This window comes from Lactuca saligna, chromosome 6, assembly GCF_052625555.1.
Source record: "Lactuca saligna cultivar CGN05327 chromosome 6, ASM5262555v1, whole genome shotgun sequence".
NCBI lineage: Eukaryota > Viridiplantae > Streptophyta > Magnoliopsida > Asterales > Asteraceae > Lactuca > Lactuca saligna.
In genome coordinates, this window is record NC_136422.1 from 179,124,589 (window position 1) to 179,250,315 (window position 125,727).

General features: G+C 34.0%; 5 protein-coding genes across 5 annotated transcripts; all 5 read right to left on the bottom strand.

The window, feature by feature from the left end:
- Positions 1-3,948: 3,948 nt before the first annotated feature.
- On the bottom strand, positions 3,949-7,093 carry LOC144999805 (protein PHOX1-like). The gene is made up of 3 exons (XM_078958965.1): positions 4,645-7,093; positions 4,378-4,567; positions 3,949-4,292 (listed from the first exon to the last, which is right to left on the bottom strand). The coding sequence occupies exons 1-2, from the start codon at positions 6,692-6,694 to the stop codon at positions 4,413-4,415; spliced, it is 2,205 nt and encodes a 734-aa protein (XP_078815091.1). The 5' UTR covers positions 6,695-7,093; the 3' UTR covers positions 3,949-4,292; positions 4,378-4,412.
- A 61,228-nt stretch (positions 7,094-68,321) lies between these two features.
- On the bottom strand, positions 68,322-70,813 carry RID3 (Transducin/WD40 repeat-like superfamily protein). The gene is made up of 8 exons (XM_078959704.1): positions 70,448-70,813; positions 70,084-70,197; positions 69,820-69,953; positions 69,568-69,715; positions 69,289-69,503; positions 69,067-69,194; positions 68,720-68,973; positions 68,322-68,619 (listed from the first exon to the last, which is right to left on the bottom strand). Exons 1-8 carry the CDS (start codon positions 70,655-70,657, stop codon positions 68,449-68,451), a joined length of 1,374 nt encoding a protein of 457 aa, XP_078815830.1. The 5' UTR covers positions 70,658-70,813; the 3' UTR covers positions 68,322-68,448.
- A 3,524-nt stretch (positions 70,814-74,337) lies between these two features.
- Positions 74,338-76,900, bottom strand: LOC145000469 (calcium-binding EF hand family protein). Its single transcript, XM_078959702.1, has 7 exons — positions 76,502-76,900; positions 76,221-76,288; positions 75,638-75,861; positions 75,489-75,572; positions 75,194-75,407; positions 74,813-75,109; positions 74,338-74,730 (listed from the first exon to the last, which is right to left on the bottom strand). Exons 1-7 carry the CDS (start codon positions 76,824-76,826, stop codon positions 74,566-74,568), a joined length of 1,377 nt encoding a protein of 458 aa, XP_078815828.1. The 5' UTR covers positions 76,827-76,900; the 3' UTR covers positions 74,338-74,565.
- Positions 76,901-93,206: 16,306 nt separating this feature from the next.
- Positions 93,207-94,319, bottom strand: LOC145000936 (uncharacterized). The gene has a single exon (XM_078960238.1). The coding sequence runs from the start codon at positions 94,188-94,190 to the stop codon at positions 93,546-93,548; it is 645 nt and encodes a 214-aa protein (XP_078816364.1). The 5' UTR covers positions 94,191-94,319; the 3' UTR covers positions 93,207-93,545.
- Positions 94,320-115,064: 20,745 nt separating this feature from the next.
- Positions 115,065-119,353, bottom strand: LOC145000921 (uncharacterized). The gene is made up of 9 exons (XM_078960223.1): positions 119,077-119,353; positions 118,710-118,900; positions 117,155-117,336; positions 116,766-117,050; positions 116,627-116,685; positions 116,438-116,474; positions 116,279-116,350; positions 115,742-116,066; positions 115,065-115,626 (listed from the first exon to the last, which is right to left on the bottom strand). The coding sequence occupies exons 1-9, from the start codon at positions 119,189-119,191 to the stop codon at positions 115,261-115,263; spliced, it is 1,632 nt and encodes a 543-aa protein (XP_078816349.1). The 5' UTR covers positions 119,192-119,353; the 3' UTR covers positions 115,065-115,260.
- Positions 119,354-125,727: the final 6,374 nt, after the last annotated feature.

The following is a 125,727-nucleotide window of genomic DNA, read 5'->3' on the forward strand; positions in this document are numbered from 1 at the left end:
GGATTAAACGCGCAACAAAAACAAATTTTATGGACCTTCCGAGTTTTAAAAAAAAATAGGGATCAAACATGCAAATTACCCCAAACCACATGGATCATTCGTGTAATTTACTCTTATTTTTTAAAACCATATTACTTATGGTTTACAATTTCTATAAAAAGCAATCTTGTTAGACATAGTGGCGGACCTTAGTGGAGCTTGAGGGGTCCCAAGCCACTGTTCCAATTCCAGCACGTAGTGTAATATATATATATATATATATATATATATATATATATATATATATATATATATATATATATATATATATATATATATATATATATATATATATATATATATATATATATATATAGGGAAGGTTTATTTGAAAAACAAAATAACCCTAAAAAATCCTAAAATCATAAAAATACATAAAAAAAATACTTAGAGATTACAAAGCTTTTTTTAAAAATTTTTTATAAAAAATCGCAGGTTTTTTAATAAATTCGTTGAAAAAAATCAATTTTTTTTAAAAAAAAATTTTAAAAAATAAAATAAAATAAAATTTTTCAAAAAATATCAGCGAATTTATTTAAAAACCTGCTTTTTTTCGTAAAAAATTAAAAAAAAAGTTTTGTGTTTCTCTAAGTATTTTTTTATGCATTTTTATGATTTTTAGAGTTTTTTGTTTTCCATTGACCCTATATATATATATATATATATATATATATATATATATATATATATATATATATATATATATATATATATATATATATATATATATATATATATATATATATATATATATATATATATATATGACAAAATTGCAAAATTGGTCCATGTGGTTCCACAAAAACTGTGGATAGGGTCCAAAAGGTTTTCAACTTGCATGGATGGTCCAAAACCAAGAATTGCCTGTGATTTTAGTCCTAAAAGAGTTAAACTGTCCATTTCTCCCTTTTAGCTTCTTTTTTTTATTTCCTTATTTTTACTTTAATACTTTTTTAATTAAAAAGAAAAAGAACGCCCCTAACCCGTCGTTCTTCTCCTTTGTTCTTCCCATTTGACTTTCTCTCTCTCTCTCTCTCTCTCTCTCTCTCTCATACACAACTTGCAAATCAAGAACAATTTCAGAACAAAAAATGTGTATGGATGTGTGCTTTGTTATAAACCAAGATTCTCGGTGAACACCGGAACTCCGATAAGCATCGGAACTCCAACATCATCCTTGCCATCATCCCCTCTCCCTTTCACCTGCAAAATCCTACTTCTACCTGCATCATCTTATTTAATCACTCTCGTGTCCCCCTGTCTCCCTTTATCTATTCTCTATCAACATCTTACTAATTCAACACTCATATACACTAACAAACATAGATACACACACATAGAAACACTCAACAATGAAGTTGCAGGTTTGAATCTTAAATTTACAAGCCCTATATTTGCAATATCCCTAGCAATCAAGCCCATAATTTTATAAGACCTATGTTGAATCGATTCATATGAGTTCAGTTCGACCTCTAACCTGTGATTGAAGGGAAAGGCTTCCATGTCTCTCATATCATCTTCTTGACCAAGACACCCATAATGGATTAATCATATGAAAAGATTTTGAATCTGATAACTCTCATAGCATACGTCTCATGCTCAAATCGAAAAAGTTCTGTGATTCCGAACATAGAATCTGGTAACTTTCATCTCCTCCCAAACATTTTGCTTCAAATGACTCTCTTATCAGCAAGCTCTGTGATTCCAATTCCAAGACCTAATTGACTCTGTTTCGATTTCCCCCAAATCCATATAGAAAGGTCAGAGGTGGCCTTGAGAAGTAACGAATAAAGAGTGGTAGTGATGGGCGGCGATGTTGGAAGCATCCGGAGGTAGGGCTGAGATTGTAGTAGGTTCATGGGCATCTGATTCCAATAATGGTGGAATTAGTATATCATTGAGTTGTCTCAACTCAACGAGTATATTTTTCCGACCATGTTTTCTCCATCTTTGTTCAAATTAGGTTGATGGAAGCTACGATGTAATTAGGCTGATGGAAATCATCATGGTGAGCAGCGTTTAGTGTTTTTGAAAAGAGGATGAAATGCATAATCATAATCATATCATCCATGAGAGACAGAGGCCTATTCATTTATTTTTTTTACTTTTAGTTGATAAAAGATTAAAATAAATATATAAAAAATACAAAAAAAGAAATTAGAAGGGCAAAATCGTCCTTTTAAATTCTCTTTGGACCAAAACCACAAAAATTTCTTAATATTAGGACTAAAACCACAGAAAGTATTTGATTTTGGACCTCCCATGCAAGTTGGAAACTTTTTGGATCTTATCCACAATTTTTCGTAAACTACGATGACCAATTTTGCAGTTTACTCTTTTATTGTTTATCTATTAAATTATTTTTTTAAAATAAACTTTTTTAATTTAATCTAATGCCCTTTCCATTCCTAGACCTTATAAAATGCTAGACAAAATAACTCTTTAGGTTTTTTTTTTTACAAACTTTTTTTTAGTTTCCATGTCTTATACTTGATTTGAATTATTTTATCAAAAAATAAAATTCTATTTATATTTATAATCAAACTCAATTATTATTCTAGGATTGAAAATAAAAAAAATAATGTGTTTGATGGAGCTTTGAGATAAACTTTGGTCTATCGAAATATAATATGCCTTTTTTATTACAATAAAATATAGAAATAAATAAATAAATAATGTTTTTTAACATATAACTGAAAAAAGAATTATTGTCGTAAGATTATTAAATTTCTGATTTTTTATTTAACATTATTGTAAATACTAAACTTTTGCTTCCAATAAATCGAAGTTTTAATTTTAATAGAAAAAAAAAATGAATCCAAATCTAGCCTACAAAATCAATGGTGGCAAAAATAAAAGGATAATGACTAAACTTTCGATTTTGTTCACATTTAATCACTAATTTTTTTTCGTTATCTCTTTGCCACTGAACTATTGAAACTGTTCACATTTTACCCTTATGACCGATTGTTACTGATCATAAGGGTAAAATGTGAACACTTTCAATAGTTCAGTGGCAAAGAGATAACAAAAAAAAACTAGTGACTAAATATAAACAAAATCGAAAGTTCATTTCCCTCTAAAAATGTTCAATGACTAATGTGAACAAACTTCCTATTATATTATGTTTTAGCAAATTATTTATTTTTGTTAAAATCTAGCATCATTTATTGATGAAAAAAGCTATGAAAAAAAAAACCCTTGAAAATATATTTTAAAAAATGAAAAACTAAAACCGAAATAAAAAACCAATGGTTTGGTATTTTACCCTTATGTCCTATTTTTAGCACATGCAGCTAAATAATATTCTCAATGCAATATAAAAAGCACAAAAAAAAAATGTTACTCTAACGTCAAACCTTCAAAATATAGGTCATTTCGCACTCCAAATCCAAATAATGTCTCCGACATGCAGAATATCAAAACTAAAAAAAAGTTACCAACGACAAAGTATATTACAAAATAAGAGCATTATATGCTATCATTTTAATTAAGAAGAAAACAAAACCGTGAACCTGGATGGGGTCGATAGAAAATTTGTTAGAACTTATAGTACGAATGAAAAAGGAAACCAACTTTAATTTTAAAGCATCCGAAATCCAAAATATATCTGGTAAATGAGATAATAGGGGCAAATCCTGTAATTTTATATTAAGCTTGGATGTGATGAATTTTATAAACATAAAAATCAACTTTTGGATTCAGTAGTATCTTTTTTCATAATTCTGTAAACTAATTTCAGTTTTTTGTAAGTCTTTAGTGTCGCAATATATAAATTCCAAAATGTTAAGTTAAAAGTAAAACAAAGACTTCCAACTAACCCTAACCATTTGCCTACTAATCCTAACCGAAACTTTGATCAGGACTATTGTGAAATAAGAAACAAAGAAGAAACGATATAAAGAAATGTTGACAAAAACAATCATATCATATATCCTTAACAAACAAAACAAATTACAAAAGCAATGCACAAATTGCAACCCTATTTGCTCCCATGAGCAAAGAGAAAGCTATAACAAATTAACAATGAATGTTTTACACTAGACAATACTCAAATCTGTGTGAACAAAACTATCCAATAATTAATACAAAAAATAAAACCAAAGGAATACTTTAATCAATCCCACAGTAAAGAGTATACCACCAAAGTCCAAACCAATGAATAAATGGGCTTCTGGCCACTTATCGGAACCCTTTTTGTCCTTGAAATAAACAATTAAAAAAAGAAAACGACAATGAATCTACAAAGAAACCTGTAAATTACATCAATTGTATAATTTCAATCATCAATCCATCTCAAAAAAAAAAAAAAAAGAGATAAAAGATTAGCCAACTTACATGACTAAATCACACCAAGGGTAAAAATGGAAATGTCAATGATGTTCCATTTCCAAGAGAGAATGCAATTTTGAGACTCGACGCCTAAACAGCGGTTCAAGGCGAAAAGAGGGAACACCAGTCTGCCATCTTTTAACCTCATACATCTCATTCCATGCTTGAACGATTTCATCAATTTTAAAACCAAGACCTGAAAAATATAGTAAAAAATCAGAAAAGCACAAGGGGACTTTTTTTTTTTTTTTTTTTGTCTAAAATCTAAATTACCTGCAGAAGCTGTTCCATTTGAGCAGTGATTCTTTATAATGACTGCAAGATCCGTTGGTGATGCACCCGCAAGCTCAAATTTTTCAACAGAAGCAGCTAAAGATTCTTCCCATGCTGACAGATCCATTTTGAATTCAACAACAGATCTTTCATAAAGCAAAGTCCCCCATAAAATATACATCTGAGATCTCAAATGAGCAGCTTGTTCAGCAGCTTCATCAGTAGAAACTTCTTTCAAGAACCCCTCCAATCCCAATCTTACCAAATCCTCCCTATACTTATCATACAGACTCAACCCATTCAACCTTTCTTCCTCCGATTCTTCCCAAATCTGCATTCCATGTTCCATGCTGTCTTCGGCTTTGTTGTAAAGCTCCAAGATTTTTGCATCTAAACTTGTTTTTGTTCCAACTGCATAACTCCATGAAAGCTTTGCTTGTTCAAACTGTTGTTGACCAAGTGCAAGAAACCCTTCGAAAAAATCAGGTTTGATCTTTAGAGCCTCTTCATATCGTCTTCCTGCTTTTACATATTCCTTTTCTGCCCATTCGTATCCTGTTTTCACCTGCTCATGTTTTCCATTTCCTTCTTCTGCAAAAACAACCCATTTTCTTGCTTTGTTCATGTGAACATTCCCCCAATTGAACAACCCTAAAGCAGCCATTTCTTGGAATTTTCCTCCTGCGATATCAAAAAGCTTTTGGGCGTCTTCAGTGGTGACAGTTTCTTCAATTGCTTCTGCATATACATCCATTCCTAGCTCATGAAGATCCAAATACGAATCAGATTCGAATCCCACATGATCTTTGAACATTCTTGCAAATCGGACAATCCAGTCCTCTACACATGTTGTTACTTTCTCTACTTCCTTGATTTGTGAGATCTGTGACATTTGTCCCATGTTTCCGTTCTCTGAAACACTAGATTTTAAGCTATTGGTGTTGTGGAATCCATCATTTGTGAACCCTTCGTAAGATGGCTCTTTATCTGGACTAACTTCTACTAAGTATAGTCTCAAAGAGCCTTGAGGATCACTTGAAGCTTCAGCTAACCTCAATTCGGATGTTGTTGTGATAGTAATCAAATCGCCTTCTTGATCTTTGTATTTTATAAGAACGCCTTCTAAACCAGGAAAACGATCCCAAACTATCTCCCTTACAAAACCAATGCTGCAATCAGAAGGTAACTGTGCTGACCTTATGTCATCTCCAAGCACCAACTTCACTGTCCTTGTGGCAACTATTTCTTCTTTTATACCATTTGTACCCTCAACCTTCTTCTCTTCAACATGATTGGCCCTTTTGTCCCTAACTCTCTTCGCCTTGTTCTTTCTGTCCTTAGCATCTTCACCTTTGATTTCCTTGGATTCTTCACTCCTGCTTTCTGTAACTTCTTCAATCTTGCTGTTATTGCCATTTTCAACATCTTTTCTGTCAACCCTATTATTGTTTTTCCTTCTTTTCGGCTTCTCTTTCAGCACTTTGACAACCTTCACTGCAGAAGGATCATTAGATTCATGTGATAGAACAGCTTCAATGTCTTCAAGTTTCAGCCCCTTTCCTTCAATTGACTTTTTAACTGAATCTTCAATCTCATGAGCTGTGACATTGTTAGGCTCCATACCCAACACAATTCTAACATCTCTCAGTGCCCACTCAAACTTATTCAAAGTTTCATAGCACTTAGCTCTCTTCAACAAAGCCTTGCTGTACTTGGGAGCAACTTCAAGAGCTAAATTGCATTCGTGTATTGCTCTTGGATACTCCCCGATACCCATCTGCATATAACAACCAGCCATATTCGTTCGTAAAGAAGCAACATCTATATGGTTTCCAGGTAATAACTTTAGGGCCTTTTCATATTTCAACATCGCCCCCTCGTTATCACGCTTTTGGAACAGTTTATTCCCTTCTTCCTTCAACTCCTGAGACATTTGAATGAAGACAGCTGTATCTTCATCGATTTGTTTCGAACTTCTTTCTGCTTTGTTCTGTTTCACAACTTTCTCAACTCCAGCCTGTAACTTCTTCTTACCCGTAGGTTTCCCCATTTATACTCCAAATAATTAGCACTAAACCCTCGAAACTATATAACCAGTTTACCCCTTTTTAATTACAAAATCCCCAAACCCAAGCTTGATGAATCTTATATCGAATTTATTAAACTAACTACAAATTCAATAGCACAAGATTGCTATCGAAATTCTCAAACGAATACAAAATTCAAACGGAAATCCGTATAAAACCAAAAGGAAACAATAACAGGAAGGATGAAGAAATATGTATGTATAATGATTCGAACCTGAATTTGATTCGCTCTGTATAAACAAGGAAGAAACAGCAGAGCGAATCCCTAATCGATTGCGGCTTTCGAGGAAAGAATGTTTTTGGGAAGAAACGCGCGATGTTGGTCTGACCTGACTCCTGAGGGCTGACGCTGGGATAGTAAAACGACACCGTGTAGCTCCGGGTTGAACGGGTTATAAGACCCAATCTCACAACAAGAGCGTGCATTACCCACTTGTCTTATTTGCTTTTTTTTTTTTTAAAGCATAATAGTTTTTCTTTTTAATTTGTCTTGGCTAAAAGAAATATAATGGCTTTTTTTTTTTCTAGGATGAAGTTTCTATCAAAAAGAAATATAATCTGTTCATTAAAGTTGTGGGTTATGTCAATATTGTAAATCTTTTATTATAAAAAATTGTCTTACCTAAATGTTTACGACAATAAAATTTGATTATATATACCGGTTGAGAAATGGTCAAACACATGTTTAAAACATACTTAATTAAAGATACCTACCTACTCTAACTAGAACATGTGTTTTTAAAATTATGTTTGGTATTGTAAAATCAACTAGGTTACATGGCATGTGTCACCAGTGACGGATTTAGGGGTTCCAGGGTGGCACGACAAATCTTAAATTTGGAAAAAAATTTGAAATTTTTAAAAAAATTTATTTTTTCTACTACCGTGCAACCCCTAATCTTCTCGTGCAACCCCAACTATGAAATCATGTGTCCACCCTTGTGTGTCGCTACGTGTTTGCCACCCCAAGATAGTTTTTGTTGTCATCGGTAATTTTGATTGGTGCATATATACAGATGAAAAGCTTATCCAGAATAACTAATAACCAATAAGGAAGGCACAATTAAACTATATTTTCATTTAACACCTTTCTTTTTATTGGTAAGCAACAAATATTTTCATTTAATACATTTCTTTTTATTGGTAGGCAACAATGATATCACATCCTATTCATAGGCAAATATTGAACGGTAAAACTTATGTGGCAGCAAATTTTCATTAGCAAAAACATCACGACACTGTTCTTGTCCCTAATGGAAGCAGGTAAGACATTGTTAATGTTTCTTTAAGTTCCTCTTACATGAGGTTAAGTGTTCTAACATTTGATATTCAAGAAACGGAGACTTTTGCAAAATGGATTTTGGATATAAGCAATGTTTTAAAAACCGAGTTATTAATTGAACCGGTCCTGGTTTAACTGTCGGTTCAACCGGTTTTCTGATTTTTTATGTATTTTTTATTTTTCTACATATATAATATTATACTAGGTATGCACCCGCACAAAGCGGCGGTGACAATTATTACTATTTTGATGATTGGTTTTTTTAGAAAATGTTATTTGATTATTTCAATAACTATAAATTTCTGAGTAATATGTTAGAAAATTTTCATATCCGACTTTTGGGTAAATATCATGCCCACGCTAGAAATGAAAAATAAAAAAATAAAGTTAATTGATTTTCTTTCCTTAAATATTTTTTTACTATAATTATTTTTGTTCATAAAAAGATGTGCGGTTTGTGCATAACAGATTTGTACATTGAGTCATCTAGTATGTACCTCTTAAAATTCAAGAAAAGTTAAATATACTTTATAATATAATTAAGATAAAACCAAGAATCTAACATTCACAAGTTCAATATTAAAAATACATATGATAAAAAAATTTGTAAATCGATCGAAACACTTTAAAAAAATGCATTGCGATAAATTTTACATCAATGCAAATACATCCAAAAATAACATAAAACGTAATACTTAAACAAAAAATGTAGTTTTAGATGAAAAGTAGCGCATCAAGGTCAAATCAAATTATGGATTTTGAGACATTGGAGTGCTATTTGCATCAATCTCACGATCGCTTAGTAAATGAAATTCATTGTCAACTTGATCATTATAAAAAACAGAACAGTTTCTTTTTCTACAATATAAAAGAACAATGTTAACATCACATAATAGATTAATAATAAACTAAAATTACAACACTACGTTAATATTTATGGGAAAAAAATGTCACCTCATGTTTGAGAAGTTGATTCATGCTCTTGCTCGTCAAGTGTATTTTCTAAATCGTTGTAATCAACTTTTCCTTCCGGCTCTTTTTTTAACCACCCAAAAGTTCATCTAACCAATATATTCGTAGTCAATAGGATCGTAAGACCTTTTATTAACCTTGAGTCTACAAAATCATTCACAAAAAAATTGTGAAAATAAAATGACATTGCTATTAAATAAATATTTTATTATAATATAATGTATTTATTTTTTAAACGCAAGTTGTAGTGCACAAATACAATATCATTTAGTCTTTGATGTTCCAACTGATTCCTCTTATTTGACTTATTATTCTAATAGCAGATTTTTGTAATATCGAAGTATCTCCGCCAAATAACTTTCACCACTCATCTACACATGAAATGGTTAGAAAAAAATATATTTCACAATAATATAGTTTATAATAGTATACAAAAGTTAAATGTTATCTGGACGAGTACTAGTATAAGAAGCAACGACACTAGATATACCAAAAAGTACTTTCACTGTCACGAAACTTCCGTAGAGACAATGTAAGATCTAAAATGCTTGTACTGGAAAAATTCTTCTCAACATTACTGAGAACACATTGGAACACCTCTCTCTTATAACAAACATTCTCATGATTATACTAAAAAACTGGATTCAACCAATACGTTGCACAATGAATACTTTTTCTTAACATCGTATCCTAACGACGATCGATTATTTCAGTATAAGGCTTGTATAATTCTTTCTTCTTAAATAATTCATTTACTCCTCATTTTTCCTGATATATTCCCTCATAAACATAACCCAATGGAGGCTTTTCATCTGAATCATATAACCGCAAAAGCCTTAACAAAGGAGTCATCACTTTTACCGTAATCAAACATTTTTTTCCAAGATTTTTCGCTCAAGACAAGTTCTTTACATTCAACCGCATTTTTTCACTTTCAAAATCTTCTTAAAGTCGTTAAATATAACCATTGCTTGTATGTAACGCCCCGATTCTGATATGTTATTTAATATTATTATTTATTCAAGTTTCAAGATGGACTCAACGAGTCAGTAGCCCGACTCGTCGAGTAGAGATGGGATTTCGAGCACGTTTGCATTGGCGACTCGGCGAGTCCATTAGTCTAAATGAAACCCTAAATCTCCGGGCTTTGCACCCTATTTAAGCCATGTTATGAGCCCCAACCTCGTCCCCATTCACCCTCAGAGCATCATTTAGAAAACCCTAACCTTTCCTTGAGCATTTTGAGCATTCATTGTGTGAATCTTGAAGTTTTGGAAGAGAAAAAGTAGCTAGATCCAAGGGAGTAGAAGAAGGTCCAAGATCTTGCATCTATTGCAGAGTTATTAAGGTAAAAATCGGATCCCCTCTGTTGTTATGATTATTTCTCCTTTGTTAAATCATATTTAGACCATTTTATCCATTCCTTAGCTTATTTTTTGTGGAGAAATCACATTGGGATGATTGGACTCCGGGTCTAGCCATGTTTCAGTCCCAAAGTTGTGGATCTAACACCTTTATGGAGCCTTTTTTTCTTGAAAGCCCTAGATCTATTTCTTCAAGTGTCTTTTTAGCCTTTAAATCCATTTTCATGCATTTGTACACGTAATGTTGGAAACTTTACGTGGTAGCCAAGCTTTATGAACCCATATCTATAAGTTGTATGCATTAGATTTGAGCAGAATCATCGAAGTAGTGTTGCATGCAACCGACTCGGCGAGTTGTTCTTCCGACTCGGCGAGTCGGGTCGCGAGTCCCCGAGTCCTTCCCTTTTATGTGTTATGTCGAGTGGAATTAGTGAGTTATGGGAGGACTCAGTGATTCGGAGATCGGACTCATTCATGTAGGGACTCGGCGAGTCAATGCCCTGACTCGGCGAGTCCAAGGTAACCTTCATACCTCAAGAACATACTCGACGAGTTGTTCATACAGCTCGACGAGTCACAGCCAGAGTGTTCATGTGTTGAAGGAGGACTCAACGAGTTGTTCATACAACTCGTCGAGTCGGATGCAAATTGACTGAGTGTTAGTATCGAAGAGGAACTCATCGAGTCTATGCCAAACTCGACGAGTAGTAGCGAGCAGAAGCAAGAAAGTGAGAGTAAGGACTCGACGAGTTGGTGACCTAACTCGACAAGTCAGGTCAATTAAATGTTGATTTTGACCCATAGGTTGACTTTGACCAGGGGTAAAATAGTCATTTTATCCTCAGTATAGTTATCAATGATTGATTGAGTGTACTTATGGAAATTTGTAGACAGGGAGATACCGGAGCAACAACAGACAGTTTCCCGACTAGTTCATTCAACATCCAGATTACGAGGTGAGTTTTCTTCCAATAGGAACGGGTCTAAGGCCACAATGTCGGTCCGTTTAGCTAGCAGTAATCTCCGGACTTTGGTCCGATGCAGTAGTTAGTATGTTTGATGCCTTCGTGGCTCAGACAGGATTTACCTGTTATGTGTTTCGGGCTACGGCCTGATGCAATATGCAGTATATGTGTATGTTAGATGATATGTGTTATGCTAGTTGATATGTGTTTATGCTATGCTATGATCAGTTAGTTCTGGACTTCGGTCCGATGCTGTCAATCCCAGAATTCGGTCCGATGCAGCTAATTCCGAACACGGGTCTGATGCAAGGGACAAGGTCCCAGTCAATTTCGGACTTCAATCTGATGCAGTTTCCGGACTTCATTCTGATGCAGTGGGCAAGGCCTAGTATGTGATTTATATGTATTGTATGGTATGTGGTAGTTTAGGGGAGCTCACTAAGCTTCATGCTTACAGTTTCAGTTTTGGTTTCAGGTACTTCTGCAAGTAAAGTGAAGAGCTCGGGTTGATGGCATCGCATATACCACAACTTCAGTCTTTGCCCTGGGAGTTTGTTTTGATTCATAGTCTGATTTGATACAGTTGATTCACGACATTTTATTATGATTTGAGATATTTGACGTATGGTTTTATGATATGACGTTTAGTATATGATTTTTATTATTATTAAAACAAAATTTTTGGGTCGTATTTTTGGATGTTACATTGTAAATCGAATTTATGGTCATACAAACTTTTCAATGCAATACATATAGTACCAAAATGGGTAGCACCTGGATGGATGATTTATGTCCAAGCATCTCTTTTTCTTAACCTATTCAAGGGCCACTTATGATTGTAAATAAAAACAGTAACCCTAGACGCAAGAGTGACCAAATGTTTTACATTATCCAATTCCGAAACATCCTTTATTACAAGATTAAGACAATGTGATACATATGGAGATCAAGTAATAAAAGTATATCTTTCACATAGGTTATTACCATCAAGTTTGTAATTGGCAGCATTATCAATAACAATTAGAACCACATTCGTGTGTCCTACCATTTCAACAATCTCAGCAAACAAATTACACAAATCTGAAGCATTATTCTCTATATCATATGCATCAACAGATTTAAGAAATGATATTCCTTTTGGACAATAAACCAAAAATTTAATCAAATGGCTTTACCTAGTATCCCTTCACCCATCACTCATAATTGGCAACCACTTTTAATCCATTGACTTCTATATGAACCAGTTAACAATGAAATAGACTTCTTTGTACCTGACAATAAATTTTCCCTCAAAGAATGATAATTAGGTGTTTTGTACCCATAACCAATACCCGTTATTTTATCTACCATATGTTGAAAATAAGGAGAGTTACAAGTGTTCATAGGTACAAATCGACAAACCAAACAAATTTTGAAGTTCCATATATAAAAAAATAAACTTAAACAGTGGGTTAAGGTTTTGTTCATAGCCAAAAGAAATTAAAATAATATGTTAAAGTAAACAACATATGACTTTTGTATTATTTTTTTTTTCAATCGACTTAATTAAAATCATGTATGGATCATAGGTTGTGATCAATTAAAATTGAACTAAATAAAAAAGATCAATTCTTACCTATAGTATGTTGTGGTTGTTGAAGACGAAGGTTGTAACGTATTAAAAAGAGCGACATGATTATAAAAGACTATGTATTGATTACTTCAACCATAGAGATAACGAGACATAAGAAATTGACCTGTTGTGTGTAACATTCAATCTAAATTGTAATTGGTTATATTTGTTGCAAGTTGTGAAGCCCATACTCCATATTTTAGCCCAAAAATTAATCACATCCTCTATTCACCAGCTTAAACGGTATTTAACTGGTTCACTACAACTAGTTCAATCGGAAAATAACATAAAACGGTCGATTCTCTCTGGCATAGAATCTAGCATAAAATCGCTTCTAATTAAACTGGTCACTACATCGGTTCCCGGTTCGAACCTGTTTTTAAAACCTTGTATATAGGAGAAGGAAAGGTTGGTGGTTCAAATGATGGTGAAACAATTATTGATACTCCTGATGATCAAAGGCGGAAGACGAATAATAAAACTGGGGGGCCAAAACCAAAACTTTGTTAAATGTTTTTCGAATGATCATAAATTGTAAGTTTATTAGCCATAATTATAATATACATTACATCTAGTAACATATAAAACAACAAAACCAGTAATTTACTTGTAAAATGCCTAACCACTAAAATAAAATCATGTAAGTATGACAAAATACATCAAACAATAAGTTCATAGTAAAAATGAGGTTATAGTTGTACCTTGTATGCATCTCCTTCCGTTCATGTTTATATGTATATACATATACATTTTTTTGAACAAGTATATAGATATACATATGCATACATATACACACAACTATACATGTGTATGATCTGTACATGTATGGTTGTATAAAAATACTAAACTTACATAAGAAGAATTGTAGCTCAAATTATGGATAAGCCTATAAAATATTATGATATTTTGTTATTCTCTTACTAGGTTTCTTATCGGTTCCAAAACCTTCACTGAGCATTTTTAACAAACACTTAGCATGTAAAATTTCAAGACCATATTTGTATTTAGACCCTTAATATAAACCATAGACATAAAAGACGACTAGATCAATTCCCAATGAAAAAAGTAATGAAGAGCTAAAAAATAAAATTTTGAAACTTGATATGTTCATAAAAACTCATTTTCACAAAATAAACCTCATTGAGGACTTTTCACAAACACTTCATGTGCAACTCCATATGTTCAATTCCAGCAACAATAAATTGTGGTACAAAAGACTGAATGTACACTTTTCTCAAGCAATAAACATATCAAATCAATAATTTTTTTTTAAAAAAAAACAACTAATGCATAACCATAAATGTAAGAACCTAGCATTTGCAAGGGAAAGTTAGAGAAAGGGAAAGAGATATAGAGAGTATAATATGGAGTCGGTGGTGGTTGAAGGGAAGAAGTGATCCTCTTTTAGTCTTGTCTCCATTCCATTATTTGGATCTTTACAACTTGATTATTCAATAAAAATGATTCCCCAACAAATATTACTCTCCAACTGTTTTTTCGTTGGGTAGTTACCTTGATCACAACCATTCCGAGATCCTTCCTCTACAACATCTATGGTAAACAACATAGATTTGGTGAAAAACCGGGGGGGGGGGGGGGGGGGGGGGGAAGGGGGTCATGGCCTCCCCTAGCCCCTTAAAGGATACGCCACTACTAATGATCTTCTAACTGTTGATTCTCATATTGGTTCATTAGTTCTAGTTGAATTTGTTTATCCTTCTATTGTTGAAAATGTCAAGAATCCGATTTATTTTCAAGAAGAGCAATCTTTGCACCGAAGAATGAAGTTGTTCAAGAGATTAACGAGCGTTTGTTATCATTATTTTCAGGAGCTCAACAAGATTATTTAGGTTCTTATAGTCTTTCTCATGCAAATTTTGTTCACGATGACTTTGATGGAACTTTATACTCCCCTGATATTGTAAATGGTCTTAAACCGTCAATCATGCCAATTCATAAGTTGGTATTAAAAGTCAATGTTCCAGTTACATTACTAAGTAATATTGATCAGAAATGTGGATTATGCAATGGTATGTGGCTAGGTGCTATTACATTGGGTAAGCATCTTATAGAAACTAAGATAATATCTAAAAGTAATATCGGAAACCGTATGTTTATTCTAATAATGTCTTTGATGCATTCGGATAAAAGGATTCATTTTACATTTCAAAGAAAACAATTTTCATTGGTTGTATGTTTTGCAATAACCATAAATAAAATTCAATGACGGTCGCTATCGAATGTGGGGTTGTTTGTGAGCCAATCAATATTCACTCATGGACAGTTGTATGTTGCATTGTCGAGAGTTAAAAGTAAAGATAGATTAAAAATATTAATTTTAGATAAAGATTGTAAACTTATAAATTCGACATCTAATGTTGTATTCAATGAAGTCTTTAGAAATTTGTGATTCATAAAAATAAGTGTCAATATTTCAATCGTTGTTTTTGTTATTATACATTAACTTACCTACTTATTCATCATTTTGTTTGTATATATTTAGCAAGTTTTAATTCATTAATGTTTAATGTTTACAACATTATTCTCATCATCATTTTATAAATACGTACATTTTTTATTTTATTAGTTTATATATTGAAATAGTTAATTTATTCGTTATAGCATTTGTATTTATGTAAAATTATTAATAAAAAAATATGTAATGCTTACCACTTTATCTTAATTAAAAAAATGTTATTCAGTATATGAGTCTCACACCTAGTAAGTCTATTAAATTTAAACATTTGATAGAATTAAGGTCCCAAAGTATTTTATTTGAATTTGGTTATAATTTATTCTATTGAATTAATTTGTGTTGTCACTGGTCAATTGTTAGTACTTGATCCTTTATAGGAATGGCAACAGGGCGGGGCATGGTTTCCCAAACCCGCCTCGATATCTTTGGGTATCTTATCGGGGCGCCCCATTCGGTTTCGGATTTTCCATCGGGTTTTGGGTATCTTATCAGATTTACAACAATTCATAACGAAATCTTTATTCCGTTTTAGGTTACCCATATATCTTATAAAAAATACATGCCCTAACATTTCTTTTAAATTAAAAATATGATGCATCACTTTAATAAAATAAATTGGACGTTATATTAAAAATTATTTGATTTAAGTTTAGTGTAGTACGTCAAAACATAAAAAAAAAATGATCATTCATACCAGATTGTTAATAACTAAAAAATTGTCCATAATAAGTATTTTATTTTTTAACGCGTGCAATTAACATCAAAAGGTTTCAAACATTATATATATATATATATATATATATATATATATATATATATATATATATATATATATATATATATATATATATATCGAGGCGGGGCAGGGCGGGTCGGGTTGAGGATAACCCACTCCCTTCCCTTAACCCGATAAAAAACCTGACCCGAAATAACCGGGTTTCGGGTTTCCCCGTCGGGTTCGGACTTTTTTGCCACCCCTAATCCTTTACACTTTTAAATCAATTGTATATGTGATTTTTATTGAATTTGTGAAAGAATATATATATTATTTTTGTGATTGTTTAGACTTTAAATTCAACTTTTTCATGTCATACTGTGTTGGTAATTTTGCATCACTAATATTATTTAAGTGTAATAGGTTAATTTGTTGATCAATGTTACCTTGATAAATATTGAACAAGTTAGGAAGGTATTTGTTTAAATTTGTCTTGGTTGAAAGTACACTGCTATTTAGGGGTGAAGCCCCTGAACGAACGGGGTTCGGGGGCAGCATCCCTAGGAGTAGGGTCCAAGGGGCAGAGTCCCTGGCTGGGGTCGAACTGCCTGGTCAGCGCGAAATTTTTTTATATATTTTATGTTACTATATTAAAAATGCATTAGAAATCTGGATTTTCGGTAAATTCACCCGGTTTTGTGATCCGTATTCTAGACCCGAATTTAAGTTGGTTTATGACCGTTTTTGGATAGTTTTAGGACATAAAACTATCATGTAGAAGTTTTAAGACATGAAGTTTTTCTTGTTATATGATCATTTCGAAATCAGTTTTGGTACTCTTCTTTTTCATAATATTTTTAACATTCTCTCTTCTGTTTCTCTCATTCTCTAAGTCTTATCCGATTAAAGATTCGAAGTACCACCCAGATACTTTAATCTGAAAGTGTTATTCACGATTCTCAGAATTTCTATATGTTTTTACCCCTCTTTTCTAACATATTGTGTGATGTGCAATGAATGAACATTTTTTTTTTTTTTTGCTACATGACAAATCTAAGAAGGTAGGAGCAATGCTAAATGAAATTCGCACAAAAAATGCTTAAAATAGATAATCATGAGTTTCATTGCATACGTTGAGTTTTCTTAAGAATGAAAAATGAAAGAAGAAGATCATTGAACCTTAGTAGGTAATTGTTCCAATAGAATCATTATTTGTGTTCCAATAGAATCATTATTGGTTGTTTACGCGGTCATGGGTTTTTCCTATTCACCTTTTTGTTGTTTGTTTTATATATAGGTGAAGCAAGTGAGAACTTCTCTATTAATCTAGATATTGAACCTTTGATAAAATCACCAAGATATGTTTTGTTTATAAATATTGAATTTTTGACAAGTTAGTAGTTATATTCTTATATTAATCATTCATAATTAATTTGAAAAAAAAAAAAAAAAAAAATCGTGAGGGGAAAGGTTTAAAAATATTAAAAGAATATATTACTAAATGATATTTATACTAGTTTTCCAAATAAATAATAATGATACATGTCTTATAGAGAGGAATGAGAGTGACAAATTTTATAACTGTAAGTACTAATTCCAAGTTAAAATCCGATGTTTCATGCATTATGTACAAGTTAATGAAACATAAATGATCTAGATATCTTAATTTATGCTCTGGAAAAGAAAATAAACATCTTTTTAGGAACATGGCTTTTCGATGTCAAAAGCTATTTTATGCATAATCCTCCCACTTCCTACTATTTTTAAAAGGTCAATGGGAAACATGGTGTCCAAAGCGACTACACCACACGCTCCTAGGAAAGTCTGGCTGTCGTACAGATCAGGGTTCACACGTGTCTGCTGGTCATTGGTAAGGAGGTGGTGCATGATTACCATGAATATCCAGCATGGCGGCCGATACGCTGTAAAGAGTTTCATGTCAGGTCAACTTCACACTTTGTTTTTGTTTAAAACAACAAAACATTTACGGTTATTTATCCCAAAAAAAATGGAAGCCGATTGTTCCATATATATATATATATATATATATATATATATATATATATATATATATATATATATATATATATATATATATATATATATGGTTAGGTTCATTTGAGACCACCAATATTTTGTGAGACCGTGAGACGTATTTTTTAATTTTTTTTAATTTTTTTTAATTTTAAAATTTTTTTTTTATTTTTTTTAGTTAATTCATGTTCCGAAAATAATATTTAAAAAAAGAATTTTTTGATTTTTCCATTTATTTTGCATTTTAAAATTATTTTTAGAATATGTACAGTGTAATATTCTATTTAGAATATTTCACGTATTTTTCAAAAAAAATAGAATTTTTTTTTATTTTTTTTAGTTAATTCAAGTTCCGAAAATAATATTTAAAAAAAGAATTTTTAGATTTTTTCATTTATTTTGCATTTTAAAATTATTTTTTAGAATAGGTCAGTGTAATATTCTATTTAGAATATTTCACGTATTTTTCAAAAAAAAAAACGGAATTTTTTTTATATTTTTTTAGTTAATTCAAGTTCCGAAAATAATAATTAAAAAAAGAATTTTTGGATTTTTCCATTTATTTTGCATTTTAAAATTATTTTTAGATTTGGTCTCACGGTCTCACAAAATTAGAATGATCTCAAATTAACCTGAACCTATATATATATATATATATATATATATATATATATATATATATATATATATATATATATATATACACTAGCCGTCTACCCATTCAAAGCGGCGGACGGCGAATAATTTGATCTCTTTAGAGTAAAAACATTTTGCGTTCACTTCGATAAATGAATATTAAATGACATCTATTTTTCAAGAGCATTATCATACCATATTAAGAGGGTGTTTGGCGATTTTTTAAAACAACTTATTAGGTTCCACATCACTATATGTTAAAAAAATGTTTGGATTAAAATAACTTATTCCGGTGGGAAACCTTTAATACGTGATTTTTTTCATAAGTTACCATACACTTACTTATTAACTTATAAGCTAATAAACTAATAAACAATAAGCTTTTTTGCCAAACACCCCCTAAATGGTTGTTACTTCCATTTATACATACCCAAACCACTTGTACTGTTTATTGTCATCTTTTTTCGTTTTCCTTAATTCCTTTATTAATTTAATGTCCTATTAAGTAAAATGCTAAAAATATATAAATAATAGTTTATAAAAATAAACCTTTAGAATATCAGGTGTTGTGATTCAAAAGTCGATAAATAGGCCTTTGAGAATGCCAAAATACTCAAGTGTCAACTTGTTCATTGTGATTTTAAACCAAGTTTGGTCACAAATTAAAGCATTTTCAACGATGGTATGTAATTCAAGGATTCATATTGATTTAGGTTCTCGAACCCTTAAAATATTGAACAAAATCTATATAGAACCTTATAATAAGGAAAATAATCGCCGTAATCAGGAAGTTCATGTGATGAAACTTGATATTATAAGGACCAATGATGAAAAGGGTTTCATTTTTAAACTAAACAAGATGAAAAATATACAAACTACCTTAATCATGTCAAATCTTGTGTTTAACCGTTCTTTATTGCAAAAGTAAGATGCCAAAATATACAAACTAATGATAATACAATGTTCTAACTGGCCCTCTTGGTTGAGTTCTTTGAACCTGCAAAGCCAACACATTAAAGAAACATAGTAAAAGCCTTTTTAGGAACAAACCTGATATAATAAAGCCTTCACCCAATATATTTATAAGATAAAAATACAAAAAATTAAAAATGATGAAATCAATTACAAGTAAGGATTAAAATAAAAACATGTTAAGAAAGAGCCATCTGCAGGAGGGATATTTGAAGCAACATGTATTTTCTGATGGTTTCAAATTTTGAATTATCCGAAATTCAGCGAAGGAGATAGAATTTGTTGAGAAATATAAGGATTCAAAACACATGTTAAAATTTAATATTATTTTATTGATGACTACTTGTACTATTAGCTTAATGATTTGAACGTTTTAAAAAAAATAATATTATTATATTCAATCTATTTTTAGAAATAGTGATATTTCTTTTATAAGATAGTAAAGATATATATATATATATATATATATATATATATATATATATATATATATATATATATATATATATATATATATAAAGGTTCAAATGAGAACAAAAAAAAGTTAAGAACCGTAACAAACTCTAATTTTAGATGTTTATAAAGGGTTTAGGTTTTAGGGTTTAGGGTTTAGGGTAACCCTAAACCCTATATAAACATCTAAAGTTAGAAGTTCTTACGGTTCTTAACCTTTTTTGGTTCTCATTTGAACCACACACTCTCTCTCTCTCTCTCTCTCTATATATATATATATATATATATATATATATATATATATATATATATATATATATATATATATATATATATATATATATATATATATATATATATATATATATAGGAGAGGGTTCAATTGAGAAAAAAAAAAGTTGAGAATGGGGAATCATTCTCAGTCACTCATTTATTTTTGCCGCAAAAGCCTCCGTCGTAACAGTGGAAATGGGAAATGAATAGACATGTGTTTTCCACCAAAACATATTTCCTTAAACTATGCTAATCATTACCTTAATATATAGAAAAACATAGTTTTTTTTTCATTTTTTAGATGTAACACCCGAAGTCTGGAAGGCCAAGAAAGGAAAGAAAACCCTAATTTTAAAGGGCGACTCGGCGAGTCCAAGGAGGAACTCGGCGAGTCCGAGCGGGATCCGGGTCGAGGAGTAAGTGACCAACTCGGCGAGTCTGGTCTGTGCTAGGAAAACCCTAAATTCAGGACTTGGAGCCTATTTAAACGTCTCATTCTCTCCCCTAGGGTTCCTTTACTGCCTCTTTCACCCAAAACATCGAACCCTAAGTCTCATTGTTGCTCATTCAAGCTTCCAATCCATTTTTGGGTGATTTGAAGGAAGAAGAAGAAGGGGAATCATTGAAGCTTCAAGGATTGGCCTTAGATCTAAAGATTTGGGGAAAATTTCTGAGTTATTGAAGGTATTAAGTCATTCTCTCCTTTAGATGTAGTATGGTTGTGAGTTGTGGGGGTTTTCTAGCCATGATTAGCTACCCCTTTTTTAGTTAGAAGCTAGATCTGAAGTTGCTACTTCGGATCTAAGCATATTATGGTCTTGAGAAGCATAAAGTATCAGCCCTTGAGTTGGTTATGGAGCCTCTTTGCTTAAACCCTAGTTTATGGTGCATTTTGCCTAGATCTCCTTCTCTACATGTAAAGTTTGCAAATTTACGTGAGGAATAGGCTTGGGAAGGGTAGATCTACAGTTTGGAGTCCATGCATGACTCAAAAGTCCTCTGCATGTAAGGAGATCTGAATGGACTCGACGAGTAGCATGAAGAGCAGGAGCAACTCGACGAGTGGGATGAACAACTCGTCGAGTCAGATGAAGATTGCCTTGTACTCGGCGAGTCAGGTCGCGAAACCCCAAACCCTTCGAGTTGAGACTCGAATCAGTGAGTCGAGTGGAGACTCGGTGAGTTGGACAGGTCAGGACTCAGAAATCGGTAGACTCAGCGAGTCATGGACTGACTCGACGAGTCGAGACGCGAAAGGAAGGACTCTGAATATATGAACTTGGCGAGTCAGTAGGTTGACTCGGCGAGTAGGGTTGACCTGGGAGGTTAACCTTGACTAGGACTTTGACTTTGACCAGAGTTGACTTGGTTGTCTCTCGGGGGTCAGTTAGACTCAGTGTTGCTTTGATATTGGTAGTTCGGGGAGCAAGGGGAGTAGGAGTTCAGAGAGTTGCAGGGCAGCAGCTAGTGAGATCATCAGCAAGTTCAGCCAGTGCAGGTGAGTTTCCCTTTGTGTGAATGGGTCTAAGGCCACAATGTCGGCCAATGTAGTTATGAGTAGAAGGCTCGGGGGTTAGCCTTAGGTACAATATGCTAGCATGATATTCAAGACGAGGTCCATTAATAGCGGGCGGGTTCCCAAGGATTTGTTTATATGATAGTTTATACTTGTTGTCTGTGTGATACGTGTATGTTCCTGGTAGGGAGGTGAGTGTGGGCGAGGTCCCGTATCTCACCAATAGCAGAGTGTGGATGGGGTTCCACATCTCATTAGTAGCAGAAAAAGGGTGAGGCCCAAGTTAGGGAAGGAGTGAGAGTGGGTTGGGCCGTATCTCACTACCAGTAGGAGTATGGACGGGGTTTCATGACTCATCAGTAGTAGGACAAGGGCGAGGCCTTAGGACATTATCAGTGGTATGAGTTTAGCTTATGTGTTGTGATATGCTTATGTGTTATTATTTGTTGGCGGGCGAGGCCCTGTGACAGGCGAGGCCTAAGTGAAACAGATATGTATCCGAGCGGGGCTCGAAGCCAGGTGGGGCCTGGAGCGGCGGGGCCGTTGTAGCGGGCGAGGCCCGAGGCAGACGGCGAGGCCCAAGATAGCGGGCGTGGCCCAGTATGTGTAGTATGTGATTATGCATGGTATGTGGTAGGGTGGAGAACTCACTAAGCTTCGTGCTTACGGTTTTCAGTTTTGGATTCAGATACTTCCGGTAGCGGATGGAAGAGCCCGGTGTGATCGCATGGCACACACCATTGATTAGACAGTCTAGGAATGCTTTACTCTGATAACGAACATGTGTTTTGGAAATTAATACCCTGTTTATGTTTTGGATTAATGATTTTGCTTTAAGTAAAGTTTTATTAAAAGAAATTTTTGGTCTTGAATTTTGGGTCGTTACATTAGAAGCTATTTTTATCAAAAAATGATTTTAAATATAATAAAATTCAGTATTTTTTATTCTCTACAAATAGATATCCATATTGATATAGTTTTAAGATAAAATAATTTTTTTTTTTTATATTTTCAGCTATCGTTATTCATAAGTGAATAAAAATGCATCAGGTTTTATTACAGTACATTCGTTATTCACTTATGAACAAAAAGTATGATTTTTTTTCTTTTTACAATTTAAGTATCATTCATATATCAATATAACATATAATAAACATAGTATATTCATATTTTAATATTGGACAATGCATTCACTTATGAATATTAACATAGTATATTCACTTGTAAATATTAGATGGTATATTCACTTATGTATTAAATGATATTTCATATGTGAATATTACATAGTATTACATGGTATATCACATGTGAATATTACATAGTATTAAATGATATATCACATATGAATATTACGTAGTATATTTACTTGTGAATATTAGATGATATATTCACCTATAAATATTGCACAATATATTCACATATGAATATTACAAGGTATATTCACTTGTGAATATATTCACTTATGAATATTTGAAGGTATTTTGAAAAATATATATAATTTTTATATGTTATTCACATATGAATAACGTACAGACTTGCATATTTGTTTTGTGTTTTTAGTAATCATATATACTGATTCAGGTGAGAAAACATATTCATATGTGAATATAACGTGTTAATTTAGTTTATGCATTTTATCAAACAGTTGGAGTGCATACAAGTTAACTATTTTAAAAATGTTAAAAACATCAAGTTATCAATTCCAAATCATCATATACTTCCGATTTCGACTTCAGATGCGACATCCTATATCTGATGGATTTCTCATTTTGATTTTGACTTCCGAAAATCCGATTGGAAACCTGTGAGTACTGATTCTGAGTCATTTAATGTCGACTGTGACTGCGAGTCCAGAACTCCGATTCCAATTTCATGAACAGCGAAGAAATTCCAGTTTAGTTGAAGAAATCTGGATGATTATTGAAGGTTGGAGGGAAAATTGATGATGAATGAAATGTTATCGAATTCTCTATAGTTACGTATTTGAGATTGAAGGTTATTAACATATTTACAAGTTTGCTACCGTATCGTTTTATGCTTAGATTAAATGAGTAGATAAGAATGATTCTCTCATTTTCAACCTTTTTTATTTTTCTCAATCGAACTCATATATATATATATATATATATATATATATATATATATATATATATATATATATATATATATATATATATATATATATATATTCACATAATTTTATAGCCAATTAATAATTATATCTTTAATTTAAATAAATATAAATAATGTATTTTAATATTTTCTGAAAATTGGATCACGCTAATTTCCTTCTTTATCCCATTCCCACCCATGATTCTTTTCTTTCGAGTAAACTAAAATTCATGTTGACGGTTTATATATATTTTGTATTTTGTTCATTTTTTACATTACCAAGTTTCTTTATTTTAACATTTATATCCCTCAATTTGTTACTTTATTCTTTTTCTACTTTGGTCATTCTAATGATATATGGAATTGATATATATATATATATATATATATATATATATATATATATATATATATATATATATATATATATATATATATATATATATATATATATATATATATATATAGAGAGAGAGAGAGAGAGAGAGAGAGAGAGAGAGAGAAATAATAATCAAAGATCATATGCTGGAGTTTTAAGCTGTAGTCCATAAACTCATGACCAAGTGAAATGCCTCTTCAAAATTATGTTTATTCATCATTAGAAGCTTACAATGTTAAATAATTTCTAATCATTTCAATTTCAAGTATACCTTCTAATCAATACCTAAAAACATCTCGTACCCATATATGTAAATTAGATAATGAGATTTATTTAATCTTATGTACTAAAATGGATGGTGTTTGGTTTTCTAGAAAGAGTAATCATTAGTTTGGATGCAAGTTAGAAAGACTAATCTTTATTTTACTAGTTAAAAATGTTGGCGAAGGCATTAAGACAAAGAGATTACAGGAGAGAACAACAAAGGTTAGGAAACAAAAAAGTTTATTTATCAAAATCACAATTTACATACAACATATATGTAGCCTGGTAAGTACAATTCTAAAGTTCATAGGAATACGACGCAATTATTATAGTCTAATTGAATTTGACAACTATTTATGTGATTTACTAGTTATTATCATCTTTTTCTTCAAATGTCGACTAGTTATATCTTTATATTTGAGATCTTGTTAAACTAAACCGTGGGAAGAGTTTGATTAAATTTCCTAATGTATATGATTGTGTGATTTGAACTTAAAAGTTAAAAGAGGCAGGAAGAATAAGGTTTATCGGTAGGGTAATCCAACCGACTACAACACCTAACATAACTCACTTACAAATGAAAACTTAAATGACAAAAAATAATACAAGACTTGCATGATCACCTACTATCCTAAACAAGTTTATAATCTTTATATTACCCTATGTTATGCCGAAGATTAAGCGTCGAATGAGGAAGAAGGACTAGGAGCATACATATGGAAACAAATCACGGGGTTTCTCAGTAACAATTATTCCACGTAAATGATTCATTTATGTTTTTGGTCAATTAAAGATGTAAATTATGGATTTTGAGATGGTCACGACGTGATGAAGGATACATCACATCGTTTCCATCGATGCATAGAACGCACATCCATTCTATAGGTCACGACGTGACGAGCAGTAGGTCAGGACGTGATGGTCACATAGGTGTTAATCTTAATTTCGGGATTTGCACACCCTTAGCCTCCATCACCTCCCTTCACCCTCAAGAAAACCCTAATCCTCCATTGTTGTTGTGAGTTTATTTTTAGTGTTTTTTAACCTTGAAGAAGAAGTGAATGCATTTTGGTGCATCACCTCAGCTAGCAAGCGTCTCCCTTATCATCTTGAGCTACCTTAAGACTCTTGTAAGTCTCAAGTTCCTGTCTTTTTAGCTCAAACATGTTAGATATAGAGTTTTATCCACTTTTCTCAATGTTTAAGGAAGTTTGAGTGTTGGGGTCTCATAAAGTTGGTGATTTTATGACTTCTTGAGACTCCTTTGTGACCCCTTGTCCTAGATCTAGAAAGTTAGTAAGTTTTGGGTTCCATTCAAGAGATTTGACTTTATTTTTTCCTTCATTTTGACCTAGTTTGTGTTCAAGACATGCACTGGACATGCATGTCTAAAAAGCAATGATTTTTATGTTTCTTTGACATGGAGAAAGCCTTCTAGAAAGTTTGGTTGCATGGCTTGAAGGATTAAGAGCTTAAATCATTAAGTTGTCCAGAGCGATTCCTACGACATGACAGATTGATGGTCACGACGTGACAATAGACAGCTTCACGCTTAATTTGTCTTAACACTACCACGGCGTGACGATCGGTTAGGGTTGACTTTGACCGTGATGGACTTTTGGTCAATTAAAGGGTTTTAAGGGGTAGACTGAGAAAGTACTTCCTTACTTTTGTTAAGTGTCTCGTTGAACCTGCCTTCCCTGTGAGAAAGTTGTTGTGTTTAGTTGCCATTGCGTTTGTACAACGCCTTTTGAACATTGTATGTTACGTTTTGAATATCATATGTCATTTTCATCTAAAATACAATATTGATGAACCCGTCTGCATCCCCACAAGACAGGGACTGACAACTGCTAGTTAGTAATAAGAATATGTTTAGCAAAAATCTACATAAAAATTTAGGAACTTAAAATCATGATATTTGTATATGAAAGGCATCTAAATATTACATTAAGTAGATAATGATTGCTCCATGTGTTGATCACTTGGCCGACTTTTAAATATACAAAAACTAAGAAACAGCCAAATAACAATGATAATGGAAGTTGTATCCCATCCACTACACAAAATTTAATATAACTAATTAATATATTAAATGACTGATTCATTATATATACAACAAGTTTGTTGATACACATCTAATCTTCATCCGCTTATACTAAAAGTCACATCGGACGCACCAGTAGAAACTTGAATTCCCAAAACATTTACCAATATAGACATGCAAAGTGTTTATATATATATATATATATATATATATATATATATATATATATATATATATATATATATATATATATATATATATATATATATACGCGAGTGTATCTCGCATGACTATGACTATATATATATATATATATATATATATATATATATATATATATATATATATATATATATATATATAGTCATAGTCATGCGAGATACACTCGCGTAACGAGATGTGTTTTGTTTCACTAAAGTAGAATATCAAATCTCTTATTGAGTGGGGTTTTCAACTCATTTAAGTATCACATTCCTTTCCATTGAAACTGAAGGGTTCCGCACTTATACTATGAAGTCGTCCAAGAAGTATTTCTCGTCATCAAAGTACACTACAACTTGACTAGCACGAGTTTGAGAAAATATGTTAGACTCAGAATTGTCTAACTTTTATTTGTACACATTGAAAAACTTCTCGATTCTCTTTTCAACATCGTGTGTTAAGGACTTAACCTTTAAAGTAATAGTCGAGCTGGACATGAGATTCTTTTTTCTTACCATGACCATCACCAACCTTTGGAAGGCATGTTGAAAAAGACAAACTTCATTCGTGGATCCAAAATAAACGCAACATACATATAGAAGTTGAGTTTTTGATGTTGCCCCAATACTTGCCATATTTACTTTTCATATCGTCTCCTATGAAACAAAATTTGGGACTTACCGACCATTCTCATATATGTTTATAAACATCACATAATTCTCCAAAAAAGCAATGTGCCAACGAGTTTGTTGCCATCAATATTAGGTCCATTTTTATATTAAATTTATCAAGAACCCAAACTTTGAAATCTTCTTCTTTAGGGTTTAAAATGTAGGATCTATCACAATAACTGTAGCAACCTGTAATTTTTAAATCTGTAAAAGTAAATAAAAATCAACCAAGGTCAACAAAAATCAAACTTGCTAAATAGAAGTCAAATTTATTGAATTGTTATTTATTAAAGCTAAATTAATATATATATATATATATATATATATATATATATATATATATATATATATATATATATATATATATATATAAACCCTTTATTAGATAAGTGTTGCAAAAATTGATAGTAAACATACAAGACCAAAAACCTTCGCATGAATGGCCTTCCCTCTGACCGAAATCATGTTTGTGGTCAAGACCGCAATTATGCAAAGTCGTGATTTACTTCTGACCGAAATCAGCACCACCGAAAACCTCTTGCATCAAGAACCTTCTTCGGACCGCAAACCCGTCTCGGCCGAAATCACCTTTCTCGGGTAGAGTTCTCGGCCGAAGTCCCCAAACCGAATCCTTTTTCTTCACGCAAACAAAATAAATCGTTTACACACTTCTAGTAGACATTTTGACCTCATTTCTCTCCCAATTTTCGAACCATTTCCTTTCCAACATTCACAGTGAACAAATTCTTCCAAATAATTTCAAGTTTTTGGTAAGTATCTTATATTATTTGTTGTTAATATAACACTTTATTAATCATTCACTTCACTAATTTTGAATAAAAAATCGTGTGTATAATTTTATTAGGATACGTTTTAATATTAAAACGTGTTTTAAACCCAGGAATCATCACAACCACATCGTAACCAACCAAGAACACGCAAAAAAAATTATGTTAATATCTAAATGTTTCAATATTTATCAATTGTTGCCATTATTAAAAATATATATTTATATATGTATAAATTATTAATTAAGGTTCAATAGGCTTGGCATTGATAAATTAACTCCATTTCCTGTTCCTTGTTTTGATTGTGGGCTTGGGGTAGAACTATTTATTCGGCTGTCTATTTAATCATAATTATATAAATACTATATTTATATAAATATAAAATCATTTAAAACTTGTTAAACAAAAATATAATTTTTGCAAACTATTGAGTACTATTTGGACATGAATATTTAATTGCACGGAACAACCGTATCACAGATTTTACGATTAAAGGTTGCCGAATTATTAACAATACAAAGGTTTTCATTTTAGTAAAACACAAATATATAAACTATAATAGGTATAGTTTATGGAACTTACATGTGCTTTTCAAAGTTCAAAATACAATACGGAAAACCAACACATATCTACCCTACTTAATAAAAGAGTAGCTACTATATGCCATTTGTCACTATATCAGCCAATTCGCCACGTGGCAGTTTATTAGCCTTCTCAAAAACTTTTTCCTGCTAAACCTAAACCTTTATTATCTTCGTTTTTAATCCAAATTATTGTAATCTCGTTAAATCAGAGATGTAATTATTGGGATTTTGGTAACTTGATAATGATTATCACATAATATACACACTGATGGTCTCTTCTCATCACTCTCAAATTTTCTATCAGAGCTACACCTCATAGAAACCTCTAATGCCTTTACACACATAAATATATTTTTGTACTAATTTATGGTTTAAGTGTAGTTGTTCCTATTCTTAATGGCTTGTGGTTACACCCTCTGGCTTCCTTCCCATTGATTGATAGGACTAGATGATTTGCTACTTGGAGCAATTTAGGGTATGTTCTGGTTCTCAAATCCATTAGCAATTCAACATTCTCTAATAGAGCTGCCCTCCAATCAAAGTGCTTCTTCATCAATCGGGTATCTATTAATGAACCATCTATATACTAAATTAAGATCTTATGTTTTAATAGTACGAAAATGCATGGTATAGGCTTTGTAAATTAGATTATTCCGACTTTCACACTATATGCTCGATGAAATGCCACATTAAAGAATATTGATTTTGCTTGAAATTTTATTTCTCATTTGTATGTTTAAGTTGTGATACTTGAAAGCGCATTAGGTGGGATTCTAATTTTTATAGTGTAATATCATATTTGAGTATGCACATGTATTGTTCTGCATACCGGGAAGCCAATTATGAAGTTATAAAGTTGAAATTCTGAATTCACAGTCTGACGACACCAACAAGTACACCATGTATGTCAATCCTTTTTTTTTTGTATATAATCATTTTTTTACGTTTGAGAAGAATCTGTGTTGTAATTCATGCTTCTACATTATGCCCACCAAATGCTCGATCTAATTTCAGTGTTCTGTTTAAAGTGTATTCAAGCATTGTGCAATCTTGTGTTTTTAATTCTTGACTCTTGATTCTTCAATATAAGTTTTGGATGATGTAGGGTTATTTCCAGGTATCCTTTAGGTGTGGACTTGTATTCTTGATTCTTTGGTTTTTAATTCTTTTGATTAGTTTTCTATGATCAAGTCATATGTTAGGCGACTAGACCATTAACATCTTAGAGGAGTGTTTGTATTCTAAACTTTAATATCCACATAAAAATTTGTATTTTCTGTTAAGTTATGATTGGGATGCAGATGACACAAGATATTGCTGCTTGAGGTATTATGTTTTATAATTTATACTCTCTTTGAAAAAAAATTTATTTATTATGTGGTTTATGATATTAAACTTTTGATTTTTTTTTTTTAATTAACGTGAGACAGGGGATATAAATGTATGGTTGGCAAAAATGGTTCTTTTGGATCATTAGTTCAAGTATGAAAGCAAGAACACTGATGCATAAAACTTCGTTTAGGAGATCTACCACTTTTATTATTATTATTATTATTATTATTATTATTATTATTATTATTATTTATGCTTTAGTAGATGATTTAGAACATTTATATTTTCTTGATAGCATTTTAATCATGTTTTTACAATATTAAAATTTTAGTTTTTAACAGCATTCTAAAGAAGTTTTTGACAGCTTTGTAATCATCTTTCTACAACATTTTAAACCAATTTTGACAGCACTTTAAGCATTTTTTTTAGGTTCAGAATTTTAAACCAGTTTTTGACAGCATTTTAAATAGATTTTACATCTTAAACCAGTTTTCAAAGCATTTTAAACCTTGACAACAAAGAAGCATATAATGTTGAGCGTTAACTTTAGATTAACCCACATATTCTATAAAATCTATATTTGTATATCACATAAATTAACATATATTTTGGGCACTTTTTCACTTTTGAGAAATTTTGGTAATTGTATATAATTTATTAACTTTTGGGAATAGAATACACTTTATTGCTTTAAGTTGTTTAAATTCTTTTTATTTGAGGTAGCAAGTAAATGAAGTATGTTGGTATTGTGGTTATATGATTTAATACATTGCTTATAATGCTAACGATAGTAAAGTGTGTTTCATTTAAGTGCAAATTTACCTTACTTTCTAATTTTAAATAAAACAATTATATTTTCATGCTTAATTGTCTTTGTTTTTGTTTTTTTAGATAAAACTCTGAAGAATATATTAAAATGCAAAATCCTAGAAACTTAATTTCTATTTGTAATTTGTTATATTTTTTTATATATTTTTATTTGAACAACTTAATTTTTTATTACCCTTATACCAAATTTAATTTACTTCATTTACTGTGGTTGTTTTATTTTATTAGCAATTTATCATTTTATTATACAATATCATTACTTTTTTCATTAATTCACAAATATAAATTGTGTGATATATTTTGAAAAAATAATTTCACATATTTATATGAATCAAAGTTTATAATTTTACATAAATAAAAATTAATAAATATATTAATTATTAATTTATTTAATTTAACATGATTTTTTCCTATAAAAATTTCATTATTTTTGTAACCGTGGTTCCCACGGGTTATAACCTAGTAAACTATAATAGGTATAGTTTATAAATCATATGCACTACTTTACATACTCAGAAAACATTATGGAAAACAAACATATAAACTATAATAAATATAGTTTATGAGATATACTTACAGTTTATCCATTATAAGGTAACTTTTCATTATTCTACATGTAACCGTCAATATAGCATTTGTGAGACACGCTTCATGTACTTATCTAAGTACCAACCAAGTTCTGAAATTATAACCAGAGTCTCCTGGAGGGAGAGTGCGACACTTGTGTATGGATCTATACGGGACTGACAATCTCACACCTAAACTACTTGCAACAGCTAGGTCGACAGGCCTGCTGTGACAAATGTCGTACCGATTACGACGCCTGAAGAGCGTCGTGTTCAGACCATCTTAAGTCATCAAGCATGGTTATGATAACTCACAATTTGGTATTGAACAGTACGATTAGTGTATGAATAAGTAAACAACTTCATATAATTTTATTAAATAATAAAACTATAATAAAGTATTTTACAAGTACAAGTGATGAATCCAGACATTTACAATTACACCGTTTTCATACAAGTACAAATACATAATATTATTCCAATATAGAGAGAACATACTTTCATGGTTTCATGTGAAATAAAACTACATTTTACTATCTCAGAGTACGAAAAACATTTATACATTTTGATTTCAACATACTACAACAAAAAAATATAGCATTTTCTGGGAAAACATAATTACATTTTCAATGAATAAATACCAGGTTTCAGTTACGAACATACTTATGAACTCACCAAATTAATTGTTGACACTCTTTTCAAAACTACTTGTATTCTCAGGAAATCAGTAAACAGGTACATCCACGAGTTTTTTAGAAGACGGAGCATTATAGACTCATGTCTTTTAACTTTTGATATACATTTTTGTGTCATATATACTATGACTTGAACACATATGTAAAACTTTATACTTTATCAATACATGGTTGTTGTACTTTGATTATTATTATGCAATTGTTGTGATATTGTACATGACGTCATCCACCCACGAACGTTTTCGCCGTTCCGGTTTGGGGGTGTGACAATAACCAAATTGTAGGGGCGTGTAACTCGATTAATATATAACGGTGTTTAAATAGTTTTAAAATGTTCGTAAAATAATAAACTACATGTTGGAAAAAAATTCAATTAAACAGACTAATAACAAAGTACTTGTGATAGTTTAAAGTGGAGTGATATCATGCCCAAGGCTGACCCAACAACTTTAATACCCTTGTTTAGAGGGTCGGTAACTCAGTCAATATAAAACCAAATAAGGCGTTTAAATAGTCTAAAATGTAGGTAAAACAACAAACTACATACTGAGAAAAATTAGGCCAATTTAATTAATAACGAAGTAGTTATGGCAAGTTAATTGGAGTCATAATCATGCCCAACGCTAAAAAACAAACTATGGAATGGAATAGCATATTAAATTTAACTTCAAACTTGAGAGATACACGTTCCAAATCCACAACAATCTTTAATAACTCGTACATCGAGTGTAGTTTCTAATGTTTCGTACGACCTTTTGTGTGAATCTAGCACTACTTTAGTGTTAGTCCAACCCATCTCTCACAATAAGATTAAGTATATGGGTCATACACCTCATGTGTAAGTGTTTGCCCCCATCGTACATGCTTGGCAATTGTTGTAGAGTCTATTTTTGTGATATATCAAACCTTAGGTAGTGGTCTTGGTAGTGAATGTTTTGTTAATATTAAAGATCTTCATGAATTCATTATATATGTATTTTACTAGGCACTATTGTAGTTTCACTTGTAATGTCGAAGTCCTAGTATACATTTTTCATCCGTTGAGTACCCTATAAATAGAGTAGGAGCATAAGTTATTAGTAGCTTTTTCGGACTTTGTGAGCTTGTACTTTGTCTCTCTAGTTCCGACTTGTACCAATCCGGATATTATGTTGAATCAAAGATATTATTTACATCTTGTGCTCAAATTGTACTCTGATTTACATATAAGGTTGATTGAACATCCTTTCAATTGGTATTAGAGTAGGAATTGGCATATCATTTGAAGAATCTCATGTCAAATGGTGAGTTATATGGTGGTCACAACACATTTTATTGACGATGATCGAGTGATGCAAAAAAGAATAATTAACTATAAACCATTGGATAGTCATAAAGGGAGATCACATTAGGCAAGAGATACTAGATTGTATCAATAAAATGGCATATTTATAACCAGTTTGGGTGTGTGGATGTGTACGGAATTTATGTTTTAACAAAGAAGGGAATAAATATAAAAATTGTGAAAAGAAGACTCTTGTATCAATAAATGTGTAATTGTGATGTAGTGAGTGTTATACTTACATAGATAGAAACTATTCAAGCCAGCCTGTGTCGTTCTTTTGGTCTGTGTGGTTGCTTTCCCTGTTGGCATGGTGCCTGTGGTACTGTTAATCATCGTCGACCTGACACTCTGTCACTTACAAGTTTCATCACTCTAAATTGTATGAACACTCAAAAATAACAAAACAAAGGTTTATTGATAACAGAGTTCCCAAAAAGGGAAGACTCTTACAATATTTTACATTTTTCCCCTTCTAAGGGAGGAATTACTCACTAGACATTGAACTGAAAATTTACTAGATAGAGAGTGTTTTTTCTTGCACTCGTTATTGCGCTGTCTCTAAAACAAAACATAACTCTCAATTTATAGATACATTGAGAGGGTCTGATCTTTGCCTATTATGTCAGGCATGACGTTTTTATCCACTAAATATTACATTATTGTGGACAACTGGAAAGCTTCTAATAATGGAGAAAAGGCATTATTATTTTGAGTGGCGGGGCCATTTGACACGTGAAGCATCTTTCTTTAAGATGATGATGATTTGTCATCTTCAGAGGGGGGGTCCCTCCTTTGTCTCCGAATCTTTGCTTTCGCAGAAGTGACAAAGATGTTCTTCGAAAAGTTGTTCTGCATGTCGGCAGAAGTGCTGGCGTGTAGCATTGGATACTTCCATGTTATTGTTCATGAATTTTTCTCCAAACTTGGAGGCTTGACGAAGATCTTCTTGGCTGGTGTTGTTGTAACTCCAGCTTGTAATTATACAATGTGAATCGGTATAATTAATCTTCTTTTTTGAACCAGAGATAATTTCAATGATTTTTTCTGATATTCTTCTTAAACCATTGATGCGATTGGGATGAAGAATTTCTGTGAAAGGTAAATCTTTATCTTCCATTGGTTGAGATTGTTCAATCTCTCTGTTGGCTTTAGAAAGACCAATTTCCAGAAAGTGGTATGGAGAAAGAGTTGATTCTTGAATCCATTCTGGGAGTGAAGAGATACATCTGATGTAGATCGGATTATCTTTTGCTTTAAGTACTTTCTTTCGAAAGTTCTTAATGGATTCTACCATGCTGCTTGGGAAGAATTTGAGTTCTTGAAGGTTGCAACTTGGGTAGATATTGTCGATTAGTCCAGCTTGAAAGGCTTGGTAGACTAATTTTGCATCTGCTCCTTCGAGAAAGTTGAACAGACTTTTTGTTTTCTTGTCCGTAGTGAAAAACTTTTCATGAACAAGGTCTTCTGGGCATGCAGCTCTTGCTTTCTTCCAGATTGTTCTGAAATCTTCAAAAGAGATTTCAGGATAGTTAACCATTTGTTGAACGTCAATTGGAACGTCAAACCTTTGGTCTCTGTGGGCTTCTTTGACTTTTTGAATTTTTGGTCGAAGAAGTGGTTGGTTAGTCTTGCTTGTATCGTCTTGATAAGTGGCAAGGCTTAATCTTGCAGATGTTTCATTTCTGAATTTTTTGCAAGTAACTTTATCAACTTTACAGAAGGTTTCTGTAATTCCCCAGTCAGTATGAACACCGGCATGGGGTCCTTTATAGATTACATAAAATCTTTCAGCTTCTTTGTTAAGAGCTTTTTTGTAATCTGGTGTAAACTCCTGCACAGATTTGTTAGTGGGTGACAAAGTTGTCATTTTACTGATTCCTTCAGTACAAGGATTGGGATCAACCAATAAGCTAGTTTTTCCATTAGGAAGAGGAGTAGCTGTCTCCTTTATTATGCTTTTTAGCAAAGCATCAGCTTTCAACGGATTTGTTGATTCTTTACCATGTGCCGTTTGCACTGGAATAGCCTTTGTTTTTGAGCTTTCGCTTTCCGGTACATTGGTGACCGTTGTTACTTGTTCATACAAGTTGATTTTCTGCTCAATTGCAGATAGCTCTATGAGGAGCATTTGTTTCTTCATCCTCAAAATGTTGAGGTCTTCCATTTTTGTAAACTCAATTTTTGTTTACTTTTCTCTCTAATCTCCCCCTCTCTTTTTTGTAGGTGAAGTTTTTGTGAGGAAATATGTCATGAGGATCATATCTTTTTATAGGGCTCGAGAGGAGCGAGTGAGATCATGGATGATGTAAGGCATACCTGAAGTCACGAGTGAGGCAGTCTGCCAGTACGTTTTTGTTTCCTGCGAGATGTTCAACAGTGAATGTATATCGTGAGAACCACTCTTGCCATCGTATTAGTCGGCCTAATTTGTTATCTCCTGCAATCTTCGTTCGGAGGAAATAAGTAAAATTTTTATTATCTGTACGAACCAGGAAATTTACTGGTGTTAAATATACAGAGAATTTTGTAATAACTCTTTTTACAGCGAGTAATTCTTTTTCATTGCTATGGTAGTTTTTCTCAGCTGCTTTGAAACTGCCAGAGGTGTACCTGCAAATTTGTTCTTCGTTTTTGGGGTTTTTAGCTTTTAAAACACCTCCCCAAAATTCATCAGAAGCATCAGTTTCAATAATTAAACTGTCTTCAATGTTTGGAAGATAAAGTTTTGGAAAATTGATTAAAACTTTCTTTATCTTTTTGATGTAGTCTGTATCAGCACTTGACCAATTCCAAATGACATCTTTTTTTAATTTTGCCTGTAAAGGTTTTCTCATGGCTGCAAGTTTTTCAATATATGTTTCAGCATAAGTCAAAACACCAAGAAATCTTTGTAGTTGCTTTTTGTCTTCTAAAACATTTGGAAAGTCATGTAAATGTTCAAGAATATGCTTTTGAGGACAATGAGTACCCTCATTTATTTCTAAACCCAAAAAATTGATTTTTGTTTTGAAAAGATGAGCTTTCTTTTTTGAAAGTATTATTCCATATTTTAAAATAGTTCTGAGAACCTGTGTGACATGAACATAGTGTTCTTGTTCATTTTTGCTGAAGATCATGATGTCATCAACGTATACAGTGCAGAAACCTTCAAGGCCTCGAAGAGCGTTCTGCATGTGTCTTTGAAAAATACTAGGAGCTTGTTTAAGCCCAAAGGGTAGTACTTTCCATTGAAAGAGTCCATCAGGACATGTGAAGGCAGTGAGAAGCTGCGATTCTTCATCAAGTAGAACTTGCCAGAAACCTGACTTGCAGTCGAAACTTGAATAAATGTTTTTTCCTCTTAGAAGAGTCAAGAGTTCATGCATATTGGGAAGATTATGCGAGTCTCCAATAGTTGCATCATTGATTGCTTTGTAGTTGACAACCATGCGCTTCTTTCCTCGTCTTTTCTCTGCTTCTTTATTGACAAGAAAGGCAGGAGACATATGAGGGGATTTTGATTCTATAATTAGTCTCATATCAAGTAATTCCTTGATTTGTTTGGAAAATTCTTCTCTATCTTGTAAAGAGTAAACCATAGGTTTTTCTCTAATAACCGTCTTGGGATTAATAAGCTTAATTGAAGCTTTCATCCATCCTTTGGTTTTATTTGGATCAATAGGATTTTCAGAACAAACTTTTTCAAGAAGATCCTCAATCTGTTTGAACCTGGTAGTTTGAATAGAAATAATCTTTTCTTTATTAATCCCTTCATGGGTTATATTAGTACCTGGAATTTGTTTTTCTTTAGAACCTTTTTCTTGAGTTTCAAGAAAACCTGGTTTTCCTTTGCTATAGGCCTCTGTAACCTTTTTTATAATTACCATATCATTATTAAGATGAAAGGCGATTCTATCTATCCATTGTATGAATGGTCCATAAACTTGACAAAAGTTGTTCCCAATTATGATATCAATTCCTGAATTTTGTTGGTAAATAGTGGGAACGTTGAAATGTTCTCCTGAAAGTTCGAGATTAATGTTTCTACAAACTTTATTAATTTTTATGGTTTCACCATTTGCAATAGTGGCACTAATTTCTTTGGGAGCGTTTTCCCAGAGTTCATCCGGAATGATGAATTTGCTTGCAAGACATAAAGATGCACCTGTGTCTACAAAACAATGTACTCTAAATTTTTTATATCCTTTAAAGTTAAGGAAGGCAGAAACATAGATAGAGTTTGGATTAGTAAGATTCATGATAATGGAATCATCAATCTTCTGGAGGTTTGCGCAAAAATGGTTAATCTCCTCCTCCCTGAAAAGTGGGGTCTGTATGGGACTAGTCTGAGTCATCCGTTGTTGATTCGTATTCATCAGTGTCTGATGAAGATTCTGTCTCAACATGATATATAAAAACATGTTGTGTACCATCATACTCTTCTTCAAGAGCTTCATAGCCCCCATTGTTAGCGGTTTGTAAAACCTTGACTTTGTCAGGGTATTTCTTTCTATTTGGACATTCATTGGCGTAGTGTCCTTCTTCATTGCAGATCCAACACCTACATTTTTTCTTTCCTTGCGGACAGGAAGTAGTCTTCTTAGGTGTTTCTTTTGAAGGTTTTTTGAAGTATTTTCCTGGAGAAAATTTTCTTCTTTTCTTTTTCCAAAAAGATTTGAATTTCTTTTTGTTTTTATACTTTTTCTTATTATAATTTTTCTTTCCAATATCAAAGTTTTTGAAATCAGAGAGAATGCTACAACAATCTTTGCTTATTGTTTTAAGTTTTTGTTGTTTATATCTGTCTTGACAGATTCTATCAATTTCTTCTTTTGCAATTTTTGTTGCATAAGAAAGACTGGTTTGCTGAATTTCTCCAGTAACTTCTTTTTTCCATCTGTCTGTACAGGTTTCTCCAATAATTGGAATCTTCATGAGGTAAGCAGATATCCATTGTGCATATTCACTTCTTTGTGGAATATCATATAGATATGATTCATACATACATGTGTATTTGTCGAGAAGACTAATATCATGTAATTGGAGTTTTGTCATTGAAACTCTTGCTATGTCAACTTTCTTATTAATGGTGTAGTCTTTATTAGAAATATAATCAAGGCCTAAGAAAGTAGTGTATATGACATTTATGATATTATCAAAAAGATCTGAACCATGCATTTCTTCATTCCAATTATTGTTTCTTAGGAATTTTTGTACAATTCCATCAGTTTTGTGTTCTAAAAGTAGTAGAACATTTTTTGCTTTTTCAAATTCATCTGGGTTTGTCTGTAAGATTAGTGAAATCTCAGTAACCCATTTTTCTACAACTCTTTCTCTGAGTTTTAGATCTTGGATACAATCAATATTAAGTACATTGATCGTATTGGATCCTTGACCACTATTTGGAATACCATTGTGGACAGGCATTTTGAACTCATATTTCTTTTTATTGCCTCTTCTTGTAGCTGTATAAGAAGATTCTGCTTCATCATCTTCCATATCCGAATATTCGAACTTAACAGTCTTTGTATTTGTTTTAAAGTTATCTTCTTCTTCTGATTCAGTGTCAGGTTCATTTATTTTAGTCATTCTAAAATATTGATCAAAAAGTTTGGGTTCTTTTTGATACAATTTTTCACATTCTTCAGTTTCTAATGATAAAAGTTGAATAAGTTTTTGGTCAGCTTTATCATAATCTTCAAATTGAAGGTTAAAGAAATATTTCTCGAGTTTCTCAGAGATTGTTTCTTTCATTTTTACTCTTTCCTGAAAATGTCAATTTTCTGGGAATTTTTTGAGCTTCCTAAGTCAGGGTTTCCAACACTAGGATTGGGAGGTGAGTATTTCTTAAGACCTGAATATTTTCCTGGCTTGGATTTTTGTTCTACGATGGAGATATTTTTGATGTGCTCAAGAATGTCTTTATTACAAGGGCAAGAGTCAATCTTTTCAGATAACTCCTTAATAATGTCTGCAATAATTTTTGCAGATGCTACTTCCAACTGGGCAATGGTTACGTATTTATTGATTATTAAGTCCAAGTTTATAATCAGACCATCTATTTTTTCATTAAGGAGGTTGATTGATCTATTGAGCTCGGGTATCGAGGTGGTTGATCTATTCAGCTCGGGTATCGAGGTCATCCTATTAGTTGTTTTAACTGATCATGTATATTAGTGATCTCTTTATTATGAATATGTTCAAACTTTACTCTGTAAAGTGTTTTATTATAATGTAATGCCATATTTATCAAGGCTCTGATACCAGTTTGGGTGTGTGGATGTGTACGGAATTTATGTTTTAACAAAGAAGGGAATAAATATAAAAATTGTGAAAAGAAGACTCTTGTATCAATAAATGTGTAATTGTGATGTAGTGAGTGTTATACTTACATAGATAGAAACTATTCAAGCCAGCCTGTGTCGTTCTTTTGGTCTGTGTGGTTGCTTTCCCTGTTGGCATGGTGCCTGTGGTACTGTTAATCATCGTCGACCTGACACTCTGTCACTTACAAGTTTCATCACTCTAAATTGTATGAACACTCAAAAATAACAAAACAAAGGTTTATTGATAACAGAGTTCCCAAAAAGGGAAGACTCTTACAATATTTTACATTTTTCCCCTTCTAAGGGAGGAATTACTCACTAGACATTGAACTGAAAATTTACTAGATAGAGAGTGTTTTTTCTTGCACTCGTTATTGCGCCGTCTCTAAAACAAAACATAACTCTCAATTTATAGATACATTGAGAGGGTCTGATCTTTGCCTATTATGTCAGGCATGACGTTTTTATCCACTAAATATTACATTATTGTGGACAACTGGAAAGCTTCTAATAATGGAGAAAAGGCATTATTATTTTGAGTGGCGGGGCCATTTGACACGTGAAGCATCTTTCTTTAAGATGATGATGATTTGTCATCTTCAGAGGGGGGTCCCTCCTTTGTCTCCGAATCTTTGCTTTCGCAGAAGTGACAAAGATGTTCTTCGAAAAGTTGTTCTGCATGTCGGCAGAAGTGCTGGCGTGTAGCATTGGATACTTCCATGTTATTGTTCATGAATTTTTCTCCAAACTTGGAGGCTTGACGAAGATCTTCTTGGCTGGTGTTGTTGTAACTCCAGCTTGTAATTATACAATGTGAATCGGTATAATTAATCTTCTTTTTTGAACCAGAGATAATTTCAATGATTTTTTCTGATATTCTTCTTAAACCATTGATGCGATTGGGATGAAGAATTTCTGTGAAAGGTAAATCTTTATCTTCCATTGGTTGAGATTGTTCAATCTCTCTGTTGGCTTTAGAAAGACCAATTTCCAGAAAGTGGTATGGAGAAAGAGTTGATTCTTGAATCCATTCTGGGAGTGAAGAGATACATCTGATGTAGATCGGATTATCTTTTGCTTTAAGTACTTTCTTTCGAAAGTTCTTAATGGATTCTATCATGCTGCTTGGGAAGAATTTGAGTTCTTGAAGGTTGCAACTTGGGTAGATATTGTCGATTAGTCCAGCTTGAAAGGCTTGGTAGACTAATTTTGCATCTGCTCCTTCGAGAAAGTTGAACAGACTTTTTGTTTTCTTGTCCGTAGTGAAAAACTTTTCATGAACAAGGTCTTCTGGGCATGCAGCTCTTGCTTTCTTCCAGATTGTTCTGAAATCTTCAAAAGAGATTTCAGGATAGTTAACCATTTGTTGAACGTCAATTGGAACGTCAAACCTTTGGTCTCTGTGGGCTTCTTTGACTTTTTGAATTTTTGGTCGAAGAAGTGGTTGGTTAGTCTTGCTTGTATCGTCTTGATAAGTGGCAAGGCTTAATCTTGCAGATGTTTCATTTCTGAATTTTTTGCAAGTAACTTTATCAACTTTACAGAAGGTTTCTGTAATTCCCCAGTCAGTATGAACACCGGCATGGGGTCCTTTATAGATTACATAAAATCTTTCAGCTTCTTTGTTAAGAGCTTTTTTGTAATCTGGTGTAAACTCCTGCACAGATTTGTTAGTGGGTGACAAAGTTGTCATTTTACTGATTCCTTCAGTACAAGGATTGGGATCAACCAATAAGCTAGTTTTTCCATTAGGAAGAGGAGTAGCTGTCTCCTTTATTATGCTTTTTAGCAAAGCATCAGCTTTCAACGGATTTGTTGATTCTTTACCATGTGCCGCTTGCACTGGAATAGCCTTTGTTTTTGAGCTTTCGCTTTCCGGTACATTGGTGACCGTTGTTACTTGTTCATACAAGTTGATTTTCTGCTCAATTGCAGATAGCTCTATGAGGAGCATTTGTTTCTTCATCCTCAAAATGTTGAGGTCTTCCATTTTTGTAAACTCAATTTTTGTTTACTTTTCTCTCTAATCTCCCCCTCTCTTTTTTGTAGGTGAAGTTTTTGTGAGGAAATATGTCATGAGGATCATATCTTTTTATAGGGCTCGAGAGGAGCGAGTGAGATCATGGATGATGTAAGGCATACCTGAAGTCACGAGTGAGGCAGTCTGCCAGTACGTTTTTGTTTCCTGCGAGATGTTCAACAGTGAATGTATATCGTGAGAACCACTCTTGCCATCGTATTAGTCGGCCTAATTTGTTATCTCCTGCAATCTTCGTTTGGAGGAAATAAGTAAAATTTTTATTATCTGTACGAACCAGGAAATTTACTGGTGTTAAATATACAGAGAATTTTGTAATAACTCTTTTTACAGCGAGTAATTCATTTTCATTGCTATGGTAGTTTTTCTCAGCTGCTTTGAAACTGCCAGAGGTGTACCTGCAAATTTGTTCTTCGTTTTTGGGGTTTTTAGCTTTTAAAACACCTCCCCAAAATTCATCAGAAGCATCAGTTTCAATAATTAAACTGTCTTCAATGTTTGGAAGATAAAGTTTTGGAAAATTGATTAAAACTTTCTTTATCTTTTTGATGTAGTCTGTATCAGCACTTGACCAATTCCAAATGACATCTTTTTTTTAATTTTGCCTGTAAAGGTTTTCTCATGGCTGCAAGTTTTTCAATATATGTTTCAGCATAAGTCAAAACACCAAGAAATCTTTGTAGTTGCTTTTTGTCTTCTAAAACATTTGGAAAGTCATGTAAATGTTCAAGAATATGCTTTTGAGGACAATGAGTACCCTCATTTATTTCTAAACCCAAAAAATTGATTTTTGTTTTGAAAAGATGAGCTTTCTTTTTTGAAAGTATTATTCCATATTTTAAAATAGTTCTGAGAACCTGTGTGACATGAACATAGTGTTCTTGTTCATTTTTGCTGAAGATCATGATGTCATCAACGTATACAGTGCAGAAACCTTCAAGGCCTCGAAGAGCGTTCTGCATGTGTCTTTGAAAAATACTAGGAGCTTGTTTAAGCCCAAAGGGTAGTACTTTCCATTGAAAGAGTCCATCAGGACATGTGAAGGCAGTGAGAAGCTGCGATTCTTCATCAAGTAGAACTTGCCAGAAACCTGACTTGCAGTCGAAACTTGAATAAATGTTTTTTCCTCTTAGAAGAGTCAAGAGTTCATGCATATTGGGAAGATTATGCGAGTCTCCAATAGTTGCATCATTGATTGCTTTGTAGTTGACAACCATGCGCTTCTTTCCTCGTCTTTTCTCTGCTTCTTTATTGACAAGAAAGGCAGGAGACATATGAGGGGATTTTGATTCTATAATTAGTCTCATATCAAGTAATTCCTTGATTTGTTTGGAAAATTCTTCTCTATCTTGTAAAGAGTAAACCATAGGTTTTTCTCTAATAACCGTCTTGGGATTAATAAGCTTAATTGAAGCTTTCATCCATCCTTTGGTTTTATTTGGATCAATAGGATTTTCAGAACAAACTTTTTCAAGAAGATCCTCAATCTGTTTGAACCTGGTAGTTTGAATAGAAATAATCTTTTCTTTATTAATCCCTTCATGGGTTATATTAGTACCTGGAATTTGTTTTTCTTTAGAACCTTTTTCTTGAGTTTCAAGAAAACCTGGTTTTCCTTTGCTATAGGCCTCTGTAACCTTTTTTATAATTACCATATCATTATTAAGATGAAAGGCGATTCTATCTATCCATTGTATGAATGGTCCATAAACTTGACAAAAGTTGTTCCCAATTATGATATCAATTCCTGAATTTTGTTGGTAAATAGTGGGAACGTTGAAATGTTCTCCTGAAAGTTCGAGATTAATGTTTCTACAAACTTTATTAATTTTTATGGTTTCACCATTTGCAATAGTGGCACTAATTTCTTTGGGAGCGTTTTCCCAGAGTTCATCCGGAATGATGAATTTGCTTGCAAGACATAAAGATGCACCTGTGTCTACAAAACAATGTACTCTAAATTTTTTATATCCTTTAAAGTTAAGGAAGGCAGAAACATAGATAGAGTTTGGATTAGTAAGATTCATGATAATGGAATCATCAATCTTCTGGAGGTTTGCGCAAAAATGGTTAATCTCCTCCTCCCTGAAAAGTGGGGTCTGTATGGGACTAGTCTGAGTCATCCGTTGTTGATTCGTATTCATCAGTGTCTGATGAAGATTCTGTCTCAACATGATATATAAAAACATGTTGTGTACCATCATACTCTTCTTCAAGAGCTTCATAGCCCCCATTGTTAGCGGTTTGTAAAACCTTGACTTTGTCAGGGTATTTCTTTCTATTTGGACATTCATTGGCGTAGTGTCCTTCTTCATTGCAGATCCAACACCTACATTTTTTCTTTCCTTGCGGACAGGAAGTAGTCTTCTTAGGTGTTTCTTTTGAAGGTTTTTTGAAGTATTTTCCTGGAGAAAATTTTCTTCTTTTCTTTTTCCAAAAAGATTTGAATTTCTTTTTGTTTTTATACTTTTTCTTATTATAATTTTTCTTTCCAATATCAAAGTTTTTGAAATCAGAGAGAATGCTACAACAATCTTTGCTTATTGTTTTAAGTTTTTGTTGTTTATATCTGTCTTGACAGATTCTATCAATTTCTTCTTTTGCAATTTTTGTTGCATAAGAAAGACTGGTTTGCTGAATTTCTCCAGTAACTTCTTTTTTCCATCTGTCTGTACAGGTTTCTCCAATAATTGGAATCTTCATGAGGTAAGCAGATATCCATTGTGCATATTCACTTCTTTGTGGAATATCATATAGATATGATTCATACATACATGTGTATTTGTCGAGAAGACTAATATCATGTAATTGGAGTTTTGTCATTGAAACTCTTGCTATGTCAACTTTCTTATTAATGGTGTAGTCTTTATTAGAAATATAATCAAGGCCTAAGAAAGTAGTGTATATGACATTTATGATATTATCAAAAAGATCTGAACCATGCATTTCTTCATTCCAATTATTGTTTCTTAGGAATTTTTGTACAATTCCATCAGTTTTGTGTTCTAAAAGTAGTAGAACATTTTTTGCTTTTTCAAATTCATCTGGGTTTGTCTGTAAGATTAGTGAAATCTCAGTAACCCATTTTTCTACAACTCTTTCTCTGAGTTTTAGATCTTGGATACAATCAATATTAAGTACATTGATCGTATTGGATCCTTGACCACTATTTGGAATACCATTGTGGACAGGCATTTTGAACTCATATTTCTTTTTATTGCCTCTTCTTGTAGCTGTATAAGAAGATTCTGCTTCATCATCTTCCATATCCGAATATTCGAACTTAACAGTCTTTGTATTTGTTTTAAAGTTATCTTCTTCTTCTGATTCAGTGTCAGGTTCATTTATTTTAGTCATTCTAAAATATTGATCAAAAAGTTTGGGTTCTTTTTGATACAATTTTTCACATTCTTCAGTTTCTAATGATAAAAGTTGAATAAGTTTTTGGTCAGCTTTATCATAATCTTCAAATTGAAGGTTAAAGAAATATTTCTCGAGTTTCTCAGAGATTGTTTCTTTCATTTTTACTCTTTCCTGAAAATGTCAATTTTCTGGGAATTTTTTGAGCTTCCTAAGTCAGGGTTTCCAACACTAGGATTGGGAGGTGAGTATTTCTTAAGACCTGAATATTTTCCTGGCTTGGATTTTTGTTCTACGATGGAGATATTTTTGATGTGCTCAAGAATGTCTTTATTACAAGGGCAAGAGTCAATCTTTTCAGATAACTCCTTAATAATGTCTGCAATAATTTTTGCAGATGCTACTTCCAACTGGGCAATGGTTACGTATTTATTGATTATTAAGTCCAAGTTTATAATCAGACCATCTATTTTTTCATTAAGGAGGTTGATTGATCTATTGAGCTCGGGTATCGAGGTGGTTGATCTATTCAGCTCGGGTATCGAGGTCATCCTATTAGTTGTTTTAACTGATCATGTATATTAGTGATCTTAAGGTTGATTTCCTTAAGAGTGCCCTCAATATTTGCCTTTTTGGCGACTTCTTCAACAAATTGGTTGTTTTTTAAAGAGTTTTCTAAAAGAATAGAATGTTTGTCAATAGATTGGGTTAACTTGATAGTTAATTTATTTTGTCTTTCGATAACTTCCAAGAATTTTTCCAAATCTTTTTTATCAAGATTGTTTTTAACCATAAAGGCTAAATCGTTTTTAAATTGGTTAAAAGGTATTTTATTTTTTGAAATATCTTTTGAAATACCAAGATAATGGCTTATTTTTGAAGTTTTTAAGAGGCATCTTGCAATGATCTGGTTTAGATTATTGCAATGATTTACAATTGTTTGAATACCGGCTTTTCCTGAAGTAGAAAAAACGTATTCTTTCTTTTCAGTATTATCGTCAAGAGTTTTAATTTTGATTGTTTTACCTTTTTTATAGAAATGAGGAAAATCAATTTTATTATTCATTTATAATGTCAGTGATTTGTTTGATATTCTGGCGTAGACTATCAATTTTTAAAGACATGTTTCTTATTAAATTATTATCTTTTCTTTCCGAGCTTTCTCCTATGTGGAGTGAATCCATAGAAATTCTTGGTCTAAGAGTTTCTCCTAGAGCTTTTTTATTTCTAGCTATATTTAAAACCCAAGAGTTTTCTTGAGGATTTATGTCGCAGAATTGTTTATCTTTGACATGGCCTATTTCTGAAAAGACATCATCAAGTTCGATGTACTCGTCTTTCTTATAGTCTATGCTATGGTGACTGTTGGTCAGGGCATATCCTATAAGATATGTTATGGTGAATGGTTTATCACCTGGACTCATAAGGTCACTTCTTTCAAAGTGATGTATAAAAGATAAGGTTTTATCTATATTTGCAGATTTTAAATCCAGAGCAAACTTTGGATAGACTGAAAACATAAACTTTTGGTAAGCAAGGTTTCCCTTTGCAGCACCTAAGATGCAGTCCTGTCTGTCAGTAATTCTGTTGTCAATTAAGGCCATTTTTATGGGAGAATTTATTCCTGCTTGGAATTGGGATTTTAGCAAAATTTTTACAGCTCCGATATGGACCATTCTAATTTTTGATCTAATCTCAACTGGAATACTTTTTAAGTTATTGTTTATTTGTTCCTTAGTTAAAAGGGGTAGAAAGACAGCTCCTATTGTATCTTTTATGTCTACTGACATTTCTTTAGTACTAACAAAGTAGAAGATTTCATTTTTCCTTTTAAGAGGATTTAAAATACTAAGTTTAGAAGGAACATTTTTGAAAATGTTTTCTTTCTTTATTTTTAAATCAATTTTCTTAACTCGAGAGAGAAGGTCTTGTTTTATTAAAAGATTTGCATGAAAGTCGTCTTCATCTTCAACATAAGTTAAGATTTGTTTTTCTTCTGAATTATTTTCTTCAGTGTTGTTGAAAATTTCATTATTCATTTTAAGAAAAGCTAACAAGTTAAAATAAACTTTCTGAGTTTTGAAACTAATTTTTTATTTCTATCAAGATGTTCTTGATGTACTTTTTGCTTATGCAGGAGATACATACGTATATTAACCAAGTTTGGTATATATTCGTGAGTATGTTTATTTTGTGCTTGTAGAATTCTGAAATCTATATGCACCAAGTCTTTTTTATTATTGAAAAGTATATTTTTATGTTGAGAGATTTCAATCTCTTTATTATGAATATGTTCAAACTTTACTCTGTAAAGTGTTTTATTATAATGTAATGCCATATTTATCAAGGCTCTGATACCAGTTTGGGTGTGTGGATGTGTACGGAATTTATTATGTAAAGTGTTTTATTATAATGAATTTTATTATAATGTAATGCCATATTTATCAAGGCTCTGATACCAGTTTGGGTGTGTGGATGTGTACGGAATTTATGTTTTAACAAAGAAGGGAATAAATATAAAAATTGTGAAAAGAAGACTCTTGTATCAATAAATGTGTAATTGTGATGTAGTGAGTGTTATACTTACATAGATAGAAACTATTCAAGCCAGCCTGTGTCGTTCTTTTGGTCTGTGTGGTTGCTTTCCCTGTTGGCATGGTGCCTGTGGTACTGTTAATCATCGTCGACCTGACACTCTGTCACTTACAAGTTTCATCACTCTAAATTGTATGAACACTCAAAAATAACAAAACAAAGGTTTATTGATAACAGAGTTCCCAAAAAGGGAAGACTCTTACAATATTTTACATTTTTCCCCTTCTAAGGGAGGAATTACTCACTAGACATTGAACTGAAAATTTACTAGATAGAGAGTGTTTTTTCTTGCACTCGTTATTGCGCTGTCTCTAAAACAAAACATAACTCTCAATTTATAGATACATTGAGAGGGTCTGATCTTTGCCTATTATGTCAGGCATGACGTTTTTATCCACTAAATATTACATTATTGTGGACAACTGGAAAGCTTCTAATAATGGAGAAAAGGCATTATTATTTTGAGTGGCGGGGCCATTTGACACGTGAAGCATCTTTCTTTAAGATGATGATGATTTGTCATCTTCAGAGGGGGGGTCCCTCCTTTGTCTCCGAATCTTTGCTTTCGCAGAAGTGACAAAGATGTTCTTCGAAAAGTTGTTCTGCATGTCGGCAGAAGTGCTGGCGTGTAGCATTGGATACTTCCATGTTATTGTTCATGAATTTTTCTCCAAACTTGGAGGCTTGACGAAGATCTTCTTGGCTGGTGTTGTTGTAACTCCAGCTTGTAATTATACAATGTGAATCGGTATAATTAATCTTCTTTTTTGAACCAGAGATAATTTCAATGATTTTTTCTGATATTCTTCTTAAACCATTGATGCGATTGGGATGAAGAATTTCTGTGAAAGGTAAATCTTTATCTTCCATTGGTTGAGATTGTTCAATCTCTCTGTTGGCTTTAGAAAGACCAATTTCCAGAAAGTGGTATGGAGAAAGAGTTGATTCTTGAATCCATTCTGGGAGTGAAGAGATACATCTGATGTAGATCGGATTATCTTTTGCTTTAAGTACTTTCTTTCGAAAGTTCTTAATGGATTCTACCATGCTGCTTGGGAAGAATTTGAGTTCTTGAAGGTTGCAACTTGGGTAGATATTGTCGATTAGTCCAGCTTGAAAGGCTTGGTAGACTAATTTTGCATCTGCTCCTTCGAGAAAGTTGAACAGACTTTTTGTTTTCTTGTCCGTAGTGAAAAACTTTTCATGAACAAGGTCTTCTGGGCATGCAGCTCTTGCTTTCTTCCAGATTGTTCTGAAATCTTCAAAAGAGATTTCAGGATAGTTAACCATTTGTTGAACGTCAATTGGAACGTCAAACCTTTGGTCTCTGTGGGCTTCTTTGACTTTTTGAATTTTTGGTCGAAGAAGTGGTTGGTTAGTCTTGCTTGTATCGTCTTGATAAGTGGCAAGGCTTAATCTTGCAGATGTTTCATTTCTGAATTTTTTGCAAGTAACTTTATCAACTTTACAGAAGGTTTCTGTAATTCCCCAGTCAGTATGAACACCGGCATGGGGTCCTTTATAGATTACATAAAATCTTTCAGCTTCTTTGTTAAGAGCTTTTTTGTAATCTGGTGTAAACTCCTGCACAGATTTGTTAGTGGGTGACAAAGTTGTCATTTTACTGATTCCTTCAGTACAAGGATTGGGATCAACCAATAAGCTAGTTTTTCCATTAGGAAGAGGAGTAGCTGTCTCCTTTATTATGCTTTTTAGCAAAGCATCAGCTTTCAACGGATTTGTTGATTCTTTACCATGTGCCGTTTGCACTGGAATAGCCTTTGTTTTTGAGCTTTCGCTTTCCGGTACATTGGTGACCGTTGTTACTTGTTCATACAAGTTGATTTTCTGCTCAATTGCAGATAGCTCTATGAGGAGCATTTGTTTCTTCATCCTCAAAATGTTGAGGTCTTCCATTTTTGTAAACTCAATTTTTGTTTACTTTTCTCTCTAATCTCCCCCTCTCTTTTTTGTAGGTGAAGTTTTTGTGAGGAAATATGTCATGAGGATCATATCTTTTTATAGGGCTCGAGAGGAGCGAGTGAGATCATGGATGATGTAAGGCATACCTGAAGTCACGAGTGAGGCAGTCTGCCAGTACGTTTTTGTTTCCTGCGAGATGTTCAACAGTGAATGTATATCGTGAGAACCACTCTTGCCATCGTATTAGTCGGCCTAATTTGTTATCTCCTGCAATCTTCGTTCGGAGGAAATAAGTAAAATTTTTATTATCTGTACGAACCAGGAAATTTACTGGTGTTAAATATACAGAGAATTTTGTAATAACTCTTTTTACAGCGAGTAATTCTTTTTCATTGCTATGGTAGTTTTTCTCAGCTGCTTTGAAACTGCCAGAGGTGTACCTGCAAATTTGTTCTTCGTTTTTGGGGTTTTTAGCTTTTAAAACACCTCCCCAAAATTCATCAGAAGCATCAGTTTCAATAATTAAACTGTCTTCAATGTTTGGAAGATAAAGTTTTGGAAAATTGATTAAAACTTTCTTTATCTTTTTGATGTAGTCTGTATCAGCACTTGACCAATTCCAAATGACATCTTTTTTTAATTTTGCCTGTAAAGGTTTTCTCATGGCTGCAAGTTTTTCAATATATGTTTCAGCATAAGTCAAAACACCAAGAAATCTTTGTAGTTGCTTTTTGTCTTCTAAAACATTTGGAAAGTCATGTAAATGTTCAAGAATATGCTTTTGAGGACAATGAGTACCCTCATTTATTTCTAAACCCAAAAAATTGATTTTTGTTTTGAAAAGATGAGCTTTCTTTTTTGAAAGTATTATTCCATATTTTAAAATAGTTCTGAGAACCTGTGTGACATGAACATAGTGTTCTTGTTCATTTTTGCTGAAGATCATGATGTCATCAACGTATACAGTGCAGAAACCTTCAAGGCCTCGAAGAGCGTTCTGCATGTGTCTTTGAAAAATACTAGGAGCTTGTTTAAGCCCAAAGGGTAGTACTTTCCATTGAAAGAGTCCATCAGGACATGTGAAGGCAGTGAGAAGCTGCGATTCTTCATCAAGTAGAACTTGCCAGAAACCTGACTTGCAGTCGAAACTTGAATAAATGTTTTTTCCTCTTAGAAGAGTCAAGAGTTCATGCATATTGGGAAGATTATGCGAGTCTCCAATAGTTGCATCATTGATTGCTTTGTAGTTGACAACCATGCGCTTCTTTCCTCGTCTTTTCTCTGCTTCTTTATTGACAAGAAAGGCAGGAGACATATGAGGGGATTTTGATTCTATAATTAGTCTCATATCAAGTAATTCCTTGATTTGTTTGGAAAATTCTTCTCTATCTTGTAAAGAGTAAACCATAGGTTTTTCTCTAATAACCGTCTTGGGATTAATAAGCTTAATTGAAGCTTTCATCCATCCTTTGGTTTTATTTGGATCAATAGGATTTTCAGAACAAACTTTTTCAAGAAGATCCTCAATCTGTTTGAACCTGGTAGTTTGAATAGAAATAATCTTTTCTTTATTAATCCCTTCATGGGTTATATTAGTACCTGGAATTTGTTTTTCTTTAGAACCTTTTTCTTGAGTTTCAAGAAAACCTGGTTTTCCTTTGCTATAGGCCTCTGTAACCTTTTTTATAATTACCATATCATTATTAAGATGAAAGGCGATTCTATCTATCCATTGTATGAATGGTCCATAAACTTGACAAAAGTTGTTCCCAATTATGATATCAATTCCTGAATTTTGTTGGTAAATAGTGGGAACGTTGAAATGTTCTCCTGAAAGTTCGAGATTAATGTTTCTACAAACTTTATTAATTTTTATGGTTTCACCATTTGCAATAGTGGCACTAATTTCTTTGGGAGCGTTTTCCCAGAGTTCATCCGGAATGATGAATTTGCTTGCAAGACATAAAGATGCACCTGTGTCTACAAAACAATGTACTCTAAATTTTTTATATCCTTTAAAGTTAAGGAAGGCAGAAACATAGATAGAGTTTGGATTAGTAAGATTCATGATAATGGAATCATCAATCTTCTGGAGGTTTGCGCAAAAATGGTTAATCTCCTCCTCCCTGAAAAGTGGGGTCTGTATGGGACTAGTCTGAGTCATCCGTTGTTGATTCGTATTCATCAGTGTCTGATGAAGATTCTGTCTCAACATGATATATAAAAACATGTTGTGTACCATCATACTCTTCTTCAAGAGCTTCATAGCCCCCATTGTTAGCGGTTTGTAAAACCTTGACTTTGTCAGGGTATTTCTTTCTATTTGGACATTCATTGGCGTAGTGTCCTTCTTCATTGCAGATCCAACACCTACATTTTTTCTTTCCTTGCGGACAGGAAGTAGTCTTCTTAGGTGTTTCTTTTGAAGGTTTTTTGAAGTATTTTCCTGGAGAAAATTTTCTTCTTTTCTTTTTCCAAAAAGATTTGAATTTCTTTTTGTTTTTATACTTTTTCTTATTATAATTTTTCTTTCCAATATCAAAGTTTTTGAAATCAGAGAGAATGCTACAACAATCTTTGCTTATTGTTTTAAGTTTTTGTTGTTTATATCTGTCTTGACAGATTCTATCAATTTCTTCTTTTGCAATTTTTGTTGCATAAGAAAGACTGGTTTGCTGAATTTCTCCAGTAACTTCTTTTTTCCATCTGTCTGTACAGGTTTCTCCAATAATTGGAATCTTCATGAGGTAAGCAGATATCCATTGTGCATATTCACTTCTTTGTGGAATATCATATAGATATGATTCATACATACATGTGTATTTGTCGAGAAGACTAATATCATGTAATTGGAGTTTTGTCATTGAAACTCTTGCTATGTCAACTTTCTTATTAATGGTGTAGTCTTTATTAGAAATATAATCAAGGCCTAAGAAAGTAGTGTATATGACATTTATGATATTATCAAAAAGATCTGAACCATGCATTTCTTCATTCCAATTATTGTTTCTTAGGAATTTTTGTACAATTCCATCAGTTTTGTGTTCTAAAAGTAGTAGAACATTTTTTGCTTTTTCAAATTCATCTGGGTTTGTCTGTAAGATTAGTGAAATCTCAGTAACCCATTTTTCTACAACTCTTTCTCTGAGTTTTAGATCTTGGATACAATCAATATTAAGTACATTGATCGTATTGGATCCTTGACCACTATTTGGAATACCATTGTGGACAGGCATTTTGAACTCATATTTCTTTTTATTGCCTCTTCTTGTAGCTGTATAAGAAGATTCTGCTTCATCATCTTCCATATCCGAATATTCGAACTTAACAGTCTTTGTATTTGTTTTAAAGTTATCTTCTTCTTCTGATTCAGTGTCAGGTTCATTTATTTTAGTCATTCTAAAATATTGATCAAAAAGTTTGGGTTCTTTTTGATACAATTTTTCACATTCTTCAGTTTCTAATGATAAAAGTTGAATAAGTTTTTGGTCAGCTTTATCATAATCTTCAAATTGAAGGTTAAAGAAATATTTCTCGAGTTTCTCAGAGATTGTTTCTTTCATTTTTACTCTTTCCTGAAAATGTCAATTTTCTGGGAATTTTTTGAGCTTCCTAAGTCAGGGTTTCCAACACTAGGATTGGGAGGTGAGTATTTCTTAAGACCTGAATATTTTCCTGGCTTGGATTTTTGTTCTACGATGGAGATATTTTTGATGTGCTCAAGAATGTCTTTATTACAAGGGCAAGAGTCAATCTTTTCAGATAACTCCTTAATAATGTCTGCAATAATTTTTGCAGATGCTACTTCCAACTGGGCAATGGTTACGTATTTATTGATTATTAAGTCCAAGTTTATAATCAGACCATCTATTTTTTCATTAAGGAGGTTGATTGATCTATTGAGCTCGGGTATCGAGGTGGTTGATCTATTCAGCTCGGGTATCGAGGTCATCCTATTAGTTGTTTTAACTGATCATGTATATTAGTGATCTCTTTATTATGAATATGTTCAAACTTTACTCTGTAAAGTGTTTTATTATAATGTAATGCCATATTTATCAAGGCTCTGATACCAGTTTGGGTGTGTGGATGTGTACGGAATTTATGTTTTAACAAAGAAGGGAATAAATATAAAAATTGTGAAAAGAAGACTCTTGTATCAATAAATGTGTAATTGTGATGTAGTGAGTGTTATACTTACATAGATAGAAACTATTCAAGCCAGCCTGTGTCGTTCTTTTGGTCTGTGTGGTTGCTTTCCCTGTTGGCATGGTGCCTGTGGTACTGTTAATCATCGTCGACCTGACACTCTGTCACTTACAAGTTTCATCACTCTAAATTGTATGAACACTCAAAAATAACAAAACAAAGGTTTATTGATAACAGAGTTCCCAAAAAGGGAAGACTCTTACAATATTTTACATTTTTCCCCTTCTAAGGGAGGAATTACTCACTAGACATTGAACTGAAAATTTACTAGATAGAGAGTGTTTTTTCTTGCACTCGTTATTGCGCCGTCTCTAAAACAAAACATAACTCTCAATTTATAGATACATTGAGAGGGTCTGATCTTTGCCTATTATGTCAGGCATGACGTTTTTATCCACTAAATATTACATTATTGTGGACAACTGGAAAGCTTCTAATAATGGAGAAAAGGCATTATTATTTTGAGTGGCGGGGCCATTTGACACATGAAGCATCTTTCTTTAAGATGATGATGATTTGTCATCTTCAGAGGGGGGTCCCTCCTTTGTCTCCGAATCTTTGCTTTCGCAGAAGTGACAAAGATGTTCTTCGAAAAGTTGTTCTGCATGTCGGCAGAAGTGCTGGCGTGTAGCATTGGATACTTCCATGTTATTGTTCATGAATTTTTCTCCAAACTTGGAGGCTTGACGAAGATCTTCTTGGCTGGTGTTGTTGTAACTCCAGCTTGTAATTATACAATGTGAATCGGTATAATTAATCTTCTTTTTTGAACCAGAGATAATTTCAATGATTTTTTCTGATATTCTTCTTAAACCATTGATGCGATTGGGATGAAGAATTTCTGTGAAAGGTAAATCTTTATCTTCCATTGGTTGAGATTGTTCAATCTCTCTGTTGGCTTTAGAAAGACCAATTTCCAGAAAGTGGTATGGAGAAAGAGTTGATTCTTGAATCCATTCTGGGAGTGAAGAGATACATCTGATGTAGATCGGATTATCTTTTGCTTTAAGTACTTTCTTTCGAAAGTTCTTAATGGATTCTACCATGCTGCTTGGGAAGAATTTGAGTTCTTGAAGGTTGCAACTTGGGTAGATATTGTCGATTAGTCCAGCTTGAAAGGCTTGGTAGACTAATTTTGCATCTGCTCCTTCGAGAAAGTTGAACAGACTTTTTGTTTTCTTGTCCGTAGTGAAAAACTTTTCATGAACAAGGTCTTCTGGGCATGCAGCTCTTGCTTTCTTCCAGATTGTTCTGAAATCTTCAAAAGAGATTTCAGGATAGTTAACCATTTGTTGAACGTCAATTGGAACGTCAAACCTTTGGTCTCTGTGGGCTTCTTTGACTTTTTGAATTTTTGGTCGAAGAAGTGGTTGGTTAGTCTTGCTTGTATCGTCTTGATAAGTGGCAAGGCTTAATCTTGCAGATGTTTCATTTCTGAATTTTTTGCAAGTAACTTTATCAACTTTACAGAAGGTTTCTGTAATTCCCCAGTCAGTATGAACACCGGCATGGGGTCCTTTATAGATTACATAAAATCTTTCAGCTTCTTTGTTAAGAGCTTTTTTGTAATCTGGTGTAAACTCCTGCACAGATTTGTTAGTGGGTGACAAAGTTGTCATTTTACTGATTCCTTCAGTACAAGGATTGGGATCAACCAATAAGCTAGTTTTTCCATTAGGAAGAGGAGTAGCTGTCTCCTTTATTATGCTTTTTAGCAAAGCATCAGCTTTCAACGGATTTGTTGATTCTTTACCATGTGCCGTTTGCACTGGAATAGCCTTTGTTTTTGAGCTTTCGCTTTCCGGTACATTGGTGACCGTTGTTACTTGTTCATACAAGTTGATTTTCTGCTCAATTGCAGATAGCTCTATGAGGAGCATTTGTTTCTTCATCCTCAAAATGTTGAGGTCTTCCATTTTTGTAAACTCAATTTTTGTTTACTTTTCTCTCTAATCTCCCCCTCTCTTTTTTGTAGGTGAAGTTTTTGTGAGGAAATATGTCATGAGGATCATATCTTTTTATAGGGCTCGAGAGGAGCGAGTGAGATCATGGATGATGTAAGGCATACCTGAAGTCACGAGTGAGGCAGTCTGCCAGTACGTTTTTGTTTCCTGCGAGATGTTCAACAGTGAATGTATATCGTGAGAACCACTCTTGCCATCGTATTAGTCGGCCTAATTTGTTATCTCCTGCAATCTTCGTTTGGAGGAAATAAGTAAAATTTTTATTATCTGTACGAACCAGGAAATTTACTGGTGTTAAATATACAGAGAATTTTGTAATAACTCTTTTTACAGCGAGTAATTCATTTTCATTGCTATGGTAGTTTTTCTCAGCTGCTTTGAAACTGCCAGAGGTGTACCTGCAAATTTGTTCTTCGTTTTTGGGGTTTTTAGCTTTTAAAACACCTCCCCAAAATTCATCAGAAGCATCAGTTTCAATAATTAAACTGTCTTCAATGTTTGGAAGATAAAGTTTTGGAAAATTGATTAAAACTTTCTTTATCTTTTTGATGTAGTCTGTATCAGCACTTGACCAATTCCAAATGACATCTTTTTTTTAATTTTGCCTGTAAAGGTTTTCTCATGGCTGCAAGTTTTTCAATATATGTTTCAGCATAAGTCAAAACACCAAGAAATCTTTGTAGTTGCTTTTTGTCTTCTAAAACATTTGGAAAGTCATGTAAATGTTCAAGAATATGCTTTTGAGGACAATGAGTACCCTCATTTATTTCTAAACCCAAAAAATTGATTTTTGTTTTGAAAAGATGAGCTTTCTTTTTTGAAAGTATTATTCCATATTTTAAAATAGTTCTGAGAACCTGTGTGACATGAACATAGTGTTCTTGTTCATTTTTGCTGAAGATCATGATGTCATCAACGTATACAGTGCAGAAACCTTCAAGGCCTCGAAGAGCGTTCTGCATGTGTCTTTGAAAAATACTAGGAGCTTGTTTAAGCCCAAAGGGTAGTACTTTCCATTGAAAGAGTCCATCAGGACATGTGAAGGCAGTGAGAAGCTGCGATTCTTCATCAAGTAGAACTTGCCAGAAACCTGACTTGCAGTCGAAACTTGAATAAATGTTTTTTCCTCTTAGAAGAGTCAAGAGTTCATGCATATTGGGAAGATTATGCGAGTCTCCAATAGTTGCATCATTGATTGCTTTGTAGTTGACAACCATGCGCTTCTTTCCTCGTCTTTTCTCTGCTTCTTTATTGACAAGAAAGGCAGGAGACATATGAGGGGATTTTGATTCTATAATTAGTCTCATATCAAGTAATTCCTTGATTTGTTTGGAAAATTCTTCTCTATCTTGTAAAGAGTAAACCATAGGTTTTTCTCTAATAACCGTCTTGGGATTAATAAGCTTAATTGAAGCTTTCATCCATCCTTTGGTTTTATTTGGATCAATAGGATTTTCAGAACAAACTTTTTCAAGAAGATCCTCAATCTGTTTGAACCTGGTAGTTTGAATAGAAATAATCTTTTCTTTATTAATCCCTTCATGGGTTATATTAGTACCTGGAATTTGTTTTTCTTTAGAACCTTTTTCTTGAGTTTCAAGAAAACCTGGTTTTCCTTTGCTATAGGCCTCTGTAACCTTTTTTATAATTACCATATCATTATTAAGATGAAAGGCGATTCTATCTATCCATTGTATGAATGGTCCATAAACTTGACAAAAGTTGTTCCCAATTATGATATCAATTCCTGAATTTTGTTGGTAAATAGTGGGAACGTTGAAATGTTCTCCTGAAAGTTCGAGATTAATGTTTCTACAAACTTTATTAATTTTTATGGTTTCACCATTTGCAATAGTGGCACTAATTTCTTTGGGAGCGTTTTCCCAGAGTTCATCCGGAATGATGAATTTGCTTGCAAGACATAAAGATGCACCTGTGTCTACAAAACAATGTACTCTAAATTTTTTATATCCTTTAAAGTTAAGGAAGGCAGAAACATAGATAGAGTTTGGATTAGTAAGATTCATGATAATGGAATCATCAATCTTCTGGAGGTTTGCGCAAAAATGGTTAATCTCCTCCTCCCTGAAAAGTGGGGTCTGTATGGGACTAGTCTGAGTCATCCGTTGTTGATTCGTATTCATCAGTGTCTGATGAAGATTCTGTCTCAACATGATATATAAAAACATGTTGTGTACCATCATACTCTTCTTCAAGAGCTTCATAGCCCCCATTGTCTCAACATGATGAAGCTCTTGAAGAAGAGTATGATGGTACACAACATGTTTTTATATATCATGTTGAGACAGAATCTTCATCAGACACTGATGAATACGAATCAACAACGGATGACTCAGACTAGTCCCATACAGACCCCACTTTTCAGGGAGGAGGAGATTAACCATTTTTGCGCAAACCTCCAGAAGATTGATGATTCCATTATCATGAATCTTACTAATCCAAACTCTATCTATGTTTCTGCCTTCCTTAACTTTAAAGGATATAAAAAATTTAGAGTACATTGTTTTGTAGACACAGGTGCATCTTTATGTCTTGCAAGCAAATTCATCATTCCGGATGAACTCTGGGAAAACGCTCCCAAAGAAATTAGTGCCACTATTGCAAATGGTGAAACCATAAAAATTAATAAAGTTTGTAGAAACATTAATCTCGAACTTTCAGGAGAACATTTCAACGTTCCCACTATTTACCAACAAAATTCAGGAATTGATATCATAATTGGGAACAACTTTTGTCAAGTTTATGGACCATTCATACAATGGATAGATAGAATCGCCTTTCATCTTAATAATGATATGGTAATTATAAAAAAGGTTACAGAGGCCTATAGCAAAGGAAAACCAGGTTTTCTTGAAACTCAAGAAAAAGGTTCTAAAGAAAAACAAATTCCAGGTACTAATATAACCCATGAAGGGATTAATAAAGAAAAGATTATTTCTATTCAAACTACCAGGTTCAAACAGATTGAGGATCTTCTTGAAAAAGTTTGTTCTGAAAATCCTATTGATCCAAATAAAACCAAAGGATGGATGAAAGCTTCAATTAAGCTTATTAATCCCAAGACGGTTATTAGAGAAAAACCTATGGTTTACTCTTTACAAGATAGAGAAGAATTTTCCAAACAAATCAAGGAATTACTTGATATGAGACTAATTATAGAATCAAAATCCCCTCATATGTCTCCTGCCTTTCTTGTCAATAAAGAAGCAGAGAAAAGACGAGGAAAGAAGCGCATGGTTGTCAACTACAAAGCAATCAATGATGCAACTATTGGAGACTCGCATAATCTTCCCAATATGCATGAACTCTTGACTCTTCTAAGAGGAAAAAACATTTATTCAAGTTTCGACTGCAAGTCAGGTTTCTGGCAAGTTCTACTTGATGAAGAATCGCAGCTTCTCACTGCCTTCACATGTCCTGATGGACTCTTTCAATGGAAAGTACTACCCTTTGGGCTTAAACAAGCTCCTAGTATTTTTCAAAGACACATGCAGAACGCTCTTCGAGGCCTTGAAGGTTTCTGCACTGTATACGTTGATGACATCATGATCTTCAGCAAAAATGAACAAGAACACTATGTTCATGTCACACAGGTTCTCAGAACTATTTTAAAATATGGAATAATACTTTCAAAAAAGAAAGCTCATCTTTTCAAAACAAAAATCAATTTTTTGGGTTTAGAAATAAATGAGGGTACTCATTGTCCTCAAAAGCATATTCTTGAACATTTACATGACTTTCCAAATGTTTTAGAAGACAAAAAGCAACTACAAAGATTTCTTGGTGTTTTGACTTATGCTGAAACATATATTGAAAAACTTGCAGCCATGAGAAAACCTTTACAGGCAAAATTAAAAAAAAGATGTCATTTGGAATTGGTCAAGTGCTGATACAGACTACATCAAAAAGATAAAGAAAGTTTTAATCAATTTTCCAAAACTTTATCTTCCAAACATTGAAGACAGTTTAATTATTGAAACTGATGCTTCTGATGAATTTTGGGGAGGTGTTTTAAAAGCTAAAAACCCCAAAAACGAAGAACAAATTTGCAGGTACACCTCTGGCAGTTTCAAAGCAGCTGAGAAAAACTACCATAGCAATGAAAATGAATTACTCGCTGTAAAAAGAGTTATTACAAAATTCTCTGTATATTTAACACCAGTAAATTTCCTGGTTCGTACAGATAATAAAAATTTTACTTATTTCCTCCAAACGAAGATTGCAGGAGATAACAAATTAGGCCGACTAATACGATGGCAAGAGTGGTTCTCACGATATACATTCACTGTTGAACATCTCGCAGGAAACAAAAACGTACTGGCAGACTGCCTCACTCGTGACTTCAGGTATGCCTTACATCATCCATGATCTCACTCGCTCCTCTCGAGCCCTATAAAAAGATATGATCCTCATGACATATTTCCTCACAAAAACTTCACCTACAAAAAAGAGAGGGGGAGATTAGAGAGAAAAGTAAACAAAAATTGAGTTTACAAAAATGGAAGACCTCAACATTTTGAGGATGAAGAAACAAATGCTCCTCATAGAGCTATCTGCAATTGAGCAGAAAATCAACTTGTATGAACAAGTAACAACGGTCACCAATGTACCGGAAAGCGAAAGCTCAAAAACAAAGGCTATTCCAGTGCAAACGGCACATGGTAAAGAATCAACAAATCCGTTGAAAGCTGATGCTTTGCTAAAAAGCATAATAAAGGAGACAGCTACTCCTCTTCCTAATGGAAAAACTAGCTTATTGGTTGATCCCAATCCTTGTACTGAAGGAATCAGTAAAATGACAACTTTGTCACCCACTAACAAATCTGTGCAGGAGTTTACACCAGATTACAAAAAAGCTCTTAACAAAGAAGCTGAAAGATTTTATGTAATCTATAAAGGACCCCATGCCGGTGTTCATACTGACTGGGGAATTACAGAAACCTTCTGTAAAGTTGATAAAGTTACTTGCAAAAAATTCAGAAATGAAACATCTGCAAGATTAAGCCTTGCCACTTATCAAGACGATACAAGCAAGACTAACCAACCACTTCTTCGACCAAAAATTCAAAAAGTCAAAGAAGCCCACAGAGACCAAAGGTTTGACGTTCCAATTGACGTTCAACAAATGGTTAACTATCCTGAAATCTCTTTTGAAGATTTCAGAACAATCTGGAAGAAAGCAAGAGCTGCATGCCCAGAAGACCTTGTTCATGAAAAGTTTTTCACTACGGACAAGAAAACAAAAAGTCTGTTCAACTTTCTCGAAGGAGCAGATGCAAAATTAGTCTACCAAGCCTTTCAAGCTGGACTAATCGACAATATCTACCCAAGTTGCAACCTTCAAGAACTCAAATTCTTCCCAAGCAGCATGGTAGAATCCATTAAGAACTTTCGAAAGAAAGTACTTAAAGCAAAAGATAATCCGATCTACATCAGATGTATCTCTTCACTCCCAGAATGGATTCAAGAATCAACTCTTTCTCCATACCACTTTCTGGAAATTGGTCTTTCTAAAGCCAACAGAGAGATTGAACAATCTCAACCAATGGAAGATAAAGATTTACCTTTCACAGAAATTCTTCATCCCAATCGCATCAATGGTTTAAGAAGAATATCAGAAAAAATCATTGAAATTATCTCTGGTTCAAAAAAGAAGATTAATTATACCGATTCACATTGTATAATTACAAGCTGGAGTTACAACAACACCAGCCAAGAAGATCTTCGTCAAGCCTCCAAGTTTGGAGAAAAATTCATGAACAATAACATGGAAGTATCCAATGCTACACGCCAGCACTTCTGCCGACATGCAGAACAACTTTTCGAAGAACATCTTTGTCACTTCTGCGAAAGCAAAGATTCGGAGACAAAGGAGGGACCCCCCTCTGAAGATGACAAATCATCATCATCTTAAAGAAAGATGCTTCACGTGTCAAATGGCCCCGCCACTCAAAATAATAATGCCTTTTCTCCATTATTAGAAGCTTTCCAGTTGTCCACAATAATGTAATATTTAGTGGATAAAAACGTCATGCCTGACATAATAGGCAAAGATCAGACCCTCTCAATGTATCTATAAATTGAGAGTTATGTTTTGTTTTAGAGACGGCGCAATAACGAGTGCAAGAAAAAACACTCTCTATCTAGTAAATTTTCAGTTCAATGTCTAGTGAGTAATTCCTCCCTTAGAAGGGGAAAAATGTAAAATATTGTAAGAGTCTTCCCTTTTTGGGAACTCTGTTATCAATAAACCTTTGTTTTGTTATTTTTGAGTGTTCATACAATTTAGAGTGATGAAACTTGTAAGTGACAGAGTGTCAGGTCGACGATGATTAACAGTACCACAGGCACCATGCCAACAGGGAAAGCAACCACACAGACCAAAAGAACGACACAGGCTGGCTTGAATAGTTTCTATCTATGTAAGTATAACACTCACTACATCACAATTACACATTTATTGATACAAGAGTCTTCTTTTCACAATTTTTATATTTATTCCCTTCTTTGTTAAAACATAAATTCCGTACACATCCACACACCCAAACTGGTATCAGAGCCTTGATAAATATGGCATTACATTATAATAAAACACTTTACAGAGTAAAGTTTGAACATATTCATAATAAAGAGATCACTAATATACATGATCAGTTAAAACAACTAATAGGATGACCTCGATACCCGAGCTGAATAGATCAACCACCTCGATACCCGAGCTCAATAGATCAATCAACCTCCTTAATGAAAAAATAGATGGTCTGATTATAAACTTGGACTTAATAATCAATAAATACGTAACCATTGCCCAGTTGGAAGTAGCATCTGCAAAAATTATTGCAGACATTATTAAGGAGTTATCTGAAAAGATTGACTCTTGCCCTTGTAATAAAGACATTCTTGAGCACATCAAAAATATCTCCATCGTAGAACAAAAATCCAAGCCAGGAAAATATTCAGGTCTTAAGAAATACTCACCTCCCAATCCTAGTGTTGGAAACCCTGACTTAGGAAGCTCAAAAAATTCCCAGAAAATTGACATTTTCAGGAAAGAGTAAAAATGAAAGAAACAATCTCTGAGAAACTCGAGAAATATTTCTTTAACCTTCAATTTGAAGATTATGATAAAGCTGACCAAAAACTTATTCAACTTTTATCATTAGAAACTGAAGAATGTGAAAAATTGTATCAAAAAGAACCCAAACTTTTTGATCAATATTTTAGAATGACTAAAATAAATGAACCTGACACTGAATCAGAAGAAGAAGATAACTTTAAAACAAATACAAAGACTGTTAAGTTCGAATATTCGGATATGGAAGATGATGAAGCAGAATCTTCTTATACAGCTACAAGAAGAGGCAATAAAAAGAAATATGAGTTCAAAATGCCTGTCCACAATGGTATTCCAAATAGTGGTCAAGGATCCAATACGATCAATGTACTTAATATTGATTGTATCCAAGATCTAAAACTCAGAGAAAGAGTTGTAGAAAAATGGGTTACTGAGATTTCACTAATCTTACAGACAAACCCAGATGAATTTGAAAAAGCAAAAAATGTTCTACTACTTTTAGAACACAAAACTGATGGAATTGTACAAAAATTCCTAAGAAACAATAATTGGAATGAAGAAATGCATGGTTCAGATCTTTTTGATAATATCATAAATGTCATATACACTACTTTCTTAGGCCTTGATTATATTTCTAATAAAGACTACACCATTAATAAGAAAGTTGACATAGCAAGAGTTTCAATGACAAAACTCCAATTACATGATATTAGTCTTCTCGACAAATACACATGTATGTATGAATCATATCTATATGATATTCCACAAAGAAGTGAATATGCACAATGGATATCTGCTTACCTCATGAAGATTCCAATTATTGGAGAAACCTGTACAGACAGATGGAAAAAAGAAGTTACTGGAGAAATTCAGCAAACCAGTCTTTCTTATGCAACAAAAATTGCAAAAGAAGAAATTGATAGAATCTGTCAAGACAGATATAAACAACAAAAACTTAAAACAATAAGCAAAGATTGTTGTAGCATTCTCTCTGATTTCAAAAACTTTGATATTGGAAAGAAAAATTATAATAAGAAAAAGTATAAAAACAAAAAGAAATTCAAATCTTTTTGGAAAAAGAAAAGAAGAAAATTTTCTCCAGGAAAATACTTCAAAAAACCTTCAAAAGAAACACCTAAGAAGACTACTTCCTGTCTGCAAGGAAAGAAAAAATGTAGGTGTTGGATCTGCAATGAAGAAGGACACTACGCCAATGAATGTCCAAATAGAAAGAAATACCCTGACAAAGTCAAGGTTTTACAAACCGCTAACAATGGGGGCTATGAAGCTCTTGAAGAAGAGTATGATGGTACACAACATGGAGATTAACCATTTTTGCGCAAACCTCCAGAAGATTGATGATTCCATTATCATGAATCTTACTAATCCAAACTCTATCTATGTTTCTGCCTTCCTTAACTTTAAAGGATATAAAAAATTTAGAGTACATTGTTTTGTAGACACAGGTGCATCTTTATGTCTTGCAAGCAAATTCATCATTCCGGATGAACTCTGGGAAAACGCTCCCAAAGAAATTAGTGCCACTATTGCAAATGGTGAAACCATAAAAATTAATAAAGTTTGTAGAAACATTAATCTCGAACTTTCAGGAGAACATTTCAACGTTCCCACTATTTACCAACAAAATTCAGGAATTGATATCATAATTGGGAACAACTTTTGTCAAGTTTATGGACCATTCATACAATGGATAGATAGAATCGCCTTTCATCTTAATAATGATATGGTAATTATAAAAAAGGTTACAGAGGCCTATAGCAAAGGAAAACCAGGTTTTCTTGAAACTCAAGAAAAAGGTTCTAAAGAAAAACAAATTCCAGGTACTAATATAACCCATGAAGGGATTAATAAAGAAAAGATTATTTCTATTCAAACTACCAGGTTCAAACAGATTGAGGATCTTCTTGAAAAAGTTTGTTCTGAAAATCATATTGATCCAAATAAAACCAAAGGATGGATGAAAGCTTCAATTAAGCTTATTAATCCCAAGACGGTTATTAGAGAAAAACCTATGGTTTACTCTTTACAAGATAGAGAAGAATTTTCCAAACAAATCAAGGAATTACTTGATATGAGACTAATTATAGAATCAAAATCCCCTCATATGTCTCCTGCCTTTCTTGTCAATAAAGAAGCAGAGAAAAGACGAGGAAAGAAGCGCATGGTTGTCAACTACAAAGCAATCAATGATGCAACTATTGGAGACTCGCATAATCTTCCCAATATGCATGAACTCTTGACTCTTCTAAGAGGAAAAAACATTTATTCAAGTTTCGACTGCAAGTCAGGTTTCTGGCAAGTTCTACTTGATGAAGAATCGCAGCTTCTCACTGCCTTCACATGTCCTGATGGACTCTTTCAATGGAAAGTACTACCCTTTGGGCTTAAACAAGCTCCTAGTATTTTTCAAAGACACATGCAAATGAAAAGGAAATAAAATATTTAATAAAAAAAAAATTATCAAGCACATACGATGGGGGTAAACACTTACACATAAGGTGTATGTCCCATACACATAACCTTATTGTTAGATAAGGGTTGGATCAACACCAAGTAGTGTTAAATGCATGCAAAAGACCATATGGTACATTAGAAACTCTAATCAACGGATCGTAAGGTTTAAAGAGTGAATGAAAGAACTAAAAGTGGAATCAAATAAATTTTTGTGCAACGAATTTCTCACTCCATGAAAATCGACGTACAAGTTATTGAAGATTGTTTTGGACTTGGAACATGTATTTGTTCAGATTAAAGTTAAAAGTAATTCGTTACTTCATTACCTTTATTTATTTGGTTTTTTTTTTCTTTTTTGCAATGGGCAGAATTACCACTCCATTTTAGACTGTTTAAACGCCTTACTTGATTATATACTGTCTGACACATAAACATGGGGTATTAAAGTATTAGGGTTGTTTCAACATTAAGCAAAATATCACTCCACTTTAAACTGTAGTAACTACTTTGTTTTTAATCTGATTGACCCAAATTTTTATTTTGGCATGTAGTTCATTGTTTTACCTACATTTTGGAATATGTAAGCGTCTTATTTGTTTGTATATTGACTCAGTTACAAGTTACATACCCCTAAAGATGGTATATTAAAGTTGTTTAAAAAAACTAACGTTTTGTTCATTGTCCTTGAGGTCGAGGATTCTAGTTTCGTTGGGGACATATGTGGATTCAGGAGTAGGTTAGGAGTAAAGTAGATTTGTTGTTCCAAAAAAATAAAAACATTTTGTTCATTGTGATAAATCATATCTTTGTAATAAATCATATCTTTGCACGAGAAGCTAAACCCTCCAAGTAAGAGCAATATAATGTTTGTAGAGTTATGGTTGGCTTTCTTGAGAAACTTAATATCAAACGAACTTAGTACCAACGACAATAAAACCGTTATCACCTCTGTTTTTTTTTGGAGTCATATGTGATTAATATAAACATTTATAATAATGGTCGGTAAGTCCCCAATTTTGTTGGATAGGCAATGATATGAAAAGTAAATACGAAAAATATTGGTGCAACATCGAAAAACTCAATGACTATATATACTTTGTGGTTGTATTGGATCCACATATGAAGTTTTTCTTTCTTCGACATGCCTTTGAGATGTAGGTTATGTTCACTGTAACAGAAAAAAAATTACATTTCCAACTCGGCTATTACTATTACTTTGAAGATTAAGTCCTTAATATTGATCTTGAAAAGAATCGAGAATCTTTTTGATGTGCACAAGGAAAATTTAGAAAATATAAAGTCAAACATATATTCTCATACACGTGTTAATCAAAACGTAGTGTACTTTGTTGACGAGGATGACTTCGTGGGTGATTTCCTAATACAAACAGAGAAACCCTCAACTTCAATAGAAACATAGTTGATATGATTAAGTCGCCAACAACTACATATAATAAGGAGTTTGATATTCTACTTTGGTGGAAACAAAAGGCACCTCATTACCCGATTGTATCTCTCATGACAAAGAGTCTAATTTTAGTTATTTATATATATTTTATAGTATTTATTATATTTAACAATTTGTACGGTAATGTTGGTAGCTGTTTAGGAATTCAAATTTCTATTTAGACGTCTAATGCAACTTCTAGTACAAACAAACGTATATCAGATATGTACCAAACAAAATTGTCCACAACCATAATAAAGGCTTTGGTTTGCACTTAAGATTAGGTAAAAAAATCAATAAAACCAATTGTGGACAACATAGAATAAGTTCTAAAAGATGATTATGCCGCCAAAGGTAACAATTTCTTGTTATTACTTAATTAACAAACCTTTGATTATGTACTAACTTCTTACTTGGTTTTATTTCTGGTTTACATTATAGTTGGAAGACACGATATATAATCAAGGTAAAAAAAGGAAAGAGCCAATAGAATTTACCTAGTAGCTAGTTGGTATATGATTTATTGGCTAATGGTTATTGCTTGTATGGGATATTATTGTTGACAATGTAAATGTTTAGTTGACATTTAGTTGATATCAAATCATACGGATATGATTAATGTTTAATTGGTTTTTCAACTTTGAAATTGGAATGTTTGCCCATGTTATGTTTATATGTGCTTGGAAATTATGATCAAAATTCAAAAAACATTTACTCACTTGTGAGGCATGCAAGTTATACTAGACCCATAAATATATACAAAATTTTTGTATTTTTCACTTGGAAAATCATGTGTGGTCAAAGTGAACTTCCAATCATACCAACACATTTACCTTTCTTACCCATAATAGCAATATATAACCTAAAACTTGTCAAATACATACAACTCTTATGTTATACATTGCCATTATAAAATAAAAAAAAATGCAAGTGTGTTGCTATTGGTTTACTTATTACAATTATCCGTAAAAATGTAACCATGTTGTTATGGGTTTACATATTACTATTAGCCATGAAAAATGTATGTCGCTACTATGAACTAAAATCAAAAATAGTAGTCTAAATTTTCAAAAAAAAAAAAAAAAAAAAAAAAAAAAAAAAAAAAAAAAAAACCTACTAAATTTGGAAATTGGGTCGATACTCTCAAATATATAAAATTCAACATAACAAAATTTTGAATAACATGATAAATATAATACGGGTAAGAAGGTATTAAATCATAAAGTAGAAGAACTTGAAAGTTTTTAGAGCATCAAGTTGGTTTCATCGGCTTCTCCATTTAAGAGCTCACCAACACAAAATTGATTCAAATTTTGATACATTTTCTTCCATTGCTGGACCATTTGCATGGATCTTTTGCAGTCTAGTTTTAGTCTTTCCAGTTCCATTTCAGAAGCTCCAGAAGAACCATGTTGCTGACAAAATTTATGAAATGATTAAAAAGTAAGAAATAAAATATTCTTTATATGATAACTATAATATTAAATTGATAAGATAAAAATAACTGATACTAACCTGAAGCTCATTAATCTGGTTGTTCATTGATTGAAGAGTGGTGTAGGAGGTGACATCATAGGAATTGGATCGAGGAGTGATGAATGCATTAAGCTCTGAGTGTTCATCTATTGAAGAGTATTTCTCAAGTGGAGGTGGTAATGCCACGTGTCTTCTTGCCATTGGACCTTGATTATTATTATTATTATTATTTCCTGCTGTTCGAGGGTAAAGCGCTGCTGGTTGTCGCATAACAACAATATTGTTAACAGGACCTGCCACCACAACAAAGAAATATGATTATTATTTTTTTGTAATTTAAAAAAAAAAAAAAAAAGTAACCAAAATAATATTTAAAAAAACTTTACCTTTCGCATGTTTAAAAACACGAATGATATTACGAGTTTTAGTGTCCCAAACACGAACCATTCCATCCTCTGATCCAACAACCAATTGAAATCCATCCAATGCAAAACCCAAAGAGCATATCGCCTTACTGTTTGTTACAAATACAATAAAAAAAAACATCGGAATTAGATTATTAATTTAACATTATATTGTAAAAAAGAAAAAAAAAAAAAATGGCATACCTTTGATCAGATAATGTGCCAATGATATGCAAACCATAGTTGTTGTTGTTGTTGTTGTTGTTGGATGTGGTTTGAGCATTGAGTTCTGCAATGTATATTTTCCCATCTCTCCCACCAGCATAAAAAACATGTTCTCCTGGATCTAATGCAACTGCATCAATTATTGAAGGAAACACAATATTTCTCAACAATGTCCCTCTAGCTAGGCTCCATACCTGCAATTTAAACAAATTCATGAGGGCATTCACGTCTTTTCCCAAATATTTATGCAATATGTACCTTGCAAGTACGATCTAGAGAAGCAGATAAGATAATTGCATTGGATCCTCCATAGCCTGTAACAATGTCTGTTACAGGTAAAGCATGACCAGTGAAACTGTACTCATACAGATGTCCTGCTCTCTGTTGTCCTTCCTCATCAAAGATCCTAATCACAATAGGTAGAAAATGTATGTGTTGTGAGTTTATTGGTGATAAACCCTGAAATTGCAGATCATGAATGTAAAAGGGTAAATGAGTAATTATACATACATCAGAAGTGACCAGACTCGAACAGTTCCATCCTCGGATCCAGAAATCAAAAGTGATTGGTCATTAGAAAAGACCAAGCAAGTAACAGGCCTGTAATGGCCATGCCATTTCTTCAATAATCTACCCGTTGCAACCTATGATAAAAGATCAGTTTCTTACAATAAGGTGTATACATCAATATAATTTGAAGAGTGATTTAGATAAAAGGAGAGAAATCACTAAAAGAGGATTGATTGCTTCAGCTATTGACATCTCATTACTCACCTCCCACAAGTAAATATGACCAGAAACTCCTCCTCCTACTATGTAAGTACCATCAGTATTGCAAGCAAGAGGATTGATTGCTTCAGCTGGAAAACTCTTGACTTCTACCTGAGGCTGCAACAGCGAAAACCAGAACATAAGTGAAAATTTTGATACTTTTCAAATGAAAAAGTTATATGAGCTACATAAATAGTTATATAGTTTAATGTAGTGAATGTTGGGTGATTGAACTCCTATCAGAATCTAGACAACAGGAAGTAATTAAGAATTAAGCTATCATATTTCACTTGCAATTCCACTGTATGATGAAAACCTAATCGAACAATGTGTTCGAACATTTAGTGAAATGTGATGAAATAATTACCTTGTTCCACGACCAGAAGAGAACGGAGCCAGAGGATGATGAAGAATCACGGAGCTGGGAGGAAGCAAGGAAGCGTCCGGCTACGGATACAAGGCCGTGAGGAGGAGAGGCGCATGAACGGTAGCGGAGATGTTCTGCACCGGAACGAAGGTCCCAGCAGCCGATTCCAGCTTCAAGGGATGAAGAAGCGATGACTACTTCGTCTTCCATTTATGGAGATTGAGTTGTAGAGAATTAAAGGGCTTAATGGAGATTCAGTTGTAGAGACGGCCGCGAATGCGGAGGAGATGGAAGCTGCAGGAAAATCAACCGATCCTGGGTTTAGGAACTGCAGTACGAGGGTTTTAAGCGTATCGTCCGCACATATGAAAAAGTTTTTTCTAAAATACACAAATTTACCCTAATTCTTTATTTTATTTTATTATTATTATTATTATTTTTAAATAGCCTTGAAATTAAACAATTAAGAGTAAATTACACGAATGGTCCTTATGGTTTGGAAAAATTTACATGTTTGTTTCCTAACTTATTTTTTTAACTCGGCAGTCTCTGTTGTTTGTTTTTATTGCGCGTTTGGTCCCTGTTTTACCTAAAAAGATTATTTTGCCCTTGATTTTTAATTTATTTAAATAAAGTGGGATAGGTAAAGTAAAGTGATGTAGAAGTGAGGTTGGGATGTATTTATGTAAATAAATTTAAAAAATCAAGGGCAAAATAATCTTTATAGATAAGGCAGGAACCATGCGCGCAAAAAAACAAACAATATAGACATTTCGAGTTAAAAAAAATAAGGGTAAATTACACCGGTAGTTCCTCGTGCATATGTCAAAAAGCGTGTTTAGTCCCTATTTTTAAAAATTAACTCAGACCATCCCTGAATTTGTTTTATCTTGCACGCCTAGTCCCTGTTAACATAAAATTACTATTTTACCCTTAATAATTTCTTTTTTCATTTTCTTTTATTACTTTATCAGTTTTAGATTATTAAAAAAAAAAATGTCCCCACCCCACCCCTCCCCTTCTCTTTCCCTTTTCCTTTTACCTTTCCGGGAAACCAGCACCATCGGAAACCACCCGTTTTCCTCCTTTCTCCCGCAAAGAGTAAATTACACGAATTTATGTGGATCGAAGGATATACATACATAAAAAACCGGTTATATGACCAATTTACATGTGTTGGACATTAATTAAATGATTATGACAATTAACATGGAAATTAGGCAAATTAACAACACCACCGGCGATACTAACAACATTATCGGTCAATGCCATCACCACCATATCTCGCCATAACCACTGTAGATCACCAACAACAGATCTCTTCTTGACAAACATGAATGAAAGGTACAAGAAGAGGAGCGTGTAGGGAAGAAGTCGCTGAAGATCCACATATTTTATCATGTTTGATGCTCAAGAAGGTTGAGCGATCCGAGACAAAACCCTAGGCGGCTATTGCGATCTAAAACGAAACCCTAGGTGGTGGTGATCTGAGACGATGAAGGTGAAGGCTTGAAGATAGAGTATTCAGATTAGAGAAGGATGAGAGACAGAGAGGATGGTTGTGGTCCGCTGAGCTCCATAATCGATCTCCACAGTGGCAGCGCACATGTGAGGAGGTGGTAGTGGCTTGGAGGCAACGATGGGGGATTGGAGGAGATGGCGATGATTACTTGCAGGGTATGAAATCGTTGGTGTAAAGGGGAGGACCCCAGTGGTCTGAAGAGGATGATGATTACCTTCGGTGGTCGGATTTTGGCTTTTACCGGGGAGGTGAGATTTTTAGACAAACATATAGAAATAGAAAGGAGATTTAGGGATTTAGCTAAAGAGGGGTAAGGTGTGTAAGGTTAGGTCCCACATTATTTTTTATATAATATAATTAAAAAAATTCAACAATCAAAAAGAAAATAAACAAGGGCAATATAGTCTTTTCAAGTCTTGTAAGGGATGAAACACGTAGATTTAAACTGATGAGGGATGAAACGTGTAACTTTTAACCAAAAAAGGGACCGTCCGAGTTAATTTTTGAAAATAGGGACTAAACACGCTTTTTGGCGTGTGCACAAGGGACTATTGGTGTAACTTACCCAAAAAATAAGTTAAGAACCAAACATACAAATTACCCCAAAACATAGGAACCATTCGTATAATTTACTCAACAATTAACCTTATAATTAATTGCACTTGGAAACTTTAACCTTCATAGGCTTTGGTTTTGCATTTATTCGATTTTTTTTTTTTTTGTCAATTCTGAACCCTTCAATGTTCCTTGTATGTATTTCAATTGACATGGATTCACCCATATAACTTTCATTTAGAAAGTTAGTGCATATAGTCCTTGATTTTAGGGGGTGTTTGGGATTGTTCTGTTAAACTCCAAAAGTGCTTTTGAGCAAAAGTATATTGACTTGTGGTGATAACAAAAATTGGTTTTTTTTTTAATGTTTGTATTAGTTTTTGTGAGGACAAAAACCAATAAGTTAATAAGTTTAAAAAATGTTTGGCTTAGAATCCTTTAAGTTTTCGGTATATCCCTTAAGTTTGCACCTCAATATCAATATAATTTGTAACTCTAGTTCTCAAAAGTTTTTTAACTTATTGCAGCAGTCTACAGACATTAAAAAACAAACAAACTTTTTATTAACCGTTTGGTCCACCTCATCTACTATAGAGGGTTACAAAGATGGTTTGCAGACTTCAGGTGTTTTTGCTTCAAGAAAACAAATAGCACCAAGTGTGTATCTAATTCTTATGCAAATGGCTTTATATATATATATATATATATATATATATATATATATATATATATATATATATATATATATATATATATATATATATATATATATATATATATATATATAGAGAGAGAGAGAGAGAGAGAGAGAGAGAGAGAAATTTTAAGTGAGATTTTTGATCGGAACCGTTAAGAAGAGTGTACATATGTCTTTTCTATAACAAGTGAATTGCATTATGATGGTCTTGAACTATTGGTTAAAATTTTGACAAATAGAAATTTGTGTATGCTATTAATGCTTAAACTACTATTACTCATAAATAGAAGTTGTCGGCTATTATTTGAATGAGAATCCTTTAATAGTAGTATTATTGATATATGCAAAAAATTCTATAATGTATCTGTTGGACGGTCAAATCTAACAAAAATGATCATCTGATTGATTGTTATCTTCTTTTAGATTTTTCCAAAGGAACTTCTATTTGTTTTATAATATTTTCGAGGTTTTGTTGAGAATGATTTGGCTCTTTGGCATCTTTAAAAATCGAAGAAACCGCGTTTTCTAGAATTAAGATGAAAAAGGAAAATTTTAGATTATCCGGACCAGATGCGAGACCATATATAACTAGTGTATTTTGGGTTCATTAAGTGAACTATTTTTTTTGTTTACTTTTGTTTTTCTATGTTTTATACTAAACTATCTTTATTTTGGGATTTTCTAATATATGTCCTTAGGGTACATATAAGAAGTATTAATTAATGACAATTATTACCATAATTAAATGTTAAACACATTAATTATAAGAAATATTACCATAATTAAATATAAAATTCATTAATAATCTCTATAATTAATGCATTTCATATTTAATTATGGTAATAATTGTGATTAATTAATATTAGATATTAAAGTATTTTTAGTAATCGTTGATGTTGAAGGTAATATGTTTCGTATATGGTACTTTATTTTTGGTTTTGCTTTCTATTTTCACTTGCACATCACCGTTTGTACTTTTTATCTTTACTTGTTGATTCTAATTTCTAAACCGGGTTCACTTATTTTCATTATCTATAATTAATTACAGATGGCATCATTTTTTCTGGTCAAAAATCAAAATACATTTATAAGACTAGAAGATGAACATGAAGTAGGTGTAGGTGAGCATAGTAATAATATATATAATATCCAAATGCCAAGTAGTGTGACTCTATACATTATATAAAAGTGTGACAACATCATCAATTCATCATCATTACCAACAATGAATTAGAAATACAGGTTCTCCATATTTTGTTCCTAAATCTCTACCTCTGCTTAGGTCAGCAACAAGTCAGCAAATCCTGTGTTGTTGTATGTACCTCTGGAATGGAAGGAATGGAATCACACGGGATTCATGATTCCAGACTTGGTGCGTTGAGCTATTTCTCTTTCGCGTCTATGCATAACCCGTAAAAACTCATCGGAACATAAATGCCCATCTTGATTTGCATCAAATAAGTGAAAAATCAGCTGGATTACATTCTCGCTCAAGGATATCCCACATACCTGCCCCCATTCAAACCATAACATAAGTGATAAGACTAATGCTTTTAAATGGAGAAGCAAGGGGGTATTTTAGTAATCTTACATGAGAAGCGGCTCGTTGAAAATCATTCCTAGTCAAAAACCCGTTGATTTTTCCGTAGCTGAAAAGGGCAAGAGAAAAGGGTTGCAATCTTTTACGTAATTCAGCAAAGTTTTTAAATTCCTCAAATGAAATCCGTATGTCTTTCAACTGAGACTCATGATCCAATTCGTCTACACGATCAAGCAACCTGTTCATATGTCGTATATCACCCGATGCAACCATTGACAACACAAAATCCTTAGCTGATATTGTCCCACTTGATTTGAAATCATAATGTGAAAACTCCAACCATATCATCTAAAACATAATGCAATAATAATAAAAAAAAGGTTTATCAGAAATAGGGTTAAAAAACATCAAAGTACAATGAAATTATGTTACCTCATGGTGAAGATCCCGTAGAAATTGAACAAAATTTTCAAGTTGTAAGCGTTTGTTTCCATCTTCACCAAAAAAGTAGTTCACAAGTCCTCCATTTTCTAAACGACTTCCAACTTTAAATCCAGTGCGATTTCCACCCTTCTGATAAGCCCCTTGTCTATTATAACCTCGCATTAAAGCCATCACTTTTTTAAATTCTTCTCTATCTATCTCTCTGCAGATGGATTCACACAAAATTAAGCCACTCAGTAATATAAAAAGGTTTCAAGCATTTTAAAGTAGCTGCTTAGCTTACCCATCATTGTCGATGTCAAACATTTTAAAAGCGACTGAAAAGCTGGACTCTGGTATGCTGAGTAGTGTAACAAAAAATATATACCTGTGAAGAAAAAGGGTATTATTATAAGGAACAAAAAATAAAACATCTAAAATCCAAGAACTCACTCTTTAAAAGATATGAGCCCATCATTGTTGACATCAAAAAGCATGAAAAATTCTGAAGGAGCACAATGCAACTCCCCTGGACGTCTTTCTCCTCTAAGAGATCCATCGCGTACAAGGTTTGATTCAGAAGGAGGGAACACTGGAACAATTGCACGCATCAAGTCGCCAGGTGTCATAAGAATTTCCCCTCTTGTAGTCCTGACTGATGCAAAGTATTCAAATACCTTCAAACAAAACAAGGTTTGACTTTTAATTCAACTAATAATAAATTCAACATCTTTTTGATATGTAAGAGACCTTTGGAATCATATCCACCATAGATATGCTAGAATCAAGGTCAGTGTGCCTGCCACAAAACACACAAAAAGGTTTGGAAGCTGGAAGACTTATTACAAAACTAGAAACAATAGGCAGTTGAAGTTGAACAATTGTGTAGAAATATATAATCCCAATAAGATCTTATCTTTATTTTAGATGACCACACTATTCTCACTACAGTAAACAGCATATAGATAAGGTATCATCTAAGAGAGCAATTAGGAGCTGAAAGGTCATTCAATAAGAAAATTCTTTTTTTCTGTACCTTTTGAGGAGGACTTAACATCCTCAATCTTTTCTCATAGTTGAAGAAGATTCTTCTCCGCAACGCATCTGTATAGACATCAGAACAATCAACGATCAACAGCTTGTTGCATTTCCAAATAACACGTATTTGGATCGAAACTTGACAGGAAACCCTAAGCCGAAGAACTTTGGAGCATTATTAATCCCCAAATTTATGAACATACCAAATTGGATAAAAGCTTCGAGCACAAAACAATAATAATAAAAACGCTAATTCAATCCGATAATACGAACGTTTACCTCTGATGAAGAAACTAGAACTTGACAAAGGCTGGCCGTCGTACAATTCCTTAAATCTGTCGGCAGTTGCTGTCATCCAATCAGCAAAACCCATAGCTGATTTCACCGCGTATGTCGACGATACAGAAGGTGAGCACCAGTAAAGAGAGATCCCGACGCCGGTGCCTGCGACGACGGCGGAAAGCCATCGCAGTAAACTAGGGTTTCTGTTATGAGAATCGGGGGCGGCGGTGGTGATTGACGTAGCGATCAATGAAGGTGGTGTTGAGGATATTGAACGGATTTGGTGGTGAATGGAGGGAGTTGATCGCCTGAGAGAAGACATGGTTGACGAATCTGGAAGTGATTGAAACTTGAAAGTCGGTTTTGATTAACCGGCGATAAATAACCGCCATGTTGCTTTATGCGGTATTTGCCCACAGGTTCGTTAAGCCTTTGACCGTCTTCCTTTCATTTTCCTTTTTCTTTTTCTTTTCTCAGAATAATAAAATATTTATCAATAATAATGTATTTCAAGACAGATTAATAAAACTATAAATAGAAAAAATATATGTTCGTTTATATTATTATTAAAAATATTATTCATCATCATTTTCCATTTTTCATAATTAAAGTAAAAAATAACGTAAATCTAGAAGGTGTTAATGCAATATCTTTTACTTATGTATAAGTAGTCAAACTTCGGAAAAAAAAAAAAAAACATATTAACAAATCGGCAAAAAAAAATGCTTATGAAATGTGATTTTGTTGAGGTTTTCACGTTTTAATTTAATTGAACTCGAGTTTTGATTCTAGTCATGGCCGATATATGTTATGTTTGATAAAAATAGTTGGAAGTCGAAAATTGTATATTTTATTTGTATAAAAATATTTTATAAAATTAATTTTAAGATATTAAAATGTATAAAACTACAAAAACTAAAATTTTCTAAAAACTATTTGAAGTAGTTTTTGGATTATAAAATTTTGTTATAAAATAAAAGTTATAAATAGTCTCAAATAAAGTTTGTTTTAAAAGAAGAAAACTAAAAACCTAAAAGTTCGTAAAATCTTTAAAATAGTTGTTTCTAAACGCTTCCATAATATTGATTAAGTGGGCAAATAGTTGTTTGACAGTGAAGTATGTATTAATCTATAACTCTATAAGGTTATATGTTATACATGTCCCACATTTAGAATGGTGCTAATGTGGACCTTTGACTCCGATGTGAACACCATGCCACTAACAACAACCCCAAAGATTCGAGACCTCATCGTAGTGACGGCTTGTTGCTCCTTCCCTTTTTCTCCCGATGACCGATGTAATTGTGAATTAGAATTTGTATATTGCTCCTCATAAATGAAAGACAAATATAATATCGTTTGAAAGTGAAAGATAAGAATTGTGTGACACTAAGGTGACTCAGAATGGTTAAAGATGAAAAATAAATACAACACATATTTGTTTAAATATATATATTTAGATCTTTTTGTACTTTGTCATATAAACATATATATAATGTGATTATTTGTTTAGTTTAATACAAACATATTTTAAAAAATATAAGAAAAAGATAAAATTAATTTTTTAATGATTTTACTGTTTAACTTATAATATTTAAAAAGTAAAATGTTATATTGAAAAATATATAAACAGATAAAATGAAACTTATAATAGTTAATGCTATAATAAAAGTATAAAATGATAAAATGATACTCATACTTTATTGCCCAGTACGTCCCTAATATGAAGAGGTTTGAGGAAAAAGTACATATTTAACGATGATACATAACTTTTTTGGAATTGTATCGCACGCCCTTCTCCCTTTTGATTGAATCCGAAAATTTTGAATTTGAGACCTCCTTTACGGGATGCCCAAGCTTTACCCAATAAGCCCGCCGCCACCAAGACAATGGTTTTGCGAAGTTACTATATATTTTGCAAAGCATAATTTTTTTAATTAGTACAAGCTTAATAATTAATTTATAACAAACAATCAAATATAATGTATAGCAATACTAATTACTCAATTTTTTTGTTGGCCGGTTGAAAATTAAATGCTGACATTTTTATTGGTAAGACTTTAATGTAAAATTATGCTATCATTCATTAATGATGATCACTATAAATTAGTCCAGGATTGGTATGGTTATGTTTCATGCCCATGGTTTGCTAGCGAGTTTATTCCATGCCCATGGAAATATGTTTTTTGAGGCCGATGGTTTGTTAGTCCATGGAATTGATGGAATCATCGTTTTGAGGCTCATGGTTTATCATAGCTGAAAATAGTTATTCAATTTTTTAAATTCAATTTGGGACATATATTACCTGAAATAAGATTTTATGATTCCTCTATATTTATAAACATTTAGTGTGTTTAGTTTTATTTTACTTTTGGTTATATTGTTTCGGTTTCTTGTGGTTGTCTTTTGATATAAATAAAACGATTTTTCTAGTATGTTTTTAACTAATTTTAGTTTGGAAGAATCATATATTGCATTAATAAATAATAAAATATCATATTTACCCAACCTAATCTTGAAATATTATTATATATGCCCTTAATAACAATTTAAAATATCATATTTGCAAAAATCTTATTTTTTAACATCTTTAAAATAATTTATTATAATTTTAAATGATTTTAATTATAAGAAAATATATAATACCCAAAATACCCTTGCTTTCTATTCTCGCTTTTACCCGTACATGAAGAATCTAGTGGGATTTGCAACATTTGCTTATTATAAAATCTGATTATTAACAATTTCTTAATTGTGAACGTGATCTAATTAATCCGGTGGTTCTTCACGTCTAGTGACTAAATTTGAAATATAGAAATTACAAAAACAAAGTCAATGGAAAAAATTATTGTAATTCAGGTGTTACGTTTTAAATCCTTCACAATAAACCATTAACCCCTACTTCACACGTCACGGATGTATAAGTCCGACTCTAGTTAGAAGGGAAACATGAAGAGAGGTCTATGGTAGGAAAGAGACCATCCAGTCCCTAAGTTCAATCGGCAAGATTGACTACCATCACACATTGCAACTACTTTTTTCTTTACCAAATTCCCAACTTCAATCTCTGAGAAAGATATGTGGGTTTTTTTCTCCAAGCTTGGAGTACTAGTTGTTATGTACTTTGCATGCAAAAAAAGTGGAATAAACTTCAAAAAAGGTTTGTCTGTGTGAAAGGAAAGACATGCAATCCCATGAAACTTTTCTCCCTTCATGACTTTGAATGATTGATGGAGCTTAATCAGAAAATGGTAAGAGAACTTAGAACTTTCCTATCGATCAAAAATATTGAGTTTATATGTGGTGAAGAAGGGTTCTTTGGCATTAGCTTCAGTTACCTAGGTGGTCTATTGTAACACCCCAAAAATACGAGCCAAAAATTTCATTTTTGAAAACATATATTTAGCAAAACATTCGAATAAAAACGTTTACTGATCATAACATTTTATAAAGATATCGCATGTCTGGAAAACATTTCATAAAACATAATAATGTTAGAGTACAAATCCCCAGGAAGATCTCATGATGCGGAATATGAAGCATGTGTGTGATGGGCCGCTACCGCGCCAGCTCCTTCCCCTTCGAAGAAGAGGTACCTGAAACTAAAACTGAAAACTGTAAGCACGAAGCTTAGTGAGTTCCCCCATCATACCGCATACCATACAATCACATATCATACATATTGCCATGCATTTTTGGGGTGCCCGACCTACCCGGTACGACCATTCTGGGGTGCCGACCTACCCGTGTCAAGCCTTTCTGGGGTGCTGACTACCCATGTCAAGCCATTCTGGGGTGCTGACTACCCTTCGGTCCTGACGACCGAACCTCGGGGACTATTTCACCCCCTACTGCTACTATCACATATATCATAGCATAACATATTATCAGACATATCTGGGGTGCCTGAACTACCCTTCGGTCCTAGCAAACGAATTCGGGGACTAGTCCCCTCCTACTACTTCTATCGCATATAACGTAAAAAGCCAGCATGCAAACATATCATCATATACTGTCAGACGTATCTGGGGTGTCTGACTACCCTTCGGTCCTAACAACCAAACTTTTCTACTATCACATACAACATATCATGCTAGCATATAACATATCATGTAGTAGCAAACCTAGATGATATCACAAAGACAATCATCTATCATACATCTCCTACTGGTGGGTCGGCATTGTGGCCTTAAACCCACCGCTACTGGAAGGCAACTCACCTCGTAGTAGCTGTTGATCTGTGTGGGAATGGTATGTCTGCTGTTGTTGCTCCGGAAATCCTCTAGCTGTAATTCCCACCAAACACTTAGTCAAATACTGCTAACCGCCCTCAGGGCAAATTGTCCATTTACCCTTAACAAGTCATGAGTCAAGTCACAGTCAACTGCCAGTTGACCAGACTCGCCGAGTTGGCTTGCCAACTCGCCGAGTCCCTTTCTCTATACCCAAGTCCAATAGTCCTTCATCCTACTCGCCGAGTTGTATGAACAACTCGCCGAGTTCGCCTTCATCCGAAGAACACTCTAAGCTGTGACTCGTCGAGTTGTATGAACAACTCGTCGAGTTGTTCTTGAGACAAGAAGATTGCCATGAACTCGCAGAGTCATGGCATTGACTCGCCAAGTGACTTCATGAGTGAGTCTGGATTCCAACCCACTGAGTCATACCCTATGACTCACTACTCCAACTCGCAAACACAAAAAGGGGAAAAACCCTGGGACTCGCAACCCGACTCGCCGAGTCTGTCTCATGCAAAAACTATACACGCGATTTTGCTTGAATCCAGTCCATGCCATTCATAGATCTGGGTTCCTAGGGCCTGGTTTACACGTAAAGTTTCCAACTTTACGTGTAGATAATCACCAATGACGGTTTTAGGGCTCAAAGTGCACCAAAAGGGGTAGATCTAGGACTTTCATGCAATATGACTCCATAAAGGCAGTAGATCCAAGCTCCAGGTACTAAATCATGCCTAGATGTAAAGGCTAACAACTTATTACAACCCACAAAGCACACACAAGCTTGGAGAATGGCTCAAGAAGGACTTTCATGAAGCTATTAGGGACTACAATCTTGAAAACAGAGGGGAAACGAGCTATACCTCAAGGAAAACGTTGAGATGTACCAAAAATGCTTGGCCTCCTTCTCCTCTTCTTAATCTACTCTTCTTTCTCCTCAAAAACTTCAAGAACACACCCAAAACACTTCAATCTCACAAGGAAAAGGGCAAAAACGGTGTTGGAGGCTCTGAGGGTGAATGGGGGCGAGCTTGGGGAGGAAATGAGGGTTTAAATTGGGTGCAAACCCTTGAAATTTAGGATTTCATCAAACAGCGGTGACTCGCCGAGTCGCCAACTTAAACGTACCCCCGGACCGCGTCCCTACTCGGCGAGTCGGACCTACAACTTGCCGATTCCAATGCTAAAATGACAAATACTTAGATATATTTTACGTACCAGGAACCAGGTGCTACAAATAGCTCGGGGTAATGCTCCATCATTTCTTCCACCGGCTCCCAAGTCCATTCCGAACCCTTGCGGTGTTGCCATTGCACTTTCACTAGCTCCACCCTCTTGTTCCTTAGATCCTTCAACTTCCGGTCGAGGATTGCGACTGGGCGCTCAATGTAATTCAGGTTGCCATCAACTTGTATATCCTCTAATGGCACCACCGCTAAATCATCCACGAGACACTTCCGCAACTGGGAGACATGGAAGGTGTTGTGGATCTGGCTGAGCTCGGCTGGCAAATCCAGCCTATATGCCACCTTGCCCACCCGGGCTACAACCCTGAACGGTCCAAGGAATCTCGGGCCCAACTTGCCCCGCTTCCTGAATCGAATGACGCCTTTCCAAGGCAACACCTTCAGGAGAACCATATCTCCGACCTGGAACTCCAGGTCTGATCGACGCTTGTCGACGTAACTTTTCTGCCGATTCTGCGCAGTCTGAAGCCTGCTCCGAACCTGCTGGATTCTCTCGGTTGTCTTAAGCACCACCTCGGTGCTCCCCATGACCCTCTGGCCAACTTCACCCCAGCATATCATGGTCCTGCACCTCCAACCGTACAACATCTCGAATGGGGGATGGTCAATACTCGCGTGGTAGCTGTTGTTGTATGAGAACTCAACCAAGGGAAGATAGGTATCCCAGCTACCACCGAAATCTAACACGCACGCCCGCAACATATCCTCCAAAGTCTGGATGGTCCGCTCACTGTGACCATCCGTCTGCGGGTGAAAGGCGGTGCTAAAATGTAGACGAGTGCCCAACTCATCATGAAACCTCTTCCAAAACCTGGAAGTGAACCGCACATCTCGATCTGACATCACTGACACTGGCACCCCGTGCCACGCCACTATCTCCCTGATATAGATATCAACCAACTTTTCAGCCGAGATACTCTCCGGAATCGGAATAAAATGGGCGCTCTTGGTCAACCGATCCACGATGACCCAAATCGAATCTAATCCCCGCGCCGTTCGTGGAAGCTTTGTGATAAAATCCATCGTAATATCCTCCCATTTCCACTACGGGATATCCAACGGCTGCATCTTGCCGTGCAGTGTGACATCCCCAAAATCACGGCCAGAAAAGACCGATTTCGTTTATGCTTTATAAAAATCAGAGTACTTCATTTTATAAAAAGGTTGCGGAATTTGTTCCCAGAAAAACATGGTAAATACGTTATTAAAACATTTTCGAAGAAACGTATTTATTTCATTTTAAAACGTTTGGGATGTCATCGTTAATACAGGAACATAAGCATAAACAGAACTTACAATTATTCACACTAGTGGTCTACATCTCTTTAAATCTCTCAGTGTAATGTCACTTCATATCAACACCTGTGATATAAATAAACTGAGTGGGTCAGGTTGGGAAACCTGGTGAGCATATAGGGATTTCAATCCCACAATGTTATACCATATATATAGTTTAAAATTCACAAAATATACAATTTCACCATACATATATATAAACAACTCTTATCCCACCCCGTCGATCCTCGCAACGAGGCTATCCATACTCTCGGACCTAAGATTAGTCGTTTTACCTACTCCATACTCTCGGATCAGAAATGAACGAATTTACCAAATCCATACTCTCGGACTAGGGACGAATGACTAATCCATACTCTCGGATTAAAGATGAATGATTATGCCTAATCCATACTCTCGGACTAGGGACAATAGTTAATCCATACTCTTAGATTAACGAATGATTATGCCTAATCCATATTCTTGGACTAGGGACAATGACTATGTCTAATCCATACTCCCGGATAAGTGACATATACTAACTTCTATTCTCTGAGTTTAACTCACTTGTACTCGTAAGAATATACTACCCAATATTCCTCATATTTAATTTAGGTCTACTCTTTATCCTAAATTATCAAATATAATCAGGTATGTTCTTTAACACGAATTTCAAGCAACATCAATTAACTCGCACATAAACATATAATTAATACTTCAATCAATACTTGTATTAAAATCATGTTCATGAAAGGGACTATGCACTCACCTGAGAAGGTGGTGACTCGGTACTCGGACAGCGCTTCGTTTACTTTAAAATAATTTCCTTCGACGAAACCTAGTATTATCACCAATAGATTTTAGTCTATTATTCGCCGAGACTAATTAATAGTCTAGCTATTATTACTATTATATAAGCGTTAAAAAAAATACTTATATAACCCATAATAATAGCCCAAGTATTTATTATATGTCCTTAATAACATTAATATAATTAAATAAAAACTATATTAAAAATAGTGTAGGCGTAGCTCACTTACAGCGGGTTTTATAGAAAACCAGGATTTGCTTGGAGCAGCGTTTCCGAGCCGAAAAGCTCTTCTTCTCGGAGCCGTCGAGCACTCCGGGGCTTCCGCCTCGTGCTAGGGAGGTTCCCTAGGCTTTTCGGGGGATTTCGGGGCTAGAGAGAGGTTCTAGAGAGAGAGAGTAAAGAGAAGAAAGAATGGGAAAGGTGTGAAGAAAATGAGGGTGGGAGAGGTGGTATTTATAGGATGAAAATGGCTGAACTTGGTGCCACATGTCACCATCTAGTGGCAAGACTTGGGGAGAAAGCAATGGCCAAGATTGTGCCATATCACCCATTTTCGCACAACACACTTCCGACTTCTAAAATCCGTAACTTTCACATACGACCTCCATTTTTGACGTTCTTTATATCCACGTGTAGGTAAAAATAATATCTACAACTTTCATTTTGACTCTGTCGGCTAATTCTATACCGATCTTAAATTTAACAGTACGAGGCGTTTAGACTGTTAAATGACCGCGAAGAATTCGTAACTCCTTCATACGGACTCCGTTTTCGTCTGTCTTTTTACCGTTGAGTTCCTATTAATGAGATCTTCAACTCTCATTTATTTCACATAAGCCAAAAACCGCTCGAACTAAAATTCGAGTTTCGGGCTGTACACTGCTAAACCGAATCTTAGAAAAATCATAACTTCCTCATACGAAGTCAGATTTGGGCGTTCTTTTTATCGACGCTCTTAGTTTAACATATTCTATGACTTTTGTTTAGATTTCTAAGGCTAAAAAGTCTTCTATCGTAAATTCACTATTTACGTCTTCCGGTGCCGTGCCGGTTTTGCCGTAAAACTTCGGCGGGCCATAACTTCTTCGTTATAACTCGGATTTCGGCGTTCTTTATATGTACGGAAACCTTGTGACATATTCTAAAACTTGGTTAAGAATATTCATTCTAAATAATCTTTTGTTGAAAAGTCATTTTTGACCCCTATTGCCTTTAAATTGACTAGCCCGGATCTGCGGGCGTTACATGCGGTCTCTAATGCTCGGCCTTGACCTTCCTGCAGGTCAAACACCGCTCGACGTACCATGCCACATCCCGCTTCATGCAGAGCCACCAATAGTCCAGGCGAAGATCCCGATACATCTTCATCGCCCCTGGATGAATAGAGAATCGGGATTTGTGCGCCTCCTCCATCAAGATCTAGCTCACTCCTCCATGATATGGCACCCACACCCTATGGTGTAGTGTCAATAACCCCTGGTTATCATAATCGAAGGAGGTGACTTGTCCCACTATTCACTCACTCTTCCGATGCTCCTCCTTCATAGCCTCCTGTTGAGCCTCCCGAATCTGCTCCAACAGGGGAGTCACCACAGTCATCCTCATGCAAACATCCTTGATCACTCCTGCCTTGCGGCTAAGCGCATCGTTGAGTTGGGAGTACTTACATAAAATTATGCAAATTTTGAAGTTTGGGACTAAGTGGAGATCTTGTATTAATTCTTGTCTTAATTCTGCTAGGGCCTCTATTCTTATAAATGGTTGTCCTTCTGATGAATTTCAACTTCAAAGGGGTCTTAGACAAGGTGATCCCTTATCTCCCTTCCTGATTATTTTGGTTATGGAAGGTCTACACATGGCTATTGAAGACGCGATTAGAAATAATTTCTATAAAGGTGTCAGCATGGGACGACAACTTGCTAACATTTCCCACCTCTTTTATACTGATAATGTGATCTTATTGTGGGAGTGGGATATAAGTAATATTTCTAATATTGTTACTGCCATCCAATGCTTCTACCATGTGTCTGGTTTGAAGATAAATCTTTAGAAGTCAAATTTATATGGGATTGGTGTTAAATGGGAAGAGGTGGTGAGTTGTGCTCATTTTGTTGGTTGTAAACCTGACAAGTTACCTTTTATTTACCTTGGTCTACCCGTAGGCCAAAATATGTCTAGAGTTGTAGGGTGGAACCCTATATGGGAGAAAATGGTTAAGAAGTTATCAGGGTGGAAGATGTCTACTCTTTCTATTGGTGGTCGTATGGTGCTAATTAAATCCATTCTTAGATCCATAGCAACATATTATATGTCGATTTTTTGTTACGTGTTGTAGTTGCAAAAATGGTGTTAGCGATTCCTCATTAATTATAATCTTATTTGGGTTAAGATCATTAAATCTATTTATGGTGACAATATTGGATTCGGTGGTGGTAGGTCTAAAGTGGTGGCTCGGCTCCTTGGGTGAGGAACATTGCTCTGCCATCAAGGTTGGAGGAAAAACAGATCTTATCGTATCAAGTTATCAGAAAAATAATTGGTAAAGGTACTTCTATTATGTTCTGGAAGGATTGTTGGATTGGAGATTACACTTTAGTTACTTTTTTCCTCGGTTGTATCAACTTGAATCTGACAAATGTTGCATGATCGTAAAATGGGTGTAAATTAGGTTTGGAATTGGCGTCGCAACATAAATGGAGAGAGAGAGAGAGGGAGAGAGAGAGAGAGAGAATCACAATTTTAGGAGATGTTTAATCTTTTTTTTTAATGTGGAGCTTTCAAATCATGAAGATAGATGGGTTTGGAATCTTGACCCTTCTGGTGAGTTTTCAATTGCTCACTTAACAAAATGGATTGGTAAATGCATCCTTGCTTCTATTGATACTCAAACTAAATGGAATAGTTTATTAACTCGTAAGGTTAATATTATGGTGTGGAGTGTTAGAATAGACAAACTTCCTACTATTATTAATCTCGAGTACAGAGGTGTGGATGTCCATTCTACCCTTTGTCCTGTCTGCAATATGGAAGTTGAAACGACCCAAAAACCATGATAAGTTTTTTTTTTTTCATTTTTAAAAAAGAGTTACAGTCATCAGATTGTTCCAAAACCATCACATAGTAACAATGTAAAATTATCAGAGTAACAATATCAAAAAGTGTGGAAAACAGTGAATGGAGAATGTTGTGTCATCACGTCGGGCCCTTCCCCTTAGTACCAGAAGTACCTGAAACCAAAATTATAAACTGTAAGCACAAGCTCAGTGAGCTTCCCCAAGTACCACATACCATACATAAATAAGTTAGTGTTATGGGCCAAATCATAGTCTTACAAGTAATTCCTGCCGAGGGTCAAATCTCGATCTTCCATACAAGTTCCAGGGGCCAAATCCTAGTATTTCATACATATGTGAGGGGCACATCCTAATCTTTCATACAATTGATAGGGTTCAAATCCTAGCCTTTCGTACATATACCACAGAGATAGATAACATCCCATATGACAAATAATGGGTTGGCATGGTGCCTTCGACCCATGGATACAATGAGAGAAGTAGAGAACTCACCTCAGTCCGTTGATAAATAACTAGATGCTCGGCTACATAACCAAAACCTCCCACACTAAGCACAAAAAAATAACCCTAATCAAAATTAGGTTATAAACCATAACTGTGGGTCTACAATCCCAAACCCAAACTCCTAGGATAAAAGGCCATTTTACCCTTCCCATAATGGGACTAACCAAACTTGGCCCAATAACACAATAATGGCCCCCAAGACCCATAAAATCCCAAATCGTACAACTTAAGGCCAACTAACAGAATCCTAAGGCCCACTCATACTTTAAAAAGTCGAAGGCCCAAAACCTAACTAAGGCCCAAAAGTCTAAAGCCCATTAAAAGCCCAAAATCCCACAAAGAGTCGCTGTGAGGCGTACACGTTGTACGCTCGACGTACACGACCGCCCGTACGAGGAACATACCACTTGGTACGCCTAGTGTATTGGGCTGCTTGCTACCCTTGGCCATTTAGTGCTTAATCCATTTAACCATAAGGTCTAACTTTCATATCTTGTTAGTTTTTAGGGTTCTATCACACAAAGTTGGCAACTTTAACCCTTGGCATGCCTTAATGGAACCCAACATCCATTTTTTTCCAACAATACTCATAATAAGAACTCAAACTCTTGCATGGGCCAATAATGTAACGTCAATAGATCTAGGCTAGTCAATTTAGAGACAATGAGCATCAAAAATAAGTTTTTGATGGAAGATTATTTAGAAGGATTAATCTTAACCAAGTTATAGTATATGTTACAAGGGTTCCGTACATATAAAGAACACCGAAATCCGAGTTATAACGAAGAAGTTATGGTCTGTCGAAGTTTTACGGCGAAACTGGCACGACACCGTATAACGTAAAAAGTAAAATTTTGATAAACTAATTTTTAGCCTTATATATCTAACTTAAAGTTTTAATATAATTTAAACCAAGAGTGTGCATAGAAAGAACGTCAAAATCTGATTTCGTACGAGGAAGTTATGATTTTTCTAAGATTTGGCATAGCAGTGCACAACCCAAAATTCGAATTTTCGATTGATCGATTTTTGGCCAACGCAACCTAAATGAGAATTGAAGATCTCATTAATAGTAGCACAACGGTAAAAAGACAGACGAAAACGAACGTCGGATGAAGAAGGTATGAATTTTAACGGACTTTTCTTGTCCCGGCCTGTTAAAAAGATAACTTTAAAAATAAAGTAAAAATTAGCCGACGGAGTCTAAATGAAAGTTATAGAGCACGTCCCTGCCTACGCGTGGATATAAAGAGTATCAAAAACAAAGCTCGTATGAACGAGTTACAAATTATAATAGCATATTTACGTATTAAAATAAAGTATAAACTATATATACGCACACGTATATATACATATGTATACATCATTAGGAAGGTATCGACGATGCGGTCGTTATAAGACTAATTTTGAATACTTCGACATTAGTTTAGTACAAATATCGTTAAATCTATTAAAAAATAGTATTATAAAGGGGTGTTTAGTTGTTTATATAACTATAAGGTCATTAAATAACTATGAGGGTAGTTTTTGAAAATTCAATTACTATAAATAAGAGCATTGGGCTCTCATATTTCTTGCACCAATCTCTTGATTCAAGAGCCTTTCTCTTCTTATCCCCCGAACATTTTCGGTCCCTCATGATTCGACTTCTCTTTCTATAGTTTTAGTATAGTAAGGTGAGCATTGAAGCGCTGCACGAATCTTTCTTAGAAAAATCCAGCGATGAAGTTCTGCCCCTGCAGAGCCCGACTCCTAGCTAAAACCCCATTGTAAGTAAGTTACACTTACCCTTTTTTTATATAGCTTATATTTAAAATTAGTATTTGTTATTATGAACTTATAATAAATATTTGGGTTATTATTATGACTTATATAAGTGTTGTTATAATATCTTTTTATCTACTCGTGGTACAGAGAATCTGGTTTAAAGGGCCGCATACGATTGTTGGATTTCAGAAGTGCTATATGCCAAAATGGTGCTGCCCTGCGATGTTTTATGTATGGCCCCTGTCTGTACATAGTGGTTGGAAAATATTGTTTAAACACTTATATAATAATAATAATAATAATAATAATAATAATAATAATAATATTATTATTATTATTATTATTATTATTATTATTATTATTATTGTTATTAATAAATACTCACAGTAAATATTAGACTAAATGCTAGTGGTAATAATACTAGGTTTCATCGAAGGAAATTATTTTAAGAAGCGAACAGTTGTCTGAGTTCGGAATCACCACCTTTACAGGTGAGTGCATACTTACTTTCATATTACACATAGATATGAAATATTTTATAAATTACGTGCTACATGTGCATATTATCTGTATACTTGTTATCTATGCTTGGTGAACGGTTTTATACATGTTTTAAATGATTTAAATTGTATATGTATTTTATATCTACAAAATATGTTGGGTAAAACATGGATAGATTAGAGATGAGATAAATGATGAGCGATGATATATGAGTGGTAAATTATGGTGAGAAGCGATGACCTGAGCGATGAGCTAAGCGATAAGCCAAGCGATGATCCAAGCGATGGCCCCGTCATCTAGCAGAGTATGGATGACAACCACGGACTATTCTAGACAGTCCAGTAGAACACTAGAAGGCTCGCAACCTGTAGGTGTTGTGAACAATGTATTCACCCGGTGTACTCTAAACCCTGGCGACTATGCGACTTAGTGTCTGTTGTATAAACCCTGGGGACTATGAGACTTAATGCCTAAAACCTAGCAACTATGCGACTTAGTGCATGTCGAGTAAACCCTGGCAACAATGGATTTCGTATTGATCCCTTAGGATGATCCTTAGGAATGAACGAACGAGGAATAACTAATTCTTAGGGTAGATCCTTAAGAGTAAAGAAGATAATGGGGATGAGTGATTGGGTTGATTGTTTGATGTTTAAACATAATAATTATAATATTGTGGGTTGAAAATCATATGTACTCACTAGGTTTCCTAACCTGACCCACTCAAGCTTATTTAAATCATAAGTGCCGATACAAAGTTACATTACACTGAGAGATTAAAGAGGTGTAGATCACTAGTGTAAATGAATGTAAATACTGTTTATGTTTATGTTTCTGTATTGACAATGACATCCTAAATGTTTTAAAATGAATAAAAATACATTTATTCGGGAATGCTTTGATAACGTATTTATCATGTTTTACTGGGAACAAAATCCGCAACATTTTTATTAAAAAAAGTACTCTGATTTTTATAAGGCATAAACAAAATCGGTCTTTTCTGACTGTGGAAATGGGATGTCACAAATAACAACCATAAAGATGGCATTTTATGCATCAAGAACAACAAAGAGGTTGAGATCTAACATATCTAACTCCCAGAGTTACCCAAACTCACAAGGAGAACCCATGGGACCAAATAAAGCTCACAAACAAGCCTTAATCTCTAACTATCAAAATGAATCAATGTAGGAACTTTATACCTTCTCTAGCTCACAAATTTGATGAAGACTCTAGATATAAAAGGCCAACCTCAACAAATACTTGGTCTCCAAGCTCCTTTTTCTTAAATACACACAAAAATACCCTGAAATGACTTTCAAAGCTCAAAAGCACTCAAAGGATGAATTAGGGTTTCAATGGGAAAAAATGAACAATGGAGACTGATGAGAGTAGAGGTCCAAAGGCTATAATGATGTTTAAATAGGGTTCAAACCCTAAAAATTAGGGTTTGACCTAGGCAGATGTACACCATGTACGCCCAGCGTATGTGGTTAAACCCTCCACGACCAAAGCGGTCTCGTACGCTAAGCGTACCAAACGTACGCCCAACGTACGAGGGACCAAATTTGCCTAAATTCTCAAACACAAAGGTAGTGGAGAAAATTAATTTCGATAATTTTGAAGTGTTTTGTTGATTAGCCAAGATAGCATTGAATTCAATAGATGTCAATAGTTTTTTTTTTTTTTTTTTGGATTTGTAATCATAGCCGACAAACATAGATGAATCGAGAGAAGGAATAGAAAAAAAAATGCTCTTGTTTATGATTTGCACAATGATGAGAGAATAGAAGAAGATAACATTTTAGTCTTCATGAAGATCGCTTTTGTTTGTCCAACTCGGTTCCACGGTTCCACCCTTCTGGATGGGACAAAATTTATAAGTTTTAGTCCTATTGACAAGGTTTTTGTTCCATTGACTTCTTGTTCTAGCCATACAAAACACCTCATCAAATGATTTTGTTCCGTCTAGTTCTGTTCTGTTCCACTCACCAAACACTACCTAAGGGCCATCTTACCAAATCTAAACCTATATTTGATCATTTATTTGCTACTCTTAGCAAAGTAAAGCTATAGGATTCTCAACAAACAATATATGATTATTAAAGCTTCACTTCACCTGAAATTTGATAAATCTTAACATGTAATCAACAACAGTTTCTTGTATGACAGTAATGAAGGTTTTGATAGTATGTTAATGTTGATCATATCCCTAACGATTTTTTTTTGTAGTCTCTTAGGGGGATGAAGTCATGACAAAAAGAGGAAGAGGTACCAATGGTATTGGTACCTCCAAGACACCACTCTCTTCTCATTGGATTGGAAGTTGTTGGTTGTTTGTATGGAACATGTCATGAAGCAATGTGACACTAGATTGAGGAGTTGGGAGAGAAGATTTCTCTCCCCCTTGTATGATAGTAATGAGTAATGAAGGTTTTCATAGTGACATCGATAATGGTTTTGTTGATCCTATCTCTAATGTTTTTTATTGTCCACTACTTGTATGATATTAACGAGGGCTTTGATAGTCCTACCAATAGTTTTATTGTTGATCCTATTCCTATCTCTAATGTTTTTTGTAGTCCACTACTCGTAGGATAGTAACAAGGGCTTTGATAGCCCTACCAATAATGTTATTGTTGATCCTATCTCTAATGCTTTTTCCCTAACGGTGTGCCTCCACATGATTCCTCCATATTACTAGTGTTCCTCTACAAAAGCCCCTTGCCAATCAATCAATCAATTCTCCGAATTTAACCAACCATATACACCTTGTTTAAGATTATGAGAATTCTATTTTTGCACCAATAACAATTCTATTTTTGGGATCACGTTAACCAATTTCAAGCCTTTTTAACCAAATGTACTCATTTTTGTTTTTTCGTTGGCCTTCTTTTTCATCCATAGAGCTCTCATTCGTCTGTGAAAGGGAATATAAAAAACATTAACGACATCATGAAAAATAAATCAAATTGATATATAACCAAAAAAAAAAAGGAAGTAAATTTAATTACCTTGTACGAAACACCACCGGAAAATCAAGTAGACGGAAATCCGTTCCGAATAACGATACAAAACTGCAATTCACTAGCAAATCTCACGGCGACGGATATGACGTAACAGTTGACCTGACGGGCGTTACGGAAAATGAAGTCAGATGTCATTGAATCTGACGCTGTGAATATGAATGAAAGGAACAAATCAAATAAATTTCATCGACAACGAAAGGAACAAATTTATAAAATTCTTGAAAACAAAAGGAACCAATCGGAGAACAGATGAAACTCAAATTCGAATATCTTTTTTAAATTCTGTTACCAAATCGATTAATTATATGTTGTTTAGAAGTGTGTATAGATTGTTGATAATTTGTAACAAAATGTCCTTCAAATTTGCAACCATTTACTATCATCCCTGTGTACAAAGGAGATTTCGGTTTGATTCGATTGCTGATAAGCTTCATCCTTCTTGTCCAAAGATTTTATGTCGTCGAATTTTAGTAGACCAAGTTTTCGCCAGAAAACCTTCGCGCCACCATAGCGAGATCTAAAACTGAAAACTGACGGATGTAATAGCACCAAAACCTGCGACTGCTCAACATAAGATATTTCAAGCATAATATTTTCATAACTCGTCGGCGTTGGACATGATCGACAACCGACTAGGTCTCGGTTCGAAAGCCGATCTCCGCCGTTGCTGGTGCGACGAAGGGCGGATCAAGGCGGCTAGAGCTCTCTTAACCAGATCACCTCCTTCAGCGGTAGCTATTCGCACAAGCGAATTCGTCATCGCAGACCTTCGAGCATTCAATCTATTCGGAGAGTATGACGACATCGAATTGCTAGTGTTGTAGTTCTTGTGTAAACTACACCTGAACGATCCAGGATGCGTCGTCGGCGAACACAAACACGTCTTCTGCGAACTCGGTTTCCGTACAACTTGATTTCGATGTGCCACCGGCACCGCCATCGACCGTTTCGGAGATCCAGATCTACTCGATATAGAGACTCTCACCGATGACGACGTCATCGACGCAAAACCATGAAGCTTAATTCTCGTCGGAGAAGACGGACGACTGTAGACGTAACTTGAAGAAGGAGATGAACAGAAGCTGGAACTCGTCGACGAAGCAAACGGCGATGTCATATCAGTAGCAAACGCCGACGAATGACGACCAAATCTACCGGTCGGAGAAATTGAACGGTGGACGTCGAACGTCGATGCTAACGGCAACACCGGTTTCCTTGACTTTTTGGAAAACGTCTCCATTAGGTGTGTGTTTGTGGTGTTATGTGTGAGAGAGAAGAAAGAGAACAAGAAGGAGATGGAGAGTGTGTTTTTACTGAAGGGCCCTCAGGCCTTCAATTGGGCAAACATAGCTCTGCTTCGATGTCGAATTTATAGGAGTGTGAAAAGGAAAGTTAGTATGTTTGTAATTAATAGGAAAACTAGGGGTTGATTAGCGGAGGATACATAGGTTTAGTTCGGTTAAGTTAAATATATGGGCTTTAACCATGGTTAGGTTAGGGTTTTTTTGTTTTCCTTCTAACAGGATTGTGATCGAACGGTGGAGAGCGAAGCAAATGGACGGATGATATGCCATGCGTGCAGCTGCTTCCAGCTGAGCAACTTCATGTGGACCCCACGGCGTTAATTCCATAAAATGCAACATAAATACCAAAAATATGTAGCAACATTAACATTCTATATGTATATTAAAATGTATAGGATTTATATATAAAGATCAATTATATCTTATATTAATTTATTTAGTTACGTGAACGTTTGATTAATTTATATGATCGTGGTTGGTTTATATCGTTGTCGATTTGCAACTAAGGATTTTCATAAAGTTGAGTATATAAATTTATAAAAGTTCATTATAGGTTGAAATATGATAAGACAAATTAGATAGAAAAACGTTCACAAAATGAAATGCATAAAAACAAATTATATAGAAAAACGTTCATAAAAATGAAATGCATAAAAACAAATATAAAACTATTGCATTAAACGATAAGCATTTTTAAAAGTAAATTTCAAAATGACCAAATAAAATATTTCAACCTATATTAATAAAATAAATTTTTTGATATATATTTTAAAGAGTTGTTTTGAATCATAAGACTTTTTGAAAACATTAAATATCATATTGAATTATTTAAAATTAATACTTTGAATCCATGTTTTTTAACTTTGAATAATACAAAATCTATCTGAAGATGAGTAAATTTGGTTGTTTCAAAACTTAGAAATTTCAAGAATTATCAAGTAAGAATTCATTTTTTACTTAAATCTAACAAAAACTTTTAAAAAATGATAAATGTGAACTATATATAATATTAGGGCATGAAATCAAGCATTAAATTGAAAAACTTTGAGATTAAACACTTCGAAATGAACATTTCAGATATAAAAAAAGAAATTTCTTTGAATTTTTTTTGGAAAAAACAAAAAATAACTAATTGAAGATCAAATATGTAACGGCAGAATTTGGGAGTAACTCGTCACATTTCAAAAATCAAAAAATTCTTATTTTCTTTAATTAAAAAAAAAAGGAAAAAAAAAAAAAAAACTTAGAGTAAATTGCACGAATGGTCCCTATGATTTTGGGGTAGTTTGTTTGTTTTGTCCATAACTTATTTTTTTAACTCGAAAGATCCCTACTGTTTGTTTTTGTTGCGCACTTCGTCTCTGTCTTAACTAAAAAGACTATTTTACCTTTGATTTTTTAATTTGTTTAAATAAACACACCCCAACTCACATTATCTTACATAACAAGACTATTTTAATTTATCTAAATTAAGACATAATAGTTCTTTTAGGTAAGACAATGACCAATCGCGTAACAAAAACAAACAATAAAAACTTTTCGGGTTTAGAAAAATAAGTTAAAGATCAAACATGCAAATTATCCTAAATCATAGGGACCATTCAGGTAATTTGCTCAAAAACTTATTTATAGTGAGTAGTTACTCAATATCCCATTTTTAAATACAATAAATGAGATATTAAAGTTTCTAATATCACATTTAACCTTTTTTTTATTTCATGTATATTTAAAGCTAATAGTTTGTTTTCATTTGGAAGAATGAATATAGTCGTAAAATCAAATTAAAAAATAATCATAATAACTAAGATAGCCTATAACTCTTAAATCGATAAATTAAAAAAATGTAAGAACTCTATATAATTTGTAGTAATTTATGTCATTAAATTAATTGTTCAGGAACTTGTTTGTACATAACATAAAATCAAGAGTAAGTTACATGAACGGTACTTATGGTTTTGGGTAATTTGCGCGTTTAGTCTCCAACTTATTTTTTTTAACTCGGAAGGTCCCTACTATTTGTTTTTGTTACACTCTTGGTCCCTACTGTTTATTTTTGTTACGCGCTTGGTCCCTGTCTTACCTTAAAATACTATTGTTTAAATAGGAGAAAATGGTGGGGTAGGTAAGGTAAGGTGACAGAGTGGGGTTCGGAGTGTGTTTGATTAAATAAGTGAAAAAAATCAAGGGCAAAATAGTCTTTTTAGGTAAGACAGGGACTAAACGCGTAACAAAAACAGATACTAGGGACCTTCCGAGTTAAAAAAACAAGTTAGGGACCAAACGTACAAATTACACCAAACCATAGGGACCATTTGTGTAATTTACTCTAAAATCAAAGTCAAAGTTAAATTTATCAATGTCATAGGTACTAATTAATGAAGTGTAGTAAAATATGTTATTAAAATAAGTTAGATATTTAGAAATTAAAATGAAAGTTTGTATTAATGAAATTGATATTCATTTATTATTACAATTAATACAATTATTATATATAAATATTATGTGAAATTTAATAAAATGGAAAAAACCAAAAAATGTCATGTAGGGAAAAATAAAATAATCACAAAATGACACGTCACAAAATAAATGAAAGTATAACATGTGACAAATATATTTAATTATTTATTAGAGTAGATAATTATATGTTGGAAACCTTAGAAGACTCCAACCATGTTTTATTAAAAAAATAGTTGTAACGTCCCAAAAATTTCAGTAAATTAACACTTTTCAAACACAACTCATTTATTAACAAAAGTGTTTACAATAACATTGTCTCCAAAACACGATTTAAAATCATAGTCTCCTAAGATCCAATCTATTATAAAACCAAGGATGTGTATGGTTATGCCTTCACCTTGCCATGAATCATTTGAAGAACCTTAAACCATAAACAAACTTGTAAGCACAAAACTTAGTGAGTTCCCCCAAAGCACCAACACACAAGCAGATAACATATACAAATAACAACATTTACTAGGTCCACAGCTAAGAGACTGGATTACCCATGAGACCACAATATGAGTCTACCTTGCCTAACAGGCCCACGGATCATATCTAGCCTACTCTTGAGCCCACGACATAAGTTTGGCTTGCTCCCGGGGCCCATAACTTATGTCTGGATTGCTCCAACCTAATCAATAATCAGACTGGAATACCAATGTTCAGCCCTCAGTACGAGTCTAGTATACCAACCGGGTCCTCAACTCGTATCGGGAATGCTACTAAGCCCTTAGTATGAGTCAGGCATGCCCTACCCGACCTTTAGCTCATATTTGGATTGGTCCAATGCCCTTAAGCCCTCAGTTAAGTCTAACATACCAACCATGTCCTCAGGTCGTACATGGAATGCACTTAAGCCCTCAGTATGAGTTGGCATGCCCTACCCGGCCATCAACTCATATCTGGTATGATCCACAGTTTGTTGGCTACAACACGAAGAAGTACAACCTCAACCCAACACAATATGCCGACAACTAACAAACATATACATGTAATCATGCAGATAAAATCACAGGTAGTCCTAATGATCTACTAGACTAGCATATCAAGACTAACATGCATATCTATTCTATACTCAACATATCAACAATATTAGGTTATCCAACCAATGGGTCGATATTGGTGCCTTCGACCCACAATTACAATGAAGAAAACTCACCTCGCACTGCCGAATCATTCATACGATCCCTGGCTGCTGGCTAACAGATCTCCGAACAGCCAATATGAAGACAACACCCATCAACAATTGATCGTGGATTAACCTCTGATTGCAGATCCAATAAAATCCACGCGCTATCAAAACCACAATGACAATCCATCAACATTTAGCCCCCGACTCACAGTATGAGTCTAGATTATGGTAAAAGACCTTTTTTACCCTTCTTCAAGCTTGGCCCAAACTAGATGACCAAAGGCCCAAAATCCAGAATAAACATCTAAAGCCTAAATATAGCCTAATTTTCCAAATTGGGCAAATTCCTTTCGTGGGCCTTCACCGAATAATGTCCAACAAGTTACAACGACCCAACCATAAAAATCCAGATGGCCCAAAGTGTAACGCCCGTAGATCCGGGCTAGTTAATTTAGAAATAATAAGGGTCGAAAACGACTTTTTGACAAAAGATTATTTTGAATAAATAATCTTAACCAATCTTTATAATATGTCTCAAGGGTTCCTTAGATATAAAGAACGCCGGAATCTGAGTTATAACGAAGAAGTTATGGCCCGTCGAAGGTTTACAGCAAAATCGGCACGGTACCGGGAGACGTAAATAGTAAATTTTTGATAAAGGACTTTTTAGCCTTATCGATCCAAATAAAAGTTGTAGTATATGTTAAACTGAGAACATACAAAAAAAAAAAAAAAAAAAAAAAAAAAAAAAAAAAAAACCGCCCAAATATGACTTCGTATGAGGAAGTTATGAATTTTATAAGATTTGGTATAGCAGTGCACGACCTGAAACTCGAATTTTAGTTCGAGCAGTTTTTGGCCTACGTGACCTAAATGAGAATTGAAGATCTCATTAATAGGAACTCAACGGTAAAAAGACAGACGAAAACAGAGTCTGTATGTAGAAGTTATGAATTTTACGCGGACATTTAACAGTATAATCTGCTCGTACTGTAAAATTTAAGATCGGTCAAGAATTAGCCAACGGAGTCAAAATGAAAGTTATAGATCTTATTTTTACCTATGTGTGGATATAAAGAACGTCAAAAACGGAGGTCGTATGTGAAAGTTACGGATTTTAGAAATCGGAAGTGTGTTGTGCGAAAATGGGTGATGTGGCACAATCTTGGCCATTGCTTTCTCCCCAAGTCTTGCCATTAGATAGTGACATGTGGCACCAAATTCAACCATTTTCACCCTATAAATAGAACCTCTCCCACCCTCATTTTCTTCACATCTTTCCTATTCTTTCTTCTCTTCACTCTCTCTCTGGAATCTCTCTCTAATCTCGAAACCCCCCGAAAAAGCCTAAGGAACCTCCCTAGCACGAGGTGAAAGCCCCGGAGAGCTCGACGGCTCCGAGAAGAAGAGCTTTTCGGATCGAGAACGCTGCTCCAAGCAAAGCTCGGTTTTCTATAAAACCCGTTGTAAGTGAGCTACGCCTACGCTATTTTTAATATTTCGTTTATTTAATTATAGTAACGTTTTTAGGAACTTATAATAAGCACTTGGGCTATTATTATGAGTTATATAAGTATTGTTTAACGCTTATATAATAGTAATAATAGCTAGACTATTAATTAGTCTCGACAAATAATAAACTAAACTTTATTGGTAGTAATACTAAGTTTCGTCGAAGAAAATTATTTTTAAGAAGCGAAGCGCTATCTGAGTTCGGAATCACCACCTTTTTTAAGTGAGTGCATAGTCCATTTCATGAACATGATTTTAATACAAGTATTAATTAAAGTATTAAATATATGTTAAAGATTTAAATATTTGTTAAATAGTTTATGTGTGAGTGCATGGTCTATTTCAGCTTACACATAGATATGAAGTATTTTAATATAAATTACGTGTTATGTGTGCATATTGTCTGAATACCTGCTGTCTATGTTGGTGAAAGATTTTTATACATGTTTTAAATGATGTAAATTGTATAAAGTATTTTATATCTACAAAATATGTTGGGTAAAACATGGGTAGATGAATGATGAGGGATAAAAGATGAAACAGAGGAACATTAGTAGTACGGACCTAGTGGCCTATAGGTATACATTGGCAGCAGTGGACCTAGTACCCTATAGATGAGCACTGGCAACTGCGCCACAACCCGTAGATGATTTAGATCTACGGTAAATGTCCTAGCAGCTGTGCTCTAAGGACAGTATCGGCAGCTGCGCGGCTGCGCCTAATAGGGAGCCTTATGACCATGACAGTAGCGTTTAAAGGCCAATACCGGTAGAAGCGCCTCATAGAAAATGTCCCAATTCTGGAAGCGACGCATAAGTGATAGAACTAGCAGCTGTGCTTGACAGCTGTATCATTGAAAACAATGGACTTCATACATACTCCTTAGGATAATCCTTAGGAATGAATGAATGAGAAATAGTTGATCCTTAGGGTAAATCCTTAAGATAGATAATGAGAATGGGTAATTGGGTTGATTGTTTGACGTTTAAATATAATAATAATATTATTGTGGGTTGAAAACCCTATGTACTCACCAGGTTTCCCAACCTGATCTACTCCAGCTTATTTGTATCACAGGTGTTGATACGAAGCTACTTTACACTGAGAGGTTTAAAAGAGATGTAGATCACTAGTGTAAATGAATGTAAATTCTGTTTATGCTTATGTTCCTGTATTGACGATGACATCCCAATGTTTTAAAATAAATAAAAAAATACATTTCTTCAGAAATGCTTTGATAACGTAATTATCATGTTTTTATGGGGACAAATTCCGCAACACTTTTATAAAAAAAAAAAAAAAAAAGTACTATGATTTTTATAAAGCATAAACAAAAATCTGTCTTTTCTTGCCGTGAAAATTGGGGATGTCACACAAAACAACCAAACCCAAACCAAAGCCGAAAATGAGAAAAAGCCCAAGTATGTCGAGTACGTTGGGCATAATCAGTCTGTACGCCTAACGTATAACATGGAAGGCTTGTACGCACGACATACATACTTGTATAACCATTATACTCGTCAACCATGGCCATCTTTCCAAATTTATCACTTAATCCATTAAGACTTGGATCCAAGCTCATATCTGACTTCTCCAATGTGGTTAATCACATAAAATTGCCAACTTTATGTGCATGCATAGCTAAATGGGTCTCTGAAGCTCAAAAGATCTTAATACTTGACTTAATACAAGCATTGAACCAAAATCACCATAAAGTTTGCACCTTTATGACCAAGGAACCCATGATATATCCAGATCTATAATTTCAAGCATAAAAAATGACTTTAACTCCCAATCATCAACCAAAAGGGTCAAAATGACCAAAAATGAACCAAGAAGAAGATCCATGAAATGAAAATTCATGTCTTGGACTTTATACCTCCCAAGTTAGCAAAAAAGGATGCAAATGTTGGATCTCAAAGCTTTCCTTCAAACAATAAGTCTTCAAGCTTCTCCTTCTTCTTCTAGATCCATAAAAATGAACACCAAATTATCACTAAAAGCTCAAACACCCAACAATGAAGGATAAGACTCGTTTTTAGGGTTTTGGGGCTTTAGAGGCCGAAAAATAGGCCAACCCTAAGGAATATTGAAGTTTAAATAGGGTACACATGATTAAAATTTAGATTTTAGACACTCCTTATATACCCAAACGTACTCCTCATACACCCAGCATACGAAGCCAAAGCTTCGCGACCAAGTCTGCTGACTACGAATAGCGTACGTCATGGTACGCCCTACATAAGTGCCCTCGCATGAGTACCCCCCGCATACTAAGGTTTGTCCTAAAAACCCTAAATTCTTCCGAATGTCATAACTTCTTCATTATAAGTTCGTTTCCGACAAACTTTATACCCACAGAAAGGTGACGCAAAGCCTTACACTTCTAGCAACCCACAGAAAGGTGACGCAAAGCCTTACACTTCATTATAAGTTCGTTTACGATTATGCCCTTAGGCTCCAAAACACCATCGAGCACTCGGATCAATTAATGGGTCGGCCTTGGTGCCTTCGACCCATCAGTGTAGTGAGAAGACTCACCTCATTTTGATGTACACAAAAACTGCTCGCATAACAGTCTGAAACTACACACTGAACAATGATATAATTAACCCTAAATTAGCATTATAGCACAACCTAATCAAATAGTCTAAACACTTAAGCCTAAGTCCTTCCATAATGGCCCAAAAGTCTTCCCTTTGCTAATGGGCCTAAAATTCAAGATGAAAGCCATTTATGGGTCATATGGCCCGAAACAGAATATCAAACCAAAACTCTAAAGGGGACCAGGCCCAAAACAGAATAAGGCATAATAAGCTTACAAGCCTACACAAAGCGAAGACCCAACTGGAGTGTGTACGCCCTACATACCACTCCAGTACGCTCAGCGTACTAGACCCTTAAGCAGTATGCATTGTGTATACGATATTACACACGATGTACAAGCAGGACATGCAACAATCAACCATTAAGTACTTAATACATGGGATTTTGATGTCAAACTTCAAATCTGAGTCCATTAAGATGTGCTAGGGCATAAACTTGGCAACTTTATGTCCTTGCATGTCATGAGTGACCCTAATACTTCATTATTCTCATTAATAACTCATTTAAGACCTCTAACTTATGCATGGAGTCAAAACAACCTTCAAGATGGAACCTTTATGCATCAAAAATGCTCAAGGATATTAGATTTAGCAATCCTAATCTATGGATGTAACACCCAGAATCTGGAAGAACAATAAAGGAAATGAAAATGCTAAGTCAAAGGGGTAAACTCGTCGAGTCCATGGGTGAACTCGACGAGTGGAACGGGTTCCACGTCGAGATTTAAGTGTCCTACTCAGTGAGTCAGAGGGACTGACTCGGCGACTCAGGCCTGGGTTGGGAAACCCTAATTTCCAGACTTAGTACCCTATTTAAGCATCATTTCATGCCTCCACCCCAACCTCCATCAGTCCCTATACCTACTCTCGAAACCCTAAGCCTCCATTGAATACTCTCAAGCTTTCTTTGCCATTTTTGGGTGATTTGAAGCTAGAAGGAAGAAAGGAACCTTTGGTGATTCAAGAAGGGGCAGTAGATCCAGAGTTGGTGTGATATTTCAGATCATTTGAAGGTATGAAGCTCATACCTTGGTTGTTACTCATTTAGATCCCCTTTCCTAGTTAGATTTTGTCACTTTTGGGCCATTTCCAAGGCTAAACCGAGTATTGTGCCTTTGGGGACGTAGAAGACTTCAGATCTGAGTACTTTTAGGCTCCAGAAGCTCAGAGTTGTTAGCTTTTTTCATTCTATGTCATAAACCACCATTTTTGCTTGGATTTGGTGTTTTAGCTTCATAACCCTTTGCATGCATGTGAAGTTAGCAACTTTACGTATGATGCTAGCCTTAGGAGTCCAGATCTACGATTTGGAAGCAATGGAATGGACTGAAATATGCTGGATGAAAATGATGAAGGTGGACTCGGCGAGTTGGATCAAAACCCTAACCTCTTCTGGATGCGATTCGAGTCAGTGAGTTAAGGCGGTGACTCAGTGGGTTGGTCAGAACCTGGACTAGGACTTAGAAGTTGAAGGACTCGACGAGTCGCGGGGTGACTCGGCGAGCAAAGTCGCGATTGTGGGGGTTTCTGAATTCATGAACTTAGCGAGTCAATAAGCTGACTCGACGAGAAGGGTCAACCTGGAAGGTTGACTTTGACCCGGGTTTACTTAGTTTGACTTCTGGAGGTCAGTTTGGGACTAAGTGTTATATTGATATTGAAGCTCGGGGAGCTACTGGAGAAGCAGTTGGGGAGTTGTCAGATAGCAGTCAGAAGAGTATCAGTCAGCACTTCAGCAGTGCAAGGTGAGTTTTCCCTTTTGTGTGGGTGGGTCTACGACCACAATGTCGGCCCATGTAGATATGAGTAGGAAGACCCGGGGGTTAGCCCTAGGCACTGTATGCTAGTATGATATTTAAGACCACGGTCTAATGTTAGCGGGTGGGTGACCAAGGATCGGTTTACATGATAGTTTATACTTGTTGTCCGTGTGATACATGTATGTGCCTGGTAAGGAGGTGAGTGTGGGCGAGGTCCTGTATCTCACCAATAGCAGAGGGTGGATGGTGTTCCATACTTCATTAGTAGCAGAGTACGGGCGAGGCCCGAGATAAGAGTGGAGTGAGTGTGGGCAGGAGCCCGTATCTCACTTACAGAATGAGCTTGGACGGGGTTCCATGACTCACTAGTAGCAGGTCAGGGGCGAGGTCCAAGACAGGTCAGGCCTTAGTACAAGAATACAGTAGGGTATGCTTAGTTTTATGTGTTATATGCCATTTTTATATGTAGTATATGTTTAGCGGGCGGGGCCCAAAGACAGGCGGGGCCTAAGAGAAACATATATGTATCCGAGCGGGGCTCGAAGACAGGCGGGGCCTGGGATCAGCGGGGCCGATGTAGCGGGCGAGGCCTGAAGTAGCGGGTGTGGCCCAATATATGCAGTATGTGATTATGCAAGGTATGTGGTAGGTTGGGTAACTCACTAAGCTTCGTGCTTACGGTTTTCATTTTTGGTTTCAGGTACTTCCGGTAGTGGAGGGAAGAGCTCGGGGTGATCGCCTGGCACAGACCATTGATTAGTCAGTCTGGGATGTTTTACTCTGATAATGGAACTATGTTTTGGAATTAACACTGTGAATTATGTTAGGATTTATTTATGGTTTGACAATTATGGAGTTGATCAACTCACAAGAGAAGGTCCAAAAGCCAAAAAGGGACTCTATAACAAAACCCCAACTCAAACAATCAAAATAGATGACAAGGTCATGACTTTATACCTCCAGCAGTTCCTCGAGATGAACTAGATGTAAGATTTAGAAGCTCAATGACACCCAAGGCATATCATATCAGGGAACCAACTCCCAACGAAGCTCCAGGGGCTGTGTCTTCCTTGCTGCACGTATGGGTTCTGTGCTTTTAGTAGTACGGGCCTATACTACCTTCAACACCTAACTGTATTTGTCTCGATGATCAACACAGCACCCAAACAATACTAATAAGCATAATCATACACTCAATCCTCACTTCCTGTAGGAAACGCTAAACATCTCACAACTAGCCGAATGACCCCACACAACTCATCCATGAAACATCCTCAAACCCTACAACACTTATGTATGCTAGCCATACATAACACTGGACCTTATAGACATTCAAGTATTTTATCCTACCCTAATCCCTTCATAAAAAAAGAACATGAAATCATGCCAAACCAAAAATTCCCATGCTATAAGATCTTAGTTATATATAACCATGATGTATACACTAAGCAACTACAATAATGATGTCAATTCCATAAAAGGAGGCCCTAGGCTATCAAGCATCATATAGTCAGACAATTCTATCATGCAATTCCTGAAGACCTCTAGCCTATCACTAGCATGATGTTCTAACATATCACAATATCCAATAACAATATGGTATTTTGGGATTTACTTACTGGCTCTGGCTGATCGTACACATCGCATCCTCCTTGGGTATTTTGAAAATATTTTCCTTAGTTTGAGACTGGATTCATATGAGTGTTCCTCCAATTCACTCAAACCAAGGCTTTGATACAAACTTCTAACACTCATAAAATTCTTGAAAATTTTAAAGTTTTTAAACCACCATAAACCATCATTGATTACAAATTGTTTTCAAAATAAGTTTCACATCATAGAAATCCGAACGACCCTCCACGAGTCAAATAAGCGGTTGGTGAGAGTGGACACCCATTAAACTGGCATTTTATAGGCAATAACCTTATACCCCTCTTATAGACCGGTTTCGTGAATGAGGCCTACTAACGGTAAGACCGACTTTACTCTTATACATATATATATAAATATTATTAACTTATAATATTATAAAGTATAAGGGTTGAATTTTAACTTTTAAAATTCTAAAGGGCTAACTTGGAATTAAAGTATTCATAAGAAAAAACTTTTCAAATTCCAAAACTTGAGGGCATGTTTTGAAAATATTCAAAACTAATTAATTCCATAACTTATGTGTTTAAAGTAGTTTTAATCCAAAAACTCTTCAAGTTCCATAGCTTGAGGACAAGTTATGGAAGACTTTAAACTAATAAAAGAATGTATCTTTTTCTTTATTTGTAACATATGGAATTAATTAAGGTTACACATTTTAATGATTTAATGAAGTGACTCTTGAACCTCCATAACTTGAGGACAAGTTATGGAGTCATCAAAGCATTCAATGAAAACAAGACTCTTCATTTTTGTAACCTATGTTAACTTTTATGAGTTTTAAGATTCATAAATGTGACTTTTAAGTTACATAAACACATTTTATGAACTTCTTTTGGATTAATTTGGATTAAAACCAACTATCACATAATTTTTTTCATTAATCTAAATTCACTCATAAATAAGGCAACACAAAAAACTTTTGGTGATCCATAACTTATTCTTAAGTTATGGAATTCTTTAAAACGTTAACACCAAATTTTGTAACTCCATAAAAACTTTGAATCAATTTTTTTTAAAACATTTTCATATCCATAACTTATGGAGGTTTCAAAAAATAAAACTCTTTAGATCAAACTTTTAAAACTAATAAAATAATCATATTATTTTATCTTTTACTAAATTTGACCTAAGTCAACTCATATAGCAAATTATTCAAATTTTACAAATAATTAGTTTTTCACAAGAACAAGTAATTATCTTAAAATTTGACAAACTTCATGTTTCTTTTTTTTTTTTCCTTTTTTTTCAACTTTGAAAATAAAATATTTGCATGAATATAACAGAAAACAACCCGTGGCTTTGATACCACTGTTGGGTTTTGAGCATTCTAACACTCCTAAGTGTACATGCAACCCTAAATACCTTGGATTTATGTTTTCTCTATTATACATACAAATATGAACTTTCCAAGGTATTCATCCTAACTAGCATAATAACATGAGTCATATAAATATATCAAGTTAGAATTACACACCTCTTTGATGTAGAAAGTCTTCATGAAGCTTGAGTGCCTAGTGCCCCAAGTGTGACACCTCAAATGGTTCACACAGCACCAAATACACTTTGAATAACTTGAGAGAAACTTGAACACTCCTTGAAATCGTTTAGCCCTCACACTCACACATAGTGCATGATTTCTTGAGCCATGGGATTATTTTATATGGTGGCTATTAGGGTTACACCATGTAACTCATGACTTTACCCATTCCTTATGCTCCATGGATTTTAACCTCCATGGAGTATCCAAGGTCACCCCATGGACTTAGTCCAACATAAGGAATCTTGGATCACAAGCCCACATATATAAGAACGAATGATTTACACAATCAACCCGTATATTTAATTAGTCTTCTTTTGATCACTTAATTAATTCCAAATTAATTCTTGATCAATACTAATTAAATAACCTTATTAATATATTAGAACTTATAGTATATTAACAAAACTTAAGTGTTATTTCTCTTATTTTAGTCTATCCAAATGCATGATGCCATGCAACCCAAATGAACCATGCCGGGTCGGGTCAAGTCTTACCAATTATAGTTATGGACTTAGACATTAATCCAACACTTGAAACATAATCCAAAACTGTAAGCCCAAAGCTTAGTGAGTTCCCCCAAAATATTAATACATAACAAATATCACAAATACAATAACAACATGTAATAGGTCCACAACTTTAAAGACTGGATTACCCCTAAGCCCACAGTAAAAGTCTCGCTTCACCATGAGTCCACAACTTATGTCTGACTTGCTCCCCGTCCTGATCAGTCAACAGACTGAATACCGCTAAGCCCTCAGTACGATTCTGGCATGCCCTGCCCAACCCTCAGCTCGTATCTGGAATGCTCATGAGTCCTCAATATGAGTCTGACATGCACTCCTTAGCCCTCAACGAAAGTATAGCATGTAACAAATTTATTTATTTATTAAAGTATATAGTTATATTTTGGAAATCTTAGAAGACTTCAACCTTGTTTTATTAAAAAAACTAGGTTATGACCCGCGTTTAACGCGAGAACATAAATTAAATATATATCACGTTAATAAGTGGTTTTGTCTTACGTTGAATTTTAATAAAAAAATTGTTAGTTAGATTCATTTTTAGAGTTTTTGAACCAAACTTATTAGATAAAAGTATTTAATATATATTAGAGCAATTTGGTTTTTTAATACAATAATTTTTAACATAAATGATCTATGTGATCTTTGTTTTATCACAACATAATGCGACTTCTTGATTAAAACATGTTGTGTAGTAGATTTATGAATTGACTTTGTTCGGTGTACCAACCCCCATGGAGGCTTATATGGTCATTTTCATATTGGCAATGTAAAACCAAAAACAATAATAGGTTGTTACATGTATCGACAACATTAAATTCTGCAAATAAATTTGATAAACATTACAAATAAAGTGAATTGTCATAACCATAAACATCAAATTCAGACATTGTAATTTGGTCGATTTCAAAGTATTTTTTTCTTATAAAAATTAAAATATGATTTTTCAGGTTACACCCAATCACATATACATATCTTCCGATCAAATAAATTATTACAAAAAAAAACATGTTACGAACAAAAATATAATATTAGTTTCATAATTTGTTAAAGGTTAACACTAATAAATAATAATGAACTTTCACAAATCTTGTATTTTGATCACTACATCCAACTAACAAATGAAATTTGGTTTAGATGATTGATTCACGAAGTGCATCCATGAGTTCTTGTAGTCGGATTTTGGGAAATGTTAAGACCTACTGAGATACTTGGGAAATGCAAGAAATTGAAGAAGAAGAATAAGGAGAACAAAGTAAAGTAAAAGCTTGGAAAAAGAACTGGAGAATAAGATTGCTCAAGAAGAACACTGTAAATCATAGGAGTCAATATAAAATCGTAAGAAATAACCACTTCAGTGTAGTCGTATATATAAGGTATTTTTGAATAAGGAAATCATTATCTTCTAAAAAATTAGGATCCTAAGATATCAGTTCGGAGATTTTCGGCTATTCATCTGGCAAAAAAAAAAAGATTTCAGCTATATTAATTCAAAACTTCAAATTAATTGACGTTCTTATTTAATAAGTTTTAAAATTCAAATAATTATCTCAAATTGATTCATTTTATGTGAGATATATTGTGAGATAAATTATGAATAATATTGAATTTAATTTTTACTCTTAAATATTTTGCTGATTTAATGGGATTAGATTGTATTTCATAGGTTAATAACTTAATTATTGATATGCTAGTTTAATGAGATTTAAAAAAAACAAATAAATAAATAAAATATAAACAGGTTTGAATTTGGAAATCAAAACCCATAAATAATGAAGTTAAATTAGGAAGAATATTAATTAAAGAAACTTATATCAGGTATATAAATATAATGATATGTTTTAATTGATAAAATAATTACTAAATTTAAAGATTCTATAATTATTACAAATTGTATAATTAAATGTAATTGTGTTTGAATTTTATTTGTGAATGATGATGTCACCAATTTGATCTAAGGGTGGAAAACATAGTAATAAAACACAATCCATGGTCCAGATTGCTTCATAAGTGAATTAAGGGTTCTCTTTTAATAATATTTAGAGATATCATGTACAGATAAACATTTAATTTCACAAGTAGTCCTACAGATCTACCAAACTAGCATATCAAGACTAGCATGCATATCTATATCATACTCAACATATCAACAAAGTCAGGTTATCAAACCAATGGGCTGGCCTTGGTGCCTTCGAACCGAGAGTATAGTGAGGAAGACTTACCTCCCAATATCAAACTGCACTGAAACCTCCGACTGCTGCGCCATAGAAAATCCCAAACTATCACAATAAACAAACACCCAATTAACAATTGGGATACCATTCTTGATTAAGGATCCATACCTAGGGTACATGTCCACTTTACCCCTTCACTGGCCAAGGCCCAAGTCCAAATCTTTGATCCACAAGGTCTAACTTACTTCAAGGCCCATGATTGACCTAATTTTCCAAATTGGGTCCAAAACCCTTATTGGGCCTCATCCAAAGGCATGATCCCGTAATTGACCCAAACAGGCTTATCTAAATAGCCCATTAGGGCCCAAGTATCAAAGCCCAACAGGTGGCCCAATACCCGAAGCCCAAAGTTTGAAACCCAAACAAAGGGAGTAATAAATTCCACATAATATTTTAATGTAATAATTACAATAAATTTAGTAGTAAATTCCACATAATATTTTAAAATTAAATTACAATAAATATAGTATTAAATGAATATCAATTTCATTAATGAACTTACATTTTTATTTCAAAATTTTCAAATTAAAGCTCCTTAGTTTATTTTGTTTATTTATTTAAATTTAAAAGTAAAAAAAATCAATTTTAACAGTTTATTATTTTTTATTTTCTTATAAATCTAAAGTTCTTAAATATTTAGACAGTTATATTTATTTGTTTAATTAACCCATATACTACATGTGTCTTACACCTGGTTTCTAAACATAACAGAAGACTAGTGTGCGTTGTCCCCGACTGGACTCGTAGTCTCTTTCATTTCCAGTTTTAAGAAATTTACTTGATTTTTTTATTTCTTTTTGTACTTTTGTTATTTTTAGTAGGTCCAAGCATGAGTCGGTTTGAATTTATTTTAGGGTAAAGTATTTGCTTTCGTTGCGTGCTTTAATTGTTTTAAAGTATCAACATATTTGAGCAGTATGTGACAACCAGGAAATTTGATCCAAGCAAAGTGCATCTACAGATAAATAGGATCCACATCACCTCTTCGTTGTAAAAGCATTTGAAAAGATTATATTGAAATTTAATCAAAAGTTTCTAGAAATTCAAATTGCATGAAGGATGTCTAAGTTTGGATTAATAAGATAAAAACCTCGAATTGTAATCGAAACATTCAAGTTGGGCCAAGAAAACCCTCGAATCAAGAACCCCTACCCTCGGACCAAGAACCATATCCGAGGGAGAGGTGATTTCGGTCACATTAAGACCGAGAACCTCATGGGATTTTGGTTGGGTGCAATACTCGAAGAGTTAACCATGAGATGTGACCACCAAGCTTTACATTATATTACCTTACATACATCCATGGAAGACACATGAATACTCTCTAAACATCCATACTACACACACTAATACCCTTCATACAACAAAAACCCTCTCTTTCCTCCATCCTTTTAAGCATCGGCCGATAGTGAGTTATCCCATTCTTGCCATTTGATTTTTGCTCAAAAACTTCTCTTCTCTATAAAAATAAGGCCATCTTCTTCAAGGATCACCATCTCAAGGCTGATTCTAGAGTATTTGGTAAGCATATTCGACATTCTCTAGCAGTTGACACTTTTTTTTGCGTGTGTAAATTTCATCATCTTTACACATATATTCATGTGTGAAATATTTAGGAAAGTCATTCCTCCAAGAAGCTTACCTACTTCACTCAAGGGGCTAGACTCGAAAATTCCTCACTTTCACACTTCAAGCCACCCATGAAATTTGCCAATGTGAGCTTAATACCCCCATTTTTTGAGTTTTACATGCTTTTAGGGGGGGGGGGGGATACAAGTCAAAATATGTTTGTCTTAAGGATACTTGCATGTTTCACTCTTATTATTTTATAATAGTTGTATAAAAAATGTAGATATCATCACTCTTTTCTACAAAAAATTTGTATAATATGAAGTTGGCATGCAAAGATAATGAAAAATTAACTCATTTCATGATAACAAACATCAACAGGAAAAATATGTGTTGTACAAACTACAAGTTTTGGAATTTTTTACTAAAAATAGCTTTTCTAGTAAAGATTGTTATATTTTAGTCATTACTGTTTTAGTGGGTTAAAACCCAAGAATATTATGTTTTAATAACATATATTAACACTAGACAATAATTCAACTTTATATTTATATAATAGTTTATATAAATAGTTCACACAAAAACATACTAGGCAAACTATAACTGGTATAGTTTGGGAGTCATAAAACCACACATCCATAATTTTTCAATGGTATAATTATTTCATTATACAAGAAAAAGGGAATCGTAGTTCACGTAAATCCATTAATGCTCTAGTGAGACATTCTCTTCACTGTACCTACCCAACGTACACTTTAAGTCTTGCATTATAATCAGAGTCTCCTGGAGGGAGAGCGAGATAGTTGTGTATAGATCTATACGGAAGTGACAACCTCACACCTAAGTTGTTTGCTACAGTTAGATCGGCAAGTCTAAGGTGCCAAATATCTACCGATTCTGACGCCTGAAGAACGTCGTTCGGGCATAACAGTCATATTAATCATGGTTATAATAACTCACATAGGTAGGGGTGCAAACGAGCCAAGCTACTCGCGAGCTACTCAAGATCGGATCGTTAAAAGCTCGACTCGAAATCGATTTTAAACTAGCCCGAGCCGAGCTCGAGCTTAATATTAAGCTCGTTTATTAAACGAGCTCGAGCTCGAGGTTAAGCCTATGTCATTAGGCTTGATTAGGCTCGCGAACCTAAATGAGCCTTTATATAATTTAATTTAATATTATTTATATATATTAAAATAAAAACATATTAAGGGAGTTATGAATTTAGGGTATTAGTAAACGAGCTTCTTAACGAGCTCGAGCCGAGCTTAAGCTTATTTAGACACATCAGATAAAAAATGAGTCGAGCTCGAGCCCGAGTCGAGCTTGTATAATTCTTTACGAGCTTGAGCCGAGCTCAGTACAAGGAAGCTCGAATTGAGCCGAGCTCGAGCTCGAGCCTCATATAACTTAAACGATCCCGAGCCGAGCCTGGCTAGGCTCGGGCTCGGCTCGGCTCGTTTGCACCCCTACACATAGGGATTAACTATACTATTTGGTTTACGGGAAGCTTACACCACATCAGTTTTATAAAAAAAAAAAATAAAACTATATACTATCTTACAGTACAACATTTCTTACATTTCTGGTCTTACGATTTAAGACTACAGTTCATAAATAAGAAAATATTAGATTTTCTGGGAACATACACTATCGTTTTACAAGAAAAATATACAAAAGTCATACATACATTTTTAGTCTTGGATATAAGACTTACAACCCATTTTTATAGAAATATCAGATTTTCTGGAAGTATACAAAACCATTTTAAACAAAACAATTACAAACACTTTTCATATAAAAATGTTTATGAACTCACCAACATTATTGTTGACACTTTTCAAAATCACTTGTATTATCAGGGAACCCATAAACAAATATTCAATTCATTTTGAGAACACGAGTTGCTACATCATGGATTTCTACTTTTCAGTCATTTGATGTGTAATTTTGAACAAACGCAATGTGTGAACCATATAAACTTGTATTCTCAATGTATGGTGTTTGGGTTGTTGTGTTTCATTTATATTCAACTGTTATGATACTATATAATGATGTCATCCGCCACTGGACATTTCCGCCGTCCTAGTTCGGGTGTGACACAGTAGTATCAAAGACATTACTTCATGTTTTTTTACACAAAAAAGATGCAATTTTTTTTTTATGAAAATTATGAGGTGTAGCTTCTACACATTAATTGGAAAATTGTGTGTGCCATCTAAGTGTTCACGATTTTAATAAAAAATTGGTTTCTAAAATTTATAGTTTTGTTTTCTATATGCTTTCATTCATTAGTACATAAGTTATTTGGATGGTTTTGGCATGAAAACCAAAAAAATAATTATATATAATGTATTAATGTGTTTATATGTTTATGATTGTTAACATCGGTTTAATAACATAAAAAGATTTATAAACAAAGATCAAAGTGTAGTGCTAAAATATATGTTTTAATCTTAATCAAAACATTGTTTTAAAAGCATGTTTTTTTTTTAACACGTCATGCTTATGCAACAAGATGAATAATTGTCGCTAATGGTGATGGTGTTTATTAATGGGCTGAAATAGTGTTAGATGGGTTTCTAGAGACAGTTAAATCTGTCACTAAAGTTGTTGAGTATTTATTTTAGTATACATTAAAAAAAAAAAAAAACTGTTTTTATAAAAATATATATCTCATGCTACCCATGAATAACCACATATTTAACTAATAGTCTTTCAACATGGGGAAGTGCCATAGACAACACCTCACTCAAGTTTTAGTTAAAATGATATGATACTCATTATAACTCGAGAATCTTAGGTCGGGTGTCACGTGATTTTGCATGGTTGATTGTTTGTGATCCATGACATATCTATCAAGGTAATGGAGAATCAAGTGCTAAAAAATGGATCTGGGGATATTTAGTTGATTTATGAGATTCAATATAGTTTGATGGTAATTAATCATGTAAAGATGATATTCATAATCAATTAATCATGAATTTAATTCATTGATATTGAATTGGATGCAAAACATGAAGAATCACTTAACCCATAAGTGGTTATAAAGGATTGTAAGGGTTGGAATGGGTTGCAAGGAACGGTAGCGAGTTATGAATCAAATTAAGCACTTTAGTCCATTAGAAGATGTTTGATTTTTTTTTTTTTTTTTTTCCTAATGTGAGAATAAAACTGAGTTGGTATTGTATTGTATAGAATGTGACGTGTTCCCAAGTAGAACACGACTCGTAATGCAAGTATGATGTCCAAAACAGGAAATCGCCTAAAAATGTGAATGCATCACCCAACGCGTAATGTATAAAAGCATTTCTCTTTCATGGGGTTTGACACATATGTTTGCCCCGATTTCAATTATATAAGTCTTAAAAAGGTTAATAATGACACTAAAGAGTTTTTGGCCAGTTTTAGTAATACACTTTATATCATACATGCGGTATTTGAGGAGAACTTTCTCTGTAGAAGGGAGCTGTGTTGAGAGGTAGAAGTTGAAACGAGTTATATATTTTCATTTTGTATTTTGAAACTATTTGTCATATAACTTGATTGCTAGTTGCTTAATATGCATATACTTGTTGCATTCATGAAACAAGATCTCAAAAACGATTTGATAGCAAAAAGCTAATATTTGTTTTGAAAGTGGTTTTTGACATCAAACGACATTTCCACAGCTCTCAAGACTTCGACCACAGAGGGGGATCCTTCAGAGTCGTATACTACTACATATGCAAAGGTCACTTTTTATATAACTTTGGGTTTAGACTTTAGAGTACTATGACTATATCCAATAGATAATAATATCATATACTAGATAATAATCTCATATACTATCCAGTACATAAAATTAAAGATAACAACAAACACGACTCTAGATGTACAATAACACGCTGCTAACTACCACACATACAAGAAAGAACAAAACAGCACCACCCACAACCACCAAACTATTGACAACCCTCTCAAGTACACCATACTTTTCAACTACTTTTATCAACTTCTGTTCTTGCAACCAGTGTTTTGGTGTAAACCCGGTGCCTTCTTTCTCTTCCATAAACAACCCAAAACACAAGTGACAGCAACACCGCTAGTGACACCATCAGCAACCCGATATAGATCCAGTTGCTGTATCGCCGGAGCCCCGGGCAATATTCATGGGAGATTTCAGTGAAAGTTTGTCTCACAAAAGTGCAGTCTTGAAGCTCTACTAGAAAAGGCCCGTAGAGGTACAGGCTGTAGCTCAGCCTTATGCCGCCATTCATTTGGTTGTAGAAATTCGGCGTCAGGCGGCCCGTGGTGGTGCAAATGCCACTCGGAGAAACTTCACACACAAATTGACTATATACCTGCCACCAATCAATAGGATTAAAAGCAATATACTTATTATAACATTGGTTATAAGGTGATAAAACTTTTCGTTCTTGTAACCAATGTATGAAAAGTTGTTAGAAATTAATATACCTGTGTGGCATTGATCAATGCGACTTCTTTAGGATCACAAACTCGATCAGTGAAGTCAGGTCTATGCGGATTGCAAAGGAGTGGAACCAAGGGCCCAGATTGATTGAAATAAAGTGGGGTGAAATTTGGGGCGAAATTAATATTTGAGATATTTGTGATAACTTGGTTGATGACATTGACTAATTGCAAAGTAACCTCTTTGCTCCTAATTGAAGTTTCTTGAGCTGTGGCATTGTCTACACATGGAAGAATATCATCTAAAGCCGTATGAGCAGTTGGGTTCTCAACCCATTCATTCATCGAGACACAGGTGTCTGAAGTCACGCTAATTGAACACAAATAAGAAGTAAACATTACAAATCGTTCGACCTCATCAATTGGGGGAAATTACCAAAAATAATCAATTTTGAGAAGTACCCAATTACGAAAGTAGTAAAGTTCAATGACGAAGAAATTACAAACCAAGTGAAATTGCGTTGCTAATTATCCCAAAAAAGAACAATTTTGCTTGCTATATGCGTAAGAAAATAGGCTTACTTGTGAAGAACAAGGAACACGCCGCATAATACAAAGGTTAACGTGACAAGAATCCATCCGAAAATCACCAAGCTACAATGATTTAGAATAAATATTCAATTTATTAAAAAAAATGGATGATATTTGTTTGATATAATAAAGATTAAGTATCTCACTCACGTGTAAACCATACATTGCATCCCAAAGATCGAAAACACTGCAAAGCAAAAAAAAAAAAAAATTAACCACAGATAAATTAAGGCTACGTTTGTAATGCAATTTACAATGATGAGAATGACAAGGGCATTTACGTCTTTTTCACAGTATAATCTGTTTAGTCGGGGCCCACAAGAGCAAAAGGAAACTTACAGAATCCAATAAACGTCAGGAAGAGCATCACAGCAGATAGAATGATGAGAACTAACCTCCTACAAAACCACACAATCTCATAAAAAAACGACATATGTTTAAAAAAAAAGGGTGAAATTGAAGAGTTATTATTACTTACACGATATCAAGAACATGTTGTATTTTATCTTGATTGTCTTCAGTTTTGTCTGAAAGGTCATAAGAAGTTGTATTCAATTTTGTCTGTATCTCATCGATGTCTGATTGGACTTGAACAGGTAAGAACACTTGGGCTACAGCTATTTTCTTTGCAGAAGCAAGATCATCTGATAAATTCCTAAGTTTCTCTGCAGTTGTATCTGCTTGATGTACAACATATTTTAATGTTTTGTTTGTACTATGATGAAATTTTGCTTGACCCGTGTATAAAACAACACATCCAACACTGAAAAATATCCAACAAGCGCCATTAGTTTTTACTTCAAAACATATCAAATAATATAAAATATAGCACACACACTTATTATATATAAAGAGAAAAATACGTACATTGCAACAACTGTAAAGAGGATGAGGAGAATAAGAGACAATGCATAAGCTAATTTGGAATAGCCATATGGTTCTCGTGTACAGCAACAATAACAGAGGCAAATCAGTGATAAGCAAAGCCCAAATATCACAAACCACGCTAAAGCCATGATAAAGAATGGTGCAGCTGTAAACGCCACAGACTGCAAAAAAAAAAAAAAATTATCGCATGGTCAAATTACATATATGCCCCTATGATATAATCATCACAAATGGATTTGTGAAGTTCATGATAGAGTAAAAGTACAAATATAGTTCGTGTTAGGAAAGAGAGTTATCCTTTTATTTCGTTTAAAAAATATGAAGGTAAAAGTTCACTAAATTTTCTTGTAAATCCGAATTCGTTTTCTTTCCAACAAATATGCTCGAAACAAGGATTATAAACCAAAAAAGAGAAAATGTGTTTATTTTCCATTAAATGTTGATGGTAGCTAGTAGAATAAATCCATGTGATTTGGAACAAAACTATCATTATTTAAATGATATTACTATCGATCTATCACAATTGAAGATTATAGTATGAAACAGAGATTCTTAAATTATTTGATTAATGATTATATGATGTTCACATGTTGGATTTAGAAAATATTATCAGTTTAATATTCAAAGATATGGACCAAAGCTTCACACCGTGTCCTTTATTCAAAGTCCCCTTTTTTTTTTTTTTTTTTTTTTATATTGCCAGCTAAAAGAGGGCTTACGTAAATAATATACTTGCTCCTTTTGACTTTAAATATATGCAAAATTTTAAAATTCAAAATTCGAAATTCTGATTCTACTGATACAAGCACATAAACTTAACCTGTTTTCTGCCCACTGTAATCTAATTTAATGGACAAATTGAAATTAATAAATCTGTTTTTGACCAATTTTTACTCTTTCTTCTCAAGGATACATTATTAATTTCTTAAATATGAGACCCAATTAATAGAGCTGGCCTGCTAAAAGGATTAATCTTTGATTAAAACTAAATCCAAAATCATTTTGTTTTAAAGCTATTTCCATTAAATTCTGGTTTTTTAGCCCTGCAAATCTAAATAAATGTGTTTTACCAGATAATCATTGATTTTTAAGGAGAAAAACCGTTTTATTCCTTTCTTCCAAAAAAAAAAAACTTGGATTAATGGGGTTCTCTAGGCTCTAGCCCTACAAAATCTTAGATAGTTTCTGGATTTATTTTCACTTTTTTTTCCCTTTTCCCAAAATGTATCAGATTAATGGGTTTTAACTGAAGTAGCAGCGCATAAAGAAAAAACAATTCAAATTAAAAAAAAAAAAAAAAAAAAAAAAAAAAAAAAAAAAACAGAAATTACATAACCTTATCTTTGTTTTCCCAAGAAACAAACAGATTAATGGGTTCTTTAGGCGTAATTTCTGGGATTTTTTTTTTCACTATTCTTCCCTTGGGCCCCAAAAATATCAGGTTAATGTGTTTCAATGATGAAGCAAGATCAAATTAAGTCAAAAAAAGTACGCTGTATGCATAAAATTAATAAATAAATATAAAAAAACTTACACCCCAATAATGTTTCTCACTGATGTTCCATCCTCCTCTGTATTTCTTTAAACCATCGAGTGGATCTTTTCTTGCTGTTCTTTCTTCAGCCAACACAAGTGATGATGAATTCACATCATTTTGTTCTTCAGCGAGTAACCTTTTCGTCCCCCAAGTTTCCAAAAACCCATTAACCCCCCTTTGATTTTCTCCTGCAAAAAGAATAATAATCATCAACAGCAACACAGATCTCGATACTTCGTAAAATCGGTTTAGGAAAACCGAGAACAAACTGTAAATAATGAAACAATAGTTTTGCAAAATCGCTTAAACTCCATGTAACTTTCACGGGATAAATGCGAAGGTTTTGGGGGATAAAAGGAAGTACCTGAAGTGGGTGCGTTGAAGGTAGAAAAATAGGGTTCGCCATTCGCGAAAACGAAGAACAGAGCAACAAGAAGAAGTAGAAAAGCAAATGAGAGTGTGCTCTTGGTTGATTGCATTGTGATTAAAAGTTCTTTCGAGGAGTTTGAACGAATTATCAACACTGCAGCGTCAGAAAATACTTTGCAACCCTGGAATTGTGAGTGGAACAAAAGTGATGTGAAGAAGAGAGAAAGAGAGAGAAATATGTGGTGTAAATATTAGAACTGTCGGAGACGTGGCATAAAGGGTTTAAACGTTGTTTTATTTTTTAATACAACTCTCTCGTTCGTATGTATGTTAAAAAATTGATTTATACGCATAAAATATATATTTTCATTTATTTGTATAATAATGTTATTTAATTTAATTTCTGAGGACGAATATTTTTTAGATAAATCTTCGTAAATTGTCCTGTGGTTTTAATTTTTTAGTATTTAATTTTTTTCGGTCTAATAGAAGGTCTATGCGATATTAGTATTTCATTTATATAATATTACGTTTGGTATTTTTTATGTCATAGAAAGTCCATGTGATTTTAAAACTTTTAAGTGAGGGTAAATGGCTAACATTGTTTATTTTAGTCTATTAAGTCATAACATGTGCAATGCATATGAGTGCAATATCATCTTTTACAAGCTACACAATCCATTCGTGAAATTTTGTCTTAAAACCCAAATCCATAGAAATTATTGAATTCACGAACTCAGACTTGAATCACGTATACATATGGGTATCACACAACAAATCGTCCATATATTTTTGTAAATTGAAAAGCAGTTATTGTCCTTTATTTCTTTATAGGCCTCAATGAGACATCATACATTCATGACAACGCCGATGAATTCTCCTCCCTTCACGTTGCACAATGATTGTATTGTCAATTCTCATGTATTGGTGATCTCTCAAATAACCCTTTTGATCGTTGTTTTTTCCTCACCGCTAATTATTTTGATTTTTGTCAAGAGCTGCAATAACTCAAATCGATTTAGTGTACATTTAAAAGTTTTGGGGGGCAAAATCAGAAATGTAGTTCATTAATAACACTCACAAACTTGTAAGATCTTACAATAACACTAAAATCAAAACAAGAATAGGCGGTTTGGATAGTCAATCTTCCTGATTTCATGACCCTATACATGCATCTAAGGGTGTCAATTTATGACACGACACGAAAAAAATACACGACACGAAACGAAATCGGGACGAAATCAAAATTCGAATTCGTTTTCGTGTCGTGTTCGTGTCAAGTTTAAAAAACACGATGTCGTGTCGTGTCGTGTTCGTGTTTACAAATCCACACGAAATTGACACGATTGAGCATGTATGTGTCGTGTTTTCGTGTTTTTCGTTTTTATCGTGTTATATATGATTAAATATAAATTAAATAAAATAATAGTTATGTAATATTATCTTTGTCGTGTCGTGTTGTCGTTTTTTAATTGGTTCGTTTTCGTGTTAGTGAAAAAAAACACGACATCGTGTCGTGTCGTGTTCGTGTTAGTGAAAAAAAACACGACATCTCATTTTCTTACTATCCTTGTTATGCTACAACTCCAAAGTCATTAAATATTTTTTTATTGTAATTTGTTTGATTTAAAATGGTCCTGAACCTGCATCCGATTTCAAGTGGCCAATTTTTTTTCGTTGTGCTTGTTATTTAGCTATGGTAGTTTAAATTAGCTAGCATGGGAAGAAGATAAGTTGTGCACATAAGGTGTATGATAAAATGCTTGAACATGAGAAATACACAATTATACCGTAACAAGAAATATCAACGAAACTATTGCATCACCTATCTAAAGTTTGTCATAGGAGATTACTAATTTGTAACACTCGTAATTTGACAAAAAAAAAATACACCTATTTTTTTAAATATTAAACATCAATTGTGTTAGGGCCGAGATCGTCAATCCTATCCAAAATCCCAGATCTCAAATATATCTAAGGATCCCGGATCTTAAAGGAGTCTCAAGATCCTAAATATACATTAGGATCCTGAAAATCGCCATTATTATTTCCTAACGAAATTAACGGATTTATTTCTTGCTTATTATCCACATGTGTAGAAATAGTCAACATAAGACTCATTCTCAATGAAGAATCGCTTCAATCAAGCTTAAGACCCGGAAATACCAAGTCAATGCACGTGTAAATACCAATTCAAAAGGATCTCGGAAATATCAAACTTTTAGTTACTTAAATTATACTATATATACACCTATAAAACACACACAACGGGAACAATCTTTTGACACCTTACACACCTAGAGCTAGGGAAACACTTGTAATCGTATATCAATCATCATCTCTGTAATTTATATTCAAATCAATAAGATCATACAAGGCAACTGATCATTATCACTTTCCAAGGTTTTATGTCAGAAATCCTAGCAAAGATCAAGGGATTTCCTTGTAAACCACTTGTATTATTTTTATCTCAATTTAGTATTCACATTATTCACAACACCACATCCTCTTATATACCTTGGTTGATATCCATTTGATCAATTTTTTACCAAAACAATTTGGTGCCCACCGTGGGGCCGTGGTATTCGTAATCGTCCAAAGATCGTTGTTGGGGTGCAAAGTTATTCATGGAGTGACTTTGTAATGGTTTGACTCTTGTAGATCCACTTGCATATGGGATTGATTCCTTGCGTCTAACACCCCGTTGTTCAAGTATTTTTAAAAATATCCTTATAATTTAAATCATGTCATTTTGGTCATTGTAGTAGAAGGAAGTAGCCATGAGAAGCCCTAATGGCAAAACCGTAATTTGGAAGGAATGGGAGTATGCCATGTATACGTGTGTACACTTAGCGTACTAGGGCGTGCCCTAGTACATTGGGCGTACGTTCACATACGCGGGGCGTACTCATCAGATGCTAGAAACCCTAAATTTTAGGGTTGAGCCCTATATAACCCCATTTCACTCACCCTTTCAACCCCCACCTTCCTTGAGTCGATCTTGGAAGCCTTGGACCTTGTGTGTGTTGAGCTTGAGTGTGTGTGTGTTCTTGGTGTTGAAGAAAGAAGAAATGATTCTTTGAGAAGCTTTGGTGAGGGAATCAAGCTTGTAGATCTGAGATCTTCATCTCTTTGGGAAGCTCTATAAGGTATAAAGCCTTGATCTTTACTTGTATTTCTTATATATCTAACCATACGGAGTTTTAAGAGTTTTGTCCCTTTTTCTTGGACTTAATGAGTAAATGTTACTCTAAGACCAAAGGAGCTGCCTTTTCAGAGGGTTTGAGTTGTGTTAAGTCATAAAAATGCTTCATTGACTCATTTAATGATTGCATGCAAAGTGTCGAGGTCTTTAGTGGTTAAGACAAACTAGGACGTTGGTTTTAGGTCTTTAGTGGTTAAGATGGAAACTTTATGGTTAAGAGCACTTTCTTGGACTTGGATTTGGATTCTGAATGGATTAAGCCCATATTCGAAAGTTTGGATGGTCACCGCGTACACTGGGTGTACCAGGGCATATGTTGGGCGTAGGTGGTCTGCAACGCGTTTCTTGGTCAAGGCGGAGTACGTTGAGTGTACAATTGGGTACGTCGTGCGTACTCAGTCTGTTGGGTGTAGCAAGTTTGGGCCACCTTTTGGGCTAGATGCTTAGGCCCTTATTGGACCATCTGAGTATTAGTGTTTTGGGCTAAGTGAAGGGATGGACTTTAGTGTAAGGCCCAATTAAAAGTTTGGGCCCAATATGGAAAACTGGGCCGAATATGTGCCTTGAGCGATTACTTAGTTTTGGGCCTTTTTGGATCAAGATTTGGGCATGGGTCTTGGCCCAACTGGGGAAAGGGTGAAGTGGCCTTTTACCCTATTTATGGACTATTAGCTAAGGGTTGTAATCCAATTATTAACTGGACAATTAATTTGCTGTGATGGAGCAGGGATTTTAGTGAGCCAGCAACCAGAGACTTTTAGTGTGATTCAGCAATGTGAAGTGAGTTTTCCGTACTCTACTTATGGGTCGAAGGCACCAAGGTCGGGCCATTAGTTAATAACCTGATATTCGTTGATTTGCTGAGTATGGAATAGATATGCATACTAGTTTTGATATGCTAGTATGGTAGATTTGTAGGACTACCTATGATAATGCCTAATTATTTGTGTGTGTTATTATCTGTTAAATGTCGACATATTGTGTGGGTTGGGTTGAGGTTGTATTGCTCTGTGCGGTAGCCAACAAACCCTGGAGCAAACCAGATATGAGCTGAGGGTCGGGGAGGGTATGCCAGACTCATACTGTGGGCGCATGAGCATTCCAGATACGAGCTGAGGGACAGGAAAGGCATGCCAAACTCGTACTAAGTGCTTAGTGGTATTCAGTCTAAGGACTGATTTGGCCGTGGAGCAAGCCAGACATAAGTTGTGGGCCAAGGGCAAGCTAATTCTGGTCAAAGTTGTCACACCCCCAAACCAAGGATGGCGGAAACGTCCGGGGGTGGAGGACTTCATGTAGAGTATCACAACAATGAGTATAATAGTGCTCAAAGTAAATACAACCAACACAAATATAATTGAAAACGTTACATCAACGCACATGTTTACATGATTCACCTCAATTACATTATAATACAAAATGAACTGTTTGACGATTTATCGTCCCATCCTCAAAACGTTGTTGATTTCCTGTTTTCACTGAATTCCTGAGAATACAAGTAGTTTTGAAAAGTGTCAACACACAGGTTGGTGAGTTCATAAGAGATTTCGTTGGAAAAGTAAATCGTTTTCCTTGTAAAAGCGTTAGAATATGTATCCAGAAAATCCGATATTTTCTTTAAAATCTGCGTAATGTAGTCTTATGACTGAAGACCAAATGTATAAGTAACCTTTCTTATTAATAGAAAATGTTATGTACTTAAATGGACATGGACGCGTTTGAATTAAATGAAATTTCTGTATGTTCTCATGTTCGTTAATACTTTATATATATGTAGTCCTAAATTAGAGGACCGAGAAATAACAAGTATTGACCATACTTAAAAGTATAAATGTGGTTTCAAATGATGTGTAGTCGTAACTACCAAAACCAAAAGTGTACAGTAATATCTGTACTCATAGAGATAAAAAGTGATTTTAAATCAACATAAAACTCATTTAGGTTTTAAAAATAAAATCCCGTAAACTTATGGATTGTTATATCCCTATGTGAGTCGCTATAATCATACTATGACTATGTGAACCTGCCACGACGTTCTCAGGTGTCGCGAAAAATAAAATGACATTTGTCACCCGTAGACCTGCAGGTCCAACTGTAGCTAGCAGCAAGGTGTGGGTGTCAAACCCAATATAGATCTATATACAAGTATCACGTTCTCCCTCAAGGAGATTCTGATTATAACTACCAGGAATTATATCCCGCACTCGGACGTACGGGGATAGAGAGAGAGAGAGAGAGAGAGTCTCACAATATAGGTTAACAAGTTTACGTGAAATGTGTGTGAATATAAATATTTCTTGTATGAATGTACCCTTCTTGTACGAGTGTGTTGAGTGATGTATTATTAACTATACCTATTATAGTTTATCTAAAATGTATGTAATATTATAAACTATACCTATTATAGTTTATCTAAAATGTATGTAATATGTATGAACTCTTTTATGAAAATGTATTAGTATTATGAATTTATCAAACTATAGGTTAACAAATTTACGTGAAATGTGTGTGAATATAAATCTTTCTTGTATGAATGTACCCTTTTTGTACGAGTGTGTTGAGTGATGTATCATAAACTATACCTATTATAATTTATCTAAAATGTATGTAATATGTGTGAACTCTTTTATGGAAATGTATTAGTGTTATGAATTTATCAAACTATACTTTTTATAGTTTAATATACGTGTTCTAAAATGAATGAATAATATTTATTATGAATGCCTTAGTTTCAGTTCATGATGATAAACTAACAAAGAAACACATTCAATAATTAGAACTTATGATTATACACTTTGCTCAACATATTACAAAGTGTTATGATATTTACATGTTGTTGGCTAAATTTAGCCATTCTGCCCTGTTTTGGAAAAAATCATAGAAAAATCATACAAAGTCGAAAACTAGATCCGTAAATTCTGAGAGTTCACAAAATGTGTCAAGTTTACTCATAATTTTTATCACGATTTTTAATGACCTCCAACTTGGGTGAAAAAGTCCATAATCACAGACTGGTCCGGATTGTTGTTTGAAATGATAGGCAGTTTTGTAAAAATCACCATAAATTGTAGAAATATCGTATGGAGATGTGCAAGTAGTCATTTTAAAGCTAAAAACTTGAACTATTTGCAACTTGTACAGTTTTGAAAACAAAAATGTTGAAGATGCCCAAAACAGTCCGTGAATGGAGTTGAACTTTTCTAATGAAGACTGTTAGAAAATTTTAGTTATGTTCTTAGTGTTTTAACTTGTATTCCCCCCCCCCCCCCCCCCTAAAAACTTGAGAAAACATGAAAATGTAGGGGTATGAACTCACCTTGAGTGATTTCAGTGGATAAGTGTTGAAGAAGAGAAGTGTTCAACCCAAGAACACTTGAAGATTCGAAGCTCTAACGCTAATATGATGGAGTTTGTGTAAGATATTCATGATTTGAGTAGAAT

What these genes read in the sequence shown, in the direction of transcription:
- LOC145000936 (XM_078960238.1), bottom strand. Translation starts at nt 94,190, where the DNA reads ATGGAGACGTTTTCCAAAAAGTCAAGGAAACCGGTGTTGCCGTTAGCA.
- LOC145000469 (XM_078959702.1), bottom strand. Translation starts at nt 76,826, where the DNA reads ATGTCTTCTCTCAGGCGATCAACTCCCTCCATTCACCACCAAATCCGT. An exon ending in TGTTAAGTCCTCCTCAAAAG is followed by an intron (nt 75,862 to 76,220) that starts GTACAGAAAAAA and finishes TTTTGTTTGAAG; the next exon opens with GTATTTGAATACTTTGCATC. An exon ending in TTCAACGAGCCGCTTCTCAT is followed by an intron (nt 74,731 to 74,812) that starts GTAAGATTACTA and finishes GAATGGGGGCAG; the next exon opens with GTATGTGGGATATCCTTGAG.
- LOC145000921 (XM_078960223.1), bottom strand. Translation starts at nt 119,191, where the DNA reads ATGCAATCAACCAAGAGCACACTCTCATTTGCTTTTCTACTTCTTCTT. An exon ending in GTGAGAAACATTATTGGGGT is followed by an intron (nt 117,337 to 118,709) that starts GTAAGTTTTTTT and finishes TTTTTTTTGCAG; the next exon opens with TCTGTGGCGTTTACAGCTGC. An exon ending in CAACATGTTCTTGATATCGT is followed by an intron (nt 116,686 to 116,765) that starts GTAAGTAATAAT and finishes GTGGTTTTGTAG; the next exon opens with GAGGTTAGTTCTCATCATTC.
- LOC144999805 (XM_078958965.1), bottom strand. Translation starts at nt 6,694, where the DNA reads ATGGGGAAACCTACGGGTAAGAAGAAGTTACAGGCTGGAGTTGAGAAA. An exon ending in AAATGGAACAGCTTCTGCAG is followed by an intron (nt 4,568 to 4,644) that starts GTAATTTAGATT and finishes TATATTTTTCAG; the next exon opens with GTCTTGGTTTTAAAATTGAT.
- RID3 (XM_078959704.1), bottom strand. Translation starts at nt 70,657, where the DNA reads ATGGAAGACGAAGTAGTCATCGCTTCTTCATCCCTTGAAGCTGGAATC. An exon ending in GGCACATTATCTGATCAAAG is followed by an intron (nt 69,195 to 69,288) that starts GTATGCCATTTT and finishes TGTAACAAACAG; the next exon opens with TAAGGCGATATGCTCTTTGG. An exon ending in TGTTTTTAAACATGCGAAAG is followed by an intron (nt 68,974 to 69,066) that starts GTAAAGTTTTTT and finishes TTGTGGTGGCAG; the next exon opens with GTCCTGTTAACAATATTGTT.